General features: G+C 44.2%; 1 protein-coding gene and 2 long non-coding RNA genes across 4 annotated transcripts; all 3 read left to right on the forward strand.

Moving 5' to 3' along the window:
* The first annotated feature begins 269 nt into the window (after nucleotides 1-269).
* On the forward strand, nucleotides 270-45,055 carry LOC138643551 (uncharacterized). The gene is made up of 4 exons (XR_011314179.1): nucleotides 270-500; nucleotides 43,008-43,128; nucleotides 43,298-43,575; nucleotides 43,698-45,055. It is a non-coding gene; the product is annotated as an uncharacterized lncRNA (long non-coding RNA).
* A 10,374-nt stretch (nucleotides 45,056-55,429) lies between these two features.
* On the forward strand, nucleotides 55,430-70,548 carry TFPI2 (tissue factor pathway inhibitor 2). 2 transcript variants are annotated; one of them, XM_069729393.1, is made up of 6 exons: nucleotides 55,430-55,714; nucleotides 57,143-57,319; nucleotides 58,684-58,758; nucleotides 59,118-59,297; nucleotides 66,583-66,756; nucleotides 69,108-70,548. In XM_069729393.1, the coding sequence occupies exons 1-6, from the start codon at nucleotides 55,615-55,617 to the stop codon at nucleotides 69,161-69,163; spliced, it is 762 nt and encodes a 253-aa protein (XP_069585494.1). In that variant the 5' UTR covers nucleotides 55,430-55,614; the 3' UTR covers nucleotides 69,164-70,548. The 2 variants fall into 2 exon arrangements, with proteins under 2 accessions (XP_069585494.1, XP_069585495.1); XM_069729394.1 differs by lacking the exon at nucleotides 58,684-58,758.
* A 26,777-nt stretch (nucleotides 70,549-97,325) lies between these two features.
* Nucleotides 97,326-117,917, forward strand: LOC138643552 (uncharacterized). The gene is made up of 3 exons (XR_011314180.1): nucleotides 97,326-97,457; nucleotides 116,471-116,521; nucleotides 117,403-117,917. It is a non-coding gene; the product is annotated as an uncharacterized lncRNA (long non-coding RNA).
* The last annotated feature ends 22,764 nt before the right edge of the window (nucleotides 117,918-140,681 follow it).

Genomic DNA, 140,681 nt, shown 5'->3' on the forward strand with positions numbered 1-140,681 from the left:
ATCCCAAGAGTCAACCCTTTTGTTCCCTGATAGATAAGTTGCTGCCAGTGGCTCTCTCACAGAGAGCACATGAATACTCAGCTGATACAATTGCAGTCAGGTATGTTTTCTCTTAAATTCTGAAACAATTAGAAGAACACATAGTTTGGAGATCCAGCCAGGGACTATAGGGAGAGACCTGACTAGTCCGGAGCTACCACTGGACGGCTTTTTCCCGCCTCACTCCAGTTGACAGGCATCTCCCATGTGTGCACATAGGGAGTGACCTGAATAGTCTGGCGTTACCCCTGGCCAATGTTTCCACTCATCTCTCCAGTTGAACTCACAGTCATCTCCTACATGTGAACATAGGGAGAGACCTGACTAGTCCGGAGCTGCCACTGGCCGGCTTTTCCCCGCATCACTCCACATGACAGGCATCTGCCACATGTGAACATAGGGAGAGACCTGTCAATCAACTAGAGCGGTGCAGACAGAACAACCCTAAAACCCCCAACTGGGTGAGTAGCTTGGCTGAATTGCACTGTTATATTTTAAGGCTTTTTTTTATAGGTCGGACTTTGACTTACAGGTTAGCCTCTAACTAGTTTTGTAACTTATAGAGGAGAATCCTTCTATTAATACAAATTATTCCTAAAACATTATCAATTTTTTTTTCCTTTTGAAACCAAATGTCTCCTTACAATTTTTGGGTTTGGATTCAATTGAACTTTTCATAATGGTGCCGGTAACAGAGGAATCGTTTATAGCTCCTCTAAGCATAAAAAAGAAATATCGCACAGGGTGCTTATACTACGCGAAAAAAAGAATTAACGATGATGAGATATCGGCTCACCGGAGACCATTGTGCAAACTTTATTAGGACAATAAAAGTAATAAAACAATTAAAAATATGCACCTGCTGCCGAGTGCGGAATATCTCCATCCTATCCAAAACTGTCAGGAGGAACCCATAGTCCTGAGTCTTCTGGACCAGGGTGTCAGGTGTTTTTTTTTTTTTTTTAGTGTGAAGGGTTTTGATTAAAACCATTCATTTTACCGTATAATATACTGACAAACAAAGAAATAATTCCAAGTGTGGCAAAATGGTGCAATTATGCAATTGTTTTTTATTTCATTCTTACGACTTATAATGTGCGGTAAAAAAGGAACAGGATTAATTAAGTTAAAACCTAATTTGTAAAGTTTTAAAAAAAAAAATATTTTAGGTTTAAAGAAATTTTACACTTTAGGAAAAGTAATCCCCAAATGTTTTTCTAACTGTAAAATAACATATCTAACAGGTATAAAAGCATTTGGGGACCAGTTTCCGTAAAGTAGAAAAACACTTTAATAAAAAAAAGCCACATTATTTATTTTTTTATTTTTTAAACTTGACTTGTGTTCCAATTTTCTGAGACCTGTGAGGTTTTTTTTCTCCATCTAACAGGCTATATATTATGTATGAGCTTACTCTTTGCCTGCCATTTTCATTTTGGGAGAACATACAAAGTTTTAATAGTTTTATAGCATTTTTTATGGGGTGGTATGGGGAGCAAATAAGCGACAATTCTAAGGGTTTCCTTATTTTTTTCTTTATGGCGGACATAAGGATCTGAATTTTGTGGATGTGACGATTCCAAATCAGTAAAAAAAATCTTTATTTATTTTTGCATCTGGAATAGGGAAGTGAAGTGATATAAACTTTTATGTTTTTTTTATTTGAAATATTTTCCAAAATCTTTTATTATTACTGTACATTTCACTTTTTTTCAGTCCCCCTTGGGGACTTATATTTGTGATTGCTGAATCGCTTGTATAATACACTACAATTTTTTCGCATGCTGATTGTATCTACTAATAAAACATAAAGTGACTACAAAGAGCGCCGGGAGAATGCGGAAAGTCCATGAATTAAATAGACAGCCCAATGCTATTGAATGGTACCATGTAATGCTCTGCTTATCCTGTGGTGGCGCCGGTGAGAACCACTCGTTCCTTGGTGTCCCCACAAAATACTAATTTCTCAATGTTTCCATAGCTAATAGTTATGAAAACCATCCAACAAATGGACGACTCCATTAAATATGGACTGATGAGACAGAAATATGTCCAAATTAAAGGGGATGGACAAGATTGGAACAACATGGCTGTTATCCTCCAAAAATAGTGCCACACATGTCCATTGGTTGTACTTGGCATTACAGTTCTGCCTCACTGATGTGAATGGGGGCTGCGATACTTTTTGTAAATATTTGAAAAATAACTTTTTCAGAAATTTTGCTTCGGTATTCAGACATCGATGACCCTTGATGATAGATGGGAGAAATTTTCGTAAAAAAAAATGAGCAGCACAAACAGATACGACCTGCGATATCATACAGTGTGTGACGTCTGCACTGACCCAAATCTGGTTCATTCCAGTTGCTTTTTCCCCGGATCTGGCCGGGATCCCTCCGCACATCACTGCTTGTATTCACTTGCACAACTCCCACATTACTGATTATTTCTCTTCATGGCTTTCATCTGATAGAACACCTTGATAAATATTAACCCCGAGCCAAATATTCCATCCAGCAGTCACAGCGTGGAACCCAGCCAAGATGAGAGCAGATACAACGCGTAGGTGTGAGGCAGAGAGGGCAGACGGCAAAGGCAGCATAGCCCGGACCCATCCCTGCACTGAGGTAGAGTCAGATTATTCCATATATCCACCACTGAGCACAATATTACTATTTATACATACATTTCATTACTATTACGGATCCTGAGTTACCTCCTGTATCTCTTTTTATTATAAAAGTACAAAACAAAACTTACAGGCAAAGCTTACAGACAAACTCAATAACAAAACAAATTATTTACAATCCCCAAAAAGTCCAATGTCCAGCAGATTTATACAAACAAAATGTTCCTCCATTTCATTAATACCCCCAGCAAGGGAAGAGACCTCAACCTATATCCTTTTTCCCCCTCATACACACATACCCACGCATGCATCCCTAGAAAAATAAACAAGTCGGCCAACTGCCCTAAACAAAGTAAATAGGCCACCTGGCCGAAACTTAATCATATATTTTTATATATTTTTTTATTTTATATATTTTTTTTATAATTTTTTTTTTTTTTTTCCCTCCTAAACTATACCACCACCATTCCCCCAAAGGTCCCATGAAAGTTTGTGGCCTATCACACCAGGTCCCACGAGAGTTTGTGGCCTATCACACCAGGTCCCACCAAAGTTTGTGGCCTTTCCTATACAGCAAGGTCCATAAAAGTTTATGGCCTTTTTTTCCTCTTCTTGGCATCCCGCCGGACGTCCATTCTCCAAAACCCATTCCCCCACCCCCCAAGAAACCCCCCACCCCACCTAAACTAAATCCCCCTACCCGCATCCTAGTACACATGTAACATATATATACAACCTTATAATAACATATATCAATAATAACATAATAATAATAACCACTACACACCTTAACCATGACCAAAGAACAGGCCCAAGTTCAATGCTTGCAAGCCCTATACCCAGGTTACCAATTACAAAACAAAAATCTGTAAGTGAGGGTTACAGCCCACCACCAGGAACTGGAGACCAGAGTCTCTCACCCTAATCTACCGCACATCACCCTGACCCTCCCTAACAACACAAAAGAGAAAATCCTGTCCCTATAGCCCTACCAATCTCTCCCTACCTGCCCCTATCTGTCCCTCACTGACCCTCACTACCAACCTAATACTAACTACCTGTCCCTAAAGACTGTCCCTATCTGTCCCTCCCTGTCCCTACACATCTATCTGACCCTACAAAATAAAGATAAAAGGATAAAACTCAACCCTATCACAGGCACACAGAACCTAACTCTCCCTAGGGCACATTAAAGGAGAAACCCCTCCATAGAAGAGAGGCCCTCCCTGCACCCAGCCTCTCAAACTCCAGCACGCGCACTTTTGCCAGGTCACCCAGGATGTTCCTAATCACCTCTTCCCTGGGGAGGACTTTCCACTGAGTAGACACTAGACACCGTGCATTCCACATGTGGAACCTAGTTACTAAACTAACTAAGAAAACAGTGCCCCGATCTCGGCCACCAAGGGACCTGAATGCCCCATAGGCCCACTCCGCATAGGAAAGGCCTGCCAGCCTGGGCCAGCCAATGGAAGCACCCACCCTGCTATAGACCTCTGTATTAAAGGGACACCGAAGCAGGAAATGCTCCATGCTTTCAAGCATGCCGCCACACTCCTCGCGGGGACAATCCCGGTCATCAGAGCGTCTGCACTTCAGGTTGTCCCTCACATACAGCTTCCCATGGAAGCAGCGCCAAGCCAAGTCCCAAAACTTCAAGGGGATCCGCTTAGAGTTCAATAACCCGAGCCCCACCTCCAGATCCCAGCTTGGGCAATCCCTGAGCGCCAGGGGCTTCTGAAAGTGGGTCAACAGGACCCTATTGTCAAGAAACCTTCTCAACATGGTCCTGATCTCCCACACTCCCAGACCCCACCAACGGATCACCTTCAGAACCGGGGTAGCATAAGCCGGAAGATGCCCATGAGGTGTACGAAGGTCCTTCACCTGCCCTCCTGTCTCCCATTCCTGGAAGAAAGGCCGAAACCACCCCCTACAGGAGAATACCCACAGAGGAGCCCTCTCTAACCAGAGGTTGGCGATGTTTGCCTTAAGAAAGGTGTTTACTAGAAACACCACTGGGTTGACCATACCCAACCCTCCTAGTCTCCTCATGCGGTACGTGACCTCCCTCTTGATTAGGTTCAGCCTATTTCCCCATAATAATTGGAAAAACAAGCTGTAAACCCGTGTCCAAAGAGGCTCTGGCAAGATGCAGACGCTGCCCAGATATATTAGCAAAGGAAGCAAATAGCCCTTGGCAAGACTAACCCTTTCCCTTAGGGTCAAAGACCAACCCTTCCACTGATTCACCTTCTGAGCGGCAATCTTAAGTCTGCCCTCCCAGTTTTGCTGGGGATAGTCCCCCGGGCCGAAACTGATGCCTAATATTTTTGCTGTGGCCTGAGGCCCTGGAAGGGTGTCCGGGAGATCAAAACTTGGATCTCCCCCTCCCAGCCAGAGACTCTCACACTTGTCCCGGTTGATCATGGATCCGGATGCCACCGAGTAGCGTTCAACCTCAGACATCACCCAATCTGCCTCCTCTCTCGAGGATACAAAAAGGGAAACATCGTCAGCGTACGCCACTACCCTCAAGGCGGCCTCAGGATCCGCCTGGTCCATCCCGACTCCCACCAACAGTCCACGCTCCACCCTCCTTAAAAGGGGGTCGATCGCAAACACGTATAACAGTGGGCTCAGAGGACAGCCCTGGCGGACACCAGACCTCACCTCAAAAGGGTGTACGACCCAACCGTTCACGAGCGGAAAAGTCTCTGCCCCATTGTATAAAACTCTCAACCAATCAACAAACCTCCCAGGCAGACCATATCTCAGAAGGACGGACCAGAGATACTCATGGTTAACCCTGTCAAAGGCCTTCGCCTGATCTAAGGACAGCAAGTACCCCTTCCAGTGACCCGCCCTGCCCTGCTCCACTGCCTCCCGGACACCGAGCACAGCACTAAATGTACTGCGGCCTGGAACAGAGCAGTGCTGGGCCCCCGAAAGGAGCCGAGGCGCAAACTGCACCAACTAGAGTTGAGCGACCTTGACCTTTTTAGAGTCGAGCCGGGTTTTGCGAAACCCGACTATGTCCAAAGTCGGGTCGAGTGAAATCGGCCGATTATGACGTAAAGTCGGGATCGACCGAAACACGAAACCCAATGCAAGTCAATGGGGCAGCATAGTCGGCAGTGAGTGGGGGCCAGGAAAACACCTAGAGTGGCCATTTTAATGTCAAAACCATCCATTCTTCTTAATGAAGCTTGTCAAGCGTAATTTACCTTATAATAATTGGAAGGCATTTGAAATTGGGGGTCATTTGGCTAAAGTTGTGGGGGGTAGGGCTGGTTCAAGTAATTAGTGGGCCCAGGAAATCTGGACCACGTCACGGCAGTGGAGCAGGGAGAGGTAAGTATTTCAACTTTGCAAGTGCTGTGAACCTGAGCAAGCAGGGGGGGCCCACTCGTTGGCATTGGCACTGGCACAGGGCCCCTCAAAGTACAGCGGTGTGTTTGCACGGCGGGGGCGCCTCCCACCGGCAGCAACACTTTTGCGTACTATGAGAGGCCCTGTGCCAGTGACGTCGCCAACTAGTATTCCTCCCCCCACCTGATGAAGGAACCTGCACTTTCATCTGCACCTTCCTCTTTGTCCCCGTGTAAGGTGGTATGGTATGCGGGAAGAGCAACCTGACTTTCAGCAGGGTCACAATGTTGTTGTGTAGCGTGCACGGGGAATGTTGCGTTATGGGTCAATGTACCAGCAGACTCATCTATCACTGGCTGGGCAATGGGCACGATGAAGTGGAAACACAGATATAGGCCCAAAGAAGAAAGTGGGCTAAATGCAGTTCAAAATTGGTAACACAGGAATAACCAGGGGGCATTGCAGTGGAGGACAACTGGAATGAGAGGCTGACACAGAGAGTAGGGCCAAATCAGTAAGTAGTCGAAATGCAGTTCAAAATTGGCAACCGTAGTAAACAGGCGGCACAGCTTTGTTCAGTGGAGGAGAACAGCAAGGAGTGGCAGACACCGATAGTAGGCCCCAAACCAACTAGTACGCCAAATGCAGTTGTTCCATTTAACCACAATTTAATGAGAGCCTGAAGATAGAAGCTCAGGAAAGGCAACCTGGGGAACACCTTGGAGTGTAACACACCATCTCTCTCCACCCCATACCCATTTTGTATGGCCTAATGCAGTGTACTTTTCTACAACTACTAAACGAGAGTCGGAAGACCGAAGCAATGGCAAGGAAACCTGGGGAACACCTTAGAGTGTAACACACCCTCTCTCTACACCCCATACCCAATTTGAAGGCCTAATGCAGTGTAGTTTCCAAGAACTACTAAACGAGAGCCGGAAGATCGAAGCTCAGGAAAGGCAACCTGGGGAACACCTTGGAGTGTAACACACCCTCTCGCTACACCCCATACCCAATTTGAAGGCCTAATGCAGCGTAGTTTCCAACAACTACTAAACGAGAGCCGGAAGATCGAAGCTCAGGAAAGGCAACCTGGGGAACACCTTGGAGTGGAACACACCATCTCTCTACACCCCATACCCAATTTGAAGGCCTAATGCAGAGTAGTTTCCAAGAACTACTAAACGAGAGCCGGAAGATCGAAGCTCAGGAAAGGCAACCTGGGGAACACCTTGGAGTGTAACACAACGTCTCTCTACACGACGGAAGGGCTGATTCTTAGGAAGGAAGGCTGTTGGAAATAAGCATTGCGCGTCCGAGGGTGATTATATTCTTATTAGGTATATACTCACCCTCGGACGCGCCCTGCTTCTTTATTTGGAATGAATGTTTATTTGCAATGTGGTGTTGACTTTCTCTATTATTTTGGTAATTAATGATTTTATTATTTTCATTATTTTGCATCTTCTCGGCAATAATATAAAGAAGACGCGACAGGACAACACTCGGTGGATGCCATATGTGTGTTTTCAATTTAAAAAAACTTTCAGTTAACTACTTGCAGGAGAAAGTAATTGTAGCTGGTGGCCATTTTTAGTACTGTACCAGATTAGAGTTGTGTGTTTGTTTTTAATGTTAAAATGTCTGCATTTGATATCTCACCAGTATTTTCTTTTTTATAAGCAAAATACTTATTTTTATATTTTCTGATGTTGGTTCCAGGGGTACACGGCCAGCAGTGCCCTGGTCAGTGTAGTAGTAGTTGAAAGAATGGACCGCAGACAGGCATCGAAGGCCTAAAATAATAACACATGGCTGTAGGCAATTTTAAATTGGTTCCAGGGGTACACGGACAGCAGTGGTGTGGTCAGTGGAGGCCTAGTGGAAGGAGTGACCGCAGACAGGCATCGAAGGCCTAAAATAATAACACATGGCTGTAGGCAATTTTAAATTGGTTCCAGGGGTACACGGACAGCAGTGGTGTGGTCAGTGGAGGCCTAGTGGAAGGAGTGACCGCAGACAGGCATCGAAGGCCTAAAATAATAACACATGGCTGTAGGCAATTTTAAATTGGTTCCAGGGGTACACGGGCAGCAGTGACCTGGTCAGTGTAGTAGTAGTTGAAAGAATGGACCGCAGACAGGCATCGAAGGCCTAAAATAAAAAAATTGGGCTGGCTGTAGGCAATTTTAAATTGGTTCCAGGGGTACACGGGCAGCAGTGACCTGGTCAGTGTAGTAGTAGTTGAAAGAATGGACCGCAGACAGGCATCGAAGGCCTAAAATAAAAAAATTGGGCTGGCTGTAGGCAATTTTAAATTGGTTCCAGGGGTACACGGGCAGCAGTGGTGTGGTCAGTGGAGGCCTAGTGGAAGGAGTGACCGCAGACAGGCATCGAAGGCCTAACATAACAAACTTGGGCTGGCTGTAGGCACTTTTAAATTGGTTCCAGGGGTACACGGGCAGCAGTGGTCTGGTCAGTGGAAGTCTAGTGGAAGGAGTGACCGCAGACAGGCATCGAAGGCCTAAAATAATAACACATGGCTGTAGGCAATTTTAAATTGGTTCCAGGGGTACACGGACAGCAGTGGTGTGGTCAGTGGAGGCCTAGTGGAAGGAGTGACCGCAGACAGGCATCGAAGGCCTAAAATAATAACACATGGCTGTAGGCAATTTTAAATTGGTTCCAGGGGTACACGGACAGCAGTGGTGTGGTCAGTGGAGGCCTAGTGGAAGGAGTGACCGCAGACAGGCATCGAAGGCCTAAAATAATAACACATGGCTGTAGGCAATTTTAAATTGGTTCCAGGGGTACACGGGCAGCAGTGACCTGGTCAGTGTAGTAGTAGTTGAAAGAATGGACCGCAGACAGGCATCGAAGGCCTAAAATAAAAAAATTGGGCTGGCTGTAGGCAATTTTAAATTGGTTCCAGGGGTACACGGGCAGCAGTGACCTGGTCAGTGTAGTAGTAGTTGAAAGAATGGACCGCAGACAGGCATCGAAGGCCTAAAATAAAAAAATTGGGCTGGCTGTAGGCAATTTTAAATTGGTTCCAGGGGTACACGGGCAGCAGTGGTGTGGTCAGTGGAGGCCTAGTGGAAGGAGTGACCGCAGACAGGCATCGAAGGCCTAAAATAATAACACATGGCTGTAGGCACTTTTAAATTGGTTCCAGGGGTACACGGGCAGCAGTGGTCTGGTCAGTGGAAGTCTAGTGGAAGGAGTGACCGCAGACAGGCTTCGAAGGCCTAACATAACAAAATTGGGCTGGCTGTAGGCACTTTAAATTGGTTCCAGGGGTACATGGGCAGCAGTGTATGGTCAGTGGAAGTCTAGTGGAAGGAGTGACGGCAGACAGTCTTCGAAGGCCTAACATAACAAAATTGGGCTGACTGTAGGCACTTTTAAATTGGTTCCAGGGTAACACGGCCAGCAGTGGCCTGGTCAGTGTAGTAGTTGTAGAAAGAAGGGACCGCAGACAGGCTTCGAAGGCCTAACATAACAAAAATGTCAAAACAATGGTATTGTCAGTGCCAGGCATTGAAGGATGTCAGCGGCTAGACTACACATTGGTGAAGCTGTGAGAGATAATTTTGCTAGTGGTAGAGCACTGTTTGAGCTGGGGGGGGGAACTGTCTTGTGGCCGGCGGTACAGGCACAGGGCCCCTCATATTACAACGGTGTGTCTGACGTTGGGTGCGCACCACCACCGCCAGAGACACTTTATTGTACTATGAGGGACCCAGTGGCAGTGCCGTCGACCAAAAGCGGCCACACCCACCTCTTCAGACAAACAGCACTCTCAAGGGTCCAAGCGCAAAGTGGCGATAGCACGGCCCCGTGTGGGGAGTTTGGCCATTTCGTGAGGTGGAAACATGTCGTATGCTGGACAATCAGGTGAAGAAAATTACGAGATTGGAAAAGTCATTCAGAATAGTCCACAGGCAAGACCTTTTCATAGGAAAGCTAGGTGTCAGCCGGGCAGGGTGGGGCAAAAGATTTTGAAATCCAGTTGTGGTTCATTTTAATGAAGGTTAGATCATCTACATTTTGGGTAGCCAGACGAGTCCTTTTTTCTGTTAGTATTGAACCTGCAGCACTGAATACTCTTTCTGATAGGACACTAGCTGCCGGGCAAGCAAGCTCCTGCAATGCATATTCTGCCAATTCTGGCCAGGTGTCTAATTTGGATGCCCAGTAATCAAATGGGAATGACGGTTGAGGGAGAACGTCGATAAGGGATGAAAAATAGTTTGTAACCATACTGGACAAATGTTGTCTCCTGTCACTTTGAATTGATGCTGCAGTACCTGTCCTGTCTGCGGTCATAGAAAAATCACTCCACAACCTGGTCAGAAAACCCCTCTGTCCAACGCCACTTCTGATTTCTGCCCCTCTAACACCTCTGGTCTGCTGGCCCCTGGAGCTCGTGTGAGAACGATCACGGGCGCTGTGTGCAGGGAATGCCAGAAGCAAACGGTCAACAAGAGTTGATTGTTTTGTTGCTAATATTAGTTCCAAGTTCTCATGTGGCATAATATTTTGCAATTTGCCTTTATAGCGAGGATCAAGGAGGCAGGCCAACCAGTAATCGTCATCGTTCATCATTTTTGTAATGCGTGTGTCCCTTTTGAGGATACGCAAGGCATAATCCGCCATGTGGGCCAAAGTTCCCGTTGTCAAATCTGCGGTTGTGCTTGGTTGAGGGGCAGTTGCAGGCAAATCTACGTCACTTGTGTCCCTCAAAAAACCAGAACCCGGCCTTGCCACGCCACCAATTTCCCGTGCCCCCGGGAAAGCTTCCTCATTAAAAATATACTCATCCCCATCATCCTCCTCATCCTCCACCTCCTCTTCGCCCGGTACCTCGTCATGTACACTGCCCTGACCAGACAATCGCTGACTGTCATCAAGGCTTTCCTCTTCCTCTGGTGCAGACGCCTGATCCTTTATGTGCGTCAAACTTTGCATCAGCAGACGCATTAGGGGGATGCTCATGCTTATTATGGCGTTGTCTGCACTAACCAGCCGTGTGCATTCCTCAAAACACTGAAGGACTTGACACATGTCTTGAATCTTCGACCACTGCACACCTGACAACTCCATGTCTGCCATCCTACTGCCTGCCCGTGTATGTGTATCCTCCCACAAAAACATAACAGCCCGCCTCTGTTCGCACAGTCTCTGAAGCATGTGCAGTGTTGAGTTCCACCTTGTTGCAACGTCTATGATTAGGCGATGCTGGGGAAGGTTCAAAGAACGCTGATAGGTCTGCATACGGCTGGAGTGTACAGGCGAACGGCGGATATGTGCGCAAAGTCCACGCACTTTGAGGAGCAGGTCGGATAACCCCGGATAACTTTTCAGGAAGCACTGCACCACCAGGTTTAAGGTGTGAGCCAGGCAAGGAATGTGTTTCAGTTGGGAAAGGGAGATGGCAGCCATGAAATTCCTTCCGTTATCACTCACTACCTTGCCTGCCTCAAGATCTACAGTGCCCAGCCACGACTGCGTTTCTTGCTGCAAGAACTCGGACAGAACTTCCGCGGTGTGTCTATTGTCGCCCAAACACTTCATAGCCAATACAGCCTGCTGACGTATGCCAGTAGCTGCCCCATAATGGGAGACCTGGTGTGCAACAGTGGCAGGTGCGGATGGAGTGTTTGTGCGACTGCGGTCTGTGGACGAGCTCTTGCTTCTGCAGGAGGACGAGGAGGAGGAGGAGGAGGGGGTGCGAACGGCTACAGACAACTGTTTACTAGACCGTGGGCTAGGCAGAACTGTCCCAAACTTGCTGTCCCCTGTGGACCCTGAATCCACCACATTTACCCAGTGTGCCGTGATGGACACGTAACGTCCCTGGCCATGCCTACTGGTCCATGCATCTGTTGTCAGGTGCACCTTTGTGCTCACAGATTGCCTGAGTGCATGGACGATGCGCTCTTTAACATGCTGGTGGAGGGCTGGGATGGCTTTTCTGGAAAAAAAGTGTCGACTGGGTAGCTCGTAGCGTGGTACAGCGTAGTCCATCAGGTCTTTGAAAGCTTCGCTTTCAACTAACCGGTAGGGCATCATCTCTAACGAGATTAGTCTAGCTATGTGGGCGTTCAAACCCTGTGTACGCGGATGCGAGGCTAAGTATTTCCTTTTTCTAACCATAGTCTCATGTAGGGTGAGCTGGACTGGAGAGCTGGAGATCGTGGAACTAGCGGGGGTGCCGGTGGACATGGCAGACTGAGAGACGGTGGGAGATGGTATTGTTGCCGCCGGTGCCCTAGATGCAGTGTTTCCTACTACGAAACTGGTGATTCCCTGACCCTGACTGCTTTGGCCTGGCAAAGATACCTGCACAGATACAGCAGGTGGTGCGCTAAATGGTGGTCCTACACTGCCGGAAGGGATGTTGCGTTGATGACTAGCTTCATTGGCCGAGGGTGCAACAACCTTAAGGGACGTTTGGTAGTTAGTCCAAGCTTTCAAATGCATGGTGGTTAAATGTCTATGCATGCAACTAGTATTGAGACTTTTCAGATTCTGACCTCTGCTTAAGGAAGTAGAACATTTTTGACAGATGACTTTGCGCTGATCAATTGGATGTTGTTTAAAAAAATGCCAGACTGCACTCTTTCTAGCATCGGATACCTTTTCAGGCATTGCAGACTGAGCTTTAACCGGATGGCCACGCTGTCCTCCACCAGGTTTTGGCTTTGCCACGCGTTTTGGGCAAGATACGGGCCCGGCAGATGGAACCTGTGGCGATGTTGATGCCTGCTGCGGCCCCTCCTCCTCCTCTGCTTCAGAACTGCTGCCGCCTGCACCCTGTTCCCCCAATGGCTGCCAATCGGGGTCAAGAACTGGGTCATCTAATAACTCTTCTTGTACCTCCTGCGCAACTTCGTCTGTGTCACCGTGTCGTTCGGTGGTATAGCGTTCGTGATGGGGCAACATAGTCTCATCAGGGTCTGATTCTTGATCAGCACCCTGCGAGGGCAATGTTGTGGTCTGAGTCAAAGGACCAGCATAGTAGTCTGGCTGTGGCTGTGCGTCAGTGCACTCCATGTCAGATTCAATTTGTAATGGGCATGGACTGTTAACTGCTTCACTTTCTAAGCCAGGGACGGTATGTGTAAAGAGCTCCATGGAGTAACCCGTTGTGTCGCCTGCTGCATTCTTCTCTGTTGTTGTTTTTGCTGAAGAGGACAAGGAAGTGACTTGTCCCTGACCGTGAACATCCACTAACGACGCGCTGCTTTTACTTTTACCAGTTTCACGAGATGAGGCAAAAGAGCTAGAGGCTGAGTCAGCAAGATAAGCCAAAACTTGCTCTTGCTGCTCCGGCTTTAAAAGCGGTTTTCCTAATCCCAGAAAAGGGAGCGTTCGAGGCCTTGTGTAGCCGGACGACGAACCTGGCTCCACAGCTCCAGACTTAGGTGCAATATTTTTTCCCCCACGACCACCTGATGCTCCACCACTACCACTACCCTCATTACCAGCTGACAATGAACGCCCCCGGCCACGACCTCTTCCACTAGACTTCCTCATTGTTTTAAAAACGTAACCAAACTAACGTTATTTGTTGCAGTCACACAACTTACACGGTGAGCTATAACTTCTGTATGATTTAGCTACCCCTTTACAGGTTGGTGAGACCACAGCGAAAATCAGGCCCAATGTTACACACTCTTTTTTTGGTGGCTGCAAATTAGAGAGATGCCCCACACGCAGGACTGTCACTGAAGCACAAATGTTAATATTAATGTCACACTATTATTTTTTTTTTATTTTTATTTTTTTCAGGAACACTTTAGAAACCCCCCAAAAAAAAAAAAATAGATTTTTGCAGGGAGAATTTAGAAAACAAATGTAACAAACTATATGCTTTCTATGGGCCACTGAGTGAGAGATGACGCACACAGGAATCAGGAGTGGCACACAAGCCCAGAGGCCAATATTTTTCTACCAATGATTGATGGAGTTATTTTCTCTGGTAGATTTTGGAACCCAAATCAAGGAAAAAAAATGTAGGCTTTCTATGGACCACAATTGGAGAGAGAGAGAGAGAGAGATGGCACACCCAGGAGTCAAGACTGGCACACAAGCAGAAAGGCCAATATTAATCTCCCACTGTTTTTTTTGGTTGTTTTTTTTTTTTTTTTTTTCAGGGAGACTTTAGAAAAAAAAATAATAAAAAAAATATGATTTTATCAGGAAGAATTTAGAAACCAAATAAAATAAAATGATTTTTTCAGGGAGAATTTAGAAAACAAATAAAACCAAAAATAGGCGTTCTATGGCCCACTGACTGAGAGATGACGCACCCAGGAGTCAAGACTGGCACACAAGCAGAAAGGCCAATATTAATCTCCCACTGTTTTTTTTGGTTGTTTTTTTTTTTTTTTTTTTCAGGGAGACTTTAGAAAAAAAAATAATAAAAAAAATATGATTTTATCAGGAAGAATTTAGAAACCAAATAAAATAAAATGATTTTTTCAGGGAGAATTTAGAAAACAAATAAAACCAAAAATAGGCGTTCTATGGCCCACTGACTGAGAGATGACGCACCCAGGAGTCAAGACTGGCACACAAGCAGAAAGGCCAATATTAATCTCCCACTGTTTTTTTTGGTTGTTTTTTTTTTTTTTTTTTCAGGGAGACTTTAGAAAAAAAAATAATAAAAAAAATATGATTTTATCAGGAAGAATTTAGAAACCAAATAAAATAAAATGATTTTTTCAGGGAGAATTTATAAAACAAATAAAACCAAAAATAGGCGTTCTATGGCCCACTGACTGAGAGATGACGCACCCAGGAGTCAAGACTGGCACACAAGCAGAAAGGCCAATATTAATCTCCCACTGTTTTTTTTTTTTTTTTTCAGGGAGACTTTAGAAAAAAAAATAATAAAAAAAATATGATTTTATCAGGAAGAATTTAGAAACCAAATAAAATAAAATAATTTTTTCAGGGAGAATTTAGAAAACAAATAAAACCAAAAATAGGCGTTCTATGGCCCACTGACTGAGAGATGACGCACACAGGAGTCAGGAGTGGCACACAAACCCAGAGGCCAATATTTTTCTACCAATGATTGATGTAGTTATTTTCTCTGGTAGATTTTAGAACCCAAATCAAGGAAAAAAAATATAGGCTTTCTATGGACCACAATTGGAGAGAGAGAGAGAGAGAGAGAGAGAGAGAGAGATGGCACACCCAGGAGTCAAGACTGGCACACAAGCAGAAAGGCCAATATTAATCTCCCACTGTTTTTTTGGTTGTTTTTTTTTTTTTTTTTTTTCAGGGAGACTTTAGAAATAAAAATAATAAAAAAAATATGATTTTATCAGGAAGAATTTAGAAACCAAATAAAATAAAATGATTTTTTCAGGGAGAATTTAGAAAACAAATAAAACCAAAAATATGCGTTCTATGGCCCACTGACTGAGAGAGAGAGAGAGATGGAACGCTTAGTACTGGCACACAAGCCCAAAGGGCAATATTAATCTCCCTTTTTTTTTCCAGGGAGAATTTCTGAAACCCAAAAAAAAAATAAAATAGGCTTTCTATGGCCCACTATTTGTGAGAGAGATGGGACGCTCAGGACTGGCACAGATGGCACGCTCAGGACTGGCACAGAAGCCCAGAGGCCAATATTAATCTCCCTTTTTTTCTGGGAGAATTTATAAAACCAAAAAAATATTTAAATAGGCTTTCTATGGCCCACTATTTGTGAGAGAGATGGCACGCTCAGGACTGGCACAGATGGCACGCTCACAACTGGCACAGAAGCCCAGAGGCCAATATTAATCTCCCTTTTTTTCTGGGAGAATTTATAAAACCAAAAAAATATTTAAATAGGCTTTCTATGGCCCACTATTTGTGAGAGAGATGGCACGCTCAGGACTGGCACAGATGGCACGCTCACAACTGGCACACAAGCCCAGAGGCCAATATTAATCTCCCTTTTTTCAGGGAAAATTTATAAAACCAAAAAAAAAATTAAATAGGCTTTCTATGGCCCACTATTTGTGAGAGAGATGGCACGCTCAGGACTGGCACAGATGGCACGCTCACAACTGGCACACAAGCCCAGAGGCCAATATTAATCTCCCTTTTTTCAGGGAAAATTTATAAAACCAAAAAAAAAATTAAATAGGCTTTCTATGGCCCACTATTTGTGAGAGAGATGGGACGCTCAGGACTGGCACAGATGGCACGCTCAGGACTGGCACAGAAGCCCAGAGGCCAATATTAATCTCCCTTTTTTTCAGGGAGAATTTATAAAACCCAAAAAAAAATAAAATAGGCTTTCTATGGCCCACTATTTGTGAGAGAGATGGCACACTCAGGACTGGCACACAAGCCCAAAGGCCAATATTAATCTCCCACTGTATTTTTATCAGGGAGAATTTATACACCCCACAAAAAAAAATACAGAAAAATGAAAAGGCTTTCTATGGCCCACTATGTGAGAGAGATGGCACACACAGGGATGGCACTCTAGCAGAAATGCCAAATTGCCAATCTTAATCTCCCACCAAAAAAAAAAAAAAAAAAAAAACAGGGAATGTCCTACAATTACTATCTCCCTGCCTGCAGTAATCTCAGCCAGGTATGGCAGGCAGCTACTATCTCCCTGCCTGCAGTAATCTCAGCCAGGTATGGCAGGCAGCAATAAGGAGTGGACTGATGCACAAATGAAATAAAAAGTGTGGACAAACAAAAAAGATAGCTGTGCAGAAAGGAAGGAACAAGAGGATTTGTGCTTTGAAAAAAGCAGTTGGTTTGCACAGCGGCGTACACACAGCAATGCAGCTATCAGGGAGCCTTCTAGGGCAGCCCAATGAGCTACAGCGCTGAGGGGAAAAAAAAAAAAAAAAAAAATTCCACTGTCCCTGCACACCGAGGGTGGTGTTGGACAGTGCAAATCGCTGCAGCACAAGCGGTTTTGTGGTTAATGGACCCTGCCTAACGCTATCCCTGCTTCTGACAAAGCGGCAGCAACCTCTCCCTAAGCTCAGATCAGCAGCAGTAAGATGGCGGTCGGCGGGAACGCCTCTTTATAGCCCCTGTGACGTCGCAGACAGCAAGCCAATCACTGCAATGCCCTTCTCTAAGATGGTGGGGACCAGGACCTATGTCATCACGCTGCCCACACTCTGCGTTTACCTTCATTGGCTGAGAAATGGCGCTTTTCGCGTCATTGAAACGCGACTTTGGCGCGAAAGTCGCGTACCGCATGGCCGACCCCGCACAGGGGTCGGATCGGGTTTCATGAAACCCCGACTTAGCCAAAAGTCGGCGACTTTTGAAAATGTTCGACCCGTTTCGCTCAACCCTAGCACCAACCGATTAAAAAGCACCTTTGCCAGAACCTTTCGGTCCGTATTGAGAAGCGCTATGGGACGCCAATTCTCAATACGGGACGAGTCTTTACCCTTTGACAGGATAATCAGGGCTGACTTCCTCATTGAACTGGGCAGAATGTCCGAGGAGAGACACTCATTAAACATCTCAGTCAAGAGGGGGACCAAAGAGTCCCTAAAAGTCTTGTAGAACTCGGATGTTAAGCCATCCGGACCGGGCGACTTTTTGGGCCGGAGCCCATCAATCGCCCGTCTCACTTCCTCTTCCCTGATTGCTTCTGTCAAAACATGAAGAGAGGGGTCATCCCCTGGCTCAGGGATGGTTTCAGTCAGGAAAGCCGACATCTCATCTCGATCAGGATCCCTCCTCCCCAAGAGGTGCAAGTAGAAGGAGTTGACCACCTGCAGAATCCCCGATTTGGATCTGTTCAGGGACCCCGTACTGTCAATCAGTCCTCTCACCATCTTACAATTCACTGACAACCTGCAGTTTCTGTAAGGGTCGGGCGAGCGGTACCTCCCGAAATCCCTCTCAAAAACCAAGGATGTGTGCCTATCATACTGGCACCCCTTGAGCAAGGTCTTCACCCTGGAGATTTCCTCTCGGTCCCCTCCAGTCGAGACGAGCTGCTCGAGTTTCCTCCCCAGCTCCCGATACAGGCGGTACCTGTTCAGGCCCCTGAGGCTCGAGAGCTGACGGAAGAACCCCGCGACCCTTCTTTTGAAGATCTCCCACCACTCAGACTTACTGCTACAAAGACCCAAGAGAGGTACCTGGCTCTGAAGAAATTCCTCAAAGGACTGTCTTACTTCCGCCTCTTCCAGAAGGGACGAATTCAGCTTCCATAGGCTTCTCCCCATGCGGGGGGTCTCTGTAACATTCAAAGTAAAGAAAATAAAACAGTGATCGGAGAACAAAAATATTTGAAGGGTTTCTGAGGGATGTTATTCTGGATTATCTCAATGAGAATAACTGTTTAACTCCATATCAGCATGGGTTTATGAGAAATCGCTCCTGTCAAACCAATCTAATCAGTTTTTATGAAGAGGTAAGCTATAGACTGGACCACGGTGAGTCATTGGACGTGGTATATCTCGATTTTTCCAAAGCGTTTGATACCGTGCCGCACAAGAGGTTGGTACACAAAATGAGAATGCTTGGTCTGGGGGAAATTGTGTGTAAATGGGTTAGTAACTGGCTTAGTGATAGAAAGCAGAGGGTGGTTATAAATGGTATAGTCTCTAACTGGGTCGCTGTGACCAGTGGGGTACCGCAGGGGTCAGTATTGGGACCTGTTCTCTTCAGCATATTCATTAATGATCTGGTAGAAGGTTTACACAGTAAAATATCGATATTTGCAGATGATACCAAACTATGTAAAGCAGTTAATACAAGAGAAGATAGTATTCTGCTACAGATGGATCTGGATAAGTTGGAAACTTGGGCTGAAAGGTGGCAGATGAGGTTTAACAATGATAAATGTAAGGTTATACACATGGGAAGAGGGAATCAATATCACCATTACACACTGAACGGGAAACCACTGGGTAAATCTGACAGGGAGAAGGACTTGGGGATCCTAGTTAATGATAAACTTACCTGGAGCAGCCAGTGCCAGGCAGCAGCTGCCAAGGCAAACAGGATCATGGGGTGCATTAAAAGAGGTCTGGATACACATGATGAGAGCATTATACTGCCTCTGTACAAATCCCTAGTTAGACCGCACATGGAGTACTGTGTCCAGTTTTGGGCACCGGTGCTCAGGAAGGATATAATGGAACTAGAGAGAGTACAAAGGAGGGCAACAAAATTAATAAAGGGGATGGGAGAACTACAATACCCAGATAGATTAGCGAAATTAGGATTATTTAGTCTAGAAAAAAGACGACTGAGGGGCGATCTAATAACCATGTATAAGTATATAAGGGGACAATACAAATATCTCGCTGAGGATCTGTTTATACCAAGGAAGGTGACGGGCACAAGGGGGCATTCTTTGCGTCTGGAGGAGAGAAGGTTTTTCCACCAACATAGAAGAGGATTCTTTACTGTTAGGGCAGTGAGAATCTGGAATTGCTTGCCTGAGGAGGTGGTGATGGCGAACTCAGTCGAGGGGTTCAAGAGAGGCCTGGATGTCTTCCTGGAGCAGAACAATATTGTATCATACAATTATTAGGTTCTGTAGAAGGACGTAGATCTGGGTACTTATTATGATGGAATATAGGCTGAACTGGATGGACAAATGTCTTTTTTCGGCCTTACTAACTATGTTACTATGTTACTATGTTACTATGTTACTATGTAACTCCACCTCAACAGCGGACACTGCAGAAGAGACGGCTTCCTCCTTTAAAAAAAACCTATCTATCCTAGACCTACTGCTTCCCCTAAAAAAGGTGAAACCCCCGTGACCTGGGGTGTGCCGGATGTGGACATCCACCAGGCGAGCTTCGCTTACTATGCTATTCAAGGCTACGCTATCATAAGCCAGCCGGTCTCCGGGGCCTCCCCTATCACGGAGTCTGGTTACAGTATTAAAATCCCCACCGAAGACCACCTGCCGGCTTGTAAAAAGATAGGGCTTGATCCTCAGGAAGAGACATTTACGGTCCCACTTAGATTGCGGGCCATAGATATTGATGAGCCGAAGCTCCTGTCCCCTCATGAAGACGTCAAGGACCAAACATCTCCCCATTTCTACCTCAATCACCCGTCTGCATTCCACCTCCGCGGTCTTAAAAAGGACCGCTACCCCGCTATACGGCTCGGCCGCAAGAGACCAGTATGAGGGCCCACTCCTCCATTCCCTCTTTGCTTTGTAGATGGACCCCAGGTCCGTTAGTCTGGTCTCCTGCAAAAATAAAATATCAGCCTCAACCCGGGTGAAAAAATCAAAGGCCGTAAATCTAGCCGTATCTGACTTTATGCTGGCGACATTAATTGACGCCAGAGTCAACGGGGTAGGTTCCGCCATCATGGGTGATTGAGTTAGATGGCCTGTTTTTTAACCGTACCCCCTGATTTCCTCTTCCCCTCTGAGGAGGAGCCCGACTCACCCCTCCTCTTTAAAGACACCGAGGTGTCCATATCCTCCTTTACAGTACTGGACTTCCCAGAAATAGATTCCTCGCCCCTGGACCCCGAGGTAGTCCCCCCCCAGAGGAGTATGAATCCCCCGGAGGACAGACCTCACCATTCCCCGAAGGCACCCCAGATGTTGCGTCCGGCCCCTCACCCCCGACCTCCGACACAGCAGAGTCATCGAGGGCTTGGAACCGATTGGAGAGGGGGATCAGAGGGGAGTCGGTGAGCCCTTCCGTAGGCACCCCAGTGGCCGGGGGGGGGGCTTAGATTTTTTAGCCTTGTTCTTCTTCTTCTTCCGACTCTTACCGGTACGATTGTCACTCGTTTTTTTAGGCTGCTCCACCACCTCTTCATCCAGACTTTCATACTGGGAAGAGTTATCAGAAGCAGCCAACTCCTCCCTCTCCATCCTCCGGATCTCCTCGCTCACCGCCTTCTCCCCCAGGGCCTCAGAGGCTTCGGCTGCCGCGTCCAGGCTGGGGGCAGTCATCACCCCAGTTGCCTGAGGCTTATCCTGCCCCCTGCCCTTACGGCGCCTCACCTGTTGCCACTGGTGGGCAGATGTACCAGCCTCGCCTTTCCTCACTGACCCCTCAGCTCCCCTCAAGCCTCCACCCTCAGCCCCAGCAGAAGCTGCACCACCAGGGACCCCCCCGGGGCTCCCCCCTGTCGGGCCAGAGATGGTGCTGGAAAAGGAACGGGGGCAGCGGCTATACGGGTGACCTAGGTCACCACACAGGTGACACCTAATGTCACCACAGGCTGCGGCAAGATGGCCTACCCCGCCACACAAGGCACATTTCTGCACCTTGCAGCTTGCGCTGAAGTGGCAGGGATCACCGCACCTGTGGCAGACCTTCGGTTGCCCCTGGTAGAAGATCTGGATTCTGTCCCTCCCCAGAAATGCTGAGGAGGGGATGTGGGTGACCGTACCTCCTGAAACCTTCAACTTTACCATGAAGGTCCAGCCCCCTGACCAAATGCCAAACTCGTCCCTATTTTTCTTAGGGACCTCGGTGACTTCCCCATAACGGGAAAGCCACGTCATTATGTCGACCCCAGAGAGTGACTCGTTACTTGTCAGAACGGTCACCCTCTTTACACTATTTTGACGAGACACCGCCTGCACGGCAAAGTCTCGCCAGCCGGGCTCCCCCTTTGCCAGTTCAAAATTCGACCAGAAAAGCTCCAAGCCCTCCGGCCGAACAAAACTGACATCGAAGAAGGAGGTGCCAAACAGATGAATCAGGGCAAAGATGTCCGTTGCCCTGAAGTCCATCTTCAGAAGGAGCTCCACAACCCTCGCCCTTGGCGGGCACGCTTCACTGCCCCTCCACCGAAGACGGACCACATTCCGCCTGGCCACCCCCTGCCCGGCTGTCGGGAGGGACCAAACCGTTTCCCCTTCCCTTTTATCTTGGAAGGCAGCCAGGCCGTGTCTATCCAGCCAAAAGGCCAAGTCCACCACTCTTCCCTCTACTTTGATCGTCCGTTCTCCCTTTTTGAGGGCCTCCAGGAAACGGCGCCGCAAGACGCTATCCCTGAGGTCCAGAGGCGAGGAAACCCCTTGATTAGGCCCCGAGGCTCCAGCCACCACCCCCGAAAAACTCAGAGGACCTGTGGCCGGGGGGGCAGATGGACCGGCCCCCTCTCCCCTTCTCCCACTACCATCAGACACCGTACTCACACTTGCCACGATATTCACACTTGCCACCTCAGACGCACTACCACTCGCATCCTCAACCATAGACACTTCCATACCCGCACCCTCCTCATCCACTCCATCAGTCACCGCACTCTCACTCACATGCACACTGGGGTCAGTATTATTTTGCCTCACCTTTTGGGTATTTCCAGGTTTTGTTTTCCCACTGCTACCGCCACCCACTGGTGGCATCTTCCCTGCTGGGGGGTTTGGAACACACAGTGCTGCTGTCCCTTTAAGAGTCCTGCTGCCATTGGTTTTAAGCAGCACTGTCTGACTTTCCACCACAGCAGGCACAGAGCTTCCTCCCTCACTGGCAGGTAGGAAGTCAGGAGCAGACCCGCCTCCAGCTCCATCCTGCCTTGTGGCCGGAGCCCCCACCGCAGGTAAGCCCCCCGACACAGGGGACCCCGCCAGGCAGGCGCCCTTGCTGCTATCTGCTGCAGCTGCAGTCCTTGCACCATTGCTGACCGCAGCTAAGACCATTTTTTTTTCTTTTGCTTTGGAAGTCACACCCCCAGCCTTCAGCTGCACAGCACAGCTATCCAAATTTGCTCCTACATGGGCAGCGGGTGCCGAGGAGGCCACGCCCCCTGAGACCGGCTGCAGCGGGACCCCCAGAGCCGACCCAGAGCTGGATCCACCCCCAGGAATCCCCCCAGCGGTACCAGTCCCCCGAGGCACAGCACCCCCCACCACCACACCCTGGGCCACAAACAGCCTGGCCACAGCAACTCCAGCGGATGGCCCCAGGCTAGGCCACTCCCCCTCAGCATCCACCAGCGGCGGTGCCCCCAGTGCAGGGGACCCTGACTTCACCGCAGACCCCGCCAGGGGAGCTTCCACCATTTTCTTTTTATGAGCCTGTTCAGCCGGAGCCGCAGGCCCCTCACCCTTTACTTTACTAGGTGCCGGGGTCTCCAGAAGCGATCCAGCTTTAACGGATCCGTAAGTGGGGGACCCAGACACCTCAGCGCTCACCGCCGGAGATGCAGTCCCGGCTGTCACTCTCCTGCCCACCACTGGGCCACCCTCCACATCATGCTCCATATCAGACACATCACTACCCCCTCCGTTACCACAAACAGAGGCAGCGCCCTGCGTGTCATGGCCTGTAATCTCCCCGCTCCCTCGCTGCGGACCCACAACAGAGGCCGAGCCGGGGTGGGTAGCGGGTGCCGCACAGCGGGACCGGGGGGCCCCAGAGAGGGGGACATATACGAATTTCTGCACAGTAGATGTTTTCTGCTTATTCCTTTTCTTAGCCTTTCTCTTCATCCCCCTCCTGGTTGCCTCGTCCTCGCAGATCTCATCCCCGAACCTCAGCTGGTTAAAACGGATCGGGGACTCGATCTGCCGGATCTGCTGCATGACGAGGCAGCCCCCCTCACTGCTACTACTCCCACCATCCTCATCCTCCCCCTCGCTCCCGCTGTCCCCTGAAGGGCCAGAATCTGACGGGAGAGCCACCTGCTCGGGGGCTATCCCGCTATGCGACGCCTGGAGATCTCTTACCAGGCCACCAGGCGGTGGGTAGGGCACGACCTCCTCCTCACATTCCTCTTCCTCATCATCCTCCTCCACCACCTCCTCCACCACCTGGCCGGAGCTCCGTGACCCCTCCAGAGCCCCACCGGCCATGGCTCTGAACCGGTCATCGTTCTCCAGCTTTTCACGGAAGGGCCCGCTGCCATCCAGGATCTCACATCTCCGGCTTTCCAGGTCTTGTATGGATTTCTTGATCTTCTTGACCGCGGCGGATAGCTCGGCCTTCTTATTGCCGGAGGCCCTGTCAGACCTCTCTTTAGCTACCCTCAACTCCCCCCAGAGGGATTTTAGCTTCCTTGAGGCGTCCTCATACTCGCAGAGGTGCGCATGGACGCGGGAACCATAGACCAGGGCGGATTCTCTAGCCGCCTTGGTGCCCCAACCAAGAGGCACCGCTGCAGCACCCCTGCTCGTACTCGGCCTACCTCCGGGGGAAGGAGCCGCCGCGGCCTCAGGGGTCCTCCGGGTCTTCATGTTGGATCCTTGGCCAGATCTTGTGGCCCTAGCCGGAGTTGGAGTCCTCCCACCCCCCGCCGGCTTGGACCGGGAGGTGGGAGCCGGGGGCCCAGCCCCGGAGGCCAGTCCCAAAATGAGCCTTCTTTCCTGGGAAGGGGGTAGACAAAAAGTCCTGGATGGAAAACTTTACCTCCCTTCCCAGGAGCTCTCTCTAGGCAGCACACAGAGCACACGGCAAACAGGCTCCGCCTCTTCCTGTATGACACCCCAGAGCTGCACTCACTATTCTGCTGGTGCAGTCACTGTGTACATACATTACATTACTGATCCTGAGTTACAGCCTGTATTATCCTCCAGAGCTGCACTCTCTATTCTGCAGGTGCAGTCACTGTGTACATACATTACATTACTGATCCTGAGTTACATCCTGTATTATACTATAGAGCTGCACTCACTATTCTGCTGGTGCAGTCACTGTGTACATACATTACATTACATTACTGATCCTGAGTTACATCCTGTATTATACCCCAGAGCTGCACTCACTATTCTGCAGGTGCAGTCACTGTGTACATACATTACATTACTGATCCTGAGTTACATTCTCTATTATACTCCAGAGCTGCACTCACTATTCTGCTGGTGCAGTCATTGTGTACATACATTACATTACTGATCCTGAGTTGCATCCTGTATTATACTCCACAGCTGCACTCACTATTCTGCTGGTGCATTCACTGTGTACATACATTACATTACTGATCCTGAGTTACATCCTCTATTATACTCCAGAGCTGCACTCACTATTCTGCTGGTGCAGTCATTGTGTACATACATTACATTACTGATCCTGAGTTACATCCTGTATTATACCTGAGAGCTGCACTCACTATTCTGCTGGTGCAGTCACTGTGTACATACATTACATTACTGATCCTGAGTTACATCCTGTATTATACTCCAGAGCTGCACTCACTATTCTGCTGGTGCATTCACTGTGTACATACATTACATTACTGATCCTGAGTTACATCCTGTATTATACCCAGAGCTGCACTCACTATTCTGCTGGTGCAGTCACTGTGTACATACATTACATTACTGATCCTGAGTTACATTCTGTATTATACCCCACAGCTGCACTCACTATTCTGCTGGTGCAGTCACTGTGTACATACATTACATTACTGATCCTGAGTTACATCCTGTATTATACCCAGAGCTGCACTCACTATTCTGCTGGTGCAGTCACTGTGTACATACATTACATTACTGATCCTGAGTTACATCCTGTATTATACCCCACAGCTGCACTCACTATTCTGCTGGTGCAGTCACTGTGTACATACATTACATTACTGATCCTAAGTTACATCCTCTATTATACTCCAGAGCTGCACTCACTATTCTGCTGGTGCAGTCATTGTGTACATACATTACATTACTGATCCTGAGTTACATCCTGTATTATACCCCAGAGCTGCACTCACTATTCTGCTGGTGCAGTCACTGTGTACATACATTACATTACTGATCCCGAGTTACATCCTGTATTATACCGCAGAGCTGCACTCACTATTCTGCTGGTGCAGTCACTGTGTACATACATTACATTACTGATCCTGAGTTGCATCCTGTATTATACCCCAGAGCTGCACTCACTATTCTGCTGGTGCAGTCACTGTGTACATACATTACATTACTGATCCTGAGTTACATCCTGTATTATACCCGAGAGCTGCACTCACTATTCTGCTGGTGCAGTCACTGTGTACATACATTACTGATCCTGAGTTACCTCCTGTATTATACCCCAGAGCTGCACTCACTATTCTGCTGGTGCAGTCACTGTGTACATACATTACATTACTGATCCTGAGTTACATCCTGTATTATACCCCAGAGCTGCACTCACTATTCTGCTGGTGCAGTCACTGTGTACATACATTACTGATCCTGAGTTACATTCTGTATTATACCCCAGAGCTGCACTCACTATTCTGCTGGTGTAGTCACTGTGTACATACATTACATTACTGATCCTGAGTTACATCCTGTATTATACCCCAGAGCTGCACTCACTATTCTGCTGGTGCAGTCACTGTGTACATACATTACATTACTGATCCTGAGTTACATCCTCTATTATACTCCAGAGCTGCACTCACTATTCTGCTGGTGCAGTCACTGTGTACATACATTACATTAATGATCCTGAGTTACATCCTGTATTATACCCCAGAGCTGCACTCACTATTCTGCAGGTGCAGTCACTGTATACATACATTACATTACTGATCCTGAGTTACATCCTGTATTATACTCCAGAGCTGCACTCACTATTCTGCTGGTGCAGTCACTGTGTACACACATTACATTACTGATCCTGAGTTACATCCTGTATTATACTCCACAGCTGCACTCACTATTCTGCTGGTGCAGTCACTGTGTACATACATTACATTACTGATCCTGAGTTACATCCTGTATTATACTCCACAGCTGCACTCACTATTCTGCTGGTGCAGTCACTGTGTACATACATTACATTACTGATCCTGAGTTACATTCTCTATTATACTCCAGAGCTGCACTCACTATTGTGCTGGTGCAGTCATTGTGTACATACATTACATTACTGATCCTGAGTTACATCCTGTATTATACCCCAGAGCTGCACTCACTATTCTGCTGGTGCAGTCACTGTGTACACACATTACATTACTGATCCTGAGTTACATCCTGTATTATACCCGAGAGCTGCACTCACTATTCTGCTGGTGCAGTCACTGTGTACATACATTACATTACTGATCCTGAGTTACATCCTGTATTATACTCCAGAGCTGCACTCACTATTCTGCTGGTGCAGTCACTGTGTACATACATTACATTACTGATCCTGAGTTACATCCTGTATTATACCCAGAGCTGCACTCACTATTCTGCTGGTGCAGTCACTGTGTATATACATTACATTACTGATCCTGAGTTACATTCTGTATTATACCCCACAGCTGCACTCATTATTCTGCTGGTGCAGTCACTGTGTACATATATTACATTACTGATCCTGAGTTACATCCTGTATTATACCCAGAGCTGCACTCACTATTCTGCTGGTGCAGTCACTGTGTACATACATTACATTACTGATCCTGAGTTACATCCTGTATTATACCCCACAGCTGCACTCACTATTCTGCTGGTGCAGTCACTGTGTACATACATTACATTACTGATCCTGAGTTACATCCTCTATTGTACTCCAGAGCTGCACTCACTATTCTGCTGGTGCAGTCATTGTGTACATACATTACATTACTGATCCTGAGTTACATCCTGTATTATACCCCAGAGCTGCACTCACTATTCTGCTGGTGCAGTCACTGTGTACACATATTACATTACTGATCCTGAGTTACATTCTGTATTATACCCCAGAGCTGCACTCACTATTCTGCTGGTGTAGTCACTGTGTACATACATTACATTACTGATCCTGAGTTACATCCTGTATTATACCCCAGAGCTGCACTCACTATTCTGCTGGTGCAGTCACTGTGTACATACATTACTGATCCTGAGTTACATTCTGTATTATACCCCAGAGCTGCACTCACTATTCTGCTGGTGTAGTCACTGTGTACATACATTACATTACTGATCCTGAGTTACATCCTCTATTGTACTCCAGAGCTGCACTCACTATTCTGCTGGTGCAGTCATTGTGTACATACATTACATTACTGATCCTGAGTTACATCCTGTATTATACCCCACAGCTGCACTCACTATTCTGCTGGTGCAGTCACTGTGTACACATATTACATTACTGATCCTGAGTTACATTCTGTATTATACCCCAGAGCTGCACTCACTATTCTGCTGGTGCAGTCACTGTGTACATACATTACATTACTGATCCTGAGTTACATCCTGTATTATACCCGAGAGCTGCACTCACTATTCTGCTGGTGCAGTCACTGTGTACATACATTACTGATCCTGAGTTACCTCCTGTATTATACCCCAGAGCTGCACTCACTATTCTGCTGGTGCAGTCACTGTGTACATACATTACATTACTGATCCTGAGTTACATCCTGTATTATACCCCAGAGCTGCACTCACTATTCTGCTGGTGCAGTCACTGTGTACATACATTACTGATCCTGAGTTACATTCTGTATTATACCCCAGAGCTGCACTCACTATTCTGCTGGTGTAGTCACTGTGTACATACATTACATTACTGATCCTGAGTTACATCCTGTATTATACCCCAGAGCTGCACTCACTATTCTGCTGGTGCAGTCACTGTGTACATACATTACTGATCCTGAGTTACATTCTGTATTATACCCCAGAGCTGCACTCACTATTCTGCTGGTGCAGTCACTGTGTACATACATTACATTACTGATCCTGAGTTACATCCTTTATTATACCCCAGAGCTGCACTCACTATTCTGCTGGTGCAGTCACTGTGTACATACATTACATTACTGATCCTGAGTTACATCCTCTATTGTACTCCAGAGCTGCACTCACTATTCTGCTGGTGCAGTCATTGTGTACATACATTACATTACTGATCCTGAGTTACATCCTGTATTATACCCCAGAGCTGCACTCACTATTCTGCTGGTGCAGTCACTGTGTACACATATTACATTACTGATCCTGAGTTACATTCTGTATCTCTTTTTATTATAAAAGTACCAAACAAAACTTACAGGCAAAGCTTACAGACAAACTCAAAACAAATTATTTACAATCCCCAAAAAGTCCAATGTCCAGCAGATTTATACAAACAAAATGTTCCTCCATTTCATTAATACCCCCAGCAAGGGAAGAGACCTCAACCTATATCCTTTTTCCCCCTCATACACACATACCCACGCATTCATCCCTAGAAAAATAAACAAGTCGGCCAACTGCCCTAAACAAAGTAAATAGGCCACCTGGCCGAAACTTAATCATATATTTTTATATATTTTTAAATTTTATATATATATATATATATATATATATATATATATATATATATATATATTTATAATTTTTTTTTTTTTTCCTCCTAAACTATACCACCACCATTCCCCCAAAGGTCCCACGAAAGTTTGTGGCCTATCACACCAGGTCCCACGAGAGTTTGTGGCCTATCACACCAGGTCCCACCAAAGTTTGTGGCCTTTCCTATACAGCAAGGTCCATAATAGTTTATGGCCTTTTTTTCCTCTTCTTGGCATCCCGCCGGACGTCCATTCTCCAAAACCCATCCCCCCACCCCCCAAGAAACCCCCCACCCCACCTAAACTAAATCCCCCTACACGCATCATAATACACATGTAACATATATATATATACAACCTTATAATAACATATCAATAATAACATAATAATAATAACCACTACACACCTTAACCATGACCAAAGAACAGGCCCAAGTTCAATGCTTGCAAGCCCTATACCCAGGTTACCAATTACAAAACAAAAATCTGTAAGTGAGGGTTACAGCCCACCACCAGGAACTGGAGACCAGAGCCTCTCACCCTAATCTACCGCACATCACCCTGACCCTCCCTAACAACACAAAAGAGAAAATCCTGTCCCTATAACCCTACCAATCTCACCCTACCTGCCCCTATCTGTCCCTCACTGACCCTCACTACCAACCTAATACTAACTACCTGTCCCTAAAGACTGTCCCTATCTGTCCCTCCCTGTCCCTACACATCTATCTGACCCTACAAAATAAAGATAAAAGGATAAAACTCAACCCTATCACAGGCACACAGAACCTAATTCTCCCTAGGGCACATTAAAGGAGAAACCCCTCCATAGAAGAGAGGCCCTCCCTGCACCCAGCCTCTCAAACTCCAGCAAGCGCACTTTTGCCAGGTCACCCAGGATGTTCCTAATCACCTCTTCCCTGGGGAGGACTTTCCGCTGAGTAGACACTAGACACCGTGCATTCCACGTGTGGAACCTAGTTACTAAACTAACTAAGAAAACAGTGCCCCGATCTCGGCCACCAAGGGACCTGAATGCCCCATAGGCCCACTCCGCATAGGAAAGGCCTGCCAGCCTGGGCCAGCCAATGGAAGCACCCACCCTGCTATAGACCTCTGTATTAAAGGGACACCGAAGCAGGAAATGCTCCATGCTTTCAAGCATGCCGCCACACTCCTCGCGGGGACAATCCCGGTCATCAGGGCGTCTGCACTTCAGGTTGTCCCTCACATACAGCTTCCCATGGAAGCAGCGCCAAGCCAAGTCCCAAAACTTCAAGGGGATCCGCTTAGAGTTCAATAACCCGAGCCCCACCTCCAGATCCCAGCTTGGGCAATCCCTGAGCGCCAGGGGCTTCTGAAAGTGGGTCAACAGGACCCTATTGTCAAGAAACCTTCTCAACATGGTCCTGATCTCCCACACTCCCAGACCCCACCGACGGATCACCTTCAGAACTGGGGTAGCATAAGCCGGAAGATGCCCATGAGGTGTACGAAGGTCCTTCACCTGCCCTCCTGTCTCCCATTCCTGGAAGAAAGGCCGAAACCACCCCCTACAGGAGAATACCCACAGAGGAGCCCTCTCTAACCAGAGGTTGGCGATGTTTGCCTTAAGAAAGGTGTTTACTAGAAACACCACTGGGTTGACCATACCCAACCCTCCTAGTCTCCTCGTGCGGTACGTGACCTCCCTCTTGATTAGGTTCAGCCTATTTCCCCATAATAATTGGAAAAACAGGCTGTAAACCCGTGTCCAAAGAGGCTCTGGCAAGATGCAGACGCTGCCCAGATATATTAGCAAAGGAAGCAAATAGCCCTTGGCAAGACTAACCCTTTCCCTTAGGGTCAAAGACCAACCCTTCCACTGATTCACCTTCTGAGCGGCAATCTTAAGTCTGCCCTCCCAGTTTTGCTGGGGATAGTCCCCCGGGCCGAAACTGATGCCTAATATTTTTGCTGTGGCCTGAGGCCCTGGAAGGGTGTCCGGGAGATCAAAACTTGGATCTCCCCCTCCCAGCCAGAGACTCTCACACTTGTCCCGGTTGATCATGGATCCGGATGCCACCGAGTAGCGTTCAACCTCAGACATCACCCAATCTGCCTCCTCTCTCGAGGATACAAAAAGAGAAACATCGTCAGCGTACGCCACTACCCTCAAGGCGGCCTCAGGATCCGCCTGGTCCATCCTGACTCCCACCAACGGTCCACGCTCCACCCTCCTTAAAAGGGGGTCGATCGCAAACACGTATAACAGTGGGCTCAGAGGACAGCCCTGGCGGACACCAGACCTCACCTCAAAAGGGTGTCCGACCCAACCGTTCACGAGCGGAAAAGTCTCTGCCCCATTGTATAAAACTCTCAACCAATCAACAAACCTCCCAGGCAGACCATATCTCAGAAGGACGGACCAGAGGTACTCATGGTTAACCCGGTCAAAGGCCTTCGCCTGATCTAAGGACAGCAAGTACCCCTTCCAGTGACCCGCCCTGCCCTGCTCCTCTGCCTCCCGGACACCGAGCACAGCACTAAATGTACTGCGGCCTGGAACAGAGCAGTGCTGGGCCCCCGAAAGGAGCCGGGGCGCAAACTGCACCAACCGATTAAAAAGCACCTTTGCCAGAACCTTTCGGTCCGTATTGAGAAGCGCTATGGGACGCCAATTCTCAATACGGGACGAGTCTTTACCCTTTGACAGTTTAATCAGGGCTGACTTCCTCATTGAACTGGGCAGAATGTCCGAGGAGAGACACTCATTAAACATCTCAGTCAAGAGGGGGACCAAAGAGTCCCTAAAAGTCTTGTAGAACTCGGATGTTAAGCCATCCGGACCGGGCGACTTTTTGGGCCGGAGCCCATCAATCGCCCGTCTCACTTCCTCTTCCCTGATTGCTTCTGTCAAAACATGAAGAGAGGGGTCATCCCCTGGCTCAGGGATGGTTTCAGTCAGGAAAGCCGACATCTCATCTCGATCAGGATCCCTCCTCCCCAAGAGGTGCAAGTAGAAGGATCTGACCACCTCCAGAATCCCCGATTTGGATCTGTTCAGGGACCCCGTACTGTCAATCAGTCCTCTCACCATCTTACAATTCACTGACAACCTGCAGTTTCTGTAAGGGTCGGGTGAGCGGTACCTCCCGAAATCCCTCTCAAAAACCAAGGATGTGTGCCTATCATACTGGCACCCCTTGAGCAAGGTCTTCACCCTGGAGATTTCCTCTCGGTCCCCTCCAGTCGAGACGAGCTGCTCGAGTTTCCTCCCCAGCTCCCGATACAGGCGGTACCTGTTCAGGCCCCTGAGGCTCGAGAGCTGACGGAAGAACCCCGCGACCCTTCTTTTGAAGATCTCCCACCACTCAGACTTACTGCTACAAAGACCCAAGAGAGGTACCTGGCTCTGAAGAAATTCCTCAAAGTACTGTCTTACTTCCGCCTCTTCCAGAAGGGACGAATTCAGCTTCCATAGGCCTCTCCCCATGCGGGGGGTCTCTGTAACATTCAAAGTAAAGAAAATGAAACAGTGATCGGAGAACTCCACCTCAATAGCGGACTCTGCAGAAGAGACGGCTTCCTCCTTTAAAAAAAACCTATCTATCCTAGACCTACTGCTTCCCCTAAAAAAGGTGAAACCCCCGTGACCTGGGGTGTGCCGGATGTGGACATCCAACAGGCGAGCTTCGCTTACTATGCTATTCAAGGCTACGCTATCATAAGCCAGCCGGTCTCCGGGGCCTCCCCTATCACGGAGTCTGGTTACAGTATTAAAATCCCCACCGAAGACCACCTGCCGGCTTGTAAAAAGATAGGGCTTGATCCTCAGGAAGAGACATTTACGGTCCCACTTAGATTGCGGGCCATAGATATTGATGAGCCGAAGCTCCTGTCCCCTCATGAAGACGTCAAGGACCAAACATCTCCCCATTTCTACCTCAATCACCCGTCTGCATTCCACCTCCGCGGTCTTAAAAAGGACCGCTACCCCGCTATACGGCTCGGCCGCAAGAGACCAGTATGAGGGCCCACTCCTCCATTCCCTCTTTGCTTTGTAGATGGACCCCAGGTCCGTTAGTCTGGTCTCCTGCAAAAATAAAATATCAGCCTCAACCCGGGTGAAAAAATCAAAGGCCGTAAATCTAGCCGTATCTGACTTTATGCTGGCGACATTAATTGACGCCAGAGTCAACGGGGTAGGTTCCGCCATCATGGGTGATTGAGTTAGATGGCCTGTTTTTTAACCGTACCCCCTGATTTCCTCTTCCCCTCTGAGGAGGAGCCCGATTCACCCCTCCTCTTTAAAGACACCGAGGTGTCCATATCCTCCTTTACAGTACAGGACTTCCCAGAAATAGATTCCTCGCCCCTGGACCCCGAGGTAGTCCCCCCCCCAGAGGAGTGTGAATCCCCCGGAGGACAGACCTCATCATTCCCCGAAGGCACCCCAGATGTTGCGTCCGGCCCCTCACCCCCGACCTCCGACACAGCAGAGTCATCGAGGGCTTGGAACCGATTGGAGAGGGGGATCAGAGGGGAGTCGGTGAGCCCTTCCGTAGGCACCCCAGTGGCCAGGGGGGGGGCTTAGATTTTTTAGCCTTGTTCTTCTTCTTCTTCCGACTCTTACCGGTACGATTGTCACCCGTTTTTTTAGGCTGCTCCACCACCTCTTCATCCAGACTTTCATACTGGGAAGAGTTATCAGAAGCAGCCAACTCCTCCCTCTCCATCCTCCGGATCTCCTCGCTCACCGCCTTCTCCCCCAGGGCCTCAGAGGCTTCGGCTGCCGCGTCCAGGCTGGGGGCAGTCATCACCCCAGTTGCCTGAGGCTTATCCTGCCCCCTGCCCTTACGGCGCCTCACCTGTTGCCACTGGTGGGCAGATGTACCAGCCTCGCCTTTCCTCACTGACCCCTCAGCTCCCCTCAAGCCTCCACCCTCAGCCCCAGCAGAAGCTGCACCACCAGGGACCCCCCCGGGGCTCCCCCCTGCCGGGCCAGAGATGGTGCTGGAAAAGGAACGGGGGCAGCGGCTATACGGGTGACCTAGGTCACCACACAGGTGACACCTAATGTCACCACAGGCTGCGGCAAGATGGCCTACCCCGCCACACAAGGCACATTTCTGCACCTTGCAGCCTGCGCTGAAGTGGCGGGGATCACCGCACCTGTGGCAGACCTTCGGTTGCCCCTGGTAGAAGATCTGGATTCTGTCCCTCCCCAGAAATGCTGAGGAGGGGATGTGGGTGACCGTACCTCCTGAAACCTTCAACTTTACCATGAAGGTCCAGCCCCCTGACCAAATGCCAAACTCGTCCCTATTTTTCTTAGGGACCTCGGTGACTTCCCCATAACGGGAAAGCCACGTCATTATGTCGACCCCAGAGAGTGACTCGTTACCTGTCAGAACGGTCACCCTCTTTACACTATTTTGACGAGACACCGCCTGCACGGCAAAGTCTCGCCAGCCGGGCTCCCCCTTTGCCAGTTCAAAATTCGACCAGAAAAGCTCCAAGCCCTCCGGCCGGACAAAACTGACATCGAAGAAGGAGGTGCCAAACAGATGAATCAGGGCAAAGATGTCCGTTGCCCTGAAGTCCATCTTCAGAAGGAGCTCCACAACCCTCGCTCTTGGCGGGCACGCTTCACTGCCCCTCCACCGAAGACGGACCACATTCCGCCTGGCCACCCCCTGCCCGGCTGTCGGGAGGGACCAAACCGTTTCCCCTTCCCTTTTATCTTGGAAGGCAGCCAGGCCGTGTCTATCCAGCCAAAAGGCCAAGTCCACCACTCTTCCCTCTACTTCGATCGTCCGTTCTCCCTTTTTGAGGGCCTCCAGGAAACGGCGCCGCAAGACGCTATCCCTGAGGTCCAGAGGCGAGGAAACCCCTTGATTAGGCCCCGAGGCTCCAGCCACCACCCCCGAATAACTCAGAGGACCTGTGGCCGGGGGGGCAGATGGACCGACCCCCTCCCCCCTTCTCCCACTACCATCAGACACCGTACTCACACTTGCCACGATATTCACACTTGCCACCTCAGATGCACTACCACTCGCATCCTCAACCACAGACACTTCCATACCCACACCCTCCTCATCCACTCCATCAGTCACCCCACTCTCACTCACATGCACACTGGGGTCAGTATTATTTTGCCTCACCTTTTGGGTATTTCCAGGTTTTGTTTTCCCACTGCTACCGCCACCTACTGGTGGCATCTTCCCTGCTGGGGGGTTTGGAACACACAGTGCTACTGTCCCTTTAAGAGTCCTGCTGCCATTGGGTTTAGGCAGCACTGTCTTACCTTCCACCACAGCAGGCACAGAGCTTCCTCCCTCACTGGCAGGTAGGAAGTCAGGAGCAGACCCGCCTCCAGCTCCATCCTGCCTTGTGGCCAGAGCCCCCACCGCAGGTAAGCCCCCCGACACAGGGGACCCCGCCAGGCAGGCGCCCTTGCTGCTATCTGCTGCAGCTGCAGTTCCTGCACCATTGCTGACCGCAGCTAAGACCATTTTTTTTTCTTTGGCTTGGGAAGCCACACCCCCAGCCTCCAGCCGCACAGCACAGCTATCCAAAGCTGCTCCTACATGGGCAGCGGGTGCCGAGGAGGCCACGCCCCCTGAGACCGGCCGCAGCGGGACCCCCAGAGCCGACCCGGAGCTGGATCCACCCCCAGGAATCCCCCCAGCGGTACCAGTCCCCCGAGGCACAGCACCCCCCACCACCACACCCTGGGCCACAAACAGCCTGGCCACAGCAACTCCAGCGGCTGGCCCCAGGCTAGGCCACTCCCCCTCAGCATCCACCAGCGGCGGTGCCCCCAATGCAGGAGACCCCGACTTCACCGCAGACCCCGCCAGGGGAGCTTCCACCATTTTCTTTTTATGAGCCTGTTCAGCCGGAGCCGCAGGCCCCTCACCCTTTACTTTACTAGGTGCCGGGGTCCCCAGAAGCGATCCAGCTTTAACGGATCCGTAAGTGGGGGACCCGGACACCCCAGCGCTCACCGCCGGAGATGCGGTCCCGGCTGTCTCTCTCCTGCCCACCACTGGGCCGCCCTCCACATCATGCTCCATATCAGACACATCACTACCCCCTCCGTTACCACAAACAGAGGCAGCGCCCTGCGTGTCATGGCCTGTAATCTCCCCGCTCCCTCGCTGCGGACCCACAACAGAGGCCGAGCCGGGGTGGGTAGCGGGTGCCGCACAGCGGGACCGGGGGGCCCCAGAGAGGGGGACATACACAAATTTCTGCACAGTAGATGTTTTCTGCTTATTCCTCTTCTTAGCCTTTCTCTTCATCCCCCTCCTGGTTGCCTCGTCCTCGCAGATCTCATCCCCGAACCTCAGCTGGTTAAAACGGACCGGGGACTCGATCTGCCGGATCTGCTGCATGACGAGGCAGCCCCCCTCACTGCTACTACTCCCACCATCCTCATCCTCCCCTTCGCTCCCGCTGTCCCCTGAAGGGCCAGAATCTGATGGGAGAGCCACCTGCTCGGGGGCTATCCCGCTATGCGACGCCTGGAGATCTCTTACCAGGCCACCAGGCGGTGGGTAGGGCACGACCTCCTCCTCGCATTCCTCTTCCTCATCATCCTCCTCCACCACCTCCTCCACCACCTGGCCGGAGCTCCGTGACCCCTCCAGAGCCCCACCGGCCATGGCTCTGAACCGGTCATCGTTCTCCAGCTTTTCATGGAAGGGCCCGCTGCCATCCAGGATCTCACATCTCCGGCTTTCCAGGTCTTGTATGGATTTCTTGATCTTCTTGACCGTGGCGGATAGCTCGGCCTTCTTATTGTTGGAGGCCCTGTCTGACCTCTCCTTAGCTACCCTCAACTCCCCCCAGAGGGATTTTAGCTTCCTTGAGGCGTCCTCATACTCGCAGAGGTGCGCATGGACGCGGGAACCATAGACCAGGGCGGATTCTCTAGCCGCCTTGGTGCCCCAACCAAGAGGCACCGCTGCAGCACCCCTGCTCGTACTCGGCCTACCTCCGGGGGAAGGAGCCGCCGCGGCCTCAGGGGTCCTACGGGTCTTCATGTTGGATCCTTGGCCAGATCTTGTGGCCCTAGCCGGAGTTGGAGTCCTCCCACCCCCCGCCGACTTGGACCGGGAGGTGGGAGCCGGGGGCCCAGCCCCGGAGGCCAGTCCCAAAATGAGCCTTCTTTCTTGGGAAGGGGGCAGACAAAAAGTCCTGGATGGAAAACTTTACCTCCCTTCCCAGGAGCTCTCTCTAGGCAGCACACAGAGCACACGGCAAACAGGCTCCGCCTCTTCCTGTATGACACTCCAGAGCTGCACTCACTATTCTGCTGGTGCAGTCACTGTGTACATACATTACTGATCCTGAGTTACCTCCTGTATTATACCCCAGAGCTGCACTCACTATTCTGCTGGTGCAGTCACTGTGTACATACATTACATTACTGATCCTGAGTTACATCCTGTATTATACCCCAGAGCTGCACTCACTATTCTGCTGGTGCAGTCACTGTGTACATACATTACTGATCCTGAGTTACATTCTGTATTATACCCCAGAGCTGCACTCACTATTCTGCTGGTGTAGTCACTGTGTACATACATTACATTACTGATCCTGAGTTACATCCTGTATTATACCCCAGAGCTGCACTCACTATTCTGCTGGTGCAGTCACTGTGTACATACATTACTGATCCTGAGTTACATTCTGTATTATACCCCAGAGCTGCACTCACTATTCTGCTGGTGTAGTCACTGTGTACATACATTACATTACTGATCCTGAGTTACATCCTTTATTATACCCCAGAGCTGCACTCACTATTCTGCTGGTGCAGTCACTGTGCACATACATTACATTACTGGTCCTGAGTTACATCCTGTATTATACCCCAGAGCTGCACTCACTATTCTGCTGGTGCAATCACTGTGTACATACATTACATTACTGATCCTGAGTTACATCCTGTATTATATCCCAGAGCTGCACTCACTATTCTGCTGCTGTAGTCACTGTGTACATACATTACATTACTGATCCTGAGTTACATCCTGTATTATACCCCAGAGCTGCACTCACTATTCTGCTGGTGCAGTCACTGTGTACATACATTACATTACTGATCCTGAGTTACATCCTGTATTATACCCCAGAGCTGCACTCACTATTCTGCTGGTGCAGTCACTGTGTACATACATTACATTACTGATCCTGAGTTACATCCTGTATTATACTCCAGAGCTGCACTCACTATTCTGCTGGTGTAGTCACTGTGTACATACATTACATTACTGATCCTGAGTTACATCCTGTATTATACCCCAGAGCTGCACTCACTATTCTGCTGGTGTAGTCACTGTGTACATACATTACATTACTGATCCTGAGTTACATCCTGTATTATACCCCAGAGCTGCACTCACTATTCTGCTGGTGCAGTCACTGTGTACATACATTACATTACTGATCCTGAGTTACATCCTGTATTATACTCCAGAGCTGCACTCACTATTCTGCTGGTGTAGTCACTGTGTACATACATTACATTACTGATCCTGAGTTACATCCTGTATTATACCCCAGAGCTGCACTCACTATTCTGCTGGTGTAGTCACTGTGTACATACATTACATTACTGATCCTGAGTTACATCCTGTATTATACCCCAGAGCTGCACTCACTATTCTGCTGGTGTAGTCACTGTGTACATACATTACATTACTGATCCTGAGTTACAGGGACGGTTAGTGATCAGACCCCTTTTTCCAAGGTCCTCAGAGTCATGGTCTACTCTTATGACACTTGCCCCTACAGAGATGTATGCAGGATTTGTGCACTTGTGAGCATGGACAAGTCTGTACAATTCGTGCTTGTATGTAACATAGTAACATAGTAACATAGTTACTAAGGCCAAAAAAAGACATTTGTCCATCCAGTTCAGCCTATATTCCATCATAATAAATCCCCAGATCTACGTCCTTCTACAGAACCTAATAATTGTATGATACAATATTGTTCTGCTCCAGGAAGACATCCAGGCCTCTCTTGAACCCCTCGACTGAGTTCGCCATCACCACCTCCTCAGGCAAGCAATTCCAGATTCTCACTGCCCTAACAGTAAAGAATCCTCTTCTATGTTGGTGGAAAAACCTTCTCTCCTCCAGACGCAAAGAATGCCCCCATGTGCCGTCACCTTCCTTGGTATAAACAGATCCTCAGCGAGATATTTGTATTGTCCCCTTATATACTTATACATGGTTATTAGATCGCCCCTCAGTCGTCTTTTTTCTAGACTAAATAATCCTAATTTCGCTAATCTATCTGGGTATTGTAGTTCTCCCATCCCCTTTATTAATTTTGTTGCCCTCCTTTGTACTTTCTCTAGTTCCATTATATCCTTCCTGAGCACCGGTGCCCAAAACTGGACACAGTACTCCATGTGCGGTCTAACTAGGGATTTGTACATGTATATGGACAGTTATTATTAATGTTACTGCTATGAAGCGTTAACTGCACTATATATTATTGTGCAGATTCTAAGAGATGTCAGGTAACATTATCAGGCTGCAGGAAAGAAAATAAGCAATATCATCAAATATTTCGTATGGTGAGAGGTTATTATATCATGTCTCACCTTGTCAAAATACGCAGAATTTACATGTCACGTATGGGGATAAAATTAGAGGTTTATTTACTGCCAGACCAAGATAAGCAGCTGTCACACTGACAATAGGACAGAAAAACATCCAGAAAAATGGATACCTGTCTCCGAGACGTAAATGTGAATACACACTATAAGCAATGGCCTGCCACTGCTGCAGGATTGTCTTCAGAGGAAGAGCAATATGTGACATGATTGGATTATTTACTTTATATAGTTTCATAGTATTTTAAGGTTGAAGGTAGACTTAGGTCCTTCAAGTCATATTGATCCAGAGGAAGGTATAAACCCATGAGGCAGATGCTAATTGCCCCGTATTAGAGAAAAAAATCCTTCCCAACTCAACGTACGGCAGTCAGACTAGCTCCCTGAAACACAGAATCTAGTGCCCATAACCTGTGTTGTGATATTTTTCAAGAAAGGCATCCAGACCCTTCTTGATTTTTAGTAGTGAATCAACCATTACAACATCATGTGGCAGAGTTCCACAGTATCACTGCTCTTACAGTAAAGAATCCACAGTCTCACTGCTCTTACAGTAAAGAATCCATAGTCTCACTGCTTTTAGAGTAAAGAATCCATAGTCTCACTGCTCTTAGGGTAAAGAATACACAGTCTCACTGCTATTACAGTAAAGAACCTATAGTCTCACTGCTCTTACAGTAAAGAATCCATAGTCTCACTGCTCTTACAGTAAAGAATCCATAGCCTCACTGCTCTTACAGTAAAGAATCCACAGTCTCACTGCTCGTACAGTAAAGAATCCCCAGTCTCACTGCTCTTGCAGTAAAGAATGCACAGTCTCACTGCTCTTACAGTAATGAATCCATAGTCTCTTACAGTAAAGAATCCATAGTCTCACTGCTCTTACAGTAGAGAATCCATTGTCTCACTGCTCTTACAGTAAAGAATCCATAGTCTCACTGCTCTTACAGTAAAGAATCCACAGTCTCACTGCTCTTACAGTAAAGAATCCACAGTCTCACTGCTATTACATTAAAGATTACACAGTTTCACTGCTCTTACAGTAAAGAATCCATAGTCTCACTGTTCTTACAGTAAAGAATCCATAGTCTCACTGCTTTTACAGTAAAGAATCCACAGTCTCACTGCTCTTACAGTAAAGAATCCATAGTCTCATTGCTCTTACAGTAAAGAATCTGCATCTGTGATGCTGATGCTGGGATTGATATGATGAACTATATGAAAAAAACAAAGTGGGGTTTTGGAGCAGGAGTGCACAACCTGAGGTCAGGGAACTGCACATGGTCTTTGATGCCATTCTGAGTGGCCCCTTAACCATGTTGTCACCGTCATGCTGTGTCTGGTGACTGCTCACATGAATTTTCCATACCATGTCTCTGAACCCCTATATCTCCAGAGAAGGATTGTTCAAACCTCTGTGTGGCACTCTCAAGGCAATCAGCCGGACAAACAGAAGGGAGGCTCAAAGGAGCAAGATCCGGGAACCGTGATGCTATGACTCTAGGAGTCAGGACCTTTGGAAAGCTGAGGAGTGGTAAATTAAGAGGGCCAACCCTAGAATGTAGAGTCAGGGGGACCTTTGGGACTCTGTTGCCCAAAGGCCATGTACACTTTGTGGTGGTCCCGTGCCAGGACCATGGGCATTGCCACAGATTTTCTCACTACGGGATATTCTCAAGTCAAGACTTGTCTGGTATATTTGAGAACTGGAGATAAAAAACACTATTTTGGGGGAAATGGCGGGAGCGCTGCGGCTTTATTTATTCTGCTCTGCATTATAGGCCTTAATAATTATATTAGTTTGTAAAATAGAGAGATTGTGCTCCACTCTGCTTGGGAGATCTCTGTTACCAACTTATATGGTGGAGACCAATTCCCAGAGTGGGGACCAACTGCAATAAGTATCTCTGACTTTGCATGATGCAAGACAACCAAGCAGGACGGGCCTTAGGGTCAAAAAACACCCATTGCATGCTGCTACTGAAGGGGTCATCGCTAACCCCGCACTTGGAGCTTGCACGCTTAATCCTAAACTTTGTTCCCCAAGACGTGAAAAATCAGTCAAAGCCACCAACTTTGGTGAGACCAGCTGAATCTCTTACGTTTATGGGGACCTCCTAACTCCAAAATGTCCAAAAAGTAATTCTTCGGGTAAGAAGGGTTGGGAATGTTGAATTACAATGTCCAATTTTTTTTTAGTTCTGCTTGGAGACAAGTTGCCTTTAGAGGTATTTGGCCCATGCATGCTCGGCTGGTCTGAGCGTGCATTTACATGGGGCTCAGGTGGGGTGTTGGCTGGAAAGTGAAATATTTCAACATACAGATGTTAAAATAAGTTTCCAAAGCGCAGACATATTTTCATCCTATCAATGATTTCACCTTCAGAATATTTAGCGTTTCTTATCTAACGTATGAAGTTGGACATCCAAACAATCCTATAGATTATACCGCTATCATCTCCAAGGACGCTGTCACGAGAAGCTGGAGAATTCACGATATATTTCATAAAGCGAAGAAAATATTTACATTTTTTTGGCCCCGCTGCCCGTAAAAGAATTTGCCCTGGATAAATAAAAGAAATAGTTTTTGTTGAAAAAAAAAAGGAAGGAAAAAATTAAAAATGTAGTAAAGTCTGCTGTGATCTGAACATGGAATCTGTACGTAAGTCCAAACCTTGAGCACCAGGAAATTGGTTTCCCCTAATACCCTCCCATGCATATTAGGCTGGACTTACTGTATAATTTATAATATATAGGCTGACAACCAGCTCAGGAAAAAAAACTGACTTTCCAGCCAGAAGCAAAAACGTGAAGGTCTTGTCTACCATTGAAGACATATTTTTTTTACTTACCGGTAAGTGCATTTATGTGGGGTTTAAAATCATTTTTGCAACTGGGTTTCATAAAACATTTTGCAATGTCTTCCTCTATGTTGCACTTTCTATTGCTGACTGCAGACTGAGTTATGTGAGAATCTGACATCGAGCTCATTCTAACGGCCTGATGGGAGAGTTTTTAAGTCTCTCTGATGTATGATGACTACATCAATGTAGACCATTCAGTAGAATAAAGAACCTCTAAAAGCCAAAAACGATGTACCATTTTTAATGAAATCTAATGTAAAACTTATTTATACCCCCCAATAATTTCACTTATTATTATTTAGTGGCCTTTGGCTCTATCTCAAGTCATGGCGACTTGATGGATGAATTATCGAAAGGAAGATCGATCTTGTGCAAGAATAGATGGGTCCACCAGGGTCTTCCCCACCGATGTGTCCAAAGTAGGTAAGTCGTAGCTTGGTGATCCTTGCTTCTAGTGTCATGTCTGGCTTGATTTGTTCCAAAATTGATTAGTTTGTTCTTCTTGCCATCCATGGTATTGATAACATCCTTCTCCAGCACCACATTTCGAAGGCTTCGATTCTTCTTGAGCCTTTTTTTCTTTATTGTCCAGGTTTCGCATTCGTATGTAATCACAGGAAAGACCAAACTTTGTACGAGCTGCGTCTTCATCGTCACCAGTGAAATGTTCCTCGATTTGAAGACCTCGTCCAGTGTCTTCATTGTTGATTTGCCCATAGCTTTTCTCCTGTTGACGTCTGGTGTCGTTGCTGCATCTTCAGTGATCTCTGATACGAGTAGAATGAAACTCTTTACAGCTTCTATTTCGTCATCCATCTCAAATGTGTCCCGGTCGTACCTGGCAGAGCTCAATATCTTTGTCTTCTTTGAGTTGAGTATCAGTCCCATATTTGATTTTCACATCTGGACACTAAGTAATAAGTCCTTCATTCCATCTACACTTGTTGTTATCAATGTCGTCTGCGTAATTTTGATTCCTTCTTCTTTTTCAGCAAGTCCATCCTTCCTGAAATAAAGCTTTTGCATATAAAGTGGTGACGGGATGAAGCCTTGTCTGACGCCTCACTCTGCGTGAACCATGCCGTGTCGACGTGTTCTATTCGGACTGTTGCTTCTTGGTTAAATGTCCCCAAAGTTAGACAAAGCTTAGTTCCTGTTCCCCAATGCAAAATCTGTCGCGAGGCTTCCACCGATATGGTTATAAGACCGTGCTCATCCAGTCTGTGAGTAACCACCAAGTTGTGTACCTCTTCACAGCGTGTAACTATTAAGTATGGATCACTTCATGAGATTCCAACCATGACTACAAAGCGTCTTGCCTCTCTGTGAGAAAAAAATATTCCTCCTGCTTGAACCAAAAAATATCTGCCAGGTTCCAGCAGGCACTCTGCATCTTACCACATTGCTCTTGTGTTCCTAGAACAAGTGACACCTTGTATCAGGTGCAAATCTAATACTTTCTTAGCCAATTTCCTCGGAAGTGGTATTGAATAGACGGTCATGCTGAGCTTTTCTCTGTCCCACATTCCTCTGGAATTAAATATGTATGATTCTTTTTCCTCAAAGTTTCAGTTGATCACCAGGGATCCAGTTCTTGCATAAAATCCATTCTCCAATGCCAACAATTTGTGGAATAAGGAAACTCCCTAAAATGTTTAATATGAATTTCTATCACCGCAATTAGTAGAAATTTACACCCTAACAACTTTTCTTTTGTGTTTAGGGGCTGGGAAATTTCGATTTCATCAAATAAAGGTTAGTCATTAAAGTCATAGAATTTTCTCATACTTTACATATTCACACATCAACTTCTTTAAAGGGTAACTATACTTTCAGTTAACTTTACAAAATAAAGTTTCATGTTTGTGCGCCTGAGGAGTAACATTATTTCTAACAGAGGTTGTAGACTACCTGCTATGGTTTATCCCATACACAGCACATCACATAGAGAAGGATTCCATAGATAGAACACAAAGAGAAACAGCAGTAACACGGAGGACAATATTCAGCAGTACTAAGCAGAGTAGATGTGAATGCATCTCTGGGGTGAGACTTGTTAGAAAGCTCATCATGATGTTTCACTCCCATACCCCAGTCTGGGTCTCACTGGTTTAGTAAAATGCACCTGGTCTAGCTCAGGTGGGAGTAGTGTACTGACGCTGGAGAAAGACCGAGCTGGTGGATAGCCTGTACTGCTGTCTGAGATGTTCCTGTAATAAGTTGGTGGGACCATTTTGATTTTCTCTGCCTTACCCAGAGAAAGGACTGTTTTGTTGTTTATTTGTGCTGAAGAAAGGACTGTTTGGTTTTTCATTTGTGCTGAAGAAAGGCTTTTGCTGCTGTAAAGTTTATGAAGGACAATAAACTTTATTCTGTTTTGATATAAAAACTGTGTGCCACTGCGTATCCATGCGGCTACTAGAGAGCTGAAACTCTACACAAGCTGGTATGCAGGAAGGATGAAGGCAGAAAAGCAACCTCCAACTCTTTATTTTCCTTATGTTGCTGTAAATTAATTTTAAAAGTAAATATTGATATTCTTACAATGGATATAGCCTGGAGGACCAAAATCTGGAGAACCAGTCTGTCTAATATGCCCCGAAAACAGATTCCTGTTTTGAACAATCACTAACTTGCTGTGACGTTACAAGTTTCAGTAAGTCTTGTTAGCCAAAATTTTTCCAAATTTGTGACATCACACCTAGTGAACGATTGCTCAAATGAGCACAATAATTAGGACAGATACTGCAAAGCAGCAAGCCATAAAGCAGAAGAGCATATGCCCTATCGACTAATATAAGGGGTGAGGAATCTTTTTTCTGCCAAGGTAGCAATTTGGATATTTTGATATTTGGATATTTCCGCACATCTTTCTCAGCTGCATCTAGTGTATCCAACTCCACTTGTCCATCTGCCAACCTTCATATTCTGCTGTAATGGTCCTCGCACATCCACATGCTGCCCGGCAAATCCAGCTCCGCTGCATCATCACCTCCTGTTTGTGCTGCTCACCGTGTGTCATGCTGTGATGGTCTTTGGTAAGGAAGGGGGCCCTCACACTGTCCCTAGAATCCTAACTATCCCTGTCCCGGGGGTACTCTTGAAGGTAGAGAGGCCTGAGTCTCCGACCTTACTATGCTCCTGTTAACCGTCGATCTGTAACCTCCCCCAAACAATGAGGAATGGGACTGAAGTGTAAGGTAAACAAGACACAAAGAGAAAACGGATAACAGAAAGCAACAAATATACAAACACTCACCAAAGGTAGAGCGGTATATAGGGAAGGATAGGAATGTACCAACCAAATGGGAATAGGACAATGAGGAAAGCATACACCCCAAAACAGCACGCAACAATCTCCAGTAGCAACAATGATCTCCAATTCAGCACAGCATCTCCATGGAGCTAGGAAGCAAAGCTTTCACTGGCAAGACAGAAGGTCTGGCCCGATCTTATAGGGAGAGGTAATGTTCAGATCAGAAGCAGCTGAAAATGGAGGTGCAAGTTTCTGACCAGCTTAGATAGGGGAATTAATCTCTTCAGCACCAAAGGAAACCAAGTTAATTTATTATGGGCCACAAACACACAGGCTAAATGAAAGATCTGCGATTCAGAACCCGTAGGGATCTTTTAACCCCAGATCTCCCAGATAGACGTGACCCATTCGTGACACCGTGACCTAAATCTTATCAGCCACCTCACCAGGTGAGATTATTCTCACGGTAGTTGTCACAAAGATGAATAGAAATGCTGTAAAACGTCCATGTCCATGACTGTGTTCTCATTTTCATCAGAGAATATGAGTCCTTCAACCTGTAGAACCCATAGCTGGGTTCCAAACACAATTTTTGTTGGATCATGAATTTGCTGTTGGTGTAGCTTGTGCAAAACTTTTGAATGCCAGGACACGTTATTAGATGGAGCCAAGTATCAAACATGATGAATGATGGGTACAAATACGCATCTATGATCATATCCAGTAGCCAATTAAAATCTGACCCTCCCCCCATATATGTATTTGGCTCCTTCACGTTCAGGTGCAGAGAAATTATGGTTACACATTGTTTGCCTGCTGGGATCATTTTCTTGGCGTCTCCTGATCTTCTCCTGGAAGTCTACAACGACGATCGTCCAAGTACATAGTTATGTGGTTTTTGGCATCAACCAGAACTCCTATATTAGACCACTTTCACACAAAATCATTTATACCAATTTATGCTAGAAGTGGAAAGTTCTATGAATTGACCACTCGTGTGTTTCTGTGAATGATCCTGTGTCTACATTGGCCTCTACTATCACAGTGCGCCATGATGGGCACCTACACACAACACAAAGCCAACTGACAGGAAGGAGATGACGGACCTCGTTCATTTCCCGCACTGATATGGTAACATGGGATCTAAGTTCTGGACAACAAATAATTGCTATACCATAGATCGTTCTAGTGAATGAGGCCCGGTAAGGCCTGTTTCACACTACATTCTTGCCCACGTCCAATGGTCCCATTGGGGCTTGCGTCCAAACACCCCACAAAATGGGATTCGGGCGTATGCACCGACGGCGCCATAGACTATAACGGTGCCGACAGAGTGAACATTTGGCCTGTCGTTTTTCATTTTCGGGCGTTTGCGCCTCCTGGAGGCATACACCAAGACGTAGTAGACTGCTTCTGAGTGTCCGCCTCCAGTAGGCGCATATGCCCAAAAATGATGCACGGCAGAGCGCATGATGACACTGCAGGCACCTTTATAGTCTATGACCCCGTTGGCGAACACACACGAATCCCGTTTTGCGGTGGGGGGGGGGTTTGGGAGGGGGATTGGGTTGGACACAAACCCTGATGAGGCCACTGAACATGGGCAAGAACTCAATGTGGAAGCATCATAAGAGTCTTTCTGTACCAAAACTACACAAGAGAAACAGAGCACTAATTTTTGTGGTTCACAGTGTATAACATAAATAACAATTCATAAACCATAAATGCAAAAAATTATAACTGGCTTAGTGATAGAAAGCAGAGGGTGGTTATAAATGGTATAGTCTCTAACTGGGTCGCTGTGACCAGTGGGGTACCACAGGGGTCGGTATTGGGACCTGTTCTCTTCAACATATTCATTAATGATCTGGTAGAAGGTTTACACAGTAAAATATCGATATTTGCAGATGATACAAAACTATGTAAAGCAGTTAATACAGGAGAAGATAGCATTCTGCTACAGATGGATCTGGATAAGTTGGAAACTTGGGCTGAAAGGTGGCAGATGAGGTTTAACAATGATAAATGTAAGGTTATACACATGGGAAGAAGGAATCAATATCACCATTACACACTGAATGGGAAACCACTGGGTAAATCTGACAGGGAGAAGGACTTGGGGATCCTAGTTAATGATAAACTTACCTGGAGCAGCCAGTGCCAGGCAGCAGCTGCCAAGGCAAACAGGATCATGGGGTGCATTAAAAGAGGTCTGGATACACATGATGAGAGCTGTTATGGCTGGCAATCAGGCAACACAGCGTGCAGTAATCAGCGCACATACAGAGATCTGGCAATAACCAAAAACAATAGGACGAGCTCTGAGACGTGGAATCTCTGTAGACTGCAGTACCTGATCTATCCTCACACAACTATAAGCAGCAGTGGATTGCGCCTATCAACTACCTATGCAACTCGGCACTGCCTGAGGAGCTGACTAGCCTGAAGATAGAAATACAAGCCTGACTTACCTCAGAGAAATACCCCAAAGGAATAGGCAGCCCCCCACATATAATGACTGTTAGCAAGATGAAAAGACAAACGTAGGAATGAAATAGATTCAGCAAAGTGAGGCCCGATATTCTAGACAGAGCGAGGATAGCAAAGAGAACTATGCAGTCTACAAAAAACCCTAAAACGAAAACCACGCAAAGGGGCAAAAAGACCCACCGTGCCGAACTAACAGCACGGCGGTGCACCCCTTTGCTTCTCAGAGCTTCCAGCAAAAGTTAATAGCAAGCTGGACAGAAAAAACAGAAAACAAACTAGAAGCACTTATCTAGCAGAGCAGCAGGCCCAAGGAAAGATGCAGTAGCTCAGATCCAACACTGGAACATTGACAAGGAGCAAGGAAGACAGACTCAGGTGGAGCTAAATAGCAAGGCAGCCAACGAGCTCACCAAAACACCTGAGGGAGGAAGCCCAGAGACTGCAATACCACTTGTGACCACAGAAGTGAACTCAGCCACAGAATTCACAACAGTACCCCCCCCTTGAGGAGGGGTCACCGAACCCTCACCAGAACCCCCAGGCCGACCAGGATGAGCCACATGAAAGGCACGAACAAGATCTGGGGCATGGACATCAGAGGCAAAAACCCAGGAATTATCTTCCTGAGCATAACCCTTCCATTTGACCAGATACTGGAGTTTCCGTCTAGAGACACGAGAATCCAAAATCTTCTCCACAATATACTCCAATTCCCCCTCCACCAAAACAGGGGCAGGAGGCTCCACAGATGGAACCATAGGTGCCACGTATCTCCTCAACAACGACCTATGGAATACATTATGTATGGAAAAGGAGTCTGGGAGGGTCAGACGAAAAGACACCGGATTGAGAATCTCAGAAATCCTATACGGACCAATAAAACGAGGTTTAAATTTAGGAGAGGAAACCTTCATAGGAATATGACGAGAAGATAACCAAACCAGATCCCCAACACGAAGTCGGGGTCCCACACGGCGTCTGCGATTAGCGAAAAGCTGAGCCTTCTCCTGGGACAAGGTCAAATTGTCCACTACCTGAGTCCAGATCTGCTGCAACCTGTCCACCACATAATCCACACCAGGACAGTCCGAAGACTCAACCTGTCCTGAAGAGAAACGAGGATGGAACCCAGAATTGCAGAAAAATGGAGAGACCAAGGTAGCCGAGCTGGCCCGATTATTAAGGGCGAACTCAGCCAACGGCAAAAATGACACCCAATCATCCTGGTCAGCGGAAACAAAACATCTCAGATATGTTTCCAAGGTCTGATTGGTTCGTTCGGTCTGGCCATTAGTCTGAGGATGGAAGGCCGAGGAAAAAGATAGGTCAATGCCCATCCTACCACAAAAGGCTCGCCAGAACCTCGAGACAAACTGGGAACCTCTGTCAGAAACAATATTCTCAGGAATGCCATGTAAACGAACCACATGCTGGAAGAACAAAGGCACCAAATCAGAGGAGGAAGGCAATTTAACCAAGGGCACCAGATGGACCATTTTAGAAAAGCGATCACAGACCACCCAAATGACCGACATCTTTTGAGAAACGGGAAGGTCAGAAATGAAATCCATCGAAATATGTGTCCAAGGCCTCTTCGGGACCGGCAAGGGCAAAAGCAACCCACTGGCACGTGAACAGCAGGGCTTAGCCCTAGCACAAATTCCACAGGACTGCACAAAAGCACGCACATCCCGTGACAGAGATGGCCACCAGAAGGATCTAGCAACCAACTCCCTGGTACCAAAGATTCCTGGATGACCGGCCAGCACCGAACAATGAAGTTCAGAGATAACTTTACTAGTCCACCTATCAGGGACGAACAGTTTCTCGGCCGGACAACGATCAGGTTTATTAGCCTGAAATTTCTGCAACACTCTCCGCAAATCAGGGGAGATGGCAGACACAATGACTCCTTCCTTGAGGATACTCGCCGGCTCAGATAACCCCGGAGAGTCGGGCACAAAACTCCTAGACAGAGCATCCGCCTTCACATTTTTAGAGCCCGGAAGGTATGAAATCACAAAATCAAAACGAGCAAAAAATAACGACCAACGGGCCTGTCTAGGATTCAAGCGCTTGGCAGACTCAAGATAAGTAAGGTTCTTATGATCAGTCAAAACCACCACGCGATGCTTAGCACCCTCAAGCCAATGACGCCACTCCTCGAATGCCCACTTCATGGCCAGCAACTCTCGGTTGCCCACATCATAATTACGCTCAGCAGCAGAAAATTTCCTGGAAAAGAAAGCACATGGTTTGAACACTGAGCAACCAGAACCTCTCTGTGACAAAACCGCCCCTGCACCAATCTCAGAAGCATCAACCTCGACCTGGAACGGAAGAGAAACATCAGGTTGACACAACACAGGGGCACAGCAAAAACGACGCTTCAACTCCTGAAAAGCTTCCACGGCAGCAGAAGACCAATTAACCAAATCAGCACCCTTCTTGGTCAAATCGGTCAATGGTCTGGCAATGCTAGAAAAATTACAGATGAAGCGACGATAAAAATTAGCAAAGCCCAGGAATTTCTGCAGACTTTTTAGAGATGTCGGCTGAGTCCAATCCTGGATGGCCTGAACCTTAACCGGATCCATCTCGATAGTAGAAGGGGAAAAGATGAACCCCAAAAATGAAACTTTCTGCACACCGAAGAGACACTTAGATCCCTTCACGAACAAGGAATTAGCACGCAGTACCTGGAAAACCATTCTGACTTGCTTCACATGAGACTCCCAATCATCTGAGAAGATCAAAATGTCATCCAAGTAAACAATCAAGAATTTATCCAGATACTCACGGAAAATGTCATGCATAAAAGACTGAAAAACAGATGGAGCATTGGCAAGTCCGAACGGCATCACCAGATACTCAAAATGACCCTCGGGCGTATTAAATGCCGTTTTCCATTCATCTCCCTGCCTGATTCTCACCAGATTATACGCACCACGAAGATCAATCTTAGTAAACCAACTAGCCCCCTTAATCCGAGCAAACAAGTCAGAAATCAATGGCAAGGGATACTGAAACTTAACAGTGATCTTATTAAGAAGGCGGTAATCAATACACGGTCTTAGCGAACCATCCTTCTTGGCTACAAAAAAGAACCCTGCTCCCAATGGTGACGACGATGGGCGAATATGTCCCTTCTCCAGGGACTCCTTCACATAACTGCGCATAGCGGTGTGTTCAGGTACGGACAAATTAAATAAACGACCCTTAGGGAATTTACTACCAGGAATCAAATCGATAGCACAATCACAATTCCTATGCGGAGGTAGGGCATCAGACTTGGACTCTTCAAATACATCCTGAAAGTCCGACAAGAACTCTGGGATGTCAGAAGGAATGGATGACGAAATAGACAAAAATGGAACATCACCATGTACTCCCTGACAACCCCAGCTGGTTACCGACATAGAGTTCCAATCCAATACTGGATTATGGGTTTGTAGCCATGGCAACCCCAACACGACCACATCATGCAAATTATGCAGTACCAAAAAGCGAATAACTTCCTGATGTGCAGGAGCCATGCACATGGTCAGCTGGGCCCAGTACTGAGGCTTATTCTTGGCCAAAGGTGTAGCATCAATTCCTCTCAACGGAATAGGACACCGCAAAGGCTCCAAGAAAAATCCACAACGTTTAGCATAATCCAAATCCATCAGATTCAGGGCAGCGCCTGAATCCACAAACGCCATGACAGAATATGATGACAAAGAGCACATTAAGGTAATGGACAAAAGGAATTTGGACTGTACAGTACCAATAACGGCAGAGCTATCGAACCGCCTAGTGCGTTTAGGACAATTAGAAATAGCATGAGTAGAATCACCACAATAGAAACACAGTCTGTTCAGACGTCTGTGTTCGTGCCGTTCTACTTTAGTCATAGTCCTGTCGCACTGCATAGGCTCAGGCTTACTCTCAGACAATACCGCCAGATGGTGCACAGATTTACGCTCGCGCAAGCGACGACCGATCTGAATGGCCAAGGACATAGACTCATTCAAACCAGCAGGCATAGGAAATCCCACCATTACATCCTTAAGAGCTTCAGAGAGACCCTTTCTGAACAAAGCCGCTAGTGCAGATTCATTCCACAGAGTGAGTACTGACCATTTCCTAAATTTCTGGCAATATACTTCTACATCATCCTGACCCTGGCATAAAGCCAGCAGATTTTTCTCAGCTTGATCCACTGAATTAGGCTCATCGTAAAGCAATCCCAGCGCCTGGAAAAATGCATCAACATTACTCAATGCAGAATCTCCTGGTGCAAGAGAAAACGCCCAGTCCTGTGGGTCGCCGCGCAAAAAAGAAATAATAATCAAAACCTGTTGAATAGGATTACCAGAAGAATGAGGTTTCAAGGCCAAAAATAGCTTACAATTATTTCTGAAGCTCAGGAACTTAGTTCTGTCACCAAAAAACAAATCAGGAATCGGAATTCTTGGTTCTAGCATCGATTTCTGATCAATAGTATCTTGAATCTTTTGTACATTTACAACGAGATTATCCATTGAGGAGCACAGAGCCTGAATATCCATGTCCACAGCTGTGTCCTGAAGCACTCTAATGTCTAGGGGAAAAAAAAGACTGAAGACAGAGCTAAGAAAAAAAAATGATGTCAGGATTTCTTTTTTCCCTCTATTGGAAATCATTGGATGGCTCCTTGTACTGTTATGGCTGGCAATCAGGCAACACAGCGTGCAGTAATCAGCGCACATACAGAGATCTGGCAATAACCAAAAACAATAGGACGAGCTCTGAGACGTGGAATCTCTGTAGACTGCAGTACCTGATCTATCCTCACACAACTATAAGCAGCAGTGGATTGCGCCTATCAACTACCTATGCAACTCGGCACTGCCTGAGGAGCTGACTAGCCTGAAGATAGAAATACAAGCCTGACTTACCTCAGAGAAATACCCCAAAGGAATAGGCAGCCCCCCACATATAATGACTGTTAGCAAGATGAAAAGACAAACGTAGGAATGAAATAGATTCAGCAAAGTGAGGCCCGATATTCTAGACAGAGCGAGGATAGCAAAGAGAACTATGCAGTCTACAAAAAACCCTAAAACGAAAACCACGCAAAGGGGCAAAAAGACCCACCGTGCCGAACTAACAGCACGGCGGTGCACCCCTTTGCTTCTCAGAGCTTCCAGCAAAAGTTAATAGCAAGCTGGACAGAAAAAACAGAAAACAAACTAGAAGCACTTATCTAGCAGAGCAGCAGGCCCAAGGAAAGATGCAGTAGCTCAGATCCAACACTGGAACATTGACAAGGAGCAAGGAAGACAGACTCAGGTGGAGCTAAATAGCAAGGCAGCCAACGAGCTCACCAAAACACCTGAGGGAGGAAGCCCAGAGACTGCAATACCACTTGTGACCACAGAAGTGAACTCAGCCACAGAATTCACAACAGAGAGCATTATACTGCCTCTGTACAAATCCCTAGTTAGACCGCACATGGAGTACTGTGTCCAGTTTTGGGCACCGGTGCTCAGGAAGGATATAATGGAACTAGGGAGAGTACAAAGGAGGGCAACAAAATTAATAAAGGGGATGGGAGAACTACAATACCCAGATAGATTAGCGAAATTAGGATTATTTAGTCTAGAAAAAAGACGACTGAGGGGCGATCTAATAACCATGTATAAGTATATAAGGGGACAATACAAATATCTCGCTGAGGATCTGTTTATACCAAGGAAGGTGACGGGCACAAGGGGGCATTCTTTGCGTCTGGAGGAGAGAAGGTTTTTCCACCAACATAGAAGAGGATTCTTTACTGTTAGGGCGGTGAGAATCTGGAATTGCTTGCCTGAGGAGGTGGTGATGGCGAACTCAGTCCAGGGGTTCAAGAGAGGCCTGGATGTCTTCCTGGAGCAGAACAATATTGTATCATACAATTATTAGGTTCTGTAGAAGGACGTAGATCTGGGGATTTATTATGATGGAATATAGGCTGAACTGGATGGACAAATGTCTTTTTTCGGCCTTACTAACTATGTTACTATGTTATGTTATAATAAAACAATGGGTCCTCTCGCCTCCTGTGCCAGTCGTAACTTGTATTGTTTAAGATTAGTGATGAGCGAATATACTCGTTACTCGAGATTTTGTCGAGCACGCTCGGGAGTCCTCCGAGTATTTTTTTAGTGCTCGGAGTTTTAGTTTTTCTTGCCGCAGCTGAATAATTTACATCTGATAGCCGGGATAAGTATATGTGGGGGTTGCCTGGTTGCTAGGGATTCCCCACATGTACTTATCCCGGCTAGCAGATGTAAATCATTCAGCTTGCGGCAAGAAAAACTAAAAATCCGAGCACTAAAAAAATACTCAGAGGACACCCGAGCGTGCTCGAGAAATCTCAAGTAACGAGTATATTCGCTCATCACTATTTAAGATTACTGTTCTTGTTTTTATTATGTACACCCCTCCTCCCATGTAAAGTGCCATGGAATAAATGGCGCTATAATAATAAATACTAATAATAATAATAATACACTCTAAATAATAAAATATATAATAAAAAAAATAGTAAAATTCTAGTGCGCAATTGTAAGATACAATAAAAATACTGATATCGTTAACTGTAAATGATAATAATAATAATTCTAATCTCTTATGATAAGTGTTGAGTCATGAACTTTATAACCCATCGGTGTATGTCACATTTCTAAATTTTAGTAAGCCTCATATTTCGTAACCTTTACGTCTTCATTTCAGTTACATCGAGGACCCGCGATATAAAAATATTACACACTACTAGTGAGATAAAAAAATAACATTGCAAAGACTTTGGCCTGTGAGAGATCCCCTCTGTGTTTCTTTAGGGAGGGGTTTCTGCAAAATTCACTTTTTCGACTGAATTTCAAAGTTGCAAAACTCCCCTCCCTTGTGGATGACGTGGGTTTTTTTGTTTGTTTTTTGGCATAATAAGAGTGCATAAAAGCCTAGTATACTGGGATATTGATGATGTCTGCTCCAGAAGGGGTGAGTCACTGCGGCCACTCCTTCTGCTTCAGGCTTCGGCTCTCTTTGTGTATAAAAGTTCCTTAGGAAGTCGAGTCTGTCTATTAAAACTCCATCCAGCTCCGCCTTGTACAAAAGCCTTTGTGAGGCTCAGCCTGAAGTTCTGAGTCCAAGAGATGTCTCCAACCACCATGCAAGTCTATGCTGCCCAGGTCTTGGCTGCTGCCACCCTCTTGGTCCAAGCCATCGCCCAGGATGGAACATCTGCAGCAAGAAGTAAGAGGGATGGGGGGGAAGCATTTATTCATGGAGTGCTGAGCAAAAAAAGAAAGTTTTGGGTTATTCGAAGCCTTCGATTCCTTTCCCTTTTCGAGTTTCTAGATGCATCACTCACGTTCCTACAAGTCATTAGTGCATGTGCAGAAGATGGCGCGAAATGCGTTAGATAATTCATAATCGATACAATGTAGCAAAGTATTTAGTAATTAGGGCATCATTTCTGCTCCTCCTCTGTGTAAATATGAGAACCCTGCACATTCCGAGGTTGGAATGCTTCACAATACTCAAGGGATAGGGGGAAGGGATAATTGTTTCAAGCCATGGAAATTAAGAAGTTTGCTGCTTTCTGGATTTTTTTATGGGTAATTTTATGGGGTTATGAGAAAAAAAATGGAAATGCAAAGTGTTCCTCTCTGGTTTGCTTTTTAGGATTTATTCTGTGGCTTTATGCATATGAAGTATGTACGGACCTATAGACTCCTATCTGAATATTATTTCATATTGATTTTTTTCTCACACCCATAAAAGAAAAAAATGTTGTCAAGGGGATGCAGTACAGACTTATATTGCAGGCAATGCTTCTTGGGAAAAAGGGTATGCAAATTAGCTCCCATCCAGGGGGGGAAGAAAGTTTGCCTTCTATCGCCACCTATTGGAGATAGTCAGACATTGACTTTTTAGGGTAACAATATAGAATTAGAATTTTTTTCTTCCTGGCTAATTTTGCAAAAACAAAACTATTTGTGATTGGAGATTGGATAATTAGTTCTCAACTTGTTTCTTTGGATTATTTTTTATTTTTTTGCAAGGTTCGGGATCTTGACACGTTTTAGTGATGGGGTCACTTTGTAGGAAAAATTGGAATGAGATCCCGAAAAGAAAGGACAAAGTATAAAAGTTCTGCTGTATAAGATTCATTGTGTTTGTGGCTTTATGCATGTATACACCCATAGCCTCCTATGGGCCAATCCTCCACCTCTATATTCCTGTTAATCACATTATAGTGTTTGTTTGTTTGTTTTTATCTCAAGGATTCATCTGGAATCTATGAAATTTTTTTTTTTATATAAAAGTTCTGTTTCTCTTGATGGATACCTTATTAATTTGATTCCTTCAGCACAAAAAGAAATGTGCACCTGTCGGAAAGTGAGAGCAGTGATGAGTTCGTAATGTGGTTTTACAGGGCATAATATTCCATAAATGATGCAGACTAAAAATGACAAACTCAGCTCTGCTGCATCTCAATCTTTACTTTTCCAGAAATGTTAAGGTATTTCCTCTGCTCCAGGATCTTGCCGGTCCTATGATAATGCTGAATGCACCGCTCACGTCGTTGCACCATAGACCCTTATTTGCCTTCTGTCTGGGAATGTTTTTGTACTTTGTCCCACATTCCGCTGATAACATGTGATGATTTCCTTGCAGACATGAGCGCTTGTCTTCTTCCGATGGATGGCGGTCCCTGTAAAGCCACGCTACCCCACTATTATTATGACCGCTACACCCAGACGTGCCAGGAGTTCTTGTACGGAGGCTGCGGGGGAAATGCTAACAATTTTGAGACCTTGGAAGATTGCGAAAAAACTTGCTGGAAAATCAAAAGTGAGTTCTACGGTGATGCACCATTATGCCATACGTGACCGTCACCCTATAACGCTACATATTACTTCATAGGTGTTAATCGGTTCTGTGCAGAATCCCCCTACAAATCATGATGGCTCCGTCCGTAGGTCTTTATTTTTTGGCTGAACATCTACTGAACTTACCCCATAGCAACTTAATGACCTACCACTGGAATTTTGGACCTTATTAATTGCATGAGTGCCGCAAGTGTTCCCCTAATTTTATAAGTGATACTCTAATTTTTTCTAAATTTTGCATTATGTTGGGTACTTTTCACTGTTTTATTGTTATATAATGTGGGGTTGAACTGATTTATCGGAAGGAAAGATGACCCTCCGATGTAACATTGAGGTCCGACCAAAGCTAAGACAAGAACAGGTCACTTTCTGCTGAGGCTAATCACTTCAGGATTGTTCTGAAAAGCTCCCGTAATTGGGATCCAACGTAAGTGGGGAGAGTTGATCCTAACCTTTTAGCTTCTTGAGATGGAAATTATGCAATAAGTGACTCCTAAGAAAAATTAGAGAAGACAATATGCAGAGATGGCCTGTATTTTAACCAAAACAATGCCCAGTCAAGTCCATAAGGGTTGCCAAGGGGTCCTTGGCTGATGGATAGGACACCACTTAAAAACCATCTAATGTGTATGGGGATGCCATAACTTGCCTTCAAAGGCAAGGGCTGGGCATGTTTTCATGGGAGATCACTCAGCTTGCTCCCCTGACTGAGCATACATTAGGGTAGATGATTGACTGTCCATGTTTATTGGGGTCAGGAAAAAGAACTGTCAGCAGAACAAGCATTCAGCTAACAACTATATAAAGTTTTTGCCCAACTCTTATCAATTCTTTCAACTTTTGACAATTACTTTTGCCCTTTAATACTTATCAACAGGGTTGCCAACCATTCATGACAGTCCATGACAGTCTGAAATGAGGACTTTTTAGACAGCGTATTAAATATAAAATAGATAGGTTTAAGCCCGTGATTTTGGGCTTGTCAAGGTCCTTGTTTTAATTCTTTACACTTTTCATAATTTCCCTTAAAGGAGTTGTCTGGCTTATTTCAGATTGCTTGCTATGCTACCAGTAGCTAAATATGAAGGGAGGGGTATGTGTAGGACCCCATTATTGCCCCTTTTTCCATTCAAGATTAGATAATACAACTTGACCCCGTTATTGAAAGTTTATTTGGGCTCATCTTCGAAAACCCATTCCTGCTCCTTGTAGACCTTAGGGGCATTCGGCTGGATCAATCAGCAGCTGTCAAGTATCCATGTCTTATCAGGATGGAGTAGATGGGTCATGAGGTAACATTGATTGGTTGTGTTGGGTTTCTTTCAGATGATTCGAGCATGCATGTTAATGAAAAAATCTTACAATCGACAGCCAAGAACTTAGAAAAAGTGGACCTGTTGGGTAAGGTCTAGAGCGCTCTATGTGAGAACGTCGTTTTGCAAAAGATGGAGAATTAATAATAGGGCTAATGGTCAGGGAGCAAAAACTAACATGGAATGGTTGACAAATAGCTCATACCCTCAAGGTGGAGCTGCCACCATATGTCACATTCCTGTCGTACGGTCCTACTAAAAAGTCCTACTAAAAATCACAAACGTCAAGTGACCCCTGAACGGCATCCACGCTTCTCCTTTGTCCTGTCTCACTGATAAGATGAATGTTTTTGTATTACTACTGTGGTGTTTTTCTTCTATTGGATTCATGATGCATCGGATGTGTCTGTTGTATTGACTTGTAACCTTTTTACTTTACATTTCTAGAAGTCCCCAAAATTTGCAGGATGGAGCCGGAGGAGGGTCGTTGCCGAGCCTTTCTGAAGCGCTATGCCTTCAACCTGATTACTATGAAGTGTGAAAAGTTTATTTTTAGCGGCTGCTATGGAAATGATAATAATTTCAAGGATGAAGCATCTTGTCTGGAGACCTGCGCTCCCAAACGAAGTAAGTGATGGCATTCAGCGGTGTCCACCTGACTCATGACTCACTCATCATTATATAACATGATACAAAGTAATAAGAAAAGAATCATAAAATATCACAACCGACGGATGGTGGAAATGATATAAAATCATCTAAAATTCCAGAAAATCAAACAGAATTAAAATAATATAAGAATATGGAACTAATTAATGTAAGTTAAAACAAAGGCAAAATATGGCCTAGAAGAAAATGCAAAATGTGATTTGTATTTCCAAAAATTTCCAAAACATTTACTATATTTCAAATAAGAAGGTGCCATAATAGCGCCCCCTGTGACTGGTATGTCGTCCATAAAGAGGGGACTCTAAGAGATAGACAGGGGCATCGGCAGTCTCACCCAGGTGGGGAAAAAGAAATACAAAATATGTCCTTCTGTCTGTCTGTCACGGATATTCATTGGTCGCGGCCTCTGTCTGTCATGGAAATCCAAGTCGCTGATTGGTCGTGGCAAAACAGCCATGACCAATCAGCGACGGGCACAGTCCAGCGGCAACATGGCCGCTCCGTACTCCCCTCCAGTCAGCACTCACACAGGGTTAATGGCAGCGTTGACCGCGGAGTAACGCACTCCATTAACACAGCTATTAACCCTGTGTGACCAACTTTTTACTATTCATGCTGCCTATGCGGCATCAATAGTAAAAAGATCTAATGTTAAAAATAAATTAAAAAATAAAAAATAGTTATATACTCACCATCCGTCGGCCCCCAGATCAGGAACAGGCCTTTCCCGCTCCTCATGACGCTCCAGTGACCGCTCCATGCATTGCGGTCTTGCGAGATGATGACGTAGCGGTCTCGCAAGACCGCTATGTCATCATCTCGCGAGACCGCAATGCACTCTTGAGACCGGAGCGCGTGAGAAGTGTCGGTAACCGCTGCGATCCAGGGGCCAACGGAGGGTGAGTATATAACTATTTTTTATTTTAATTATTTTTTTTAACAGGGATATGATGCCCACATTGTTATATACTGCGTGGGCTGTGCAATATATTACGTGGGCTGGGCAATATACTACGTGGGCTGTGCAATATACTACGTGGGCTGTATTATATACTACGTGGGCTGTGCTATATACTGCGTGGGCTGTGCTATATACTACGTTGGCTGTGCAATATACTGCGTGGGCTGTGCTATATACTGCATGGGCTGTGCAATGTACTGCGCGGGCTGTGCAATGTACTGCGTGGGCTGTGCAATATACTACGTGGGCTCTGCAATGTACTAGCGGGCTGTGCAATATACTACTCGGGCTGTGCAATATACTACTCGGGCTGTGCAATGTACTACGCGGGCTGTGCAATATACTACGTGGGCTGTGCTATACACTACGTGCGTGGTACTGCGCAGGCTGTGCAATATACTATGCGGGCTGTGCAATATACCACGCGGGCTGTGCAATATACTACACGGGCTGTGCAATATACTCCGTGGGCTGTGCTATATACTCCGTGGGCTGTGCTATATACTACGTGGCTGTGCAATATACTACGTGGCTGTGCTATTTACTACGTGGGCTGTTATATACTACGTGGCTGTGCTATATACTATGCGGCCGGCTGCGAACAATCAGCGACAGGCGCAGTCTGGCCGTGAATTGGCGTGGGATTTGAACCACGCTTTGCTAATTGGTTGCGGCCGGCAGAATTCTGTGTATAAATTGCATTATTCTAAAATCTTCATAAATAAACTACATACATATTCTAGAATACCCGATGCGTTAGAATCGAGCCACCATCTAGTAAATAGATAATCATGGTGGTGGAGATATTACTATCATTGTCTTTGTAGTTCTATTTAATCCACTAATCTATAATCTATCTATCTATATATCTATTATCTATCTATTATCTATTGATCTATCTATCTTCTATCTATTTATTATATCTATTATCTATCTATTATCTATCTATCTTCTACCTATTTATTATATCTATTATCTATCTATCTATTATCTATCTGTGTGTTATCTATTATCTATTTATCTATCACCTATCTATCATCTATCTATTATCATCTATCTATGTGTTATCTATTATCTATCTATTATCTATTTATTATCAATCTATCTATTATCTGTCTATTATCTATCTATTATCTATCATCTATCTATTATCATCTATCTATGTGTTATCTATTATCTATCTATTATCTATTTATTATCAATCTATCTATTATCTGTCTATCTGTTTATAATTTATTATCTATCTATTATCTATCTATCTATCTATCTATCTATCTATTATCTATCTATCTATCTATCTATCTATTATCTATCTATCATCTATCTATCTATCTATCTATTTATTATCTATCTATCATCTATCTATCATCTATCTATCTATCTATCTATCTATCTATCTATCTATCTATTATCTATCATTTATCTATGTTACATATAGTACATATAACTATAAATTCTACAGTGCATTAGATTGATGCAAGGAATGGATTGGTGTCCAGAACACATGCCTCCAGGTCAGGGAATGTGACAGAGCTGTGTGATGTTTTTAGTTCACACTTTAAACTGTATATGTTGGAAATTAATCTCATTGTCCTACGGACGTTATAGACTCGGGCCACCACTCTGATCTGGCGGGGACGGTCCGGCCACGTGTTACACGGAGAGACAATCATTTGATTTGCTGCATTTAATACTCAGTTTACTTGGCGACCATTGCAGGGAAATTAAGAAGCCAAAATAGCAACTGGGTGGAAACGGGAAGGAGAATCAGCCGAAGAACAATGGAAAGATCATAGAGGAGCAATCAAACACACAGTCTGTCTTAGATGTAAAACCCTGCGGTACAGTTGAGGGTTCATTCATTATTTTTATGAGGTCCCATTCTCTTTTCTGTACCCGCTGCCTCTGTTGTGCGGTAGATGAACCACTGTCTCTACTGTAGCTGAAGTCTGTGCTAGATCTGACTACCTGCTTCACAACGCTTAGGTCCTACTGTAGACAGGGCAGATGGGGGGAGGCTCCTGCTGCAGCCAGTTACTGGCAATGAGGAAGAGGACATGGGGCAAAATAGGATCAGAGCAAAGTTGGAGAATATGGGAGGGAATTTTAGACCATGAGTTTTGTTTTTTTAGTGTAATTTTATTTTTAAAGTAAATCTGTCACCAGATTTGTGCCACCTAATCTGAAAGCAGCATAATATAGAGACAGAGACCCTGGTTCCAGTGATGTGTCACTTACTGGGCTGCTTTCTGTAGTTTTGATAGAATCACTATTTTGTCAGCAGGAGATTATCCTAGAGGACAAGTAAACCTGCTGCCATGAAGTCCTGCCACGCCCCCACTACTGATTGGCAGCTGTCTCCCTCTGTACAGTGTTCATAGAAAAGCAACCAATCAGTGGCGTGGGCGGGGTTATACAGAGCTCAGCCTTTTAAGAGAATTGGTAGATCTGCGGCAGAGAAAACTGGGATTTTTATCAAAACTACAGCAAGTAGCCCAGTAAGTGACACATCGCTGGAATCACGGTCTCAGTCTCTACGTCATCCTGCTGTCATATGGCATAGCAAAAACCTGGCGGCTGATTCCCTTTAAAGGCATTGTCCACTACTGGATAATACATTCTTCGCAGTGCTTGTTTGTTGCAAAAAGGTTTTAAAAGAAGTATATTTACCTGCTGGACTGCGGAGCTCCTGCATTCTCCTGGTGTCTTTCTTGGTGGTCATGTGACATTGCTATACCAGAGACTGCTTCCAATAAGTGACAACCCCTTTAATGCTCGTTTATGGGAGCTGGTGTACACGCTCGTTATCATACTGGGGTGTTGCAGGAAGGATTGCTCCATCCATAGCGCTGCCTTTAGGGCATCCCACAGAGGAAGGCGTCTGACACAGTCACTTTCTGTTTTCTCTTAGATGATATCACTTTCCCTTGTGACTTAAGACTTGGTCACATCATTAGTATCATCATCTTATGTAAGTGAGTTGTGTCTGAACAAGGCATTACTCATTTCTCAGTCACTAACCCGAAAAATTACAAAAAAGATAAGAATAATTGTAGATATGTGTCACTTGAATAATAATTGTTAAAGGGACACTCACCAATTTTTGTATAATATTTTCGACTATTCCAACATTATTTATTCACTTTTTGCTAGTTCTTTTTTTTTTTTAAATAGGAATGTCTGTATTTAACATCACATTGTTATACACACTCTTGGGGAGATCCGACTTCATTGTTGGGGGTCCTCATTCTAGAGGAAGGGGAGGCCACTGGCAGAAGCGTCTTTTGCCTGGAGGACCTGTCTGGTTCTGCTTTTAATGAAATTCATGTAATGCTTGATTTCCCCTGTGATGGCGCTGCAGGGGAATGAAACACTTGTTGCTGAGTTCCATCACAAATTACAGCCGATCACCGGGTTTTGCCAGCAAGAAGAAACATTGCGATCATTTTAAACTCAGTAGGAATCCTTTCAAAAGTGTATCTGTCACCTGATTTCATAAAACAAGCTGCATACTTTATAGATGGATCCAATCCTGGTGAGGCTGGTGTACTTACTGTCTGAATGGCTGTATAATGTTAATATTAAAATGAGCATTTTATGAGTCCAGCTAAAAAGAGTAATATGGTGATGTTTTTTCTATCATAAACAGCGTTGATACAGTAACTGTGTTCAGCCACCGGAGGTCACCCTTGAGTAATAGACAGGATAATTACAATGTTGTTGCAGTAATTTTGTTCGGCCACCGGAGGTCACCCATGAGTTAAAGACAAGAAGATTCTGGAAACAGGACGGTGACCTCAGAGAGAGTTTCTGGGCGTTTTGAGAAGAAGCAGCGCGGTGATGGAGAGTGGGCAATCCAGATCTTGAGGCATTCCTGTTTTGGGGTAGTCTGATTCCTGTTTATGAAGCTGGCACTTGGGGTCTCTCAGGCTGCATAACTTGTATTCTGTGAGTTGTGGCTGTTGTGGCCCATATTGTGTTGGGAGAGAAAATTCTGTCATTTTTGGCATAAGTTATAAAGAAAAGTTGGTTTAATATCATATTGTGCTCTGAGTCATTCATAGCTGCGCCGTATTCTGTTCTCGAGCAGCGACCGGCATAACGGTCGTTACAAAAGTGAGAAAGTTGATGAGTCCAAGTATATTCAGTGTCCGTCCATGCGGCCTGACTGACAGCTATCCGATCTCCAACCACACAGTCTGACTGACAGCTGCAGTTTATGCTGAGCAGTGAGAGATTTCAGCAGCAGCAGGGAGTCTCTGGGGAGCTGTTATTTTGGCTCAGTGGATCAAGATTTAACAGTAGCGGTGGAGGAAGAACACTGAGGAGCTGTAAATCAGACTAAGTAGCTGGAGATTCACCAGCAGAGAGGAGGGACACTGAGGGGCTGTCAATCACACCAGGTTGCCAGAATAATGAGAGGGAGAGAATGTTGTAAGCCCTTTTTTTTTACTTATTGCAAAGTCAAAAGTTTACATACACTAAGATTACTATGCCTTTAAACAATCCTGGACTGCCCATAGGATGATGTCATGCGTTTGGAAGCTTCGCTTTTTGGCAACATCTGAGATAATTGGAGACACACTTGTGGATGTATTTTAATGCACACCTGAAACACACTGCTTCTTTGTGTAGTATCATGGGAAAGTCTATCATCTGTGCTAACAATTATACGTTAAGTACAAACAAGATTGGAATGTCCAGCCATCATACAGCTCAGGAAGGAGAGGGGTTCTGTGTCCCAGAGATGAACATGCTTTGGTCCGATATGTGCATATCAACCCAAGGACAAAAGCAAAAGACCTTGTGAAGATGATGGCAAAAGCTGGTAAGATTGTGTTAATATCTACAGTGAAACGATGACTGTGTCAACATGGGCTCAAAGGCCACACTGCCAGGAAGAAGCCATTAATCCAAAAGAAACATAAAAAAGCCAGATTAATTTTTGAAAATGCACACAGGAACAAAGACTTTAATTTTTGGAGACGTCCTGTGGTCTGATGAAACTAAAATTGTACTTTTTGGGCCTAATGACGTTTGGAGAAAAAAGGGAGAAGCTTGGAAGCCTAAGAACACCATCCCTACTGTGAAACATGGAGGTTGAAGGTTGAAGCAACATATTGTGGGGAAGAACACTGAGGAGCTGTAAATCAGACTAAGAAGCTGCAGATTCAGCAGCAGAGAGGAGGGACACTGAGGAGCTGTCAATCACACCAGATTGGTGCAGATTCAGCAGCATCAGGGAGGAGGAACAGTGATGAGCTGCTAATCAGGCGGAGGGTGTGCAGAAATTGTGGATATACTTTCAAAGAGGATTATACTGCCATTATGACATAGAGGTTTTCATGGTAACTACACCGGCCTCATTAGGTCTATGTCATTTATTTAATAATGAATGCGGAATGTAATGTGAAATCTGGTGACAGATCCACTTAATGGAACATTTTTTTTTACATCAATGACATATACTGTTACAAATTTAATGCAATGTAAAAAGAAAAAATATATTGATTGTTGATTGATTGATAGAAATAGATAAATAGATAGATATGAGATGATAGAGAGACTGGGATATAAAGATATGAGATCGTAAAATAGAAAATATGAGAGATAGATAGATAGATAGATAGATAGATAGATAATAGATAGATAATAGATAGATAGATAGATAGATAGATAATAGAAAGATAATCGATAGATAGATAGATAGATAGATAATAGATAGATGGATGATAGATAATAGATAGATGATAGATAGATAATAGATAGATAATAGATAGATAGATAATAGATAGATAATAGATAGATAGATAGATAATAGATAGATAGATAATAGATAGATAGATAATAGAAAGATAATAGATAGATAATAGATAGATAGATAGATAGATAGATAGATAGATAGATAGATAGATAGATAATAGAAAGATAATAGATAGATGATAGATAATATATAGATAATAGATAGATAGATAATAGATAGATGATAGATAATATATAGATAATAGATAGATAATAGATAGACAGATAGATAATAGATAGATAATAAAAAGATAATAGATAGATAATAGATAGATAGATAGATAGATAGATTATAGATAGATAATAGATAGATAATAAAAAGATAATAGATAGATAATAGATAGATAGATAGATAATAGATAGATAATATATCATAGATAATAGATAGATAATAGATAGATAATAGATACTGTCCCTTTCACATACTCGTCTCTTTCTCTATTCGTCCATTTTAGCAGCTCTTTGGTTTTGTGTTTATAGATGCTCCCAGCTTCTGCTATAGCCCAAAGGATGAGGGATCCTGCTCTGCTTCTGTCCCCCGCTATTATTTCAACATTGAATCCAAAGCCTGTGAAGAGTTTGCATATACTGGTTGTGGGGGAAACTCCAACAACTTTGTCAGGATTGAAGATTGTAATAAAGTGTGCAAGAAAGGTGTGTGCGGAGATTTAACAAAAATCATCTAGCTTAAAAAAAAGTAAAGAAAAAAAAAAGAACACTTTTTATATAACTTGGTTTAATGCAAATGCCAAGATGCGGAATAATATTCATAGTTGAAATATCATTTTGAGATTTTATAAAGAGAAAAATATAAGGAAATAAATGAAAATGTTATTTTCCAATACTAAAATTTCAATTTATTTGAAATAATACATTTTATTTAAATATTTATTTGGAAACTAATTAAAATCTGCCAGAAAAAAACAAACAAAATAAAACAATAGTGCAAAAAAGTGCATCCCTTACATGCAGATAAACCAAGTTACTTTTTAATTTCTGCATTCCCGTCCCAGCACTAAAAGACGTGTTATATATTTATATACAGTATATATACACACACATATATATATATATATATATATATATATATATATATACATAGCATGTATATATTTTTTGTACATTATCAACACTCTTATATCAGGAATATATGTATTTAGTAATTTATAAATTTATATATTCAGTTGAAACCAGGTGTTTCCATCCACTATATAAAAAGACACATCTTCATGTTTTTCTCAATATCTGACATGAAATCAGAATAAACCTTTCTCGTTTTAGGACAATTAAGATTACTATAATGATTAATATTTGCCAAATGCCAGAATGAGAGAGAGAATGTTTTAAGGCATTTTTCTTACTTACTGCAAAGTCAAAAGTTTCCATACATTTCATTAATATTTGGTACCATTGCCCTTAAACTGAATGACTTGGGTTAGACGTTTGGGATTTCCTTCCACAAACTTCTCACAATAATTGGTCAGAATTTGGGCCCATTCCTCCTGACAAAACTGGTGTAACTGACCCAGGTTTGTAGGTCGCCTTGCTCGCACTGGCCTTTTCAAATTTGCCCATAAATTTTCAATAGGATTGACCTCAGGGCTTGGTGATGGCCGCTCCAAAACATTGACTTTATCCTTGAGCCACTTTGTTACCATTTTGGCAGTATGCTTCGGGTCATTGTCCATTTGGAAGACCCATTTCCGCCCAAGCTTTAACTTCCTGGCTGATGTCTTGAGATGTTGCTTCAATATTGCCACATAATCTTCTTTTCTCATGATGCCGTCTATTTTGTGAAGTGCACCAGTCCTTCCTGCAGCAAAACAACCCCACACCACCTCCGTGTTTCACAGTAGGGATGGTGTTCTAAGGCTTCCAAGCTTCTCCCTTTTTTCTCCAAACGTCATTATGCCCAAAAAGTTCAATTTTAGTTTCATCAGATCACAGGACGTCTCCAAAAATTAAGGTCTTTGTTCCTGTGTGCATTTGCAAACATTAATCTGGCTTTTTTATGTTTCTTTTGGAGTATTGGCTATTGGTTTCTTCCTGGCAGTGTGGCCTTTGAGCCCATGTTGACGCAGTACTCGTTTTACTGTAGATATTGACACAATCTTACCAGCTTCTGCCATCATATTCACAAGGTCTTTTGCTTTTGTCCTTGGATTGATATGCACATATCGGACCAAAGCACGTTCATCTCTGGGACACAGAACCCGTCTCCTTCCTGAGCTGTATGATGGCTGGACATTCCCATCTTGTTTGTATTAAACATATAATTGTTAGCACAGATGATTGAGGCACCTTCAGGTATCTTGAAATTGTACCCAAGGATGAGCCAGACTTGTGCAAGTCCACAATTCTCTTCCTGATTTCTTGGCTGATTTCTTTAGACTTTCCCATGATACTACACAAAGAAGCAGTGTGTTTCAGGTGTGCATTAAAATACATCCAGTCTCTAATTATCTCAGATGTTGCCAAAAAACGAAGCTTCCAAACACCTGACATCAGCATATGGGCAGTCCAGGATTGTTTAAAGGCATAGTAATCTTAGTGTATGTAAACTTTTGACTTTACAGTAAGTAAAAAAAAATGGCTTACAACATTCTCTCCCTCTCATTATTCTGGCATTTGGCAAATATTAATAATTATGGTAATCCTAATTGACCTAAAATGGGAAAGGTTTATTCTGATTTCATGTCAGATATTGAGAAAAACCTGCAGATGTGTCTTATTATATAATTCTACACATTTGACTAATATTCACCGTTCCTGACCCATCGAGACTGTTGTCTTTAACCCTATAACTCCAGACCTAAATTCTATATATTGTAACTATTTGTTAACAATAACTTTGTCAGTGTTTACACATTGTTGTATATAACCTTTGGTCATATGCATGGGAAAAGAAAAAACCTAAACGTCTAAAACAATAAAATAAATCTTCAAATACAAAACAAAAATTGAAAAATTCTTTCCTAATTTTATCAATTATTATTGATTTTTAGGCAATAAAAAGCCACGGAACAGAAATCGTTTACGCAAGGCGAAGCCACAACTTTGAGTCTCGTCAAGGAGAAGATAACACTTTTTTTCTTTAGGTTCACATTAATGCACTTTCTGTCTTTTGTGGGACATCCGGCGGAGAAGAGCTTGCTTGTTGTCGCGATATTTCTAAAATTGGAAAATTGTTATTTCCAGTTAATACACTCGTAAGCTGTAAAGTATTTTACGCAAATTTTTTTTACATGAATGTTTGGATTTTAAGATAAAACGAGCCTGTATCTCTCCGTAGTATATAATGTGAATTAAAAAGCCAAGTGAATGTTTTTATACGGACTGGTACTTACCACACGTGCCACTAGGGGGCAGTGTTAATAATGACTTTCCTTGGCTGAAAAGTAACGGTTCAGCTTCCGAATGGCGCCGCCCAGAAGGCCAGGCCTCTAAAACTTTACATGATTCCTTTCCACCCTGCAAATTTAATAATTTAAGATTTCTTATGAGTACGAATTTATCATTAAAAAATACCCCAAAATTCAAAAAAGTTGAAAAAAATTTTAATTTCTCCAGAAAGTCCTTATTTGCTATAGTGTAATAACACTTTTACCAAATTCTGGATGGAACAACATGGACATAATCTATGTCCATGTCCAGGACTATTTTTTTTACTGACTGAAGTATATGGGTTATTGACGATAAACCCAAATATAGACTCTAATTTTTTTTTTATTATTATTATTTTCTTTTGTACATATTTGTATTTAGCAAAGTGGAGAAAATGCAATATTTCACTTATTTTTAACATAATCAAATGTAATGGCACTTGCTGGTTTTCTTTTCTTTTTTTAACTTTATATGTTTGTACATCTGTATATACACGGTTCACAAAGGGTTAATGCAGAGGATTCAACTCTGGATGGATTCACATTGATTGTAATGTTTTGTATATTAAATACATAAATAAATAAATAAAACATTTTTTACTGGTGAAATTTGAAGTCCGTGCAGAATTCTCAAGTTCAAGTTTTAGATAAAAATGTTACATTGAAAATTAAGAAACAAACTCCAGTGTGAAATATATATAGTACAGACCAAAAGTTTGGACACACCTTCTCATTTAAAGATTTTTCTGTATTTTCATGACTGTGAAAATTGTACATTCACACTGAAGGCATCAAACCTATGAATTAACACATGTGGAATTATATACTTAACAAAAAAGTGTGAAACAACTGAAATTATGTCTTATATTCTAGGTTCTTCAAAGTAGCCACCTTTTGCTTTGATGACTGCTTTGCACACTCTTGGCATTCTCTTGATGAGCTTCAAGAGGTAGTCCTCTTTTGGTCTGTACTGTGTATTTATAGTCGCCAGCTTGGGTATAAATATATATGTATGTTATAGACTGTAGACTTGTGTGTGTGTAATAAATACCCTTTATTGTTACACTCTTTTGTCTCAGTTAGTATATAGTATAAGGTAAAGATAACGTTGTTGTATTAAGTGGAAATTAATCATTAGAGGTGTAAGGAGGTTTCCCCCTTTTGGTAACTATAAGGTTTTATATTTTCAGGGTACAACCCCCGCCCTTTTACAGTCCACATACAGGTGGTACTGGAAGCCATGGGACTTTATGAGTTGTCCTAGGCCAAGGGTATAGATGGAAAAAAGTAGGGGCCCTAGGACAGAGCCTTGAGGGACTCCAACAGAGACGGGTGGGGAGGTAGAGTGGGAGTGGGAAACGCTAAATGTACGGTCGGAAAGGTATGAGGCAATCCAGGACAGGGCAAGGTCTTTGATGCCGAGGGAAGAAAGAATCTGTAGCAGTAGGCAGTGGTCGACTGTGTCGAAAGCAGAGGACAGGTCGAGAAGGAGGAGGATGGAGAACTGTTTGTTAGCTTTGGCTGTGAGTAAGCCATTAGTAATTTTGGTCAGAGCAGTTTCGGTGGAGTGGTGGGGACGGAAGCCAGATTGGAGGTTGTCAAGGGGAGAGTTAGATGAGAGGTGGGAGGAAAGTTGACCATGGACATGCTGCTCAAGGAGTTTGGAAGCAAACGGGAGCAGTGACATGGGGCGATAGCTGGGCATAGCAGTTGGGTCAAGGTTAGCTTTTTTGAGAATGACTATAGAGCAGCCACCGTATAGTAAGCGGTAGCTGTATCTGCAGCCTGCCTTGCCTCAATGACTGGAAGCCAGTGGCTGCAGGGATGATAGAAGTTTGTTTTCCCCCTGTAGCTGCTACAGGACTTAAATGCTATTGGTCTGCAGAATAACCCTATATCTTCATCTAAATAGAGTTTCTGATTGTGACAGGTTCCCTTGTGATTGCAAAGTAAGTATTTATAATTTATTTACAGGATTGCTTACATTTCCAGCTTCCCAAGGAACGCCGGAACTGTTGTCATATTCACAACACACTATATATACAGTCCTATCAGGCCAAGACTACATACACCGGACCCATACCCCCGTCTAGTGGCAGTCCAATACTTGGGCCAGTCCAAACATGGACCTTAAAGGGAACCTGACAGCTGATACACACTGCCCAAACCATGGGCAGCATGTATCAGACAATGGCTGCATACATCATTTTGGCCATATATGTTTGACTCCGAAACGCACACAGGGAGATACCAGTCACTCTCTGGTGGTGGGCAGGGAGAAGCCGCCGGGCCCACCTGTCCAACTAATCTCCAGTGTGGCACAATCCCTGGTGGCTTTTAAAGTATGTTTTTCTCTGAAACGCGTTTCAGAATTAAACATACCTGGCTGAAATTCCATGATATGGACAACATGTATCAGCTTTCAGGTTCCCTTTAAGGGGTTTTTCTATATGGTTAATATCGGCAATTTTCCTTTAAATGGTGTCTCCAGATTAAAAACCCTTGGAATGTTTGCAGTAACTAGGATGCTTATATTTTCTGCCTTTCTTATGTTTTTTTTAGTTTTTCTTTTTTTTTCCACTTATGAAATATTCCTCTATTATTGAAGTTCCAGCATTTCTCCCCAAATGCAATTCAAGACCCCTAATCTGGTTAACTTTATGAAAAACTGAACTTTATTGAATATCTGCTCTCGAAATACAAGGTATTAGTAGACAACAGAATGTGCAACTTGCATTAAAAGGGTTTTCATGAACTATAGATAGCTTTAAAGTCTATTGTGACCAAAAAAGTGTAAGAAATAGATTACTGAAAGTTTTATAAATAAATACATATACTATATATACACACACCAATCCTCAGTATTAAAAATACATATATCATAATTATCTTTGTTCCTTTATTGCCCCAATCTCTAAGGATACTGTGGTATCTAACCTACACAGTGTTTGCTGTAGAAAAATTAATTAATTAAAAAATGCCAGAATCTGTCTTGGGTTTTTTTTGGGAATCATCAATGAAAATGATTTTTTTTAATCATAAAACAAAATCAAACTCATTAAGAATTTCCCCAAATTTGTGGATTCAGCCGCTAACCATTGATTGTAGCGGATAAATTCAATGCAAATAGAATTCCCTGGTCTAATTTAAACAGAATTTTAGCAGATTCGATCCTCATTACGTCTCATCTCTCAAAAATTTGGAAAGTCATATAAATTGAAAAAAAAGGACCCAATGAAAATGTCCTCTCGTCTAAAAATAAATATGCCCCCATACAGCTCTGTCGATGAAAAAATAAAGAAAAGCTACGGCTCGTAGAATATGGTGTGGCACACTCAGCTTCTCAAAGAGGTAGTCACAAAGTTTTCAACTGGTTTATTAAAACGAACTGCACAAACCAGTGCAACGTTAGGTAAATTAACACAAGCAAAGCTCTGGAGACCTCATCTCCAGACACATCAAATACTGAACGAGTCCAAAGGCTCCATATTTACCTTCTAGATCACATCCTGGGGTGGAGATATGGTGAACTCTTCAGCTGTTCACAAAAAACCTAGCCATTAATATGGCCGATAAACCCCTCTCAGCACTTATTATGCTGGAGAATTTTTTCAGGTTCATATCACTGAGGCTAACATCCTTAGTGACACATATCTCCCATCTATGGTTTTTCAAGTGACCTTCTCACAGTGGTGAGACAAAATATGATGATTTTTTTAAATATAAATTTTAGTATTGTTAATACTAAAGTAATTTTATTTTGACCAGCAGTTTATGGTCAAAATGGCACATCATGATTTGCTAGAGCCCTTGCATGGATCCCACTACATGTAGTAGAGCTGCAGACACTTTCTGATGCATATCAGCAGGGCCAGGATGAGGGTTAGGCAGTTTAGGCACCAGCTTAGGGTGTACTGATGGTGATTTTGGTTTCGCATTTATATACTGATGATATTTCTGGTGATTAATGCATTACTAGGACCATTATCACTCCATGAACACATCACCATTTCCACCATCAGAACATGGATACGTCACCAGAACCACCATCCATCAGTTTTGTTGCAAGCGGAATTTGGTGCATGATGGATGTAAAATCCATCATACATATCCCTTTATGTATAATGGGGTCTGTTTGGTTTCAATTAAGGTGTCCAGCATTATACCAAAATTACATAAAAAAAATGTCAGCTTGGCACTCTAAAAACAAACAAACTCACAACTCGACCAAAAAATTAAGACCTTACAGGTCTCGGAAAATGGTCAAATTAAAAAAGTTATACAAATTTGGCATTGCCATAATTATACAGTCTGGAATCATATTGCTAGCTTATTTTTACTGCACAATAAATTCCGTAACCCCAGTCCTCCCTAATTGCAGAATTACTGGGGAAGGGGGGTTGTTACAATTTTACCACTATTGGAATTTTTTATATTTTGAGTGGTGAAACAGATTTTCATTACATCTCGTCCTGCAAAAGATCATACAGCTATTTCAACAGAAAAGTTATGGCTCTTGGAAAAGTGCGAGAATGGAAACTTGTCTTATCGGGAAGTGGTTAATTATTGCCTTGCTGGAAAATGCTACACTGCATTTTCTTCTGTTACATCGCTGCTATTAACGATTGCCCTGCTGGAAAATACCAGACTGAATTTAATTCCCTAAAATTACTGCTATTAACCATTGCCATGCTGAAAGGTACCAGTCTGTATTTACTTCTGTTACATTTCTGCTAACAACCATGGCCCTGCTGGAAGATATAATGCTACTTTTCCTGTTTATATCCACACACTTGGCTGTACTTCATCTTTGCAACCTTCTCCGCTTGTTTGTCTGCCATTATACACACCCTGCTGTCTTGATCCTTGCGGATCCACGTGTCGTCCATCACCCAGACCTCAGAGAATCCACCAGCATGCATATTGTGCGCTTTATTTGTTGAGCCCTAGCATATCTTCAGGCAAAGATTTCCATGTAGAGTGTTTCCAAAACCAGGAAATCTGGTATAATAACTTAAATACCTGTCCCCAAGCTGAGAACAACTTATTTAGCAGTGAAATGGCAGGAGCTGGAGACTGGAACCATACTATAAAGCCTAGACAAAATACTCAAGCAATGAGCCAGTGTTCCATGTGGCCTTGAGTTGGGTCAAACAGGAAACAAGATGGCAGGTTCATTATCGGCCATCTTAGCAAAGGGCAATTGCAGATACACAATAACAGCCTCCAGTGGTAAGGAGTGGAAGTGCAGCAAAATTTCGCAAGGTGATTAATAGCTGCTTCTAGTGGTCAATCCACAGAACGACAACAGAGTCCTGGCATTATTCGCCCATTTCAAAAGTGGCCACTGAGGGATGCTTGACTTGGTTTATCTGGATATCCTTGATGAAATACTTTAAGCAGTTAGGGAGCAGTAAAAAAGTCATCAAAATTTGTGGGAGCTTCAGCCCGTGCTAATTCATCTTTAAGTGTGCTGGAGAGTGAGTTGTTAAAAAATAGGTAATTTTGCAGAATTATTCCATTTGTTATCAGTCACCCACCGCCTGAATTCTGTAGCATATTCAGCAACAGAGTCATAAATGGACCATTATTTCACCTGCGGTGGATACCGCGTCTTCTTCCCACTCTCCAGCCTTCCTCCGGCTTGATCGGCTAGTTTAGCCCTCTATTCCAACAGGATTTCCTGTTCATCTCAATTATTTGATGCAAAATCTCTGTTTTCTCTGAAGGGTCTATATCATATACCCTCCCTCGCTTAGCTATAGAGCACACTGATGAAGGTCCTTGCAGACCGAAACGTTTGTGAATACTGTATGTATTGTATTAAACACTCTTTTGCATCAGACTCACTGGAGTGTGCCAAGTATATCATATACCATAATCCAAGGTTTGGGCACCTACTTCCAGGCACCTCCACACTTGGGCTGTGCTGACCAGCTACTTTACTGCACTAGAGTCATAAATGTAGTCTCAGCTGCTGCACAACGATTATGGTCATCAAACTCTTGGCTTCTAAGGAGGCCTCCAAATCATCAAGTTGAGCATCTTGAGTCGCCATATGGGGGCTTGCCCAGTCTAAAAGTTTATGTATCAGTAACATAAAAAAGCACAATACTTTCGATCTGTCAGTAGGAAAGTGAACAGGGTGTGCACCAAAGTACAATCTGCACTGGTTGATGAATCCACCATATTTGTCAAGGTCTCCTCCAAACCAGAAGGGTGGGAGTAGAAGGGTGGGTAGAGGGCCCTGACTTTTGAGCAACTTCTTCTATTCTATAGATTCTGTGTAGCTTGTCTAAAAATTTGAACGTTATGGAATGTCTGGTATTGTCTTCAATTTTTTCATGTCTGCATAGATGTAGGTAAAAAAAACCACGTTTATTTTAGTTTCAAATATGCTCCCTCAGTGGATTCCACGGTAAAGGCTTGAATATCCTGTTACTGATGGATCATGGCTGGAATCCAGTGGCTGGAGGAGCACAAGTAGGACACAGCAAGTGGTAATTAAATTTCTTGAAAGTAGCATTAGAAATAGTAGGAACAATCCAGAGAGGATAAGGAAATTCTTGAAATTTTCAAATATGATTTATATGCTTACTGACATTTTGAACAGTCAACCTCAGCGGATTTGAGCTTCACCCCTAGAAAGCCATGATGCTGAGCCTAAAACTGGCCATTACCACTCATTTTAGTGTTGAGGTTGCTCTGCTTCTTTGTGCACTGGTACCATAGACTGTTCTGGTAAAAGCTAAACTGTTGGCAACTAGCAACTGCACCAGCACTGTAAATAAACTAATAAGCTGAACTTCGCTTTTCTTTGACAGAAAGAAGGCAGAACCTCTAACAATGAGCCAACGGGCAGAGAATTTTTTCTGCCTAAAGATCTAAATAGTATTTTTTATACAGTAGGTATATTGAACTGGTATACATCTCTATATAAAGAAAAGAAAAATTTGAATTTTATATTCATAAAGTCACAAAAATTAACAGTGAAAAAACAATTACACTAATTGTATTTTTATCCAATTTTTCAAATACACGATGCACAACAGTAAACAACGTAGGAACATTTGGTATCCCTATAATTCTAACAATCTGAACAATACAGGCCACTCTTAATTTATGATGGCGTTAACAAAAATGCCGCAAACATTTTTTTCCTGAATTTAACCCAAATGAAACTTAATAGAAACGTAACAGTTATATATGTGAGGGCAGAAAAATCTGACAAGTAGGTGTCTCAGGACCCAGACGGTCACCGGTCTCCAGGCAATTCAAGTGTCAAATCATGTGAATATGAAAAAATAAATATTACAATTTATATTTAAAGTTTGATTACTCTTTAAGATGTGAATATAATAATCTACAACATATTGACTTCCAGATCACTACAGGACAGGTTCACTGACTCAGATGAAGCACGTTTACCTTGTTTACCAGTTATTTTAGCGTTGAAGGTAGAATTCTGCCCCGGGCAAGGACGACGAGCGAAAAGAATGCAAGATACAAAAACATCTCTCGGGGCTCATCTACAGTGCATAGCTCAGGTCTAAATGGTTTTGTCAGAAATCGGAATGGAATCACCGGCTGATGGAAGCAGAGGCTAATTTACTTTCTCTCTTCCAGAATCCTATACACTTTAGGGAAAAATATGTATTACCATGCTGTTCTTTGGTCTAAAATTCTTTAGTTAGCTGCACATGTAGGAGGAAGACCGGGCTACGGGGACCTGCATTGAGGCGGGTCCGGAACTGTCAAGGCTGCATCCCATGTTGCATGGGGAAATAAATAGGGGACGGGACCGGGAAGAGGGGGCGTGTTTAAGCCGGAAGTTAAAAGCGCGCAAAGTGGCGGAGAGGTTCTTACCATCAGGGAGAGTGCAGCAGAGTGAGCAGCGCGCTCCGCATCCAGCGCAGCGGAGCTGAGATGTGCCGCGACCAGGCTTACCTACACACCCGGATAAACGGATAAACGGAGAAGTGTGGGCCGGCTACAGGACACTGAGGTGCGGTTCACTCTGCCGACCAGCACGCATCAGCCCACGCTTGTTACACGGACTCCTGCAGCTTCCTTCACTTTGTTTGCACAGGTTTATGGACTAGGGGCTCAGTGGGTAAAACCGGAGACCGCTCACTGCTGCCAGAAGTTGGACTGTTGACAGAGGACCCCATCTGAGGACACTACGCAGGCCGTTGCTGGCACTACAACCCCCATCGGACTGTATATCACAGAGGAAAACTATAAATGTTGTTTAAATTTCAGACTGTCGCATCAATTCCTACTATTTCTTTAATCCTTGTTAACTGTTTATTAACTCCCTGCGAGGAGATTTCTGTCCTCTTTACTGTTAAATTAAATAATATTGTTACACCGCATTGCTCTGCAATCCCCGTGTACTGCATCTCAGCCCCTGCTTACACGCGTATAATAAAATTCTAGAATTCTTGTTGCCTGCAGCCACCACTAGAGGGAGCCAAGGAGCCTACTGCGCACGTTGTACAGATCGTACTCCATGATACGGCAGTATTCCGTAGACTCAACTGCTCCTACTAGTGGTGAGTGATATATATATATATTTTTTTTATTCCTGCAAGAGATGTGGATCTCTGTATTAGCAGAAGCATAACCTGTTAAAAATATATATTAAGAAAGAAATACATTAAAGATGGCATTTGTAACCTGTATTGATAAATATGTTTTTCAAATGTTTACATTTACCTGAAACGAAATCTGTCTGCCTATATGGACATGCAGGTCATAGACAGTTGAATATAATGTTATGATGATATCTGTGATATGATGTCTGATTCCAAAGAAATCCATGGTTTTCTTAATATGCAAATAAGCTGTTAGGATCTATGGGCCGGACATAGATCTCCCCGAGGACCCGCCTCCAGAGCTTATTTTAAGTGAAAGGTGGTGTTACCAGTGTGAGACATGTAGATCGGGAGAGCAGTCTGTCAGTCAGTACATGTCTCACACTGGTAATGCCTCTCTTTTCGAAAAATCTTGTACCTGTAGAATCTGCTGAGTTTTGTGGGACAAGTTAATAGTAGCAACAATAGCTTCTGGAATTTGCTATAAACAGAATATTTACAAGTAGATATATAGTGATAACCTGACTAGAGAACGATCTGGTGTGTCTGATTTCTGACCGTTGATCCTTTTTCTTTCCCCTAGGATAAGGAGTCTGATATATACAAAGACACAAGACATTATTCACACTACACTATGCTGCAGCTCGACCACCACCCGTTCACACACATGCTACACACGCACTGGAGCACAGGCTGTCAATCAATGTCCTGGGAATTGCTGCACTAATGAGTATACTAATGTGTTGCAGGTGCAGCAGCTGAGCCCCACACTTACAGCTCTCCTGCCCTCTCTCCCAAATCTCCACCCGCTGCCTCTGATTGACAGGTCAGTCATATTTCAGAACGATGGAAGGCAATGGGCAGGGAAAAGGCAGAGATATGGAAGAGCTACAGTAAAAGTGCAATGTCCAACCCCACTGCGCTTGCAATTTATTCACATGCAATTATAATCTACGGATTACTCTAAAACTGTAATACACATGTCTACAAGAAAGGTCAGGATTTGGGCCATAAAATGCAGTTTGGGTTAGAATATCCTGATGACAACTTCTCTTTAACCTGTGAAGCGCAGAGGACAGATCATGGTGCCATATCGAGCACCTTCAGCTTTGCATTGTGCAAAACTTTCAGATCAAAATACGACCTGAATGTTTTCAAGAAGATTTATACTGCCTTTAGGAAAGGGGATCCTAGAACTTCTTTTCCAGGAAGATTAATCTCTCTATGTTTCTACCCTGGGTGGATGTGTCAGACCCACGAAGAGATGGATAATAGGATTGTTCATTCTTAGGAAATGTGCTGATACACTGAACTGCCTTATGAATACTTCAGGTTTTTATCCACTGCTCAAAAAAATTTAGGGAACACTTAAAGAACGAAAGATACAAGTTCAAAATCTTTCCTAATATAAGACGTGACGTTCCTGCTGGATGTTGATCCTGTGAGAAGGCAGCGAGGAGTGCGGTGAAGCGATGCTCGTCTTGGAGATGAGTATCATTTTATTTTTATTCCTCCCTGGTGCAAATTACAGAGTCTCACCCTTCCGCTGACTCACACTGGGATCAGAGCAGCTGTTACTTCAGAGCTTCCAAGGCCCACTACCCCACCTGCGGCACACACAGAGAGGAGGTAATGACAAGTTTAGGAAGATGACAGTCCATTGAGGTACAAGGCCATTTGACCGGAGGGTCACAACCTGGCTTCTCCGAACATTTCCATGGAGCCAGGTGATCGGTCAGTCCCAATCCTGGTTTTCCCAAACGTATCCATGGGGCTCAAGTGACCGGTGTGTCCAAATCCTGACTATCCCAAATATATCCATGGTTCAGCAATGGTTAATGCAGCAGATCTGTAATCTTTCAGCTGAGGCCGTGGTCCCCTAAGCTAGCATCCTATAGAATGACAAATCTGTGTCCCTCATGATGGAGCCATGATGTCTTGACTGCTGTCCTGTAGAAAGTATCTGGTTCTTTGGATGTATATCTGTATATGCAGGTATCTCTATATCTGGAGGTATCTGTTACAGAGGCACATATGTCCTCTTTTTATAGTTAACAACTGTCCTTCAAGCCAGTATCCAGAGGTAAAGGAGAAGAATGGTGATGAGATTAACTCGCATTGTTTATTTATTTAATTTATTTGCATAGTTTTTCCTCCTCTGTTTTGCAAGTCAGCAAGCTAGCTGGCCTGGACAATGTGTAATCAACATATCAGCAAACATCATTGTTCAGTTATCCTGCATCTCTAGTCATCCAGGATAACAGCACAATATGTTACATCAAATGTCAACTTACAAGTCAATAATGCAGGCTTATACGAACAAATGTCTGTGCTTTCTTGACCAACCAGAAAGAAACACTTAAAATCAAATGTCAACATATATAACAGTCTATTCTTCCTGTCTTACTGAAAATAGACGTCTGATAAATTAAAATAAAATGCATTGTCGTCACAAAAGAGTTAACCAGTCGTAAACAAATCTTTTCATTTACGCCTCTGCACAGCGATTAGGTGATCACTGTGCAGAGGTTCCAAATTTAGATAAGAGATCGTCTGGCTTTCAAAACGGTGCAAAATTGGGGATGAAAATATTATTCACTTTCTATGGATCCTGTATTATGCTCCAGAGCTGCATTCATAATTCTTTCGTAATTCTACTAATCATTACTGGAAGCAATGAGCATGCTATTTGCCAGGCATACCATTAACACCTATTTTCCGGACTTGGTGTAAAGAGGAAACAGTTAGTGACTAACGTAGATAATATTACAGAATCTACTATTTGATGATGGCATCAGTGTTTTTTGGTTATTTTTCACTTTCCTACATGGGCTGGATATGTTTGTCTAGAACAATACTGAGGTCACGATCAATGCAGATGTGGAGAATATTTTTTTTACATTGTCATATATTTCTGAATAGAAGAGTTTTTCGCAAACCCTCGGGAAAAAGCGAATCAAAGATTCAAGTGGAATGATAATGGCAGATGCTGCAGAGAGAAGGAAAGGAAATTTTTTTCTCATATGTTCACAAACAAAAGTATCACTGCTCCTGCTAATTGATGTGACAGCCCAGAGACTGCAGAGAGAGCGAAGAACAATCCGGGACATGGACAAGCAATGTGCAGTTTTTTCTCTCAAGGTTTTTGAAATATCAACATTTACATAAATCATGGAAAGATTTGGGGGCAATTTTTTTGTCCCTCATTAGGGCGTTTTTTAAGGAATTGTTGGCCAATCCATGCCAAGTTGTCGAATTAGTCATATGTGCTTGAGAAAAGTGATGCGGTGAGATGAGCAAATCGATTTGACGCAAGGTCAATTTGTGTCGAATTCTTAGCAATTCGTTGACCGAGGCAAATTTGAACAATCTGCGCTTTGTTTCACATCAACTGCTTAAAATGACTTATTTTACACATGGCAGAAGATTGCATCAGCCAGTGAAGGGTCACAAGACCTCAGACGGACTTCCCCATGATTACTCGCAGCTGTCAAATCACATGACATAGCACAGCCAATGAAGAGGAACTATCATAGCCAATAGAAAAGCAAAGACAGGGAATGCAGCAGCTACAGCAATTAGAAGATCAGTTTGGGTTGAAAAGAGAATTTGGAGTACTTACGATTTGTAGCAAATTGAATTTATTGGAAAAATTTGGTGAATCTGGCAAATTTTAATTTCAAAAGTATCGCTCACCTATAGTGATGAGCAAATTCAGCAGTTTGCTTGTATTCATCCATCAAATGCAGACCCTAAATCATTAATGTAAAGTAGAAAACAAATCACTAATCTCTTATCTACACCTTGACTCCACAGTTCTTGCTTGGTCGTCCCAGTCTGGTTTTCATACACAGGTCACAGGTCTTCTTCATGTAACCCATGATCTTCCCAAGTCATGATGTCTAGTTGCAAGTCATAGGGTCATGAGGTGTGTCAGCCTGTGATGTCATGTCACTAGGCCTAGTGGGTGCTGGATACACAAAAGACCTGATGGTACCTGTGGTGTGAAGACCAGCAGCCTTTCAATGAAGACCAGACCTGAACAACCAAGCTGTGAAGACTGGAGGAGTATTTTCTAAACTTCTTCTCAGTCCTTCTGAACATGGCTAAATGGTGGCTGGACGCAATTTTGCTGGATTTGCATGAATCAAATCGCAAACAATTCTGTAAAATCCCCAATTTTTGTAACATTTAAGGCAAATTGGATTTGGCCCAAAGATACTAGCTCATCTCTAGTTGAGATGGCAGAAATTAAGTAGCTATAGGGGTTGATAGGTAATGGTCCCATTTGAGCACTGTTGCTTAAGAGGGCCAAGGTTCATTCATCATCAAGAAAACATCAGGTATATACTGTATATATAATTGTCATGTGGTGAGGGGCCAAAATTAGTGAAGCTAACTCAAACAGCCAGTTTGTGCCCCTTGTATGGCAGATTTGGTTCACTTGGTTTGGACTACAGTATTTTTATTGTATCCTTTGTCACATTAATCTGTTTTAATGAATTACCAAAAATCAACCCAATCTTGTGTCCTAGGACCTGCAGGGTAGAAAGACCCAAACCTCATAACATTGTCCAACATGGACCATTTCAAATTCAAAAGTAAACCTGCCCAGGCACCCGAAAAACCTCCCAGAAATGCCCATCCTGCAGCCTACTTTGCAAAACTTTGCTCTGTTTGAGGCCTGACAACTCCCATAAAAATCGGATCATTGAGCAAAGGTAAAATGTGCAATTCAGTTTCATTCTTTTTGTGGATATCACTAAGAGAGAAATGGATTTATTGTTAATCTGCTATACATACCTCTCTGCGCTCTGAGAACAGTGTGCCAGGAATATTTTTTTATAGCTTAGCCATCATCCTAAGCTGAGCCCATAGAGAAAAAGTACTGTAGGGAAGCCCATTAGAGTTCTCGCACAGTTTAATACCCCTATTATGGCCCGACAGTGTCCCACACCTACAGTATGATTCCCTAATAGTGCTCCACACATACAGTATGATGCCCCAACAGTGCCCCACACATACAGTATGATGCCCTAACAGTGCCCCACACTTACAGTATGATGCCCTAACAGTGCCCCACACTTACAGTATGATGCCCTAATAGTGCCCCACACTTACAGTATGATGCCCTAACAGTGCCCCACGCATAGAGTATGATGCCCCAACAGTGCCCCATACATACAGTATGATGCCCAAACAGTGCCCCACACATACAGTATGATGCCCCAACAGTGCTCCACACATACATTATGATGCCCCAACAGTGCCCCATACATACAGTATGATGCCCAAACAGTGCCCCACACATACAGTACGATGCCCCAATACTGACCCACACATACAGTATGATGCCCAAACAGTGCCCCACACATACAGTATGATGCCCCAACAGTGCGTCCACACATTGATGCCCCAACAGTGCCCCACACATACAGTATGATGCCCCAACAGTGCCTCACACATTGATGCCCCAACAGTGCCCCACACATACAGTATGATGCCCCAATACTGATGCACACATACAGTATGATGTCCCAACAGTGCCCCACACATACAGTATGATGCCCCAACAGTGCCTCCACACATTGATGCCTCAACAGTGCCGCACACATACAGTATGATGCCCCAACAGTATCCCACACATTCAGTATCACATACCAACCGTGCCTCCCAATCAGCATGATCCACAAAGCCCCCAGACAGAATAACATCCCCACAGTGCCCTTCACACAGTATAATGCCTCCCCAAACAATGATGCCCCCACAGTCCCACCCCACTCACAGCATGATGCCGCCGTAGTGTCCTCGCGCACAGTATGATTCCCTGACTAAGCCCCACGCAGTATGATATCCCCACAATGTCCCCCACACAATATGTTGCGCTCATAATCCCCCACACAGTATAATACCCTATTGGAGTCCCCACACATTATGATGCCCCCACCATAGTATGATGCCCATACACGACGCCCTGCAGCGCTCCCATCTCCCCCAATATGGTGATTCTCTACACCAACTTAATGGCAAATTAAATAAAGAAATTCTCACAGTAGCCCATTCCCACAAGAATCGGAGCAAACCTCCGCTCTGTAGTGACATCATCGCGCCTCCTGTGCAGAGCACAGATGGATCTGGGCCGCGTGGAAGGCGCGCTTATATAGTGCCGGCATAGTCTACAGCGCTGCACAGACTGTCCACATCTAAATGACAAATTAACCCAATAATATGTTTTTGCATTTTGCTAGGAAACCCATGCAACAGAAGAACAGCCCCAAAACTCCACAATGATACAGGACAATTGTCCTAACCACTGAGCCACCGGGCTCCTGGCAACAATATCAGTATTTGGGCAAATTATGATGTGCCATACGTGATTTTCATTTTCTGATTTCTTGGAGTTGTCGCGTCCAGGACAGCTGTGGGTAGATACGCCATGTGCATTTAAAGGGATGATCGGTTACTTTTATCAGATACGCTACGTAACGACTTCTGTTTGTTCATCATCCCGGAACTGAGACGTCTCGTTCCAGATATAAACAGATTTGAGAACTTCGATGACTTCTCCATGGCTATTTTCCCTTTAAATTATGAACACTGGAAACCACTGGGAAGAAACACTGCCCTCTTCTGGACATAAGTGGTAATTATACAAATACGTATTTACCACATGTGCTTTCCCCTTTTAGAACTTTTATTAGAGTTTTATGTTATGTTTATGGTTCTTTTTTATTTGCATTTTTCACTTCTCGGCTGGCAGTCCCCTCCATTAACATTATTGGCTTGGGAAGTAGCTGCCCTTCATTTAAACCAGTTAATGCCCATTGTGTTCCTCGGGTGCTATGTTATGGTATATCAGAATAATCTAGTGCAAAAAAATATATATAAATGCAAAATTAAAAATGTAAAACTGGCTAAGTGGGAATCCTTTTTTACGTACGCTATAAGGAACTTCCAACTTTTTTGTGGAGCGTCCTCCATTCCACGATCTACAGGAGAGAGCGATCAAAAAGATCATCAGATCATCTCTCACTTCGCAGGATCCGACCTGTCCGTGTATTACAGCACCAGGTAACCATGATGTAAGAAAAAATACAAATATAAAGTCAACTAAAAAGTTTATCATTTTTCTAAATAATAATCTGCTTGCAGTCAGTGAATTGGAAGTCTCCATTGCAGATTCTCTAAGGATAAAAATCTGCGGTGTCGCCATCCCACTGCTCGGATGTCCAGTGAAGATCCAACCACGGGAAACGTTTATCCCTGTTAGATCGGAGCAGCAGTGCGCATGCTCGACCGGCGAGTGCAGCGCTCGGCAGCCCCATAGGAAACGAACGGAGTGACGATCGCACATGCGCACTTCCGCTTCAACCTAAGGCTCAGGTCACACGACAGTATTTCCTTTCATCTCAGAAAATCGGTCCGATTATGCTAATTGCACTCTGATCAGATTGTGCTCTGATGTTTTTCGAATGAGGAGATGGAAAAAAAATTCTCCAACTTTTACATTTATAATTTGACTGCACTCAGATGTCATCCAAGTGCAGTCTGATTTTGTTCCCAGGGACTCATTGACTTGCATGGCCGAATATCGGATGCCAATGATGCTTGCTGCAATTTTTTCCTTGGCCACCAAGACAACCCTGTAAAATAACATTGGTCTGATTGTGATCTGATGTTTTGCCGCATCACACTCGGACCAAAAATATGGTCATCTGCCAGAATAAAAGGCCCATACGGATGATCTGTGCAGGTGCCAGCAGTCAGATAGGTGCACTGCTATCGCATCTTCATTGGACAACCCCTTTAATTCCTCCATCATACTTGACCACCAGGAAAATGCAACAAAATAATTTGGAATTTTGATCTGTTTAGTATTTAGTATTTTCCATTTTTCATTATCTTCGTCTTCAGGTCACTTGCATCTAGAGTTTGCGGATATTTTTTGCTGTGTTACACCTCTCACCAGAAGGAATTCTCCAGCTCCTTCAGGCAGCAGAGAAGTGATAGTTTGTTTATTGACATTAGAATTTTGATCCTTTCTAATGCCAAGTAGAATTGACGCCAATTACATCATCTGAAAAATATTTCCTCCGAAGTGTTTGGTTGTGGACCTGTCATTTCCAGATTCCAGCATTCATAAAACATCCATCATAGAAGTAGAAAAATAAAATGAACATCTACAAAGATTCCATCAGGCTGATACATATACTCTATACATTCTGCCAATGTGCATACTTTTAACCCCTAAAAGGGAATCTGTCAACAGGTTTTTGCTATGTAATCTGAGAGCAGAATAATATAGAGTCAGAGACCCTGATACCAGCAATGTGTCACATAATGGGCTGTGTTTTGCTGTTGTATCAATACAATCAGTGTTTTATCAGCAGGAGATTATCACTAGTCCTAGTCCAGCCACACCCCCAGCACTGATTAGCAGCTTTTTGTCAATATAGAGTGCACACAGAAAGCAGCCAATCAGTGGTGTGGGCGGGGTTACACAAAGCTCAGCATTTCCAGTTCTGCTAGATCTGCAGCAGAGAAAACAGGGATTATATCAAAATGACAGCAAGCCGTCCAGCAAGTGACACATCACTGGAATCAGCATTTCTGCCCCTATATTATGTTGTTCTCAGATTACATAGCAAAATGTGAGGCTGGTGACTGATTCCCTTTAACCCCTTAATCCCATATGACGTACTATCTCATCGAGGTGACCTGGGACTTAATTCCCAGTGACGGGATAGTACATCATATGCGATTGGCCGCGGCCGGGTGTCAGCTGACTATCGCAGCTGACATCCTGCACTATGTGCCAGGAGCGGTCATGGACCGCTCCTGGCACATTAACCCCTGGCACACTGCGATCAAAGATGATTGCAGTGTTCCGGCGGTATAGGGAAGCATCGCGCAGGGAGGGGGCTCCCTGTGTGCTTGCCTGAGACCCTTGGAGGAACGCGATGTGATCGCATTGCTCCGAGGGTCTCCTATCTCATCCTCCCTGCAGGACCCAGAAGCAGCCCCGCGGCCATATTGGATCCGGGGCCTGCAGGGAGGAGGAGATAGGAGACCCTCGGACTGCTCAGAGCAGGTGTCGGGAAGCCTCCCTGCTGTGCCTGTGTGATCGCTGATCTGACACAGTGCACAGCAAAGTGTCAGATCAGCGATCTGACCCTATAACATGATGTTCCCCCCTGGGGCAATGTTATAAAGTAAAAAAAAAAAATATATTGTTCTCATAAATACTTTGTTTATCTTAAAAAAACAAAAAAAAAAAGTACACATATTTAGTATCGCCGCGTCCATAATGACCCAACCTGTAAAACTGTCCCACTAGTTAACCCCTTCAGTGATCACCGTAAAAAAAAAAAAGAGGCAAAAAACAACGCTATATTATCATACCGCCGAACAAAAAGTGGAATAACACGTAATCAAAAAGACTGATATAAATAACCATGATACCACTGAAAACGTCATCTTGTCCCACAAAAAATGAGCCACCATACAGCATCATCAGCGAAAAAATAAAAAAGTTATAGTCCTCAGAATAAAGCGATGCAAAAATAATTATTTTTTCTATGAAATAGTTTTTATCGTATAAAAGCGCCAAAACATAAAAAAATGATATAAATGAGGTATCGCTGTAATCGTACTGACCCGAAGAATAAAACTGCTTTATCAATTTTACCAAATGTGGAACGGTATTACGCTGTAATCGTACTGACCCGAAGAATAAAACTGCTTTATCAATTTTACCAAATGTGGAACGGTATAAACGCCTCCCCCAAAAAGAATTTCATGAATAGCTGGTTTTTGGTAATTCTGCCTCACAAAAATCAGAATAAAAAGCGATCAAAAAATGTCACGTGCCCGAAAATGGTACCAATAAAAACGTCAACTCATCCCGCAAAAAACACGACCTCACATGACTCTGTGGACCAAAATATTGAAAAATTATAGCTCTCAAAATGTGGAGACGCAAAAACTATTTTTTGCAATAAAAAGCGTCTTTTAGTGTTTGACGGCTGCCAATCATAAAAATCTGCTAAAAAAACGCTATAAAAGTAAATCAAACCCCCCTTCATCACCCCCTTAGTTAGGGGAAAATAATAAAATAAAAAAATGGATTTATTTCCATTTTCCCATTAGGGTTAGGGTTTGGGCTAAGGTTAGGGTTGGGGATAGGGTTGGGTATAGGGTTGGGGCTAGGATTAGGGTTGGGAATAGGGTTGGGGCTAGGGTTAGAGTTAGGGTTAGGGCTAGGGTTGGGGATAAGGTTGGGGTTAGGGCTAGGGTTATGGTTGGGGCTAAGGTTAGGTCTAGGGTTAGGGTTGGGGCTAAAGTTAGGGTTGGGGCTAAGGTTAGGGTTGGGGATAGGGTCGGGGATAGGGTTGGGGCTAGGGTTGGGGCTAGGGTTAGGGTTGGGGCTAAAGTTAGCATTGGGGCTAAAGTTAGGGTTAGGGTTGGGGCTAAAGTTAGGGTTGGGGCTAAAGTTAGGGTTAGGGTTGGGGCTAGGCTTAGAGTTAGGGTTAGGGCTAGGGTTGGGGATAAGGTTGGGGCTAGGGTTATGGTTGGGGATAGGGTTAGGGCTAGGGTTAGGGTTGGGGCTAAGGTTAGGGTTGGGGCTAGGGTTAGGGTTGGGGCTAGGAATAGGGTTAAGGTTGGGGCTAGGGTTAGGCCTGGGGCTAGGGTTGGGGTTAGGGCTACAGTTAGGGTTGGAGCTAAAGTTAGGGTTAGGGTTGGGGCTAAAGTTAGGGTTAGGGTTGGGGCTAAAGTTAGGGTTGGGGCTAAAGGGTTAGGGGTGTGTCAGGGTGAGATTTCACACCCAGAGCTCATTTCTGCAAACTTCCCTCTTCTCCATCTTTAGCACTTCCAGACACGGTGCCTTTAGAAATAGAACTACCATTATACTGCCCCATGAATATCTTCCATGCTGCGCACCTGAATATAAAATTACCCCTCACTGTGCTTCCTGTGCAAAATATAATCCATAATGTCCTCTCCATAATGTCCCCCACACACTGCCCATCTCCATAACATCCCCCACACTGTTCATCTCCATAATATCTCCCGCACACTTCCCTTCTGCATAAACTCCTTCCTCATAGTACACTGTACTATGCCCCATTTCACAATCCCCCTTAACTGCCCAATAATGTCCCCCATGATGTCCCTGATTGCTCCATAATGTCCCCCATTGTCCAATCCAATAATGCCTCCCATTTCCCCATAATGGCCCCCATAGTGTTCCCCATTGCTCCATAATGACCCCATAGTGTCCCCCACTGTTCCTTAATGTAACCAGAAAGTAACACCAAACATAAAACAAGCACATTTCATTTTTTGTTTCCTCTCGGAGTCCCGGGGCCGGCGGCAGTGTAATGAGGTCAGTAAGGTCATCACGCCATTGCATGTTGGCACGGGGGCTGAAGAGTTCTGTGTTGTGAATTCTGTGGCTGAATTCACTCCTGTGGTCACAAGTGGTACTGCAGCTTCTGAGCTTCCTCCCTCAGGTGTTCTGGTGAGCTCGTTAACTGCTTCATTACTTAACTCCGCCTGATGCTGCTATCCTTGCTCCTTGTCAATGTTTCAGTGTTGGATCTGAGCTTCTCCTGATTGTTCCTGTGACCTGCTGCTCTGTATAGCTAAGTGCTTTTTGCTTTTTTGTTGCTTTTTTCTGTCCAGCTTGTCTTTTGTTTTGCTGGAAGCTCTGAGACGCAAAGGGTGTACCGCCATGCCGTTAGTTCGGCACGGTGGGTTTTTTTTGCCCCCTTTGCGTGGTTTTGCTTTAGGGTTTTTTGTAGACTGCAAAGTTCGCTTTACTGTCCTCGCTCTGTCCTAGAATATCGGGCCCCACTTTGCTGAATCTATTTCATCCCTACGTTTTGTCTTTTCATCTTACTCACAGTCATTATATGTGGGGAGCTGCCTTTTCCTTTGGGGAATTTCTCTGGGGCAAGCCAGGCCTATTTTTCTATCTTCAGGCTAGCTAGTTTCTTAGGCTGTGCCGAGTTGCCTAGGTAGTTGTTAGGCGCAATCCACAGCCGCTTTTAGTTGTGTTTAGGATAGGATCAGGTGTGCAGTCTACAGAGTTTCCACGTCTCAGAGCTCGTTCTTGTATTTTTGGGTATTTGTCAGATCACTATGTGCGCTCTGATCGCTAAGCACACTGTGTTTCTGGATTGCCTTCATAACACCTGTCATTAGCAAACATAACAGTACAAGGAGCCTAAACTAATGATTCTCAATAGAGGGAAAGAAAAAGTTCTGACATCATTTTTTTTTTTTTTTTTTTTCTGCTCTGTGTTCACTTTTTTTTTTCCCCTAGACATTTGGGTGATTCTGGACACAGGTGTGGACATGGATATTCAGGGTCTGTGCTCTTCAATGGATAATCTCGTTATAAATGTACAAAAAATTCAAGATACTATTGATCAGAAATCTATGTTAGAACCAAGAATTCCTATTCCTGATTTGTTTTTTGGAGATAGAACTAAGTTTCTAAGTTTCAAAAATAATTGTAAGCTATTTCTGGCCTTGAAACCTCATTCTTCTGGTAATCCTATTCAACAGGTTTTGATTATTATTTCTTTTTTGCGCGGCGACCCTCAAGACTGGGCATTTTCTCTTGCGCCAGGAGACCCTGCATTGAGTAGTGTCGATGCGTTTTTCCTGGCGCTCGGATTGCTGTACGATGAGCCTAATTCAGTGGATCAGGCTGAGAAAAATTTGCTGGCTTTGTGCCAGGGTCAGGATGATATAGAAGTATATTGTCAGAAATTTAGGAAATGGTCAGTACTCACTCAGTGGAATGAATCTGCGCTGGCAGCTTTGTTCAGAAAGGGTCTCTCTGAGGCTCTTAAGGATGTCATGGTGGGATTTCCTATGCCTGCTGGTTTGAATGAGTCTTTGTCTTTGGCCATTCAGATCGGTCGACGCTTGCGCGAGCGTAAATCTGTGCACCATTTGGCGGTACTGCCTGAGGTTAAACCTGAGCCTATGCAGTGCGATAGGACTATGACTAGAGTTGAACGGCAGGAATACAGACGTCTGAATGGTCTGTGTTTCTACTGTGGTGATTCCACTCATGCTATTTCTGATTGTCCTAAGCGCACTAAGCGGTCCGTTAGGTCTGCCGTCATTGGTACTGTACAGTCCAAATTCCTTCTGTCCATTACCTTGATATGCTCTTTGTCGTCGTTTTCTGTCATGGCGTTTGTGGATTCGGGCGCTGCCCTGAATCTGATGGATTTGGATTATGCTAAATGTTGTGGGTTTTTCTTGGAGCCTTTGCGGTGACCTATTCCATTGAGAGGAATTGATGCTACACCTTTGGCCAAGAATAAACCTCAATACTGGGCCCAGCTGACCATGTGCATGGCTCCTGCACATCAGGAAGTTATTCGCTTTCTGGTGTTGCATAATCTGCATGATGTGGTCGTGTTGGGGTTGCCATGGCTACAAACCCATAATCCAGTATTGGATTGGAACTCTATGTCGGTAACCAGCTGGGGTTGTCAGGGAGTACATGGTGATGTTCCATTTTTGTCGATTTCGTCATCCACCCCTTCTGAGGTCCCAGAGTTCTTGTCTGATTATCAGGATGTATTTGAAGAGCCCAAGTCCGATGCTCTACCTCCGCATAGGGATTGTGATTGTGCTATCAATTTGATTCCTGGTAGTAAATTCCCTAAAGGTCGATTATTTAATTTATCCGTGCCCGAACACGCCGCTATGCGCAGTTATGTGAAGGAATCCCTGGAGAAGGGACATATTCGCCCATCGTCATCACCACTGGGAGCAGGGTTCTTCTTTGTAGCCAACAAGGATGGTTCGCTGAGACCGTGTATTGATTACCGCCTTCTTAATAAGATCACTGTTAAATTTCAGTATCCCTTGCCATTGTTATCTGACTTGTTTGCTCGGATTAAGGGGGCTAGTTGGTTCACTAAGATAGATCTTCGTGGTGCGTATAATCTGGTGAGAATCATTCAAGGAGATGAATGGAAAACTGCATTCAATACGCCCGAGGGTCATTTTGAGTATCTAGTGATGCCGTTCGGACTTGCCAATGCTCCATCTGTGTTTCAGTATTTTATGCATGACATCTTCCGTGAGTATCTGGATAAATTCCTGATTGTTTACTTGGATGACATTTTGATCTTCTCAGATGATTGGGAGTCTCATGTGAAGCAGGTCAGAATGGTTTTTCAGGTCCTGCGTGCTAACTCTTTGTTTGTGAAGGGATCAAAGTGTCTCTTCGGTGTGCAGAAAGTTTCATTTTTGGGGTTCATCTTTACCCCTTCTACTATCGAGATGGATCCAGTTAAGGTCCAAGCCATCCAGGATTGGATTCAGCCGACATCTCTGAAAAGTCTGCAAAAGTTCCTGGGCTTTGCTAATTTTTATCGTCGCTTCATCTGTAATTTTTCTAGCATTGCCAAACCATTGACCGATTTGACCAAGAAGGGTGCTGATTTGGTTAATTGGTCTTCTGCTGCTGTGGAAGATTTTCAGGAGTTGAAGCGTCGTTTTTGTTCTGCCCCTGTGTTGTGTCAGCCAGATGTTTCTCTTCCGTTCCAGGTCGAGGTTGATGCTTCTGAGATTGGAGCAGGGGCGGTTTTGTCACAGAGAGGTTCTGATTGCTCAGTGATGAAACCATGTGCTTTCTTTTCCAGGAAGTTTTCGCCCGCTGAGCGTAATTATGATGTGGGCAATCGAGAGTTGCTGGCCATGAAGTGGGCATTCGAGGAGTGGCGTCATTGGCTTGAAGGAGCTAAGCAGCGCGTGGTGGTATTGACTGATCATAAGAACTTGACTTATCTCGAGTCTGCCAAGCGCTTGAATCCTAGACAGGCCCGTTGGTCGTTATTTTTTGCCCGCTTCGACTTTGTGATTTCGTACCTTCCGGGCTCTAAAAATGTGAAGGCGGATGCTCTGTCTAGGAGTTTTGTGCCCGACTCTCCGGGTTTATCTGAGCCAGCGGGTATCCTCAAGGAAGGAGTCATTGTGTCTGCCATCTCCCCTGATTTGCGGCGGGTGCTGCAAAAATTTCAGGCGAATAAACCTGATCGTTGTCCAGCAGAGAAACTGTTCGTCCCTGATAGGTGGACTAATAAACTTATCTCTGAACTTCATTGTTCGGTGTTGGCTGGTCATCCTGGAATCTTTGGTACCAGAGAGTTAGTGGCTAGATCCTTCTGGTGGCCATCTCTGTCACGGGATGTACGTACTTTTGTGCAGTCCTGTGGGATTTGTGCTAGGGCTAAGCCCTGCTGTTCTCGTGCCAGTGGGTTGCTTTTGCCCTTGCCGGTCCCAAAGAGGCCTTGGACACATATTTCGATGGATTTCATTTCTGACCTTCCCGTTTCTCAAAAGATGTCTGTCATTTGGGTGGTCTGTGATCGCTTTTCTAAAATGGTCCATCTGGTGCCCTTGGCTAAATTGCCTTCCTCCTCTGATTTGGTACCTTTGTTCTTTCAGCATGTGGTTCGGTTGCATGGCATTCCTGAGAATATTGTTTCTGACAGAGGTTCCCAGTTTGTTTCAAGGTTCTGGCGAGCCTTTTGTGGTAGGATGGGCATTGACCTATCCTTTTCCTCGGCTTTCCATCCTCAGACTAATGGCCAGACCGAACGAACCAATCAGACCTTGGAAACATATCTGAGATGTTTTGTTTCTGCAGACCAGGATGATTGGGTGTCCTTTTTGCCGTTGGCTGAGTTCGCCCTTAATAATCGGGCCAGCTCGGCTACCTTGGTTTCTCCATTTTTTTGCAATTCTGGGTTCCATCCTCGTTTCTCTTCAGGACAGGTGGAGTCTTCGGACTGTCCTGGTGTGGATTCTGTGGTGGATAGGTTGCAGCAGATCTGGACTCAGGTAGTGGACAATTTGATCTTGTCCCAGGAGAAAGCTCAACTTTTCGCTAATCGCAGACGCCGTGTGGGTCCCCGACTTCGTGTTGGGGATCTGGTTTGGTTATCTTCTCGTCATATTCCTATGAAGGTTTCCTCTCCTAAATTTAAACCTCGTTTTATTGGTCCGTATAGGATTTCTGAGGTTCTCAATCCTGTGTCTTTTCGTTTGACCCTCCCAGACTCCTTTTCCATACATAATGTATTCCATAGGTCGTTGTTGCGGAGATACGTGGCACCTATGGTTCCATCGGTTGAGCCTCCTGCCCCGGTTTTGGTGGAGGGGGAATTGGAGTATATTGTGGAGAAGATTTTGGATTCTCGTGTTTCTAGACGGAAACTCCAGTATCTGGTTAAATGGAAGGGTTATGCTCAGGAAGATAATTCCTGGGTTTTAGCCTCTGATGTTCATGCTTCCGATCTTGTTCGTGCCTTTCATGCGGCTCATCCTGGTCGGCCTGGGGGCTCTGGTGAGGGTTCGGTGACCCTTCCTCAAGGGGGGGGTACTGTTGTGAATTCTGTGGCTGAATTCACTCCTGTGGTCACAAGTGGTACTGCAGCTTCTGAGCTTCCTCCCTCAGGTGTTCTGGTGAGCTCGTTAACTGCTTCATTACTTAACTCCGCCTGATGCTGCTATCCTTGCTCCTTGTCAATGTTTCAGTGTTGGATCTGAGCTTCTCCTGATTGTTCCTGTGACCTGCTGCTCTGTATAGCTAAGTGCTTTTTGCTTTTTTGTTGCTTTTTTTCTGTCCAGCTTGTCTTTTGTTTTGCTGGAAGCTCTGAGACGCAAAGGGTGTACCGCCGTGCCGTTAGTTCGGCATGGTGGGTTTTTTTTGCCCCCTTTGCGTGGTTTTGCTTTAGGGTTTTTTGTAGACTGCAAAGTTCGCTTTACTGTCCTTGCTCTGTCCTAGAATATCGGGCCCCACTTTGCTGAATCTATTTCATCCCTACGTTTTGTCTTTTCATCTTACTCACAGTCATTATATGTGGGGAGCTGCCTTTTCCTTTGGGGAATTTCTCTGGGGCAAGTCAGGCCTATTTTTCTATCTTCAGGCTAGCTAGTTTCTTAGGCTGTGCCGAGTTGCCTAGGTAGTTGTTAGGCGCAATCCACAGCCGCTTTTAGTTGTGTTTAGGATAGGATCAGGTGTGCAGTCTACAGAGTTTCCACATCTCAGAGCTCGTTCTTGTATTTTTGGGTATTTGTCAGATCACTGTGTGCGCTCTGATCGCTAAGCACACTGTGTTTCTGGATTGCCTTCATAACACCTGTCATTAGCAAACATAACAGTTCTGCCCTGCTCCTGTCCCACCTCCACAATGTTCAAATCCGTAATTGAAAGACGCAAATACATTTGAGTATCGGAAGAGGGGAGCGGCGTTTCTCGATCAGCTCCGGGGGCGGCACGACATCCTTCAGTGGGCAGGCCGGGGGCCGTATGTGGTGCAGGCCTGATGTAGAACATTGTCAGAAGCAGTATGGAGGGACCTTATACTGCAGCACTGAGCCATCAGTGTACAAATAAATGCATCTTTGGAGTGAAATAACACGCATAGTATAAAACAGCAGCCCCCTTCCTACTGCTTCTCTCTTGTACTCTGCTTCTCCTCTCTTAATAGACCTCAGTAGGCAGCTGTAATGTGATCCCTCAGTGAGCGGGCAGTTCATCTTTTTTTGAACAATTCGAATTTTAGCAATTTTTCAGAATGAATGAAGAGTTCTGGAGGCATGGGGGTGAAAAGAAGTGGCTCTTATGTGCAGAAAGAAGCAGGATTCTCTGACAAAGCTTCTAATATTCACTTGCACTATTGATCTATGCAAAGTTTATTGAAATAAAGTAACCATTTACAGATATTAGAGATGAGTGGATCTTTTTAAATTCAAATTCACCGACGACGACAAATATTCCTCCAACATTTGGTTTATGATGAATAAATTAGTATGAATCTCAATACTGAAAAGCTTATAATTTCTTGGAAAATACACCTGAGGAGATAATAATAATAATAATAATTTTTATTTATATAGCGCCAACATATTCCGCAGCGCTTTACAAATTATAGAGATAAGATCTTACACTCTACAGGAGAGAGAGGACCCCACTGACCATAAGAGCTTACACTCTACAGGAGAGAGAGAGAGCACCCACTGACCATAAGAGCTTACACTCTACAGGAGAGAGAGAGGATTCCACTGACCATAAGAGCTTACACTCTACAGGAGAGAGAGGATCCCACTGACCATAAGAGCTTACACTCTACAGGAGAGAGAGGATTCCACTGACCATAAGAGCTTACACTCTACAGGAGAGAGAGGATCCCACTGACCATAAGAGCTTACACTCTACAGGAGAGAGAGGATTCCACTGACCATAAGAGCTTACACTCTACAGGAGAGAGAGGACCTCGCTGACCATAAGAGCTTACACTCTACAGGAGAGAGAGGACCCCACTGACCATAAGAGCTTACACTCTACAGGAGAGAGAGGACCCCACTGACCATAAGAGATTACACTCTAAAGATGAGAGAGGACCCCACTGACCATAAGAGCTTACACTCTACAGGAGAGAGAGGACCCCACTGACCATAAGAGATTACACTCTAAAGATGAGAGAGGACCCCACTGACCATAAGAGCTTACACTCTACAGGAGAGAGAGGACCCCGCTGACCATAAGAGCTTACACTCTACAGGAGAGAGAGGACCCCACTGACCATTAGAGCTGTCACGATAATGTACGAAATGTAATATGATTTTGTAGCTTTGCTGTGGGTAAAAAAAAACCCTTCTCTGTGTGTTTCTGTTTGCTGAGATGTGTATGTGTAGATCCCAAACTCCTCATTCCCTCCCACCAGAAGAATTTTTAATGCGCTTAGAGCTGTAACCTGATCTCCCTAAACTTCTCACTTTCCCTCCTCCCATCTAGAATCAGCTAGAACTGGTATAGAATTCCTATAAAGGCAGGAAGTCCTTTTGTTCTAATATTGTAAGATATTAGGCCAATGATTTGGGCAAGGAAAATAATAAGTACATATTGCTAAAGTCCATCGGCGCATCTATCAACCACTGTAAGCCCGAGCCTCTAATTCCACCAGGTAAAAAAGTATAGATTTCTCTGGAACTGAGTGTCCCTACTAGCCCGAATTTAGTATCTATAGAGAGCAAATCTTAATACAAGATGGATGAGGGGTGTGTTATGACTCTGCCAGATTCGCTAGTGAAGATATGACAATCATAAGAATGGCTGGAGAAAACTGTACAGCTGAGGAAAGAGGAGGGCGATCTTAACTCAACCCCTTTAGTGATGTCACGAGGCTGGAGTTTAAAAGTCTTTACACTTAACTCAGTCTGATTCAACAGCGTTTTTACTTAAGGAGCTGTGTCTATCCAGACCTCCTGATGCACTGGGACATTTGGGGTCCCGCCTACCAGCATGGATTTGCCTGACATGAACTGAGAACATGTGAGTCTTACCTTTCTTCTTTATTCCATGTAATTTTATAATTGCTTGTACATATTTCCAATTGTCTCTTTTGTAACATCTTTATATGCCTTTTTGTAAACACTGCCTTAATCTTTCAGAGTAAAAATATTTAATACTAGTTTCGTTCTCCTGCTCTAAAACGTACCCTAAGTCTTCTGAATGGAATTACGCTACTGTTTTGGGTTAGCTTCAAACCCGTTTAATCGTAGGTGGTGGCAGCATACCTTTGTTCTGTGCCTTTGGGAGTCGTTGTAGGGACTATGGCTGTTCTGCCTCCGCTATCTAATATTGTTACCCTGATTATCTGTTTGCGTAATTGCAGGTTTCTCAGTATAGATTTTCATATCTTTATTTGTTTTTAGTGCTTTGGCTCCCTCTAGCGGTCAGAGTTATGTTGACAGTTCAATCTTCTGTGTTTGTATTATCCATGTCTGATTCTCCTCCTCCTTTGCAATGCATTATGGTAGCTCAGCCTCCATTTCCCTCCATTTTTCCTTTCACTTTCTTCAGTCTGCCTTCAAGGAAAGACGCTTCACTTCATCCCCCTTGCGATTGCATTGCCGGTATGTCTTTATGCTTTCCGTAGATATTTCTGCCAACCACAGTCTCCTTATTGGACCCCGGTATAGCGGTTTAGCTGACTGTATAGCTACGTATGAGCCTGCCTCAGCTAGTGAGGACAGAACAGTGAAACGGCAGCCATCCAACTAGTGGGATTCAAGTCACCGGCTACTCAGAGACTAAATACAGCTACAGCAATCTCTGCACAGCCAAGCACTTTCCCAAGACACCATGTCTCACAAATCGCATAGGACAAGATCTGCTACTTCCGTCTCCTCAAAGACAACATCCATCAGCAGCGCTGTCGCCATTGCCCGCGCAAATGCTGAAGCTGCCAAAATACGAGCGAGCTTTGCTGACCAAGAGATGCAACTTAAATTAGAAAAAGCACGCATAGATGAAGAGAGAGCTGATCAAAAGAGAAGGTCGCAGTTAGAGAAGGCACGTGTGGATGCCGCCTTAGAAAGCCTAGCAGCAAAAAGGGAAGCTGCCGCAGCCCTCGCCGAAGCAGAATCGCTAGAAGCCGCGCAAAATCCCAAGCTGCATAGCCAAAGCAGTACGTCGAGTCTGGAGTTTCCACTGCAAGACTCACCACAACGCACATCTCAGTATGTTAATGACCTTCCTGATCCAAACTATAACCCTAAACCAGTACCAAAACCAGAATACGACACCTCCAGCGAAGTGAGCGAGAGTCGTCACGAGGCTCAGGACAGAAACAAACTCGAAAATGTGAGGCAAAACAACTCTGCTAATGACTATCTTGCCCCTCATCAGGTAACCAACGCGGATCACCCTGCTGACGCACCGTACATCAGGCCGAAGCAATACGACACCGGCTGGCGCCACCATGAGGACACTAACAGGTACAAACGCACCTCACATCACTATCAGGGCGACCCATCACCAGTATACTCTGCTGACAACCGGTTCACGACAGAATTTGCCAAGTTCTTCACACGACGTGAACTGGTTGCCAAGGGACTCATGAAATTCACTGACCGAGCTGAAGGTTACAGAGCTTGGAAAGCTTCCTTCCAAAATGTCATTAGAGACTTGGGGCTACAACACAGGGAAGAGATAGACCTGTTAGTCAAATACCTGGGAGAAGAGTCAGTCAAACACGCAGTAAGGATCAGAGACATTAATATAAACCGCCCTGAGACTGGCCTCAAAGAGATCTGGAAAAGGCTGGATGAGTGTTACGGCTCAGCAGAAGTAATAGAAAGAGCCTTGTTCAAAAGAATCGATGACTTTCCTAAAATATCTAACAAAGGTCTCCAGAAACTTAGAGAGCTAAGCGACTTGCTAAAGGAAGTCCAAGTTGCCAAATACGAGGACGACCTACAGGGACTTGCATTTCTCGACACAGCCAGAGGTGTTAACCCTATAGTCCAGAAGTTGCCCTACAATCTACAGGAGAGGTGGCTCACACATGGTTCCACGTACAAATACAAACACAGCGTTCCATTCCCTCCCTTCTCCGTTTTTGTAGACTTCATACACCAACAAGCAAGAATTAGAAACGATCCCAGCTTTGACTTTGCAATACCATATGCCACACCATCACCACCTGCAAATCCACGCAGAACATCTGTGGAAGTACACAAGACTTATGTTTCTTCTCCAGGTTCTAATTACAGGTCTGCTGGCTGCTCCCAATCAGAGACAAAGGTGCAGGACCCTGACAAGCAGTGCCCACTTCATCAGAAGCCTCATCCTCTCCTGAAATGCAGAGCCTTCAGAGGAAAATCTATGCCAGATCGCAGAAGCTTCCTGAAAGAAAACGGTATCTGCTACAAGTGCTGCTCGTCCACAGCTCATCTCGCCAAGGATTGCAAGGTCAGTGTAAAATGCACAGAATGTGGCACCACAGATCATAACACCGCTCTACACCCTGGCCCAGCTCCATGGAGTACACAAAACACGCCAGCTGACAGTGAGCATGGCGGGGAGGAAAGGAACACTGATACAGCTACGCCAGAGATCACTTCACAATGCACCGAGGTCTGCAAAGGGACAATAGACAGTAGGTCCTGTTCAAAAATATGCCTCGTCAAAGTATACCCGAAGGGCCATAGAGACCAAGCTGTAAGACTGTATGCTATCTTAGATGACCAAAGTAATCGATCCTTGGCTAGATCAACGTTCTTTGACCTATTCAACATCAAAGGGCCAAGCACTCCCTACTCCTTAAAGACGTGTGCAGGTACTGTGACAACAGCAGGCAGGAAAGCTACTGACTACCAGATCGAGTCTTTAGACGGACAATTCTGCCTACCACTACCTACGATCATCGAATGTAACCAGATCCCAGACAACAGATCTGAAATCCCTACACCAGATGTAGCAATCCATCACGCTCACTTAAAACGAATAGCACACCTTATACCAGAACTCGACCATCAGGCCCAGATAATTCTGCTGTTGGGGAGAGATATCCTGCAGGTTCATAAAGTGAGACGTCATATCAATGGACTCCACAATGCTCCCTATGCCCAAAGGCTAGACCTAGGATGGGTCATAATTGGCAACGTATGCTTGGGACGCATGCACGCCCCATCTTCTGTGACAAGCATGCTGACAAATACATTGGAGAAAGGACGTCCATCTCTGTTTCAACCTTGTAACAATGAGTTCCATGTCAGGGAACTGCCACACAGCATCCAACTGCCCAACCATCTAATAGACTTTACTCACGACAGCAGTATAGTGTCGGGAAGCTATGAGGATCAGTTAGGGTGCACAGTCTTCCAGAGAACTAAGCAGGACAACCAAGTGGCAATGTCGGTAGAGGACAAGTTGTTCTTAGAGGTAATGGACAAGGGACTCGTTAAAGATGAGACCAACAGCTGGGTCGCACCTCTTCCCTTCAAAACCCACAGACCACGTCTACCGAACAACAGAAATCAGGCATTACAACGTTTCTCCTCTCTCATTCGTAATCTGCAAAAGAAACCAGAGATGAAAGATCACTTTTTCTCCTTCATGTCAAAGATTTTTGAAAACCGTCACGCAGAACTAGCTCCCACTCTCAAAGACTCTGAAGAATGCTGGTTCCTACCCATGTTCGGAGTATACCACCCTAAGAAACCAGGCCAGATCAGAGTCGTGTTTGATTCCAGTGCTAAATTTAATGATGTCTCCCTGAATGACGTTCTGCTGACAGGACCAGACCTCAATAACAAACTACTGGGTGTACTTATGCGCTTCCGTAAGGATTCCATTGCCTTCATCGCTGACATCCAGCAAATGTTCCATTGTTTCCTTGTGAGAGAGAGAGACAGGAACTTCCTAAGATTCTTCTGGTACAGAGACAATGATCCTACTAAAGAAGTCACAGAGTATCGCATGAGAGTGCACATCTTTGGCAACAGTCCTTCACCTGCAGTCGCCATTTACGGACTCAAAAGGTCGGCTCAGGAAGGAGAAGCAGAATACGGAGCAGATGTCAGACAATTCATAGAAAAGGACTTTTATGTCGACGACTGTCTAAAAGCCATGCCTTCAAATGAGACTGCCATCAGTCTTCTCAGGAAAGCCCAAGACATGCTTGCCTGCTCGAACCTTAGGCTTCATAAAATAGCTTCAAACAGCCAAGAACTCATGGAAGCATTCCCTTCTCAGGACCTATGTAATGGTCTCAGAGACCTGGACCTGGGGTCAGACCCCGCACCAATGCAACGCAGCCTCGGGCTTCTCTGGAATCTACAGTCAGACACTTTCACCTTTCAGGTCAGTCAGGAAGAAAGGCCTTTCACACGTAGAGGCGTCCTGTCTACCATCAACAGTCTGTACGACCCCTTGGGTTTCGCAGCTCCTGTTACTATACAAGGCAAGGCCCTACTAAGAGACTTAACTAGGGAAACATCTGACTGGGATGCACCTCTGCCACCTGATAAGAGGATCCAGTGGGAAGAGTGGAAGAACTCGTCAGCGGCACTCTCCAACTTGCATATGCCAAGACCATACACCCCTGTGCCATCTACTGAGATACAGAGCCAAAGACTGTACGTATTTGCAGATGCTTCTGTCAAAGCAATTGCCGCTGTTGCCTACCTCAAAACTGTAGACTCCAAATGTCAGTGCCACATTGGTTTCGTCATGGGAAAGGCCAAACTCGCACCACAACCAGAGCACACTATACCCAGGTTAGAGCTTTGTGCCGCAGTCTTAGCCGTTGAGTTAGCGGAGTTCATCGCATCCGAAATGGATATCGACCTGACACAAGCCAAGTTCTACTCAGACAGCAAAGTAGTCCTGGGATATATCCACAACGAAACCAGGCGATTCTACGTTTATGTCAATAACAGAGTGCTACGAATCAGGAGATCAGTTCACCCACAGCAGTGGCATTACATACCCACAGACCAGAATCCCGCAGATCATGCAACTAGAGCAGTTGACGCAAGTCGACTAGGAAGCACAACGTGGCTCTCTGGACCAAAACTATTGTACATTGAGGAATGTTTTCCAGACACCTTCGAACTTGTAGGAGAGGACTCAGATGCTGAAATCAGCCCTCAGGTGTCTACACTACATACAATGACCTCTGTTATCCAGCTTGGATCTTGCAGGTTCGACAGATTCTCAAGTTGGAAGTCACTTACTCGAGCCATTACCTGCCTGACTCATATAGCTCGCTCATTCGGGACCACCAGAACTCGTGACATAGAAAAATGTAAAGGTTGGCATCTTTGTAAAAATACCTACGTTACCTCTGACTTAGAGTTCTCTAGAAATCACATTATCCTCACTGTTCAAAGAGAAACCTACTTTGCAGAAATCCAATGTCTTATTAACAAAGCTCCAATACCAGTGAGCAGCGTATTGAGAAAACTCGACCCACTCATCGACAACAGTGGCCTACTGAGAGTAGGAGGCCGACTCAAAGAAGCTGAGATGGAGTTTGTGGAGAAATTCCCTCTTATACTTCCCGGAAAATGTCATGTTGCCTACCTAATCGTACAACATTACCACAATTTGGTCAAGCACCAAGGAAGACTATTTACAGAAGGAGCAGCGAGGCTCACCCACGAAAGCCTAATCACCTTCATGGCTGAAGCTGCAGCTATAATCAATGCAAGACCCCTGTTTCCAGTTCCTAATGACCCTGAGGAACCCTTGTTATTGACTCCAGCTACTCTACTTACCCAGAAAACAGGACTGTCCAGTGCCCCTCCAGGAGGATTCGACGCTAAGGACCTCTACAAGTGCCAATGGAGACAGGTACAAAGTCTTGCAAATACTTTCTGGGACAGGTGGCGCAAACAATATTTGTCTACCCTGCAGCCACGGACGAAGTGGCAATCTACTAAACCTAATCTGAACATAGGTGACCTTGTTCTTGTGAAAGACTGTCAAATTCATCGGAACCAGTGGCCACTTGGGCCTAGTTACCGCAACGTTCCCGAGCAAGGACGGCAACGTCCGCAAAGTTGAGCTAAGGATGACCAAAGGGAATGAACCTAAGACATTTTCCAGACCGGTATCTGAACTGGTCCTATTGTTGCCTTCGGAAGAAAGGAGTAGTGACATCCGTTGATGCCAGACGGGGAGTGTTCTGCCTCCGCTATCTAATATTGTTACCCTGATTATCTGTTTGCGTAATTGCAGGTTTCTCAGTATAGATTTTCATATCTTTATTTGTTTTTAGTGCTTTGGCTCCCTCTAGCGGTCAGAGTTATGTTGACAGTTCAATCTTCTGTGTTTGTATTATCCATGTCTGATTCTCCTCCTCCTTTGCAATGCATTATGGTAGCTCAGCCTCCATTTCCCTCCATTTTTCCTTTCACTTTCTTCAGTCTGCCTTCAAGGAAAGACGCTTCACTTCATCCCCCTTGCGATTGCATTGCCGGTATGTCTTTATGCTTTCCGTAGATATTTCTGCTCCATATTAGCCTAGCCTAGCCAGTTGTACTCCCAGTTTAGTCACTAGCTTTCTAAATGTTATGCATAATGTATATCATGTGTATTATGTATCTGTTCTATACCATGCACTGATTCTATGTATATCATTGTTCACAGTTTCACCGCATCAATATACCACTACGTTTAATAAAGCACAGACTCAACCACAGTCTCCTTATTGGACCCCGGTATAGCGGTTTAGCTGACTGTATAGCTACGTATGAGCCTGCCTCAGCTAGTGAGGACAGAACAATGGCGTTGATAATTATTGTTCATGCCTGAGTGGGAGTAGTTATATCGCCTCGCTGCAGCATGCCAAATAGCCAGTACATAGCAGGCAGCCTTTCTGGCGACTAATTACCCTAGGTGCAGTACCTAATCTGACCTGAGAGTAAGGGGGCACCAGAGAGCTGCAAGTTTCAAGTGGAACTGTAAGGGGGATATACATAAATCCCTGCAGTTCGTGGTATATTGAAGAGCAGTAGGATAACTAAAATAAGCCCCTGCTTTAAACTAAGAGGTCAATAGCCTTGTGTGTTTTTTTCTCATCACATTGTAGCAGTGGAGGGATAACTAAGATAAGCCCCCCTGCACATGTGATAGCCGTCTGTTGGCCTAAAGTCACCCCGATCTGTGACGTAGGGGTGACGGTCACTGTGTGAATCGTGACAAGGGCTTACACTCCACAGGAGAGAGAGGACCCCACTGACCATAAGAGCTTACACTCTACAGGAGAGAGAGGACCCCACTGACCATAAGAGCTTACACTTTACAGGAGAGAGAGGACCCCACTGACCATAAGAGCTTACACTCTACAGGAGAGAGAGAGGACCCCACAGACCATAAGAGCTTACACTCTACAGGAGAGAGAGGACCCCACTGACCATAAGAGCATACACTCTACAGGAGAGAGAGGACTCCACTGACCATAAGAGCTTACACTCTACAGGAGAGAGAGAGGACCCCACTGACCATAAGAGCTTACACTCTACAGGAGAGAGAGAGATGACCTCCCTGACCATAAGAGCTTACACTCTACAGGAGAGAGAGGACCTCCCTGACCATAAGAGCTTACACTCTACAGTAGAGAGAGGACCCCACTGACCATAAGAGCTTACACTCTACAGGAGAGAGAGAGGACCCCACAGACCATAAGAGCTTACACTCTACAGGAGAGAGAGGACCCCACTGACCATAAGAGCATACACTCTACAGGAGAGAGAGGACTCCACTGACCATAAGAGCTTACACTCTACAGGAGAGAGAGAGGACCCCACTGACCATAAGAGCTTACACTCTACAGGAGAGAGAGAGATGACCTCCCTGACCATAAGAGCTTACACTCTACAGGAGAGAGAGGACCTCCCTGACCATAAGAGCTTACACTCTACAGTAGAGAGAGGACCCCACTGACCATAAGAGCATACACTCTACAGGAGAGAGAGGACTCCACTGACCATAAGAGCTTACACTCTACAGGAGAGAGAGAGGACCCCACTGACCATAAGAGCTTACACTCTACAGGAGAGAGAGAGATGACCTCCCTGACCATAAGAGCTTACACTCTACAGGAGAGAGAGGACCTCCCTGACCATAAGAGCTTACACTCTACAGTAGAGAGAGGACCCCACTGACCATAAGAGCATACACTCTACAGGAGAGAGAGGACCCCACTGACCATAAGAGCCTACACTCTACAGGAGAGAGAGGACCCAACTGACCATAAGAGATTCCACTCTACAAGAGAGAGAGGACCCCGCTGACCATAAGATCTTACACTCTACAGGAGAGAGAGAGGACCCCACTGACCATAAGAGCTTACACTCTACAGGAGAGAGCGGACCCCACTGACCATAAGAGCTTACACTCTACAGGAGAGAGAGGACTCCACTGACCATAAGAGCTTACACTCTACAGGAGAGAGAGGACGCCACTGACCATAAGAGCATACACTCTACAGGAGAGAGAGAGGACTCCACTGACCATAAGAGCTTACACTCTACAGGAGAGAGAGGACCCCACTGACCATAAGAGCTTACACTCTACAGGAGAGAGAGAGAGGACCCCACTGACCATAAGAGCTTACACTCAACAGGAGAGAGAGGACCCCGCTGACCATAAGAGCTTACACTCTACAGGAGAGAGAGGACCCCACTGACCATAAGAGCTTACACTCTACAGGAGAGAGAGAGAGGACCTCCCTGACCATAAGAGCTTACACTCTACAGGAGAGAGAGGACCCCGCTGACCATAAGAGCTTACACTCTACAGGAGAGAGAGGACCCCACTGACCATAAGAGCTTACACTCTACAGGAGAGAGAGAGAACCCCACTGACCATAAGAGCTTACACTCTACAGGAGAGAGAAGACCCCACTGACCATAAGAGCTTACACTCTACAGGAGAGAGAGAGGACCCCACTGACCATAAGAGCTTACACTCAACAGGAGAGAGAGGACCCCGCTGACCATAAGAGCTTACACTCTACAGGAGAGAGAGGACCCCACTGACCATAAGAGCTTACACTCTACAGGAGAGAGAGAGAGGACCTCCCTGACCATAAGAGCTTACACTCTACAGGAGAGAGAGGACCCCGCTGACCATAAGAGCTTACACTCTACAGGAGAGAGAGGACCCCACTGACCATAAGAGCTTACACTCTACAGGAGAGAGAGAGAACCCCACTGACCATAAGAGCTTACACTCTACAGGAGAGGGAGAGGACCCCACTGACCATAAGAGCTTACACTCTACAGGAGAGATTTACCCAATGACTCTGGAGATGGAAAATAACTCTGTTGTACAAACTGTGCCCCATTGGGAACCACAAGGTATAATAATCCGCTAGAAATGATTGCTGCAGTGCATTGTGGGGAAGCCATGCAAAAATGTGAAATTACGTTAGCTTTCTCACCTCTGATGTTTCAGCAGCGTGGGAAATCATTCCAGGCAAGTTTTTATGTTTTTTTTGCAAACCATGAATTGAGGCTCAAAATGTTTGAATTCGAGTGAAGCCCCGACTTTCAGTAAATTCAACTCAAACTCAGTCTTTCACGGTTCAATCTGCTGATCTCTAAAAGACATGTCACTACTTTACCAGATGCGAGTAATCTTTTACTGCCAGAGTCTGGGTCCATGAGAAGACCCCAGGTCTCATGAGGCCAAAGAAAGAATGCACCGCAGAAGGGGGCACTCTCCACCCTCACTGTGTGCCCCCATTTTCTGATGGTGCACTTTTTGTCTATGACCTGGAGTATTCATTTTCTGCAGGAGATAATTTTTGCAGTATGTGGACATTTGGAGAATGTGACATGTATTTTTCACATATATTAACCAAAACGACTTCTTCCTTTCAACACGCGGGGCGCCTCATCTGGAAAACATCTGGACACATAAATCGTTGGACATACGGGTTTTCCAGTGAAGATGAAATCGGAGGAATTTATTGAATGTCTCCCACAAATTTACAAACATTCCTTCTACTCTCCGCTGTCCATGACCTCATAGGAGTTCGTTTTTATTTTGTTTAGCGGGCTCTCTGATATGCACGAGGCGCGTATTTCTGAGAATTCACCAATAAGAAAGAAAGTGAAAAAAACAAATGACAAAAATATTCAGGAAAATTGGCACAAAAACTTGTGCAAAGGGACAAGGGAGGAAGGAGTATCACATCTTTTTTTTAATCAATTTGGACTATACCTGAGTTTTTGCCATGCTTTTTTCAGGTGAAAAACATGTCGGGTGTACGAACTCTAGAAGTGTTTAACACACTAGGGTTCCTATTCATCAAAGCTTTGATGTCAGAATTCTGGTGTAAAAAGCTTGAAAAATACAAAAATTAAGGCCCATCTCAAAATGTTACGGAATTTTCAAGTCCGTTTCTCCCAGCTCGCACAAAATAGAAGAAGCTGGGGCAGGACGGGGACATGGCGCCCACCGCTCAGCAAATTCATGATGGACGGCAGCGTTCGCTACGCCCCAAATCTTACTCATAGGATTAGTGGCAAGCCGCGATAGTCACTCGCTCCAGATTCATGAAGAGGAGTACGCTGTTGTGAATTCTGTTGTCGAGCTCCCTCCTGTGGTCATGAATGGTACTTCGGCTGGTTCTGTCCATGGACTTCCTCTGGTGGCTGTGGGTGTTTCTGAGTTTCCTTCCACAGGTGACGAGGCTAATTCGTTAGTGGTCTGCTCTATTTAACTCCACTTAGATCTTTGCCCCATGCCAGCTGTCAATGTTGTACTATTGGTCTAGTTCGCTCCTGGATCGTTCTGTTACCTGTTTACTCCAGCAGAAGCTAAGTTCCTCTTTGCTATTTTCTTGTTTGCTATTTTTTCTGTCCAGCTTGCTATTGTGAATATTGCCTTGCTTGCTGGAAGCTCTGGGACGCAGAGGGGCGCCTCCGCACTGTGAGTCGGTGCGGAAGGTTTTTTTTTCCCTGCACTCTCTGCGTGGCTTTTTGTAGGTTTTTGTGCTGACCGCAAAGTTGCCTTTCCTATCCTCTGTCTGTTCAGTAAGTCGGGCCTCTCTTTGCTAAATCTATTTCATCTCTGTGTTTGTGATTTCATCTTTACTCACAGTCAATATATGTGGGGGGCTGCCTTTTTCCTTTGGGGAATTTCTCTGAGGCAAGGTAGGCTTTATTTTCCTATCTTTAGGGCTAGCTAGTTCTGAGGCTGTGACGAGTTGCATAGGGAGCGTTAGGAGCAATCCACGGCTATTTCTAGTGTGTGTGATAGGATTAGGGATTGCGGTCAGCAGAGTTTCCACTTCCCAGAGCTTGTCCTGTGTTTTTGTAGCTATCAGGTCTTTCTGGGTGCTCTTAACCATCAGGTCCATTGTTGTCCTAACCACCAGGTCATAACAGTACGCCTTTTCATGAATCAGGAGTGGCTGACTCTAGTACACCCCTAGGATTTAGGTGTCTTTTTCCCCTTTTTTCCAACTTTTTTGTGCTTGTGAAATGTAGTCAGAACACTTTTTTTTTACTGCAAATTGCTGCAGTTTTGCAACGTCATAATTGGTTGAGTATTCTCAATATCAAAAAAATGCAAAAAAAAACTAAAATGAAAAGATGCAGCATGTGTACAATCCATCTGGGAATAAAAGAACAAGAAAGACAGGGTGTACATAATTGGTATCAGTGGCTAAATAATAGATAAGCAGTAACTTTATGAACAGTTTTATTACCTATGTTAATCCAGAAGACATTTCATGCTGAGTAAATATGTCATGTAATCGACTCCCCGGGAGTTTTCTGTCGTCCTTCATCATCATCATCATTATCATGGATATTATTCTCATTTCTATGGAGGATTATTATATCGTGGGCTAAAAATGAAAAATAGATGAAATGATTAAGGTTTCGGCCTCTTGTGATTCAGAAATGATGTTTTCTCCGATCTTAATGGAGACATGGAATCAATTTCCTGATCCAAAGAAAGAATCGGATGAGATCTCCGTATGGAGGGGTAATTTGTTGTAACCATCACCCCCATCACGTCCATATTTATTGCTCCCCCAAAACTTGTCCAGTCCATTCACATTAAAGGCATTGGTCATCTGTAAAGGTATTGTGCGCCAATAATATTTTATTGATTAAATACCACTGATCTAATAATAAAACTAAAATTTAAAAAAGAACAAGAAACAATACAGAAAGAAACATTGATAAAAAGAAATATCTTCTGGTTTTGTGTGTACAGCTCCTCTCCAGACCTATGCGTCTCCACGGTGACAGACTACAAACAAACTCTGTGTGTAGTCTGATTTTGAAGTCGTATGTTCCTCTTTACTCTCTGTCCCCAGAGAATTTTGGGCGAAAAAGGCAGAAAAGTTAATATATCTAATAATTAAAGGGGTGTTCCCAGGACCATAATTTGTTATGTATGATTTCTGGGGGTCCCTTGTTTAGTCATATGCCCGGCTCAGAGTAGGGGCACAGAACTCTCAGGGGTGAAACCCCAAACAACCGCTCTGGCCATTGCCAGGGCTGAGAACAGCAGGTCATGGTGATGCCAGGCCAGGTGTCGGAACACCTTCCATCTGATATTGATGACCTATCCTGTCCCAGTAGGTCATTAATATTATAGCAATCAAACGCCCCTTTTTGTTGTAATTCTGGCAACTCCCTTTAAAACAGACCTCTCTGCTCACCTGACACAACTATTTTAGTAAATCATCATATTGCCTATGAAATAACGATTCTGGAGCCTCTTTTCTTGCACTGTGCATTGTGCCGTTCCTCTGTTACTCCTCCTGGAAATTCTTTATTATTATTTATTATTTAATTATCCTCAAATCTCAGTGTGTGATTTCGCAACCCATGCTTTAAGGGGTTGTCCATCTTTGTGGACCATTTTTTTTTCTTAAATGCATGCATTTATGGCTAATTATCATTTTTAGAATTGGGTCTGATTAAAAATGTTGCACCTTTTGTCATCTATATACTCTGTATTACACCATCAATTGCTGGCCGAACAAAGAGTTAACTTAGAATCAGTCAGTGACTTCATTCTGAAGATCCAATGGGAAAGCTTTTTGGGTTTAATTATGCAAATTGTCTCTTCAGAGAGGAAGAGGACTAGAACTCCAGCGCCATCTATAGGAAGTAGCAATCCTAGCAGTCAATGTCGACCCTTTAACGAGCCTTGTCACATGACTTAGGATAAAAGCCAAAACCAGAATCTCAGTTTGCAGACACTGTGTTTTGGGGTACTGACCCTTGAATTGGGTTTCATTAAAAATATTGCCCAGTTTACCTTCCATAAGCTCTGTATTACACCGTCTATTGCTAACTGTAGAATGAGTTAACTTAGAATCCACCAGTGAGTTCATTCTGACATTGCAATAGGAAGGTTTCTAACTCTTACCTCTCTTTTTCTTTTAGATGATTTACAATATGACTACAGGCCACATCAAAAGTTGAACATGCCGTTAAACAAAAAGTTTGTAAAAACCAAACTGCAAAATATTTAATGCAACCAAATTCTAAAGTGATTTTTAGTGCCAAACACATACATTTAAGTAAGGATACATTTAAGGTGGACAACCCCTTTAAATCCAAGAATGTGACTGGTAAAGAGCCATAATTATTCCGGTAGGCAGAGTGCAGAATAATTCATGTCTAAAATGGAAAACTGTCTTTCTGTTTCCGACATGGCACTGAGAATGAAGCTCTGAGTTTCATGATGAAGCGACTCGCTTTCTGAAAAGCAAAACTATTGCTCCTTGGGAAATTATTTTTGCTTCCTTTTAACATTTAGATGAACTAATCTTCTCCGGAGCATAATTCTCCTGGGTTACAGATCCACGGACAAAACAAGTTCAGGCGCTGCACGGGAAATAGGACCAAAGTCTCAATGTCTTCCTCCCGTGCTCCTAATCTTCTGTGTTCTAAATGATGATGTTCCTGGAACGGTAATCATTGCTCTGCGGAGACGAAAGAATATCTGACGCCCTGCTGCGGTGACGTCATAAGAAATTCTATATACGTCTGTCTGAATCCTTCTTTTTTCTAGTAGGTTAGTAAATATGGCACGATATAATTGCTATCGATTCATAATTCCGTCCCTAGATCCCTAGAGAGTTATTGAAGATATACTTAAGAACGGCAGCATGTGACCTGCGGCTCTTGGAATGTTGGAAGTTGCTGTTTATACAGATGTAGCAGCCGCCAACACGACACCTGGAATGCAATGCTATACTGTAACGCCGGCGATATTTGCTTACTGTACCGAAGATTCTAAGTAAATAAGAATGGCTGCACTGTGCAAATACTGCAGAGGGTGACGGTGCGCAACACAGTGCACGGCGGTGCACTACTGTATTAATGTAGCACAGTGATTATCACGTTGGCAGCTTTTTATATAATGTAAAAATCTCTCCAAATCCGAGAAAAACAGATCACACTCTGATCAGAATACAATCAGAGTGTGACTAGCCTCAATTTTCTCAGATGAGGGAAAAACGGTCGTGTGACCCTAGCCTTATAGGTATTACAGATCTAGCAAAGGTTTCCTTCACTAAAAAAAAATAGCGCTGGAATATCATAGCACAAAAAATATAAATTTCAATTCTGCCAAAATTCTTTTTTTTTGCTATTTATAACACCCAGCCCTTATCCGTTTTCTTTGTTCCGGTCACCAGTGCAGACTTCGACGGGTCATCGTCAGCGTTTACCAGTGAGCAGCATTTATGACATCTCCTGCATGATACCATGACGTGGCCATAAAATCACGAAGGAGACGTCGAAAATGCTGGGCTCCAGAGACATGCCAAATATGTCCAAGTGAAGGCCACACAAATGACCAGAGTGAAAAGGACAACTGGACCAGAGTGGGGCTGTGAGGGTGAAGGGTGAAGGGACTATAATATTTTGACTTCATAGCGTAATAATGTACTTTCAAATTACATTGAATATCTTTGATGTGTATCATATTTTCTGCCAAATTTGAGCGAAATACCAAATTATAATTTTGCAGATTTGCTTATCTTTACTGACTAAAACACTTTGGAGTTGAGCCCAGCAGTACAGCAGAGCTGGGTTAGCCATGAGACACACTTGGGTTATAGGCAGTAGAGCCCAGTGGTACAGCAGAGATGGGTCAGTTAGCAGGCACAATTTGGAATATACAGTACAGACCAAAAGTTTGGACACACCTTCTCATTTAAAGATTTTTCTGTATTTTCATGACTATGAAAATTGTACATTCACACTGAAGGCATCAAAACTATGAATTAACACAAGTAGAATTAAAAACTTAACCAAAAAAGTGTGAAACAACTGAAAATATGTCTTATATTCTAGATTCTTCAAAGTATCCACCTTTTGCTTTGATGACTGCTTTGCACACTCTTGGCATTCTCTTGATGAGCTTCAAGAGGTAGTCACCGGGAATGGTCTTCCCACAATCTTGAAGGAGTTCCCAGAGATGCTTAGCACTTGTTGGTCCTTTTGCCTTCACTCTGCGGTCCACCTCACCCCAAACCATCTCGATTGGGTTCAGGTCTGGTGACTGTGGAGGCCAGGTCATCTGGTGTAGCCCCCATCACTCTCCTTCTTGGTCAAATAGCCCTTACACAGCCTGGAGGTGTGTTTGGGGTTATTGGCCATTCTTCAAAGTAGCCACCTTTTGCTTTGATGACTGCTTTGCACACTTTTGGCATTCTCTTGATGAGCTTGAAGCTCATCAAGAGAATGCCAAGAGTGTGCAAAGCAGTCATCAAAGCAAAAGGTGGCTACTTTGAAGAACCTTGAATATAAGACATATTTTCAGTTGTTTCACACTTTTTTGTTAAGTATATAATTCCACGTGTGTTAATTCATAGTTTTGATGCCTTCAGTGTGAATGTACAATTTTCATAGTCATGAAAATAAAGAAAAATCTTTAAATGAGAAGGTGTGTCCAAACTTTTGATCTGTACTGTATAGCAGTGCCCAGCTGTACAGCAGAGTGAAGTTAGTCAGAAGATACACTTCGGTGTGTGCAGTAGAGCCCCGCAGTACAACAGAGCCAAGTTAGTCAGGAGACACGCTTTATATGCAGCATAGCTAAGACAGAGATGGGTTAGACAGGAAACAGCAGATCCCAGAGGTACAGCAGGATAGGATTAATCATGAGGCACACTTGGGGTATAGCAGCAGAGCACCGTTGTATGGCAGAGCTGGGTTAGTCAGGAGGCACACTTTGGTGCATGCAGCAGAGACCAGCAGTACAGCAGAGCTGGATTAGCCACAATACACACTTGGGTTATTTGCAGTAGAGCCAAGTGGTATAGCAGATTTGAGTTTGTCAGCAGATAGCAGAGCCCAGCGGTATAGCAGAGCTGAGTTAGTCATGAGACACATACAAGAGACAAGATTACAGCCAAATGAAATTGCAATGGCCAGGTCAAATCAATATTATAATATTCAAATTGATTAAATAATTGTAAGAAAGTATCTAAATGGATCTAAAAAAAAAACATAACTGAAAAGGTACTGTATATGGTACACATGCTTGTAAATATTGGAAGTGAGTTTAGAGACATACCGTATGCTTGGTTCAGATCTGGGTATAAAAATGCCGCTTAGTTTTTCATAAAAATACCAATGCAAAAAAACAATAAAAAGAGTCCGCAGGTCAAGAGGATCTATGTTATATGGAAGTTTTCTATCAGAGACCAGTAGATTTCACTCATTCATGATTAGCAATCACTGTTCGTAAATCGCACATAGTGTCACTCGGATCAAGTGTAGAGTCCCAGGGATAGTTTGAAAGTTTTTTGTGCTTTTTTTGTGTTTTTTTTTTTATTGTTTGAAAGGAGGTGGCAGCATGTCACACTCACAACCTCAGCAATAGCCACTTTGTAAAGTACACCTTCAAACTATTGTGTCCCCCTTATTTCCTTGTAGATTGTGAGCTTGTATGGAATTTATTGTGCTGACATGTCCTCACTTAATCGTAAAGTGTTGCGGAATCTGTTGGTGCTAAATAAAAATAAAATGATATATAATTATTATACAGTAGTACTGCTGCCAATCTTTCTATGGCATTGATGTAAGATGTCACTTTCTGGCCTTCACACGAATCCTTCTACGTGTAGTAATCTCCATTTAGATCTACAATCAATATATATGAATTTTGATGCTTGTAAACTCTTCACCTTCACATTAAGCAATGGATGAACGCGACTACAGATGGCACAAGTCCCGGCTAAGGATTTATCTTTACAATTTCACTTTGAAAACTTTGCAAACTTCGATTGTCTGTCGGTATTCAGAGAAGCCGAGGCGGCGGACGTCTTATCAAGATGACGGAACTTTCTTGACATTCCATTCATGTAGCCGAGCAGGAGATTGCAAGCCTCTCAATATCATTGTTATGGGTCTTGTTTATGTGTCACCCAGCCATCAGCTCTCCTCTCCATATCTTTTCCCGGCAGCCAAGTCATTTAGTATGTCTTGAAAACTGAATATCATGGCTGTGTAGATTTATGTAGATGGGTGAATGTAACACTCTGCAAGGCTAGTTTCACACAACATTTTTCCACATCTGAAAAAATCAGTTAAATTATGAGTTGCCATCGTCTAATCTGTGGTTAGGTGTCACGCTTTGATGGTCTTAAGTAAGAGAGAGGCTCCTCAAACTATCCCTGGAAATGGGACCCTAACGATCCCTGTAAAAGGTTGAAATTTCTACGAGATACAGAAGATTATCAACAAAACAGGGTCTACCAGTGGAAAGACACGAACTGCTTCTACAGAAACCGGGCCTAATCATAAGTCTAATCAAAACATTAGGCCCCTTACCACCATCATCGATTCTTGCAACTTGGGACGTTAGCAGCCTCTACACGTCAATTACACATGACAAGGGCCTAAAAGCAATAGACAGAATAGTCACTGAAGTGAGTTACAGTTAGATCCTCAAATCAGACACTTCTGTTCAGATCTATCGAATTTAGTCCTCAAAGAGAACTATTTCATGTTCCAAGACGCCTATTACATTCAGCTACAGGGGACCGCTATGGGGTCTCATGTAGCGCCTCCTTATGTGGTAGCTTACATGGCAGCTTTTGAGGATGACTATGTTTACAAGTTCCCTTTTATCAACAGCATTCCGCCATGTGGCATAGGTATATTGATGACATCTTTTGTATTTGGACCGGACCTGTGGAATCTCTTTTGGCCTTTGACAGACATATCAATAGTGTTTGGCCAGAACTTAACTTTACATTGACATATAGTCCTGACAAAATCAGCTTCTTAGATACCTTGGTCTGTAAGGAGAGCGGGGTCCACCTTTCAATAGATCTATACACCAAAGAAACAGACTGTAATAGTCTATTGCATTATTCAAGTTTTCACCCTCCCACAGTAAAAAATCAATTCCCAGATCACAGTTTCAAAGGATAGAGAGGATAGTATCTAATGAAGACATCAAACAGCAAAGGTTGGAAGAGATGGAGCACAAATTTACCGCTAGGGGATATCCAGTGGAAGTTCTACAATCAGCTAGACATGCTGATAAAATGTCCATGTGGTCTTGTATACATGGGGGAGACAACACATCCGGCTAGGGACAGAGTGTCCCAACATAAATCAAACATCAGGTGCAACAGGACTCATCTCCCGTTACCTCATCACTTTCACAAGATGGGACATAATGTGGCTCAACTGAAATTCCAAGTACTGGAACAGATTGACCCATGCAGAAGGGGCCAAAATAGGATAAAGATATTGAAGAGGAGGGAGGCCTATTGGATATTTACATTACAGACAAAGGACTCAATAGGGACTACGATACTTCGAGTTTTCTGTGAAGAATGTTTTCTTACAGCATATAATAATGGTTCATATTGTCTCCTATGAAGATTGTATATTCAAGGATGGTGTGTCCTAGCTCTGTTTTTGACTACCTATTGAAAGTATAAATTTTCTTTCGATTACGTAATATTTTGCGTAGCTTCTTTTAACTGTATGTGTGTTTCCAGTAATAACAGACATTAATTGTAATTCTCCTTTATTTCTCTTTAGAACCGTTGATCTTCACCTTGTCTCACAACACTTACTTCACGGCGCACTCTGGTATAGTATATTGCTGCATTCCGAATCTGAGACAGGCTGTGTTTAACCACTCCTTCCTTCCCTACTGAAATTGTTATTTCCTATATTGGATTATAGTCCAAACTTTTGAGGGTTAAATCTAACCGGAGGGTCCATTATACTAGAATTTATATTGCAGCATAAAATTTCCTTACCATTAGATTAGTGTCCACACTATATAGGGTTAAAACTGACCTGGACATTCAATATAATACAGTTCCCATTAAAATAAAATAATCCCCCCAGCCAAGAGGTCCTAAGATCTCCTTGCTATGTTCAGCACTATTTTACACACAGTGCCGGTCTGGATCTTCTGTCATGCTGCACTGGTGGTATGGAGCAGAACACAGATAAGTCATGTGATCACGATCTGGTCACATGACATACCCCTAGTCCCTGCCCCTTTATAACCATCATGGCAGGCCGCATACACAGCGCGTTTCTCTGAGCGGCTTCCGCCGTACTCCACGACATCCACAGGATCTCCCATTGCATCCAGGTAATCCCCACAGCGGCATGATACAATCCAGCGCCATGTAAGCACTGTTGTGTTTTTTTTTTTTTTTTACTTTGTGCCTTGCCTTCCATATGGACATATATTGGAGCAACTTAATTGCCCACCACCACTAGCATCTATCCCGTCTATGGCTCCCACTATATGGCATTATATCCTGCTATTCACCATGTTATCTGGGTACACCACCATTTAATAACTCTGTACTGTACTCCAGAATAAGTGTTGTACCATGACAGCATAGACCCGTGGAGCTGGCCACCTCAACCTACGTTCTTGCCACCCTAGGATATAACATTAGGCATCCGAGTTTTAATATTAACCTCTTCTTATTCCTCTTATCTCCCAGGCCAGTTGAATAATCCAGTAGGAACCAACACTGACCCTATATGCGCTTTACCTACTATACCAGGTCTCTATGGACTATCTCTTCCTATATTCATTGTATCACCGGTATCCTTTTTCACCATAGCCCTCATTGTTTTATCTCCGTCTGTGTAATTCTACTTTTATCCAATTTTGTCTCCTTCACGAGAATCCAGCTCTAGCCTCCAGCACACTGGATACTGTTTGGGCCTCACTACCTTTGGGAACTTTTTTTGCGATTATTTTCTCTACTCTTCGAATGAGACATACTACGTTTTTGTCTGTGTTTTATTTTTTGTTTTTTACTTTATTGTCCATGTACTGATATGTGCATAGTTGTTATGATATTTTATTTTCCTGTTTTTGTGTGATGATTCACTTATGTATATCTTTTCAATGTTATCCATACCAGTAAAATTGTTCTGATGAAGGTCCGGATGTGGACCGAAAACGTTCAAACTTATATCTTTGTGGATGCACATTAAAAGATCTTCTTCTTTACACCAAAATTCTTCTTGAGCGCCAAGTTTTTTTCTTATTTTGGATCCCTGTAACAGAGGTACCCTTGAAGGTAGAGATGCCTGGGTCTCCAGCCTTACTATGCTGCTGTTAAACCCTTCTCTGTTCCCTCCCCCAACTCATGAGGCACGGGACAGAATTGTAAAGTAAACAAGACTCAAAATCAGATCAGAATCAGTGTGATCAAATTGTGAACCAATTTTCTAGGATGAGAATTAAAAGGAAAAGTCTGTCCGTGAAAATTGGACTGCACTCAAATGTCACCAATGGACATGAATTGGCGAGTGCGATCCGATTATCAGAGTCAAATTGTGCAAGCTGTGATTCTTTTTCTTGGACTAACTCGGTATGAAGAAGAAATCCAACCTGTGCATAGCCCCATAGAATGACATGAGTATGACGGATAGCAATCATCCAAGTTATGCCGTTCTCTGCACAAGCCCTATAGTCATCAGTTGTGGGCGGTTTCAGTTTTTTACCTATTTTTCCAAGTGAGTCGCTACACTGTCATAACAGTTAAATATTGATTTGCTCATCTCTAATTACTGAATATTTAGGAACACCGGAGCTGATTGGATCCCCTTGACCTCTGGACTACATAGCAGATCACATGTCCATGGTTCTTCCAGATATATAGGTCAATACTGATATCACAATTAGCTCTAAATGTAAAAACCTCATGAATACAATCCTGATCCTGCATGCTGGAAGTTGTAGTTTTGGAACAGCTGGAGAGCCACTTATTGGAGACCATTACCCCAGATTTTATTAATGATCAACAAGAAGCTCAACCACACGGCCACTGCAAGACACAGCGGGCAATAACCATTCCAAGACGAGAGCAGAGGACAATTACCGCCAGTACGTTAGAAGATATAAGGCATAAAATGTTCACATACTGTAGGTTCTTTCGTTGCAATTTGCATTTCATGTTTGTTACTACAAATTCTATTTTAAGCATTTATAATATATTCTCCCCGCAGAAGATTATCCTTCTCATTATGGCTTCGTAATGTCTGGCGCTTATTTTCTTGCAGATAACGTTTTTTCTTAGTCTCTGTAAAATATATGATCTGTATTCATGGCACATATCTCCAGCTGGAAAACTGGTGTTCCCCAGCAAACAGTTTTCAGCTTTTCTTAAATAATACAATCGTTAGAAAATAAATGTTCCAATATTCATAAGATAATCGTCAATGTACCCTACCATTTTTTTCTTGATCCGCCAACAATCTGATGTCATGTATTCATAGTAATGGTCCGTCAATATCTTCCCTTTGGAGAAATAAGGATCAAACATTTTAGATTTTTTTTATACATCATTTGTATCCCTTGATACAAGTGGTTTTCGGCAAACCCCTGACCTTTCATGCAGCAATATAATCCATAATGATAGAGACCACCAGAACAGCGGCATTGCTGTCTCATTAAGGGCATTTAAAAAGTAATTGTTATTTTTTTATTTTAACATGCCCTGAAGTTACACAATATTTATATTTTTTTACAACCTGGACAGCCCCTTTAATACAGTATAACTATAATTTGGTGTTAGCTACAATTTTTCTGATACTGAGAGTACAAATTTATGACATATATGTAAAAAATAAGTAATGCTATGACGAAGGTTTGGGCAGCAGGACAGGGATAAATAGCAAAAGGCTTTTTGATTTTAAATTAAGTACAATTTTATTTAACTATAATTTAGTATCAGTTAAATTGGGGTTTAATTCTAAAATATGTTTTCGTTTTTAGTAATTTTTTATATTTATTTTTTATTACTTACATTCAAAAAAATGTTTTTCACAATTGTCTGTTTTCTGCAGCTTTGCTGTATAGACTGGAACAGGATGAGCAGAGTCATTTCATTATTATTAGGAAGGGAGCCCCCATTATGGCACCACCTCTCTCCTCTCCACGCCCCCCAAAATTACATTATTCTTTCTTCTATGCATTTTTCTTGAGAACAATTTTCTCCATATATCCTAGGGGTCACATAATAGTGAATCGTGGTAGTTGTTGGCAGAAACTATGGCAGATAAAACGCTGACAATAGACGGCGCCCATGTGAAAGGACAGGACCTCGGAGAAGTAGAACAATGCTCGTCGCCATCTAGTTAAACCAAGGATCCTGAGATGTGATGCAATGACCTTGTATGATTTAATCGTACCTTATCTAAAAGGTCACGCACATTGACAATTTCCATATCCTGAATACTAATAAAAAAAAACAAAAAATCTACAAAAGCCCGAAAAAAGGTGACAAAACAGAGTTTCTTATTACCAGAGAACAATACATATAGATTAGAGAGCAGGTGTCCATGGAACATGCACTCATATTTAATACATGAACTTATTTGGCAGCTTAAGGTTATAATACATAAAAATATCTTCCTGCATTAAAGAGTGATAAAAGGAAAGAAAAACATACATTTGTAAAATTTGTGTTTTTTGGTGATATTTTCTAGAGAAAATGTTAAATTTGCATAGTATTTTTAGGACATCAAGGGTCCCTCATTCAGGACTCCCCTCTATGCTTAGACACAATACCTCCCATTGGTGCTGACTCGATCACGGTCAGCTTGCAATACTCCATTTTTCCTCTAGGGGCAATGTTTGGCTTGGCGTCAGCTCCCCCTGGGATTTTCAGTAGCATGCTGTATATTTAAGTAGTGACCCTAAACATGGACCAAGTCAACAAAAATGAATGATCATTTTAGGATAATCACCTTAACCCCTTCATCACATACGACATATGATGAGGGTTCACATGCTTTAATGTCCAATCCATCATAAAATAAAATAAATGAATCCGATCGGTAGACGGCATCAGAGATAAAAATTGATAAGCTAGAATTATGTTTTTTCGCGGTCAATGCAACATTGCAATGACGTGCAAAAGGAGGCGATCAAAACGTATCGACCTCAAAGTGGTATCAGTAAAACCATCAGCTCAGGGTGCAAAAAGTAACTCCTCACCCAAACCCAGATCCTGAAAAATGAAAACTCTACGGTTCTCGGAAAATGGCAACAAAAGTAAAAAAAAAAACATTTTCATACAAATTTCAGATTTTTTTTTACCACTTAACCCCTTCATGACCTTGGGATTTTTCGTTTTTCCGTGTTCGTTTTTCACTCCCCTCCTTCCCAGAGCCATAACTTTTTTATTTTTCCGTTTTTATGGCCATGTGAGGGCTTATTTTTTGCGGGACGAGTTGTACTTTTGAACGACATCATTGGTTTTAGCATGTCGTGTACTAGAAAATGGGAAAAAAATCCAAGTGCGGTGAAATTGCAAAAAAAGTGCAATCCCACACTTGTTTTTTGTTTGGCTTTTTTGCTAGGTTCACTAAATGCTAAAACTGACCTGACATTATGATTCTCCAGGTCAGTACGAGTTCATAGACACCTAACATGACTAGGTTATTTTTTACCTAAGTGGTGAAAAAAAATTCCAAACTTTGCTAAAAAAAAATTGCGCCATTTTCCGATACCCGTAGCGTCTCCATTTTTCGTGATCTGGGGTCGGTTGAGGGCTTATTTTTTGCGTGCCGAGATGATGTTTTTAATGATAGCATTTTGGTGCAGATACGTTCTTTTGATCGCCCGTTATTGCATTTTAATGCAATGTCGCGGCGACTAAAAAAACGTAATTCTGGCGTTTCGATATTTTTTCTCGCTACGCTGTTTAGCGATCAGGTTAATGCTTTTTTTAATTGATAGATCAAGCGATTCTGAGCACAGCGATACCAAATATGTGTAGATTTGATTTTTTTTTTAATTGATTTATTTTGATTGGGGCGAAAGGGTGTGATTTAAACTTTTATATTTTTTTTATTTTTTTCACATTTTTTTTAACTTTTTTTTTTTTACTTTTGCCATGCTTCAATAGCCTCCATGGGAGGCTAGAAGCAGGCATAGCACGATCGGCTCTGCTACATAGCAGCGATCATCAGATCGCTGCTATATAGCAGAATTGCAGGTGTGCTGTGAGCGCCGACCACAGGGTGGCGCTCACAGCCACCGGCAATCAGTAACCATAGAGGTCTCAAGGACCTCTATGGTTACAATGCAGAAGCATCGCCGACCCCCGATCATGTGACGGGGGTCGGCGATGATGTCATTTCCGCCTATTGCGGGCACATGTGAGCTGTTCAAAACAGCTGACATGTCCCGGCTTTGGTGCGGGCTCACCGCCGGAGCCCGCACCAAAGCAGGGGATCCGACCTCGGACGTACTATCCCGTCCGAGGACAGAAAGGGGTTAAATAAAAGAAAAACAATACATGTTTGGTATCTGCGTATTCGTACTGACCTGGAAAATCATATTTCTACTGTATGTCAGTTTTACCATATAGTGAAGAAGGTAAATATATATATATATATATATATATATATATATATAAAAACAACCAATTGTGGAATTGCACTTTTTTGCAATTTTACGGCACTTGGAATTTTTTTTCATAATGTCATTCAAAAGTACAACTCGTCCCGCAAAAAAAAAATCCTCATATGGCCATATTAATGGAAATATAAAAAAGTAATGGGTCTTGGAAGAAGGAGAGGAAAAAATTAAAATGAGAAAACCTAAAATGGAAAATGGCTCAGAGATGATGAGGTTAAAGTTCTCTTAAAGAGATTGATCAGAGTTTTAAAAAAAAAAATTGCCGTATTTTCCTAAACATGAACAACCCCCTTTAACTATTTAGTCTTTGCATCCTTACAGTTTAGTCATGCGTATGGTTTTGTATTAAAAATATTTAATTCTAAAGCCTATTAAAGGGGTTAAAGAGGCCTGATTGTTTTTAATGAATACTCAAAAAATAAAAAATAATATATATACTCACCATACCAATCTTTCACTACTCTTCTTCTGGCAGTGCCCTGATCCATTATTAGTCTCGGTTCCGGCAGGACGATCATGTGACAGCTTCAGCCAATGCCAGTTGACCAACTCGTTAGTGATTGGCTGTATCAGTCACATGTCCATATAACCGGATCATGTGACACAGAGGCGAGGTATTTAAGTCACAAGACCGTTAGGCTCAAAGAAGGAAGCACCGAGACTAATGGGTGGCGCTAAAAAAGGAGAGGCGCTTATAAAATACTTATTTTTTTAATACTCTAAGCCTTTTTTTAATAGAAGTGAGTAGCCTATTTAATTACAATTTTTTATACTATTAACTTTAAAAATTAATAACAATTTTTATTTTTAAATTTACACATGAAAAAGTAAGAAAACGTAAAAAAAATAAAGCTCAGCACTACGACAAAAAATCTTATTAAAAGTTATTTAATGACACAACAGGGAACAGAGAGTTAGAATCTCCCCATTAGCACAAAGATAGATGAGAAGCGCTTATAGGAGACGAGGGGCGCGGTGAAAATGGGTTTTCTAAACACTGTGAATGAAGGGTGAAAGGAGCTTTTTAGTCATGTGAATCTCGATGAGGCAGGATCTGCCACAATGAATCGGAATCAATGACTGGAAAGGACATTGATGCTGTCACGGCGCTATGGTGAAAACAGTAACAACATTCTTTTTTTTTTTTTTGCAAATCATAAATGTAACTTTTATTATTTATTTTCAGATATTTGTGATATTTGTTTTTTGTTAGAAAGCTGCAGTTTTTGGAGATTTTGTTGATTAATGGCTAAATTATTGCCAATTTTTCCATAGTTGACAAGGTCGCAGTCTGAGCATTTTACTGGATTGATACATATTGTATCATAGGAAGATGTCTTAAAGGTTAGAATGATATCAATCTAACACTTTAGATCTGCCAGAGAAAAAAAACGGAAAGATGTGACTCTGATTTATTCCTTTCTCAAAAGGTTATTCCCATCATTTATAGAAGCACTCCTCCTCATCCTCCCATCATCATTTTTATCCTCTTAGTATATTGCAATCATCATTTTATAAATCACTGTGTACTTACAATTGCTCATTTTTTCTTTCTACCCAGTAAACTCTACTCCCGGAATTTTTCATCCCCCTGTTTAACTCCTGACCCAGCTGCTCCCTCCTCCTCCCTGTCAGGGACTTTTGCAGTGACTCATACAGAGAAAATTGACCTCTTGGTTCTACATAGAACTTAGAAGGATTCGGCTAGTCAGTCTTGAATCACTTAATTACGTGATGTCTTAGACCTAATGGAAGAGAGAATATCGTATATACAGGAGTATGAGCCAAGGATACTAGGATAGGGATGAAGAGCCATGCATACCAGGATGGGGATGAGGAGGCCATGTATACCAGGATAGGGATGAGGAGGCCATGCATACCAGGATGGGGATGAGGAGGCCATGTATACCAGGATAGGGATGAGGAGGGCATGTATACCAGGATAGGGATGAGGAGGGCATGTATACCAGGATAGGGATGAGGGGGCCATGTATACAAGGATAGGGATGAGGAGCCATGCATACCAGGATGGGGATGAGGAGGCCATGTATATAAGGATAGGGATGAGGAGCCATGCATACCAGGATGGGGATGAGGAGGCCATGTATACCAAGATAGGGATGAGGAGGCCATGTATACCAGGATAGGGATGAGGAGGCCATGCTAACCAGGATGGGGATGAGGAGGCCATGTATACCAAGATAGGGATGAGGAGGCCATGTATACCAGGATAGGGATGAGGAGGCCATGTATACAAGGATGGGGATGAGGAGGCCATGTATACAAGGATAGGGATGAAGAGCCATGCATACCAGGATGGGGATGAGGAGGCCATGTATATAAGGATAGGGATGAAGAGACATGCATACCAGGATGGGGATGAGGAGGAGGCCATGTATACCAGGATAGGGATGAGGGGGCCATGTATACAAGGATGGGGATGAGGAGGAGGCCATGTATACTAGGATGGGGATGAGGAGGAGGCCATGTATACCAGGATAGGGATGAGGGGGCCATGTATACAAGGATGGGGATGATGAGGCCATGTATTCCAGGATGGAGATGAGGGGGCCATGTATGCAAGAATGGGGATGAGGAGGCCATGTATACCAGGATGGGGATGAGGGGGCCATGTATACAAGGATGGGGATGACGAGGCCATGTATACCAGGATGGGGATGAGGAGGCCATGTATACAAGGATGGGGATGAGGAGGCCATGTATACCAGGATGGGGATGAGGGGGCCATGTATACAAGGATGGGGATGAGGAGGCCATGTATACCAGGATGGGGATGAGGAGGCCATGCATACAAGGATGGGGATAAGGAGGCCATGTATATACCAGGATGGGGATGAGGAGGCCATGTATATACCAGGATGGGGATGAGGAGGCCATGCTAACCAGGATGGGGATAAGGAGGAGGCCATATATACCAGGATAGGGATGAGGAGGCCATGTATATAAGGATGGGGATGAGGAGGCCATGCATACAAGGATGGGGATGAGGAGGCCATGTATATACCAGGATGGGGATGAGGGGGTCATGCATACAAGGATGGGCATGAGGAGGCCATGTATATACCAGGATGGGCATGAGGAGGCCATGTATATACCAGGATGGGCATGAGGAGGCCATGTATATACCAGGATGGGGATGAGGATGCCATGCTAACCAGGATGGGGATAAGGAGGAGGCCATGTATACCAGGATAGGGATGAGGAGGTCATGTATATAAGGATGGGGATGAGGAGGCCATGTATACCAGGATGGGGATGAGGGGGCCATGCATGCAAGGATGGGGATGAGGAGGAGGCCATGTATATAAGGATAGGGATGAGGAGGCCATGCATACAAGGATGGGGATGAGGAGGCCATGCTAACCAGGATGGGGATAAGGAGGAGGCCATGTATACCAGGATAGGGATGAGGAGGCCATGTATATAAGGATGGGGATGAGGAGGCCATGCTAACCAGGATGGGGATGAGGAGGCCATGCATACAAGGATGGGGATGAGACCATGCATACCAGGATGGGGATGAGAAGGCCATGTATATAAGGATGGGGATGAGGAGCCATGTATACCACGATCGGGATGAGGAGGCCATGCTAACCAGGATGGGGATGAGGAGGCCATGCATACAAGGATGGGGATGAGGAGGCAAGGTATATAAGGATAGGGATGAGGTGGCCATGTATACCAGGACAGGGATGAGGAGGCCATGTATACCACGATGGGGATGAGGGGGCCATGCTAACCAGGATGGAGATGAGGAGGCGATGCATACAAGGATGGGGATGAGGAGGCCATGTATATAAGGATGGGGATGAGGAGGCCATGTATACAAGGATGGGGATGAGGAGGCCATGTATATAAGGATGGGGATGAGGAGGCCATGCTAACCAATATGGGGATGAGGAGACCATGCATACAAGGATGGGGATGAGGAGGCCATGTATATAAGGATGGGGATGAGGAGCCATGTATACCACGATGGGGATGAGGAGGCCATGCTAACCAGGATGGGGATGAGGAGGCCATGAATACAAGGATGGGGATGAGGGACAATGCATACCTGGATGGGGATGAGATTACAATGCATACCAGGCTGATACTCAAGTCAATAAGTTTTCCCAGTTTTTTGTGATAAAACTAGGTGCCTCGGCTTATACTCGAGTATATACGGTAGTTTTGAAACTTACACATGCACCAATACCATATACAATTTTTTTCTTTTTTACATTTTATTTACGATAAAAAATGTTTTTTCTTTTTCCTTTGTTTTCCTAGTGGTCTTGTAACTGCAGATGCTGCAATTGCAAAATTACAATGCCCTGCAACATTGTAATACTGCAGTGTATTGTAAAATCACTGGTTTCCTATGAAGCCCAACTTTTTTGTAGTCCTGCCATCGAAAATGCCATTGATTCCCGGAATAATTGCATTGCAGGGATCTGATGAAAATCTGAAGGAACACCTCTCCCCTTTTCTAACCATTTCAATGCTGCTGTCATGAGTAACCCAGGCATCTAAGGACTTAACCTGCTGCTCTGATCACATATATTTGCCAAAGTTCTCTGTTCTCCTTACATCCTCTTCTGAACCACTACATTGCTTGCAGTTTAGGGTTGAGCTAAACAGATCGGCACTTTTCAAAAGTCGCCGACTTTTAGCAAAGTCGGGTTTCGTGAAACCCGACCCGATCCCACTCTGGGATCGGGTCGGCGGTCGGCGATCTCTAATTAAAAGTCAGGTTTCGTTTTATATATATATATATATATATATATATATATATATATATATATATATATATATATATATATATGTCATTCAGACACATATATACTGTATATATATATATATATATATATATATATTTATATTAACTTCAGCGCGATATAGCAGAAAAGCCGGTAATTCAATTACCAGCTTTTCATTTCTCCTGCCAAAACCCGGCATGATTTGAGACATGGTTTACATACAGTAAACTATGTCATATCCCCCTTTTTTTTGCATATTCCACACTACTAATGTTAGTAGTGTGTATGTGCAAAATTTCAGCGCTCTAGCTCTTAAATTTAAGGGTTAAAGCGCGGAAAAAATTGGCGTGGGCTCCCGCGCAATTTTCTCCGCCAGAGTAGTAAAGCCAGTGACTGAGGGCAGATATTAATAGCCTGGAGAGGGTCCACGGTTATTGCCCCCCCCCCCCGGCTAAAAACATCTGCCCCCAGCCACCCCAGAAAAGGCACATCTGTAAGATGCGCCTATTCTGGCACTTGGCCACTCTCTTCCCATTCCCGTGTAGCGGTGGGATATGGGGTAATGAACGGTTAATGTCACCTTGCTATTGTAAGGTGACATTAAGCCAGATTAATAATGGAGAGGCGTCAATTATGACACCTATCCATTATTAATCCAATTGTATGAAAGAGTTAAAAATAAACACACACACAATATTAAAAAGTATTTTAATGAAATAAACACACCGTTTGTTGTAATAATTTATCGTACGCTCAATCCACTCGCTGAAGACCCTCGCTCTGTAACAAATAAAAAATAATAAACCAACAATATACATACCTTCCGTAGATCTGTAACGTCCCACGTTGTAAATCCATCTGAAGGGGTTAAAATATTTTACAGCCACGAGCTCTGCTAATGCAGCGCTGCTCGTGGCTGTAAACCCCAGCGAATGAAGGTAATGTAGGTCAATGACCTGTAGTTACCTTTATTCGCGGTGATGCGCCTCCTGCTGGATGTCCTCATATGACCTCGAGCCTGGGAACTTTTCCCACGCTCCAGGGACATCCAGCAGGGGGCGCATCACCACGAATGAAGGTAACTACAGGTCATTGACCTACATTACCTTCATTCGCTGGGGTTTACAGCCACGAGCAGCGCTGCATTAGCAGAGCTCGTGGCTGTAAAATATTTTAACCCCTTCAGATGGATTTACAATGTGGGACGTTACAGATCTACGGAAGGTATGTATATTGTTGGTTTATTATTTTTTATTTGTTACAGAGCGAGGGTCTTCAGCGAGTGGATTGAGCATACAATAAATTATTACAACAAACGGTGTGTTTATTTCATTAAAATACTTTTTAATATTGTGTGTGTGTTTATTTTTAACTCTTTCATACAATTGGATTAATAATGGATAGGTGTCATAATTGACGCCTCTCCATTATTAATCTGGCTTAATGTCACCTTACAATAGCAAGGTGGCATTAACCCTTCATTACCCCATATCCCACCGCTACACGGGAATGGGAAGAGAGTGGCCAAGTGCCAGAATAGGCGCATCTTCCAGATGTGCCTTTTCTGGGGTGGCTGGGGGCAGATGTTTTTAGCCAGGGGGGGGGCAAAAACCGTGGACCCTCTCCAGGCTATTAATATCTGCCCTCAGTCACTGGCTTTACTACTCTGGCGGAGAAAATTGCGCGGGAGCCCACGCCAATTTTTTCCGCGATTTAACCCTTAAATTTAAGAGCTAGAACGGCCAAATTTTGCATATACACACTACTAACATTAGTAGTGTGGAATATGCAAAAAAAGGGGGGATATGACATGGTTTACTGTATGTAAACCATGTCTCATATCCTGTCGGGTTTTGGCAGGAGAAATGAAAAGCCGGTAATTGAATTACCGGCTTTTCTGCTATATCGCCCTGAAGGAAATATTAAAAAAAACCAAAAAAAAAAACCATAGACTAACATTGGGTTTCGAGTTTCGGCCGATCCCCGACCCCGACTTTTCAATAGGATCGGCCGATTTCACTCGACCCGACTTTTGAGAAAGACGGGTTTCGTGAAACCCGACTCGACCCTGAAAAACTGAAAGGCGCTCAACCCTATTGCAGTTTGTTGTCAGGATTTGGGGGTTGTCAGTCTGCCTCAGCCTGCTATACCTTCTTCTACAATGTCTGGCCAGGGTCGGGGAACCCACATAGGATGGATCCTTACACTGCCATGTGTTCTGTTGTAGGGTTCTAAAGTTTATGAGGACCATCAGGACCAATATGCTTTGCTTCAAGCTCTTTAGGAGTAGATCATAGTCAGCAGATCATTTGATATGTATGGGGGTCTCCCAACTCTCCGCTGACAGATAATTGGTGGAGAAAGTTTGAACTTGATTGACTTAGGTCTTTTTTCAACCTATGTAACTATGTATCAGATGATGGTGGGGGAGACAAGGCTCTGGGGAATTAAATCCAAACTCCTGATCTTTTTGTTCTCCAGGCAGATAACAGCAGCATCTTAATACAGACTCCTGAAAGAGAATGGACTATGGGGTTAGATACAACCGGCAGCCAAATACTCCATAGGACCTTAAAGGGTAAATCTGGGACTTAATAAAAAGCAAAATATGTACCTAAGCACAGGGCCAGTATTAGGGGCATGCAAACTAGGCATTTGCCTAGGGCCTCCTCTCCACCAGGGACCTCCAGCTAGAGTCTCCATGGGGCCCATGAGTCAGGAGGAGGCTTGGTGCCAGCGTCGGCTCAGCACCCCCAGCATTCAACTGTATCAGTATCTATCTATCAGTTGAAATCAATGATGGAGGAGGGAGCGTCTGGTGATGCTGCCTCTCCCATCATTCCCCCTCTACTTCTGACGCAGTGTCGCAATGATGTTACTTTAACGTGCGCCATGCTGTGCCAAGCAGTGGAGCTGCTGAGTAGATGCGCTGCAGAGACCGAAGCAGTGGGGGAACAGGGAGAGGTGAGTATTGTACTTACGGTATTTATTTTTAAATCAGTCAGTATGTGGTGGTTATAATACTGTAGTAATATAGGGGGTGCGTTATACTATATGGGGACTGTGTTATGTTTGCTAATGACAGGTGTTATGAAGGCAATCCAGAAACACAGTGTGCTTAGCGATCAGAGCGCACACAGTGATCTGACAAATACCCAAAAATACAAGAACGAGCTCTGAGACGTGGAAACTCTGTAGACTGCACACCTGATCCTATCCTAAACACAACTAAAAGCGGCTGTGGATTGCGCCTAACAACTACCTAGGCAACTCGGCACAGCCTAAGAAACTAGCTAGCCTGAAGATAGAAAAATAGGCCTGACTTGCCCCAGAGAAATTCCCCAAAGGAAAAGGCAGCCCCCCACATATAATGACTGTGAGTAAGATGAAAAGACAAAACGTAGGGATGAAATAGATTCAGCAAAGTGGGGCCCGATATTCTAGGACAGAGCGAGGACAGTAAAGCGAACTTTGCAGTCTACAAAAAACCCTAAAGCAAAACCACGCAAAGGGGGCAAAAAAACCCCCACCGTGCCGAACTAACGGCACGGCGGTACACCCTTTGCGTCTCAGAGCTTCCAGCAAAACAAAAGACAAGCTGGACAGAAAAAAAGCAACAAAAAAGCAAAAAGCACTTAGCTATACAGAGCAGCAGGTCACAGGAACAATCAGGAGAAGCTCAGATCCAACACTGAAACATTGACAAGGAGCAAGGATAGCAGCATCAGGCGGAGTTAAGTAATGAAGCAGTTAACGAGCTCACCAGAACACCTGAGGGAGGAAGCTCAGAAGCTGCAGTACCACTTGTGACCACAGGAGTGAATTCAGCCACAGAATTCACAACAGTACCCCCCCCTTGAGGAGGGGTCACCGAACCCTCACCAGAGCCCCCAGGCCGACCAGGATGAGCCGCATGAAAGGCACGAACAAGATCGGAAGCATGAACATCAGAGGCAAAAACCCAGGAATTATCTTCCTGAGCATAACCCTTCCATTTAACCAGATACTGGAGTTTCCGTCTAGAAACACGAGAATCCAAAATCTTCTCCACAATATACTCCAATTCCCCCTCCACCAAAACCGGGGCAGGAGGCTCAACAGATGGAACCATAGGTGCCACGTATCTCCGCAACAACGACCTATGGAATACATTATGTATGGAAAAGGAGTCTGGGAGGGTCAAACGAAAAGACACAGGATTGAGAACCTCAGAAATCCTATACGGACCAATAAAACGAGGTTTAAATTTAGGAGAGGAAACCTTCATAGGAATATGACGAGAAGATAACCAAACCAGATCCCCAACACGAAGTCGGGGACCCACACGGCGTCTGCGATTAGCGAAAAGTTGAGCTTTCTCCTGGGACAAATCAAATTGTCCACTACCTGAGTCCAGATCTGCTGCAACCTATCCACCACAGAATCCACACCAGGACAGTCCGAAGACTCAACCTGTCCTGAAGAGAAACGAGGATGGAACCCAGAATTGCAAAAAAATGGAGAAACCAAGGTAGCCGAGCTGGCCCGATTATTAAGGGCGAACTCAGCCAACGGCAAAAAGGACACCCAATCATCCTGGTCTGCAGAAACAAAACATCTCAGATATGTTTCCAAGGTCTGATTGGTTCGTTCGGTCTGGCCATTAGTCTGAGGATGGAAAGCCGAGGAAAAGGATAGGTCAATGCCCATCCTACCACAAAAGGCTCGCCAAAACCTTGAAACAAACTGGGAACCTCTGTCAGAAACAATATTCTCAGGAATGCCATGCAACCGAACCACATGCTGAAAGAACAAAGGTACCAAATCAGAGGAGGAAGGCAATTTAGCCAAGGGAACCAGATGGACCATTTTAGAAAAGCGATCACAGACCACCCAAATGACTGACATCTTTTGAGAAACGGGAAGGTCAGAAATGAAATCCATCGAAATATGTGTCCAAGGCCTCTTTGGGACCGGCAAGGGCAAAAGCAACCCACTGGCACGAGAACAGCAGGGCTTAGCCCTAGCACAAATCCCACAGGACTGCACAAAAGTACGTACATCCCGTGACAGAGATGGCCACCAGAAGGATCTAGCCACTAACTCTCTGGTACCAAAGATTCCAGGATGACCAGCCAACACCGAACAATGAAGTTCAGAGATAAGTTTATTAGTCCACCTATCAGGGACGAACAGTTTCTCTGCTGGACAACGATCAGGTTTATTCGCCTGAAATTTTTGCAGCACCCGCCGCAAATCAGGGGAGATGGCAGACACAATGACTCCTTCCTTGAGGATACCCGCTGGCTCAGATAAACCCGGAGAGTCGGGCACAAAACTCCTAGACAGAGCATCCGCCTTCACATTTTTAGAGCCCGGAAGGTACGAAATCACAAAGTCGAAGCGGGCAAAAAATAACGACCAACGGGCCTGTCTAGGATTCAAGCGCTTGGCAGACTCGAGATAAGTCAAGTTCTTATGATCAGTCAATACCACCACGCGATGCTTAGCTCCTTCAAGCCAATGACGCCACTCCTCGAATGCCCACTTCATGGCCAGCAACTCTCGATTGCCCACATCATAATTACGCTCAGCGGGCGAAAACTTCCTGGAAAAGAAAGCACATGGTTTCATCACTGAGCAATCAGAACCTCTCTGTGACAAAACCGCCCCTGCTCCAATCTCAGAAGCATCAACCTCGACCTGGAACGGAAGAGAAACATCTGGCTGACACAACACAGGGGCAGAACAAAAACGACGCTTCAACTCCTGAAAAGCTTCCACAGCAGCAGAAGACCAATTAACCAAATCAGCACCCTTCTTGGTCAAATCGGTCAATGGTTTGGCAATGCTAGAAAAATTACAGATGAAGCGACGATAAAAATTAGCAAAGCCCAGGAACTTTTGCAGACTTTTCAGAGATGTCGGCTGAATCCAATCCTGGATGGCTTGGACCTTAACTGGATCCATCTCGATAGTAGAAGGGGTAAAGATGAACCCCAAAAATGAAACTTTCTGCACACCGAAGAGACACTTTGATCCCTTCACAAACAAAGAGTTAGCACGCAGGACCTGAAAAACCATTCTGACCTGCTTCACATGAGACTCCCAATCATCTGAGAAGATCAAAATGTCATCCAAGTAAACAATCAGGAATTTATCCAGATACTCACGGAAGATGTCATGCATAAAAGACTGAAACACAGATGGAGCATTGGCAAGTCCGAACGGCATCACTAGATACTCAAAATCACCCTCGGGCGTATTGAATGCAGTTTTCCATTCATCTCCTTGCCTGATTCTCACCAGATTATACGCACCACGAAAATCTATCTTAGTGAACCAACTAGCCCCCTTAATCCGAGCAAACAAGTCAGATAACAATGGCAAGGGATACTGAAATTTAACAGTGATCTTATTAAGAAGGCGGTAATCAATACACGGTCTCAGCGAACCATCCTTCTTGGCTACAAAGAAGAACCCTGCTCCCAGTGGTGATGACGATGGGCGAATATGTCCCTTCTCCAGGGATTCCTTCACATAACTGCGCATAGCGGCGTGTTCGGGCACGGATAAATTAAATAATCGACCTTTAGGGAATTTACTACCAGGAATCAAATTGATAGCACAATCACAATCCCTATGCGGAGGTAGAGCATCGGACTTGGGCTCTTCAAATACATCCTGATAATCAGACAAGAACTCTGGGACCTCAGAAGGGGTGGATGACGAAATAGACAAAAATGGAACATCACCATGTACCCCCTGACAACCCCAGCTGGATACTGACATGGAATTCCAATCCAATACTGGATTATGGGTTTGTAGCCATGGCAACCCCAACACGACCACATCATGCAGATTATGCAACACCAGAAAGCGAATAACTTCCTGATGTGCAGGAGCCATGCACATGGTCAGCTGGGCCCAGTATTGAGGTTTATTCTTGGCCAAAGGTGTAGCATCAATTCCTCTCAATGGAATAGGACACCGCAAAGGCTCCAAGAAAAACCCACAACGTTTAGCATAATCCAAATCCATCAGATTCAGGGCAGCGCCCGAATCCACAAACGCCATGACAGAAAACGACGACAAAGAGCATATCAAGGTAATGGACAGAAGGAATTTGGACTGTACAGTACCAATGACGGCAGACCTAGCGGACCGCTTAGTGCGCTTAGGACAATCAGAAATAGCATGAGTGGAATCACCACAGTAGAAACACAGACCATTCAGACGTCTGTATTCCTGCCGTTCAACTCTAGTCATAGTCCTATCGCACTGCATAGGCTCAGGTTTAACCTCAGGCAGTACCGCCAAATGGTGCACAGATTTACGCTCGCGCAAGCGTCGACCGATCTGAATGGCCAAAGACAAAGACTCATTCAAACCAGCAGGCATAGGAAATCCCACCATGACATCCTTAAGAGCCTCAGAGAGACCCTTTCTGAACAAAGCTGCCAGTGCAGATTCATTCCACTGAGTGAGTACTGACCATTTCCTAAATTTCTGACAATATACTTCTATATCATCCTGACCCTGACACAAAGCCAGCAAATTTTTCTCAGCCTGATCCACTGAATTAGGCTCATCGTACAGCAATCCGAGCGCCAGGAAAAACGCATCGACACTACTCAATGCAGGGTCTCCTGGCGCAAGAGAAAATGCCCAGTCTTGAGCGTCGCCGCGCAAAAAAGAAATAATAATCAAAACCTGTTGAATAGGATTATCAGAAGAATGAGGTTTCAAGGCCAGAAATAGCTTACAATTATTTTTGAAACTTAGAAACTTAGTTCTATCTCCAAAAAACAAATCAGGAATAGGAATTCTTGGTTCTAACATAGATTTCTGATCAATAGTATCTTGAATTTTTTGTACATGTATAACGAGATTATCCATTGAAGAGCACAGACCCTGAATATCCATGTCCACACCTGTGTCCAGAATACCCAAATGTCTAGGGGAAAAAAAAAAAAAAAGTGAACACAGAGCAGAAAAAAAAAAAATAACAAAAATGATGTCAGAACTTTTTCTTTCCCTCTATTGAGAATCATTAGTTTTGGCTCCTTGTACTGTTATGTTTGCTAATGACAGGTGTTATGAAGGCAATCCAGAAACACAGTGTGCTTAGCGATCAGAGCGCACACAGTGATCTGACAAATACCCAAAAATACAAGAACGAGCTCTGAGACGTGGAAACTCTGTAGACTGCACACCTGATCCTATCCTAAACACAACTAAAAGCGGCTGTGGATTGCGCCTAACAACTACCTAGGCAACTCGGCACAGCCTAAGAAACTAGCTAGCCTGAAGATAGAAAAATAGGCCTGACTTGCCCCAGAGAAATTCCCCAAAGGAAAAGGCAGCCCCCCACATATAATGACTGTGAGTAAGATGAAAAGACAAAACGTAGGGATGAAATAGATTCAGCAAAGTGGGGCCCGATATTCTAGGACAGAGCGAGGACAGTAAAGCGAACTTTGCAGTCTACAAAAAACCCTAAAGCAAAACCACGCAAAGGGGGCAAAAAAAAACCCACCGTGCCGAACTAACGGCACGGCGGTACACCCTTTGCGTCTCAGAGCTTCCAGCAAAACAAAAGACAAGCTGGACAGAAAAAAAGCAACAAAAAAGCAAAAAGCACTTAGCTATACAGAGCAGCAGGTCACAGGAACAATCAGGAGAAGCTCAGATCCAACACTGAAACATTGACAAGGATCAAGGATAGCAGCATCAGGCGGAGTTAAGTAATGAAGCAGTTAACGAGCTCACCAGAACACCTGAGGGAGGAAGCTCAGAAGCTGCAGTACCACTTGTGACCACAGGAGTGAATTCAGCCACAGAATTCACAACAGGACTGACTGTATTTTACCATATGATAATGCATTATACTTTATGGGTGCGCCATTATACTGTATAAGGCTGCATTATACTATATGGGGCTGCATTATACTGTATTATACTCTATGGGAGCTGCATTGTACTGCATAAGGCTGTATTATACTATATGGGGCTGCATTATACTATATGAGGCTGCATTATACTATATGGGGGCTGCATTATACTACAGGAGGCTGCATTATACTCTATGGGAGCTGCATTATACTGTATAAGGCTGCATTACACTATATGGGGGCTGCATTATACTATATGGGGCTGCATTATACTCTATGCGGACTGCATTACACTCTATGCGGGCTGCATTATACTCTATTGGGGCTGCATTCTACTCTATGGGGGCTGCATTATACTATATAAGACTGCATTATACTGTATGGGAGCTGCATTATACTATATGGGGCTGCATTATACTAAATTGGGGCTGCATTATACTATATGGAGCTGCATTATACTATATAGGGCTGCATTATACTATATGGGGCTGTATTATACTGTATTGGGACTGCATTATACTATATGGGGCTGCATTATACTGTATGGGGGCTGCATTCTACTCTATGGGGCTGTATTATACTGTATGGGGGCTGCATTATACTGTATGGGGCTGCATTATACTCTATCAGTGCTGCATTGTACTTTATTGGGCTGCATTATACTGTATGGGGCCGCATTATACTATATAGGGCTGCATTATAGTGTATGGGGGTGCATTATACTATATGATGCTGCATTATACTCTATGGGAACTGCATTATACTGTATAAGGCTGCATTATACTATAAGGGGCTGCATTATACTATATGGGGCTGCATTATACTATATGGGGGCTGCATTATACTCTATAGGGTCTGCATTATTTTCTATGTAGGCTGCATTTTACTATATGAGACTGTGTTATACTATATGGGGCTGCATTAGACTATATGTTATTGCATTATACTCTATTGGGGCTGCATTATACTCTAAGCGGGCTGCATTATGCTCGATAAGGGCTGCATTATGCTATATAAGGCTGCATTATACAATATGGGGCTGCATTATACTATAAGTGGCTGCATTATACTCTATGGGGGCTGCATTATACTCTATCCGGGCTGCTTAATACTCCATGACTCCAACTGTTCTTCCTTTTTGCAACATGATTGTTGTGCTTGCTGCACCTTACAGCTCACAATGCGACCCCAGTCACCTGCATTACGCTCCGATATAGCAGCAACCATGGCTGCTAAGGTCACCATCGAACTCCAGCCTAAAACAACATAATTTCTTCCTCGACCTCAGTACCATGATAAAGTATCATTAGTGAGCCATTGTCTATTGGGGCCTTTGGTCGTCTAAATCCTGGGATTCTGGCTGATCTTCTTTCACCCATGCTTTATACTGCATTTTTTGTTGTTGCTGCAAACCAGGAGTTTAATGCACGAAAATCACAATTTTCATTACTGCAAGCATGGAATAATTGCAATTTATAATTGCAACTAAACCAGCAATGAAAGTTAAAGAAGAATAACAATAGAATCCAAAAACACACCAAAAATATGACTCCAGCATCTGTGTGATAGAGTGACTCTACTTACGATTCATTTCCACGATCACATTATATTTTTGTAGTTGTTTTTCCACGTAATCAGCTCCTGCTTATCTTCCATAAAATGATTAAAATGTTTTGTTTTTTTTAAATGCAGATTTTTCTTCATTGGTATTTCCCAGACATCCCACGCTTCAGCGACCGTGCGCCACTTATGCACACAACTTTCTCCAGCGTCCACATTAATTGCCCGAATTTCATTCCGCGTTTGAGTTTTCTTGTTTTAGAAAGTAACTTGGTGTTTATTGATCTCCTGAATAACTTTCACAGGGCGGGTAATGCATACAGATGAACGACTATCCTGCCCTCCAGAGATGCCGAGCGGAGTTTACTTCTTTCTTCAAGACATTTAAAGGTGATGGAAACTTTGTTTAGCGGAACTTTTAGCAAAACGTTGAGAGACATGATAGAGCAAATTGCAGCCTTAATGGAATGACTTAAAGGGGTTGTCCACCATTGGAGACATTTTTTTTTTTTACTTACGGTAATTGCATGTACAGTATTTGGGAATTAAAAAAAAAATATTTTTATAATTGGGTATAATTAAAAATTTAGCATTGTTTGGCTTTGGCAGGTTCTTTATTTCCTCGCACGTTCAACTTGGATGTGGTCTGTGGTCATAAATCGGCTTAGAGGAGGTCAGAGAAAGACAGATAAAATAGTTACAAACTCTCCGGTGAGAACAAGCTCACTGATGGATTCTCAGTAGGTTCATTCTGCAATAGGAAAACCTATTAACCTGAAGCTTAATTGGAAAACTGATTTTTAGCCCCCTCCCCCCCAAAAAAAAATAAAAATCCCCAAAGGTTGACAACGTGTTTAACAACAGCATAAATAATTAGAAAAAAGGAGTCCAAATGCTGCCAAGTAGAAAAATATTTCAAAAATTTATTAAATAATAACTACAATCAGCAGTGCAATAAGTAAAATACAGTAGTACATATAGGGTTACTTATGTGAAGGTTTCAGATAACAATCACATACCACACCAACAAGCTAGTGCGACTTAAGGTCCAAGGTTCACAACATAAGACAAGTCTATCACAAGTGAAAACACTCCTCATTCAGTCCCACTGGGAGCCTATGTAATAATAGCTGTCACAAACAGTGTACAGGACTGGACCTTACCCATATCAGTCGTGGTGTGGATGTGAGGAATGCCAGCCCCTACGCGCGTTTCGCGTAGGCTTCTTCGGGGGGCCGAACAACAGGAAGCAAACTCAGGTCACAGGAGCTGATCAGTCATCAGGTGGTCTCCACTATTGATATATTTTAAAGGGCCATGGGACCCATAGCGTTCCGGTGTCCCCGGCGCATAGCGGGCCCCACTATTCATCCTGGGCCCTGGCACTTCCCCGGGTGCGCGAGGCGGCGATGCCGTCCCTGGACCAGTGTAAACCGTAACGGGGACATGAGGTTCACATGACTGTCCCAACCCCTTCAAACAGCCAATCCCTGATGGTGCATAGACAGGGGCGGATATATCATTAGTTAACCCTTGTGGTTCCATAAGGACCCAAGACACATCCAAAGCAGGCATTATGGTGAGATATTATGCTGCAAAGGGCCCATTTATTGTTTTTGTACGAGGACCCTTTTTTCTCTGTGTCCGCCAGTGTGCACAGAGGTCATGAATTTCAGGTTTTATAAAATTCTGCTTTTCTTACAATACATAGCCATGTCCTTACAAACAACGGCAGCATTCATTTCTAGCAACTGGCAAGGGTGTAACGATTGTGGTTGTGACTGGGCCAGTGAGGACGAAGGGACTGCCGATGCGAGCGCAAACTTCAACTGGATGTGCGTCCACAGACGCACATTCAGCTGAAGTGTATTGCGGTACAGAGTGCCTGCTGAGTATGTGCCCGGCTGCAATACACACTGCCAGCCAATCAGAGGACAGCAGCTGACATCGACCTGCATGTGACTGGGGCACATGTCAGCGATGTCATGCGCTCCCGTCGCTTGCACACTGAAGTCAGCTGACGGCTTCAGAAGAGGACGCCACGCAGCGGGGGAGCACAGGGAAGGTGAGTATAATAGTTTATTTTTTTCTATGCATTAAATGGGGGACATATATCAGGATGGGGAATATATATGCCAGGATAAGGGACATATATACCATGATGGGGGATATATATATACCTGGATGGGGACATATGTATCAGAATGGGACCCAGGATAAGAGACATATATATCAGCATGGGGCCCAGGCTAATTACTAGGATGGGGAATATATATACCAGGATGGAGGACATATATATTTATACCAGGATCGGGTTGGGATGAGGGATATATACAAGGATGGGACATACATATTCCAGGATGGGGCCCAGATGAGAAACATATATAACACGAAAGGTGTTATATATACCAGGATGGCACCCAGGATAAGGGAAATATATGCCAGAATGACGGCTACATATACCAGTATGGGGCCAGGAAGAGGAACATATATGCGAGGATGGGAGACATATATACTAGGATGGGCCAATGACGGGGGATATATACCAGGAAGGAGCCCAACATGGGGGACATTACTACATAATGGAGAGGAGGTGCAACTTGTATGTCTATATAGGATTTAGAATGCTACAAGGACCCATACGTCTGACCAACATGCGGGGGAGGGGTCACCAGGTCCAAATCTCGCACCAGGGCAGATCAGACTCTAGTTCCAATACTGGCAATTAATATCTGTTGAATTAATCTAATATATGATGGCCAATATTCCTCTTTTACTCCAGGAAATCATCTTAGGTGGATTAGTTGTAGTCTTGTGTTCGGTCTGCGATTATTTAAAGGTTTTTAGTTTGTTGCGTAAAAAAAAAGTATAATAAATAAAAATAATAAAATAGTGCAGATTTCTTGATTAAGAGATGCTGGAATTTTTTTTTTTGTATTTTCAAAGTTTATTCAGTATATGTGACATTGAAAGTAATGGTAAACTGACTGAACAGAGAACTAGTCTGAACTGGCGCATAACCAAAAAACAACTTACATAGCAAATAGATAAATAGCTGCACTCAAACACATTGGGTTCTGACCTTCCTATAAATACAGGTTTTACCATGACATTAGCCAGAAGTAAGTGTTCACACTAGGCAG

This window comes from Ranitomeya imitator, chromosome 6, assembly GCF_032444005.1.
Source record: "Ranitomeya imitator isolate aRanImi1 chromosome 6, aRanImi1.pri, whole genome shotgun sequence".
NCBI lineage: Eukaryota > Metazoa > Chordata > Amphibia > Anura > Dendrobatidae > Ranitomeya > Ranitomeya imitator.

What these genes read in the sequence shown, in the direction of transcription:
- TFPI2 (XM_069729393.1), top strand. Translation starts at nt 55,615, where the DNA reads ATGTCTCCAACCACCATGCAAGTCTATGCTGCCCAGGTCTTGGCTGCT. An exon ending in TGGAACATCTGCAGCAAGAA is followed by an intron (nt 55,715 to 57,142) that starts GTAAGAGGGATG and finishes ATTTCCTTGCAG; the next exon opens with ACATGAGCGCTTGTCTTCTT. An exon ending in AACTTGCTGGAAAATCAAAA is followed by an intron (nt 57,320 to 58,683) that starts GTGAGTTCTACG and finishes GGTTTCTTTCAG; the next exon opens with ATGATTCGAGCATGCATGTT.